We start from the raw sequence: 144,179 nt of genomic DNA on the forward strand, positions 1-144,179 counted from the left end.
ATGAAATGCCCTATGGAGGAAATAGACCTCTAATTTGATTTTGAATGACATACTAGAATTAGGATAAGCAGAAAGGATGAGAAGGGGGAGTTCCAAGTAAAGGAAAGTATGGAAATGAAAGACAGAAATGAGCCTGGTGTGTGTGGAGTAGAAACTAGACCCACCCGCCTTCTCCAGAGACTACGTAATAGAGAAAGGCAGGAACTCAGGGTAGTAGAATCACTATTCCCATCTCACAGACCAAACAACTTAGCTACTCAGACCCAGATGCAGCAATCTTTGGCTGTCCTGCCCTACTCCATCCACTTTAGATGATCATGTTTCTAAATCATCCCTCCAGGCTCTCCCCAAAATAGCTCGATGGCCACATGCTACACCATCAGTTTCCAAGGTCACAATTTCCCCTTCTCAGTTACTCTATCACTTTTGTGTCTCTCTCATACACCCACCAAGGTGTGGCAAGTGAACAAGCCTTGTCAGGTCTGAGCTAAACTTGGTCCATTCCCTATTTTAGGTTCTCAGAGCAATTAAAATCCACTCCAGAACCTTACTATAGCCCCATGCCTGTCCTCATCTAAATCTCCTGCTTCACTGCTGACTCTGGGGTTTCACCCCAGGCGAGGAGAGCCCTTTAAGAATACTTATATTTGCTATAAAAGCTGGTGAACCTCTCAGCCATATCTGACCATTGGTGGAATGTTGTGGCAGCACATGAAATCAGGAGAGAGGAGTAAGGAGACTTGAGTTTCTAAGGAAAGAGATATAGCCAGAACAATTAGCCCAGGCTAGGAAGGGTCAGTGGCAGCACAGTGTTTTCATATTGTGAGCAAAATATCAATGAAAAGAAAAGCCTCTCTCCTTCCTTCCTTCCTTCCTTCCTTCCTTCCTTCCTTCCTTCCTTCCTTCCTTCCTTCCTTCCTTCCTTCCTTCCTTCCTTCCTTCCTTCCTTCCTTCCTTCCTTCCTTCCTTCCTTCCATCTTCCTATCTTCCCACCTTCAAAAATGAGAACATTGCAAACAGAAAGAAGGGAGGCTGTCCATTTCTCCATCACCCACGTGACTGCACCCCCCCCCCCAAATGGACATTTGGAGGCCCATTCTCTCGGAGTGATGAATCACATTTTGACAGAAATGAGAGGCCAGGCATGATATGGAAATTCTGTCTTCTCCCTGGAGCCTGAAATGCATGCCCAGATGTTGCCATGGTAACTCACTAGTACCCAGGCTCCCACCTACACAAGCCAGCATGATGACCACCCAGTTCCATATGCTTTTATGTTTCTTTTCACCTCTCTTGGATGTCAATAACACACTGGACTCTTACCAGATCACAGGCTAATATGAGAAATGAATACCACCAGCAAACACGGGGGAAGAAGAATAGGTTAAAACTGGCCTGTAAGGTGGAAGACTGTGTTTTATTCAGAACTTCACCTCTCATGACCTTATATTTCCTTTCTAGCATATGAGGTGGGTAGACTAATTTTCAAAGGCTTTTCTTTCCCCAAAATGAATTTGTGCATATCTCTAACGTGCACAGAAATGTCCATGGTAACTGTTTCTAGAGCTGAGGTGCTGAGAATTTTAAAAAGCGGCCGTTTAATGAAAGGCCTGTGAAGGAAGTAGAAGAAGGGGAATAAATGAGATGCGGGTGGGTGGGAGACAAACAGTAACTTCATACTTTCACTTTGGTGACAGCTCTTCATGAGAGAAGACTCAGGGTCAAATCTAAGTGGGAAACGGAGCCACCTTTCATTCTTTGTCCTTTGTACCTTCCAAGGTAGGTGGTATACCTCTCTTTATTCAGTCTCCCAAATTCCCAGATGATAGTAGCTCATTCTCACTTTTTTGCCTTTATGAGAACTGCCTTCCACATCTGAACTCCCTGTCATCTCTACTGACCGAATCCTACACAGGAGTAAAGACCAGCTCAAGTCCCTTCACCCCCATGAAGACTCTCTGGCTCTCTCTCAAGCTACAGGGACCCTCTAGCTTCTGAAGGCCTGTGGCTCTTGGGATGTATACCTCTTAATTCTTATCATAGGCTGCTCATCTTAGTGACTTTTGCTTTTATTGTTTTAAATGCTCTTCCTTTTTAAATTTAAGTGCTTTCATATTGGTCTTAAGTTTGGAGAGATACAAAGAAAACAAAAATGAGCCATAGTCTTCTCCCTTCTAACTCTAATGAATTTTTTTATGTAAAGGTAACAGATAGTGAGGGGATTGGGGAGATGTTGGTCAAAGGATTAAAAATTCCAGTTAGACAAGAGGAATAAGTTCAAGAGATCTATTGTATAACATGGTGACTATAGTTAATAACAATATATTATGTACTTGAAAATTGCCAAGAGTGGATTTTAAGTTTTCTCACCACAAAAAAAATGATAAGTATGTGAGGTAATGCATATGTTGATTAGCTTGATTTCATAGTGTATACATATTTCAAGACATCATATTATACACAATAAATATATACAATTTTTATTTGATAATTAAAAATTTTAAATACATAAGTAAAGGTAATACGTGTGTAAGATTAGAAAATTCAAACTATGGAATGGTGCAAAATGAAAAGCAAAAACCTCTCCCAACCATCTCTAGTCCTTTTCCCAGAGATCACTATAAAATATTTCGTGTGGTATCATCCAGATTAAAAAATATATATATACCCACATATAAATATTTATCTATACTAGGCATAATTCCTTATCCCATACCCGCGAGGCCAGAAGTACGTTGTAATTCCATATCCTTAGGACTTTAACATGTGGATATAGTGCCTGTGACATTTAGTATGTCACTCCCCCAGTGGGGTTTGGGACAGCAAAGATATAAATTAGACATGTTCAATATTAATCAAATACATTGAAATTTATGGAGCAAAGTATTTGAATATTCACACTGTGTGGGATAAATGAAGACTATAAATAGCCTCATGTCAGTTAACATTGGGTTTTTCCCCAAATGAGTTTGTGCCAGATTTCGAAAAAAGAATTTTGTTTTCAGAACTTTTAGGATTAAGGAAATGCAGATAAGGGATTGTCTTTATATTCACGTTCTCTGTCTCTGTCTCTTTCTCTCTCTAACACACACACACACACACACACACACACACACACACACACACACACACACACACCCTACAACCACACACAGGGTACTATACATGCTGTTCTGTCCTTGCTTCTCTTTCCCCTGAACAGCATGTACTAGAGATGTGTTCATATCAGACCATGCAAATGTAAGTTATTCTTTTTAGTGTTCCCTCATCATTCCAATGTATGACTGTACCTCTATTGATTTAATGAGTCCCCTACTGGTGGACATTTTCTTAATTTTTGTTTTTGTTTTTTGTAATTTTTTGTGGGTTTTTTTTTTTTTTCTATTACAAAGTTGCGGTGAATATTCTTCTTTATATTTCTTGGTGAAATTTTGCAAGTATATCTGTAGAAATTCTTATGAGTAGAATTTGGTAAACTTTTATATGTTTGAGCCTGTCTTTTTGGATAGATTGCAAGCTCCAAAGAACAGAATTTGTATCTTTAAATTCTTTGTATCCACCTCAGAGCTTTGACATATAGTAGGTGCTAGTAAATGTTCACTAAGTGAGTAAAAATAATGGAGATTATAAAATTAATTAATGATAATAAAAAATAATGAAGATAATCAAAACCCTCATGAAGACCCTCATAGAGATCTTAAAAATCAGACAATAATATTTAGCAAGAGCATAAAAATATTGTACCATTTGACCTTGTAGTTCCACTTGTAGCTATAGTTTTCTTAAGGAAGTCGTTTAAAATATAGATAGATATTTATAAATCAAAACACCAGTTGGAACATTATTTGTAACAGCAAAACTTTTGAGAATGCCTAAATAGTCAACACTGCTGGTGCTAGGGGTGGGGGCCTGAGGGATCTTTATATATATACGCGCATCCACACACATACACATATATCTTTATATGTGTTGTTATATATATATATCTTTATATATAACTTTACATATATATATATATATAACTTGCAAAAAGCATGTTTGCAAAAATTTTTAATAATATGGAGAAAATTTTAAGATCAAAAAAAAAAAAGAAAGCTAAAAGCCATATATACAATTCTCAATTATGTAGAGGTGTTTTAAGGGCACTGAAATAAAACTGAACCAGAGCATGAACAGTGGCTGCATCTAGGTGGAGAAATAATAAGGAATGTTTTTCATCTGTGTTTTAACACTTTTCTATACTATGCATATTGCATCTCTATAGTGAGTGTGTATTGTTTTGATAATGGGGACCAAGATTATTTTAAAGCCCGAAGGAAAGGATTCTCATTTCCATCTCCATCTAGAGGTAAGGGGACATCTTTTGGGATCTGCTCAGACCTTACCCCTCATGCTTGGCACCCTTATGGATTCTTTGACAAGGTCCCAGGATGCATTGCTAGCCATAAGGGGTGCTCTGTCATGTACTCATTTTATAACCTTCAGCCCGGGTCAAATCATTACTTTGTTCCTCTGAAAGCCTTTCTCCCCCTCCTCTGCTCCCTACACACCTACCCTTCATATTCATTTTAATTCAGATCAGTCAGATTGGCTACTTGAACATTTTCTTTCTTGGTGTTGTCCCCATGAGGGTTGGCTGGTCTCTCACTCAGGTGCTTGCCCACTTGAAGTCCCCTAAGATTTGAGGAACAGTCATGTCATTTATCAGAAGGAGGTTAACTAGCCAAAGAGGTTAACTAGAGAGTTTGCTTCGATATGAGTCACTGTTTGGCACCAGCTTTCTTTTGCCTGATTGGTTTCAGATGGATGTCTTTTCTGGGTTCTCTTTTCCTGCCTTGCCTTTGGGATTTGCATAGAGAGTGGAGGCTGTTTATAAAGGTGGGTTCTGTTAGTATTCCACCCCTATTCATTAATGGTGTCCTCAAGCCAGTTTTGCCTTTCTCACAGCCATTACCATATTTCCCCAGCTCTTATGTATGATCACATGACCTAACCAGAGGAAGCAGTCCTCTGAGCTACATGGTACCTACCATGTTAATCATACCGATTCTCTAGGCCAGGGTTGGCAAACTAAAGCCTGTGGGCCAAATCTGCTTAGCAGCCTGTTTTTATGTGGCCTACAAGCTAAGGATTTTTTTTTTTTTTTTTTTACCTTTTTTAATGTTTAAAAAAACATCAAAAGAAGAAAGATATTTGATCACTGATATTATATACAATTCAAATTTTGCAGTCCATAAATAAAGGTTTATTGGAATACAACCATACCCATTAGATTACAAATTTGTCTGTGGCTGCTTTCACACAACAATGGCAGAGTTAAGTTGTCGTGACAAGACTGTGTGGTCTGCAGAGTCTAAAATATTTACAACCTGTCCCTTTACAGAATAAGTTTGCCAACACCTCCTCTAGTGAATGCCCTTGTATTAATTGCTAGTTTTCTCCTGAAGTTCTGTACTTGGCAAATGCCAGACTACTGACATAAAAGAGAGAAGCAGCCTGGGAAGTGATAGGGAAGGAGGGCGTGACAAACTGCAGAGTACGTCCATCTAAAGGTGGCAGCCACAATCATTCACAATGCAGGCCCAGCTTTGCCAAATCTTCTAAATTTCTGAGAAGACAAAAACTCAGATTTTAATGTGAACTCTACTGATTTTTATATGTTGGCAAATACTGCTCAAATCAAATAAATCATGTCTGCCAACTACCACTTTACAACTTCTGTTCTAAGTCTCTGAACGTGTAGGGAGCCAGGGGCTGGCCAGTTAGCTCACTTGGGAGACTGTGCTGCTGGTAACACGAAGGTCATGGGTTTGGATCCCCTTACTGGCTGGCTGCCAATAAATAGTAAATAAATAAAAAGTTGGCTCAGATTGAAAGTCAGAGCCACATGTTTCACCACCCTTGCAAACCAAGTGTGCAAGCAAAGAATTCCACTGCAGATGTCGCAGTGCTTGGAAGTGAGGATCAGACGTGAAAATGAAAAGAAAAATCCAGCACTTCCTTCTGCTGCCTTATCTTACGTGACTTCTCTTTCAGCCTTGGATACTGATCACCACTTTTCTTCTTGAAACTCTCCACACTCTCTGGGTTCTCACCTCCCTCTCTGGCTGTCATATTACCCTGTTTTACTATTGTTTTCCTCTGGCTCCTTTTCTGCTCTCTTCTGTTTTCTCTGTTCCGTTAAACTGGGGTTTCTCTCTCTCCTATTGCCACTCTTTCAGGACTGATAGATAAAGGGGTCACAGAATATGCCCTTAGTTCTCTTGCTCCTGCAAATTCCTCTAGTTTCTACCAGAGTGATAGGTTTTGGGAAGAGGTGAAAGCCCTGCGTAGGCCTCTGGCCTAAGCCGTGTACTCCAACTTTCCTAGAGAGCCATGCATTGGGTTTTCAGCTTTTCTATTGAAGTGATACTTTGTCCTCCATTTGGCAACTGTTTCTTACAAATCTTTCTATAGGGAATCTCATGAGGGTTAGGACTGACTGGCAGGGGAGGATTTCAGCAGTCCCAGGTCCTATAAACAAATGTCATTTAAATACTAGCAAAATTTTACCCCAATTCCTAACATCTTTCTCATCTTTCCTCTCCAGCTGTTCTATCCCAAGCTCCATTACTAACCCCTTTTCTTGTGCTCACCCCTTAAATGCTGCTGTGACCCAGGGTTCTTTCCTTGCCCCTCTTCTCTTTGTACTCTGTACACTCTCCCTATGCAATCTCACCCAATCCTGTGGCCTTAAGTACAATATGCAGGTTAATGAATCCAAAATCTTTATCTCTAGTCTAGATCTCTCTCCTGAGCTTCAGACCCCTATATTCATCTTCCTACTTATCATCTCAGCTTGGAAGTCCCAAGGGGACCTAAAATGTAACATGTCCCAAACTAAATTGATTATCTCTACTCCCTCCCCTCCAACCTTCTCCTCCTGTGTACTCTTAGTGCATCGCACCACTACTCCTCGAGTCACCAGTGCCAGAAACCAGGGAGTCATCTTAGATTCTTCCCTCTACCCTCCCCCACCACATTCAATCACTGTGTTCTGTGAATGCTACCTCCTAATTATCTCTGAAATCCATCTCTTCGTCTCCATTCCCATTGCTAATACTTGTCCTAGTTCAGGCAATCATTATTACTCATTGACAAAGAAAAAAAAAAACAACTATTGTAACAAACTGCTTCAAGTCTGACCCCTTTCGATTTGTCCTCTAGGCTGCTGCCAGAATGATATTTCTAAAATGCAAAGTTGGTCATGTCCCTCTCCTGCTTAAAACCTTCTATAACTCTCCAGAGGGTCAAGTCCAAATTGCTGTGTGTGGCAGGTAAGAGTCTTCATGACATGGCTTCTGCCTCCCAGCCCTGCTTCAGCTTTGGACACTCTTCCTCAAATACATCCTGTCTCAGTTGTCCTGAGCATCTTGCATTCCCCAACTCCAAAGAAGCCATGCTATTTCTGACCTTCATGCCTTTGTCTGGAATGCGCTTCTTTATAACCATCTCCCCCTTCCCCCCCAATGCTATAGCACATCTTGTCAGAGCTTTGCTAGGTGACTAACTAGCTAACATCTGAAAGGTATTCATATTGAGATGTGTGATGAGGGCTTCTTCTTGACATATGAAAGAATAATACTAGAAATAGCCAATATTTACATAGTGCTTACCACGTGACAGGCATTCTTCTAATTATTTTCTTATATTAATCCATTTAATCTTCATGGCAGCTCTGTGAGATGGTTGCTGTTATCCTCCCCATTTTATAGATGAGAACACTGAATCACATAGTCACACAGCTCATACATGGTAGAGCAGATTCCACCCCAGACATTCTGGCTCCAGAGTATGTGCTCTTAATCACTGTTCTTTCTCTTGGTGTCACATTGCTTATTGCATCACCAATTTGTGGAAGGCAGTATGGTATAGCAGTTAAGAATGCAGGCTCTATGCCAAAAACATCACCTCCATGTGGGTGGCCCACCACAGCCACCATAATAATAACCACGGCTGCCACAAAAGTGGCTAGACACGCAGATGGTCCGCAGACCACTGGAGTGCATTGACACAAAGAGAGTCACCAGCAGAGATAAAGTAAAGAAGAGGATGTCTCTCTCCACAAAGCCCATTTCAGAGTGACAGAAGAAGATATGCTCCATGATAATATTGGGGGACCTGATCACACCTCTCAGCATTAGACAGACCATCTAGGTAACAAATCAACAGAGTAAACATTATTCGTTCAGAAGGAGAGAAGAAATCTAGGGTAATTAGAGGGGGAAGAGGGGAGGGAGAAGAGGATGGGGAGAGATTGGACAAGGGGCACAAAGAATATATATGCTAGTAATATTGATTTGATCAACATATGTCAGTGTTGAACCCCCAAAATATATATAATCAATTTTTATTTTTTTATTTATTTTATTTTATTTATTTATTTTTTCTTTTGCCTAACTTTTTTTTTTTTTTTTTTAATTTTATTTTGTCGATATACATTTTGGCTGATTATTGCTCCCCATCACCAAAACCTCCCTCCCTTCTCCCCCCCAACAATGTCCTTTCTGTTTGCTTGTCGTATCAACTTCAAGTAATTGTGGTTGTTATATCTTCTTCCCCCCCCCCCCGGTTTTGTGTGTGTGTGTGTGAATTTATATATTAATTTTTAGCTCCCACCAATAAGTGAGAACATGTGGTATTTCTCTTTCTGTGCCTGACTTGTTTCACTTAATATAATTCTCTCAAGGTCCATCCATGTTGTTGCAAATGGCAGTATTTCATTCGTTTTTATAGCTGAGTAGTATTCCATTGTGTAGATGTACCACATTTTCCGTATCCACTCATCTGATGATGGGCATTTGGGCTGGTTCCAACTCTTGGCTATTGTAAAGAGTGCTGCGATGAACATTGGGGAACAGGTATACCTTCGACTTGATGATTTCCATTCCTCTGGGTATATTCCCAGCAGTGGGATAGCTGGGTCGTATGGTAGATCTATCTGCAATTGTTTGAGGAACCTCCATACCATTTTCCATAGAGGCTGCACCATTTTGCAGTCCCACCAACAATGTATGAGAGTTCCTTTTTCTCCACTACCTCGCCAGCATTTATCGTTCAGAGTTCCATATATAATCAATTTTGATTCAATTTTTAAAAATTTTTAAAAAAGAATGCAGGCTCTTCAGACAAAACTCGTTTCAAATCAAAGCTTTGCTATTTAGTAGCTGTTGTGACCTTGAGCAAGTGAATTAACTTCTCGGAGTCTCAGCTTCCTCCTTTTAAATGGGGATAGTTGTAAGGATTAAATGACATGAGCAATACATGTTAAGTGCTTAGTACAGTACCTGGAACACTAAGTTTTTCATAAATACTACCATTGTTGGTTCTTATAGTGGATAAAAACAATGACTCTAATGGTGGGGATTTCAGATATCAAACGGAAGGGAATGCAGTAAAGTGATTAAGAAAAAGACTTTGAATCTTAGTTCTGCCTCTTAATAAATGAGTTACTTAATCTCTCCGTGTCTCGGTTTCTTCATCTGTAAAATGAGGATAATAATACTACCTTAGGATTATTTTGAGGATGAAATAAGTTAATAGATGTAAGACACTTAGAACAGTACCTGATACTTAGTAAGTACTACATAACTGTTGGCTTATGATAACAAATATATTTCCTTGAAGCCTTTGCCTCTTCTGCCCATGTATATGGTCTACCCTAAATGCTACTTTGTTTTGGTAACGTCTGTGCCAGACTACTGCTGTTGCTTTTTTTTTTTTTTTTAATCATTAGCATCCTTAAAAGCAGAGACCTGACTTCTTCAGGATAACCCCACAGCCAGCACAGTCTCTGGGACCTGGTCTGATGAATAAATGAATGAATGAATGAATGTGTGGATGGATGGATGGGTGAATGAATGAATGAATGAATGTGTGGATGGATGGATGGGTGAATGAATGAATTAATGAGTTTGAATCAAAATATAAATAAATAAACAAAAGAATGAAAAATTGTGTTGAAGTTCTGCAGCTGGTATATAACACCTGCAGGAGGGACCAATTTTTCTGAATGGAAAACTTCTTTCTGCCCACTGTGGGGACTTATTAAATATTTAATAAATGATACTTAAATAGCAATATGCAAATGGCATATTCCATCTCATTTACCTCAATTGTTCTTTGTCTGAAAGCAAGTGTGACAGACCATTTGTTTTTGTCTTACATATCAAGCATCAGCCTGAAAAAGCTGCCTTTTTTTCAAAACATGGCAGCCTAAGGGTCTGGAACTGATCTAGCTAAGGAAAGCTGGGATGGGCTTTTGTGTGGTTATGTCCACCTCTTCATTATGGAGGTTCTCAAAAACAAGCAAGGGTTTTCAATCCTAGTTGCACTTCAGCATAATGTGGGGAGTTTATTAAATATGCAAACATCCAGATCCCTTTCTAGATTCACTCAATCATATCCTGTGGGAACAGAGGTCCAGGGAGGTGTATTTTTAGATACTAAAGCAATGCCTTCAAGATAGTCAAGGTTGGCCAGTAGATGTCACTGAATCCTTCCTAGCCTACACCACCCACCTGTCCTGTTTTCCTAGCCTTTACACATTTGCTTGAAAACAATGTCTATAGAAAGTAGCTCTGACTGTATCCTAGAGGCATCCATAGCTCAGGTGACTCTGACCAAGGGAAAGAACCTGACATACACAGAATCTGGAAACCAAATGTTTCTCTAGGCAGCCTGGTATAGAAAGGGTGTCAGGCAGTTTGGCCTGTGCAGGAAGCGGCCTTCAAATCGGAGTTTTTTGTTCTATCCTTATGCATTGGCTTGTAAGGCCGTATAGTCTGAAGGAGCTCCTGTTCCTCTGGATGCTTGAAAATAAATCTGTTCAATGGAGCACAGAATCAGAAGCAGCAATAGCAATACTTTAAAAACAAAGAAAAGTAAAGATATTTTAATCTTTAAATTGACTTCAACTTTTAATTTTACTTCTATTTCTAGAGAAGCAGGAAACACACACACACAGACACCAGAAGAAGGAGGCCATCTGCTAAAGAAGGCCTCCACGGAACTTGACCACTAGAAAAAGAAAAAAACTGTCCCTTGTTTCAGCATCTCAGCTTCTTATGGTTCAATCTAGCCAGCCTTACCACAAAAGGGTTCAGCAATTTGCTCAGAAATGTGGCTCTAGTTTAAGACACAAATGACCCCCTGCTAGAAAACAATTGTTGATTCCACCAACCCAACACTGAATTTCAGCAATCCTTGTCTGGGGATACAGGCACCACTCGATCACACACCACGCATCACTCCTCACCGTGTTTAGGGGCCTCAAATCAGGGTGGAACTTCTGTTCCTCTTATTTTGTAGCCATTTCCTCCACAGCTCCTGTGTGCAAGTCTGCATGTGCCTGAAGTGTGGTGGGCTGGAGTGTCTTAGTTAGCTGGGGCTGCCGTAACAAATACCATAGACTGGGAAGCTTAAACAGACATTTATTTTCTCACAGTTCTGGAGGCTAGAAAGTTCAAGATCAAAGTCTGGCAGGCAAAGTTGGCCTTCTTGTTGTGTCCTCACATGGTCTTTCCTTGGTGCATACTAGTAGAGAGAGAGAAAAAAAAAGAATTCTTTCTTCCTTTCCTATAAGGCCACCAATCCTATGGGAGGACCCTACCCTCAGGACCTCGTTAACCATAACTGCCTCCTAAATGCCCTATCTCCAAATACAGTCACATTGAGAATCAGGGCTTGAACATATGGATTTGGGGGGGGACACGATTCACTTCACAGTAGGAAGTGAGAAGAAGTTTCACTGGGTACTGGTTACTGACTTCTCTGAGTCTGGTGAGACACAATACCCACACACGCAGCAAGTTACATGAAGTGGATTTATTACCTACAGATAGACGGCAGGAGAAAACAGACACCTATGAGAGTTATCGTGAGCCAGTCCTCCAAGGCTCAGAAAACTGCCTGGGGCAGATGGAGTCTCAACTGCTCATGTCCCACTTATACTGCACATGAGGGACCACAGAAAGCAGCCCACACTGGGTTTTATACCCCGAGGTCACATGAATCACTGAACAAAAGCATTGAAAAACATTCTGTTTCTAGGGGAAGCTGAAACAGAGCCTGGACTATTTCAGCCAGCTCCCCCTCATCTGAGGATGTTGTATTTCCAGCACATTCTACAGTTATTCTTGAGAACTACAGGTAAGAAAGGGGAGAGAGCTGGGTAGATCCAAGGCCACCTGGAGAATGTTCCTGCAGGAAGGCAGTGTAGAAAGACTGAAAAGAGACACCTAGCCAGCCTGTAAGCAACTCTTGGAAAGGCCCAACCAAGAAAGAGAAGCACATGTCAGACAAGGAAGAGAGTCAGCTGTCAACGTGCCAGTGAGTCTGCACTCCCCAACCCCAACCCTACACCCCCACCCCTGCCCAGTTGCCATCCCCAATGGCTAGATGTGTACTCTCTGTCAAGGACTGTCTGCTTTAGCCCACATTTCAGGTACCTCAGCCAGTAGATTATGCTTTCTAGGCCTCCATCATCTTCCCTCCAAGGAGAAGGAGAGGGAGAAGTTAGATAAATTAGGTACCAATTATCAGCATAAGTGAGAAAAATGAATATTAGCTATGTTATCACAAGAGCAGAGACACGAAGTGCTTGTATGGTGATGATCATAATTGCATTTGCAGAGTATGGTTTCCTTTGACTAAGTATATGCTACTGCATGACCTTATTTGATCCTCAAAGTAAATCAGAAGTTATTCTTCCCATTTGACAGATGAGGTAAAAAATAAACATGAACTATGACAGTGCCCAAGGTCACAAACCATATTGCTGTTGGAGTTAATACTGAAGTTTTAAAAAATGCAAGCAGTCATTGATAAAGTTACAGGGCCACACTTGTCCCCTGGGCATCAGAAGTGCTTTTATGTACAAAGCACCACACAATTTAGCACTGTTACCCTCCAATGACCTTGTATACATTTATTTGGTCTCCTTGAATTGTGAGTTTCTCAATATCAGGGATTTAGTCTTGTATATTGTTATATTGCCCATAAGGTTTACCACAGGGCTGGGCTAAGAAGATGAACTCCCTGAAAATACCTAATGTCGGTAACAGAACCCTACCATTTGCAAAGTGTTTTCACAGATTTTCTTTCATGTTTATGGCAACCACAAGAATAGCGTATTAGAAAAGGTCACTTTGTCTTCCCGTTCTCTTGGTGCTTATTTTAATCCTGTTTTAATGTATTCATTTTATGAAACATTTATTGAGAACTTACCATTATTTTTATTATCAATAACTAATACTGGTTGAGCACCTACTATGTAACAGGCATTGAATGGAGCACTGTGACAAATGCTGAGGGTACAAAAACAAATCACATGCATACCCGCATTGAAGGGGTCTTGTGAATGAGTAAGTAATGCAGGGTTATGTACCTGGGAAGTGATCATCGTCCTCTGGACTGTATTTCTCTAGTGATGGGGATCTAGGCATCCTCTGAGCAACTCATTCCATTTTTTGGATAGTTCTGATAGAAAGTTCTTTCTCACATTGCAGAAATCTCCATACCCTGTGCTTCCACCCTGCGTTCCTAGACCTAGCCCTGGCGCTGCATAGTGTAAAATCTTCCTTTTCACTAGACAGATATTTTAAGATAACTGTCATCATCAGCCACCCCCTCCTCAGTATCCCTGTCTCTGACTCTGCCTGTCCCAGCTCCCGCAGGGCTGGGCCCGCTGGCCCACTGCAAGGCCTGCCCCGCCCCCGTTCCCAGAGCAACCAAGGCTGGAGGTGCGAAGCGCTCCAGTGACCTCAGCCTCCTGCACTCTCCATTCCAACTGCTGGGGCTTTGCATGGGGCACCCCTTCTGTTCTGTTAGACTGGGAATCGCAGCTCCTTCCCCGCCTGTGCCCTGGTTTGTAGAACAAGACTTCTCCCCGGGGCCCTGGTCTGAGTTCTTGCCTAACACTCCGGGCCTCTGTTGAGACGCGGCTGTGAGGCAGGAGGTGAAGCCGCAGCTGGAGCACGTTGATGAGACGAGATCGGGAGGAGGAAGAGGGCAGGATCGGAGAGGCTGCAGGTGACGGACAGAGCAGCTCAGGGACGCAGGTGCCTGAGCAGATGGGGAGGGAGTGGGGTCCAGAGCAAAGGCAGGGCGGGTGGAGGTTGATCTTGGTCCGAAAGAAGGATGACGTGTCCTCAGAGACCAGGGAAAAGGGGAGTGGGTGGCGCTGGAGGGAAGTTTGTTGGTGGAGAGGGTGCAGGTTGAGGTTGTCCCTGAGGCTTACTTTGAGCTGGTTGACACTAGCATGGCCATAGCAACTGTTTCCGGCTGAAGTGTTCTCTGATTGGCCAGTGACTGTGCTCTACCTATTGTTATATATTTTTAATACGAACCCTGGGTTCCCAACTGAAAACTCTGCTTTCACACTGAAATGGGAATCCACCTCTCTGAGTGACGGAGGTGGATATTTGCAGATTGTGTGAAAAGAATACTATGTGTGGAATCCTTGCTGAGGGGAACAGGAAACTGGCCAACGGCAAGTGCAGAAGGCCCCAGCTGAAATTGGAGCCTATGAATGTGCAGGGGCACCAAGCTACACATCCTTCTCCGGCGACCACAATAGCTCAGATACAGGAGTGGGAAATGCAGTTTGCTGGATTAACCATTCATTAATTTATCCAAGAAATATTTACTGAGTACTTTTTATCAGGCACTATTCTACCCTCTGCTAATACAATAATGAGCAAAAATAGACAGGGTCATTTACTATACCAAAATGGCTGCACAAAGCAGCATTTTCCCTTTCTTTTCCTGTAAATCATGCAAAAGGAGCAAGGGAGAAAAAAACAAACCCTACAAGCTCCATATATCTACTAAGACAGATACAATCTACAGACTCAAAAATGTATGTAGAAACTGCCAAGGAAAGAGAGGAAGGGTGGGAGGAAGTGAAGAAGCAAGAAAGGTACAGAACGGACACTGCAGATCTCAGAACGCTTCAACAAAAATAGGCTTCCTGAAGGTGAGTGGTATACCTGAAGCGTTGAAACTACACCCTAGTTTGCAACAACAGGTCCAAGAACTAGGATGAGTAGAGCAGGCGCAGATGCCCTCCTGGACTAGGTTTAGCTTAAAGAGGCTGAAGTAGTGGTGCTAGAAAAAGAACCACACAGAGAAGCCATATTTGCAGTAAGTAGTCTGTCCCTCTGCCTACAGAGGTGATAGAGTTTTTTGATCGTGTTGAATAAAATTTATAGGAGGCCACTGATTGGGGCTGAGCTCCTGCATGGGGCTCCAACAGAAAAAAATCAAAATGAAATCACTTGTGCTAAAATTCCATGCCAACCAGTAGAAACTGAGTTGTTTATCTGACCTTCTGAGAAATCAGGAGAGAGAGATAATAGTCAAATCCCCAATTGGGCCTTCTTTAGGTGGCATGATAAGGAAGTCCCCTCTATCTTAACCTTTACAAGGAAAGTAACTTTGAAACCAATCCACTTTTTGTTCCTTGTTTCTGCTTTCTTCAGCCTTTTTCTGTCTATAAATACTCACTGCCCACGTTGCAGAGTGAGTTCTCTGAACTTCTTCTGGTTCTGAGGGCTGCTTGATTTGTGAATCATTCCTTGCTCAAATAAAGTCTGTTAAATTTATTTTGTCTATAAGTTTTTCTTTTATCAGATCATGAAGCATGGAGGGCTGCCCTGGTCCTTTTTCCTTCACTGGAACCTCCTGAAAAGAGCTGAGCCAGAATAATCTAAATCATTTAAGGATGGAAAATTAAAAAGAAACTGGCACAGTACTGATAAAAGTACACTACTTTTAAAAAGGTGGAAAGGTGCAACAAAAACAAAACACCACAAAATATTTTCCAGTGAGTAGATAAAAATCGTATCCAAACATTTCTCCATAAAATTTAAATATAATGAAGTAATCAACTCTATAAATGAAGATCACAAAGCAGAGATGAATGAACTTTGGTAGAGGTGGTGGTATAACAGAAGAAGGTAGAGCTTGAGCTGGCAGAATTTAGTAGAAATGGCCAGATTCTGGCTATATTTTGAAAGTGAAAGTGATGGGATTTGCTGATAAGTTAGATGTGGGGTATGAATTGCATAAGCCCATTCCCATGTCCTGGGAGGGTCCCTGGCAATGAGTTCACATGGTAGTGTGTTTCTATAAAATTTGTAAAGATAGGAGAGCTTAACCTCCTACTGGTTAAAATGGCTATGATCATTAATTTTATGTGCCAACTTCACTGGCCCAGTTGTTTGGTCAAATGTCAGTCTAGATGTTGCTGTGAAGATATTTCTTAGATAGATAGGCAGATTCAGATCTTTCTCTCTCTCCAGAGATATATAGATACATCCTATTGGTTCTGTTTTTCTGGAGAACCCTGACTAATACAACTATCACCTCTTTTGGCTCTGTTTTCCCTCCATTACACTTTTTCTCATGTTTGAGATTCAGCAAAGGAGAAGTTGAGTTGGAGATATATTTAGCTTGTGTTTAGTGAGATGTATTTATGTGGTTTTTAGTCAGTCCTATGTATAAATAAATCATTGCTAAACCATTCTGGTAACAGACTGGCTTCCAGAAATACCCCTACTGCTAACTGCACTGACTTATCCAGCACGGCAATACAGAGGTGCAAAGCCAGAGGTCTTAGCACTATATGAATGTGTCTTATGGTACTTGGCACTGAAAATATGTGGAACTGCAGGAGAAACAAGAGTTGAGATGTATGGATTCAGCAGCTAGTCTGGGGAAAATTCCTTCAATCACCTGATGTACAAAATGGTATGTAGAGTATTCCAGCCTCATTAATGCCTAACCACAAAGGAAGTACTCTTCTGTTAGGACTATACTCAGGAATACAATGTGCACAATTATGCTTAGTACTTCTATTTATTCTGTGATGGGAATTGCATAAAATATAATCTATCAGAATTCTTATGTTTATAGAGCACAAAGCTGAATTAGTTCTACACGCTTTGAGAATATCTGTGTGTGAAGTTCCATGCTTTAGTGTCCCAACTACCAATAATAATAATAATAAATTTTGATCAACCATGCTAGCGAAAAGACTAAATTATCTTTCTGTTCTCTCAATGGAAAACGATATTGCAAAACCACTACCATATAAAGAAGCAAATAAAAATATGAAGCCAAAAGTATACGAGAAAAGGTACTATGGTGTGTTTGACAGTTAATTAATAAAAAAAAACCATTGTGTCATTTTGGTTTTTTTAAATTATTATTGTGATGTCCGTGGTATTTGTCAACTTTTAAAAATTTGTACTTAGTTGTGATTTCTCATTCTAAATAAAGATGTTGCTTCTCTGGGCCGAGCCCGTGGCGCACTTGGTAGAGTGCTGCACTGGGAGCGCGGCGACGCTCCCGCCGCGGGTTGGGATCCTATATAGAATGACCAGTGCACTCACTGGCTGAGTGCCGGTCACGAAAAAATGACAAAAAAAAAAAAAAAAAAGATGTTGCTTCTGGTTGCATATTAATAATTTTTAAAATTCTTTTTCCTAAACAGGGCCTTCCAAATTATCTGAGCTTCAGGACTCTCAAAATGTGTATCTGCTGCTCCTGGGTGTGAGAGAAAGAAAAGAGCATTGAAATATGTGCCCCCTCTTTTTTTCCTTTGGATCTTATAACTAGTTGTTGGGAAGAATACAGAAGTTATGTCTCTGTCACACAGTTAGTTTCTAACACCTGGTGGGTCACAAAAATGTTAGCTTCCTTTCCCCTTTTCCTATCTCTATGGCTCGGCAGCTGCCATGCTTCACTTGGCCATCTACTGCAACATGGCACGTGTCTTCAGCACTCCCTTCCACCCTCCTTTGTTTGTGCCACTTAGTCTCCTGTGACTGGATAAATGCAAATTACCAAAGGCTCATGGCTTAAAAGAAATGTAAACTATCCTGCCTTCCCTCTGTTTTGATCTCTTCAGATTTTTCTAGGATACTTATTCCTGTGGACCTGTCTTCTTTGGAAAGTGGCATGCATAGCAGGAGAATGGAGTTGGTATAGCCAAGATGGGAGAATAAAGTGTCAAGTGTGGACAGAATGAGTGGGAAAAAAATTGAGGAAAAAAAAATCAGTATATTCAGATTTTAAAATGTCTTTTATCTGTGCCACATAGCCAATTTTGGATCCGTGTGAAAGAATTTATGACCTCAGAGGCAGTATTTAGTACCATGGAATCATGGAATATAAGAGCCAGAAAAGACATTAGAGATCGTAATCCGGTGACCTCATATTACAGAACAGTCACTGGAGGTAAATGAGCTGGCCAAGATCACAAATGTGGTTGTGCTTGCCTCAAGGACTATAAGCCATGTAAACCAACAACAAAAGTAACCAACAACATGCCCTGTTGGATCAGAGCAGTAAATCCAACCACTTAGAGAAGAATCAGCAGCCATTTCACAGTCAAAGTAAGAGCGGGTGCAATAGCTAATACCCAGACTGGACTTACCTGTTTGACCACATGCATTGGGAGACTGTTATGTAGCAGGGGAACTAAAGAGGGGAAGGAAAGTAAGATAAAAGCCAGTAAATGCTTGGCCAGTGTTTCTCGAAGTATGTGGTCTCAGGAGGAGCTACATCAAAATCTCCTGGGCAGCTTGTAAAAATTCTAATTCCTGGGTCTTACTCTAGAACTACAGGATAAGCACCTCTGGAGGCAAGGCCAGGGAGTGTACATTGAATAAATACCTGAGGTGATTCTGAGACAGATAGTTTGGAGAGGACTTCAAGAAATGCTGCTCTAGGTTATCAGAGAAAATAATGATGCCATGTCGGTAGTGTCCTTTGAACATAAGGAAAAGATATTCAGAACAAAACATGATAATGATTCTGATGGAATAAGAGTCCATTGATATCTGCATTCTAGTTCCAAAGCCGTCAACTATAAAACTTTGGGTTAATTGTTTTATGGCACCATTTTATTCACATTGCAGTTGGAAGCTTTTGAAAGATTTTAAGCAAGTAAATGACATGATATGAATTATATTTGTTGCTGAATAGAGACTGGAATAAATGAGGAAAGCAAGAGTGCACATGACAGATCAGTTAGTAGGCTATGAGATAGCCCAGGTAAAAGACAATGGTGGCTTAGAATAGGTTGCTGGCAAGAGTTGAAAAGAAGTGAATGTGTTTTGAGATTTATTTTGATAGGATCAATAATGGATTGGATATCAGCTATAAGAGAGATGGAGGTGTCAAGGATGACTCATGAGTTTCTGACTTGGGAGGAATGGTGGAGGTTTTAGCAGGTATGAGGAAATTGCAGGCTCAGATGATTGAGTATGAGGCCCAGATCGATAGGTAAGAACTAAAAACCAGGGGGTGGGGGTGCGGAAATGGGGGCATCAAGGGACTTGAGGTCTCTCTGGAGTCCAAGGGCAGAGTCAGAGCAGATGAACTGGAAGGATGGGAGACCATGGCCAGAGTGGGACACGGGTGGCTGTGATGCCCACGGTGGAGCAGTGCTGAGTGATGACTGGCTCAGGGCTGGCCCTGAACAGAGCGGCCTGAGGTGGAGCGAGCAGAGGTCAGTAGAGGAGAAAGGACAAGGAGCTGACAGGCCAGGCTGCTGGTTGGGTCGTTTGGGGCTGGAGAGACGACTGTGATCCAGGGGTCAAAACCATCAGTGCACTCGGGAAAGTGACCAAATCAGAAGATGAGGGTAAACAAGGAACAGCTGGATGACAGGGACGTTAGAGGAGCCAGAGCATTTTGTATGAGTAGAAGAGGAATAATGACTGGGAACTTACACTGGGGAGACTTTAAGAAAAATCCTACCCTTTGATATGTGGGTCGTGCAAGAATGAACCCCTGTGTTTCTGAGGCTGTAGGTTTCGATTTAAGGCAGGAGTTGTGGGATCAAACGAAGACGCTTTGTAAGTGGCAAAGCACAAAACATGCTATCATTTTGGGGTTTTTCGTGGGTTATATATTTTGGTTCCAGCTGTAGCACTTTACATTTAAAAATGTCATCTTTACACATACTGAAATATTTATGGATGAAAATGCTGTGATATCTGGGATATGCTTCAAAAGAATATAGGGTGCGTGGGTGGGGGCCATAAATGAAGCAAGATTGGCCATGCACTAATAATTGTTGAAGCCGAGTAATGAATACTGGCATCTTCTTATATTCTTACTTTGTGAGGCTCTCTCTCCTACCCCCTCTCTCCATGAGATCCACAGGGACAGGTATTCATCCCCACTTTACTAATAAAACTCTTCGTTCTTGTTAAGGAACTTGTCCTTGCAGGTAAACATGTTTATGTTTAGTGGCAGACGTAGGACTAGAAGTCCGTGCTCTTTGCCTCTGGACTAGTACATTCTACCACCTGACTGAGTTTGTAAGTTTCCATGAAGAGATTATTAAAATTCCAAGCAGTTCTCTAGGGCCTTTGATCTTGGAAGCAGAATCTTCCTTTGATTGCAGGTCCGACAGTGAGATTACCTTTGCACATGGTATTTCTTCTACATGCAGTGTTCATCCCTATCCTCTGGCTCACCAGATTAACACCGACAGTTCCTTCAAAGCTCAACTTGGTTCCACTCCATTCCCCCTGGGGCTGTCCCAACAGTCATTCCTCCCTTTGCACTAGTTCTGTATCTTGTTCAAACTTTCGCCATTTCATATATTATAATGAATTGTAAGGGTCTGTGTGTGTGTGTGTGTGTGTGTGTGTGTGTGTAGTTTTCTCTAATAAACTGGAATCGTGAACTGTATTTTGTTTAAATTTTGTATTCTGGGGCCTTTTACCTAATGGCAACATCTAATGAGTAGTTATTCAACAACTCACACATGCCTGAATCCACTGGTAGAGATGACTGGCAAATCGAAAGACATGGAGGCCAAACTAAATACCCTGGGCTTGGTCAGTTTGTGCATCTGAATGAGTACTTGTGATGTGGTATGAAATTCTGGTGTTGTGGAGAATGTTTTTCTTCTTGGAAACTGAGTCCTGTCACCCAGCACTCTTCACTCAAATACGAGGGCAACTGCTAGTCAAGGTAGAAAGTGCTCTAAGACCGAACCATTTACATTTTCTTTTCTCCAATAAAAACCTTCCTGTGGGGTAAGATGGAGATGGAGATAGGTGGGAAGCAGGAGGTGTTTTTTTCTGCAACTGTGTAACTCATATAGGTTGTGCAGATCACTTATCTCAGTAGAGAAGGCTCACAGGAAGGGAGATGAAGTACCACACAGACATGAGACCAGCTATATTACTGGATAATTTCTAGAAATGCTCCTACAATACTATCTCACACTCTTTGGAAGGAACCCTGGTTTTTTCTTCTTATGAGTGACTGCTTATTAAGAACTGGGCACAACATATTTCTGAAAGGTATGCTTTGTAAGAAGGTGTGGTTAACACCACTTTCTTTGTCTTGAAGAAGAGGGATGAGCTTTCATTGAGTTTCCAAAGCTCTTATCATAGATATAGAGGGAATAAAGCCCAACTTTAAAAAAATCAAATTTTCAGTTAAATTAATTCTACACCCCCACTCCATCCTTTTTGCAACATCCATTATGCCAATTTCACTATGAAAACATGCCATTTCAATGTTTTGGGGGATCCTTTCTTTACCAGGCAGGTTTGAAACTCAATGGTAAACAGGAGGCAGGAGGCACCGAAAGGGCAGTGTAAAGGCAGCCTTAACATTTCCAGTGAAGAGCCAACTCATTTGTGGTTTCAATTTGCTTTTAATAACAAGCTCCCTCAACCAAAACTGATGAATTGGCATAAGAACAAGGGTACGAAAAGAATATCAAGGGGCCTTCCAAAATGCTAACCAAAGGATGAATTCTCCGCTTTGGGTGGCCACTATTTTATCCCTTGGAACCAGGAGATAAAAAGATGCAAAGCTTTTAATATATGCTGCCTGCGTATATAAAGAGACCGATTAGAGCATGTGGCCTGTGGCGTTGTCTTAATACTTTATAATCTATAATCACATTCCATACTTCAAGCAAATGTAAATTCTGCTGCATGCTGCCTTTGAAAGGCAATTTCACTGCATACAGAATTGAAAATAATCAGTGATACAGCACAAATAAAGCCTCCGTCGGGTAAACACCAAAGCATTTTCCACACGGTACTGCATTTTAAAATAGCTAACTTTATTGTCAGTGAAAAGATAGGCACGAAGTGGACTTAAACCTGCTTAACTTTATTGGAACTAGCTCAGTTGATTACAGACTGGGGTCACAATCATTATGGGACCACATACATTTTAAACCAAAGGCGATCCTTCTCTAGCCATCTGCCAACCCCAACTCTCCATTTTATAAACACATGCCATTAATGACAAGGGAGGCCAGAAGGAGGTTTGGTGCCTCCATGTAACCCATCATTGCTACCAGAAAAAAATTAAGAAAATCCCAACACTTGTCCTACTGATGATGGATGGCACTTGGATGATATATTTCCAAGGATGGTGGTGGGCTGAAATCGGTGGTCACTAGCCCACAGCTGATGCCTTCCTTTGAAAACATTTTCAGTAAGAATGCACCCATTTTAAGTAACATATTCTGTATGGGAATGAGCAATTGAGATAACAAGGCATTGTACAGCTAACAGACATGAGAATATAATTTATCAAAGTTAGTACAAATGTAATACACTTTAGGCTGCCATATTCTGAGTGTTTAGGCTCTTCATAAAAAGGAGTTTGTACAAGCATTTTGTTCATTTGCCAATTGCTATACCACCCAACAGTGTAACAACAAAAAGAAAACATGACAGGTCTCTTGGTATGTTTCCTATGGCAGATGATGGCAGATATTTTAGTTACTGCTGTCCTGTCACCCTGAAGCTCAAAAACAGCATTGAAAGTAAATCCTTCATTAAAACAATCAAGATACATGATTTTAAAAGAAAGTTCAAACTACTTTTATTTTTTAAAAATTGTTAATAGGAATTTTAAATCAATTAAAGTTTGCTCTAATGAAGTTTTCCTGTACATGGGACATTGGAGTACAACTGAATTAGAAAGCCCCCAGAGACCACCAGGCAGTACAAGTTAAGACAAGATAACCCTCCTGTCCTGAGGTGCCAGTAAAATGCATAGATAGTGGGAGTCCAGAAAGATCCCCCAAATGCTACACCCACATAATTGTGAAAAGGTGGCTAACTTGAGATTTTTCCCATAAACCTGAATTTTTAAAAGGATACGTAGTAGAGATTTTCTGAAAAGGCTGAATCTATCTTCTCCATAAACATAACACACCTACTACATGGCCTTCTTCCCTCTCTTAGATGTACAATGCTACTTAACAAATTACCTATGATTGAAGACTGAGCATGAATTACTACTATGATTGAGAGAGACTGCCTCTGGTATGAGAGGACAGAGATGTTCCAGAAAGTTCAAAATGGTACTTAGCCAAGAACTTCCTCATTTCTTTAAAACACGAGTCTAAAGAGATGGCTGCCACACAATGTGGAATGTATGACATCTGTCACCTTAAAGAATGTGATTAAAATCTCATGGCTCCCAGAGCCAGCAAAAATTCTGGCAATGTGTTATAACCATGAAAGGTAGCTCTCCTAAAGTTAGCTACTTGCTGCTTCTGCTATTTGATTTTGTTTTCTCCTATGACTAAAGGATAGTATGAATTTGTATTAACACAACTGCATTTTTAATTTCTATTTGGGATTCACTTTATAACCAAGGACTAATGTGTAACTAGGATGATCACTTCATTATTGAAAATGTGAAAAGACTGCCTGAAAATCACATCACCCTTCCTCTTTTCTCCCCCCCTCCACTCCCACACAAAATAATTCCTTTGGAAGATAATTAGAAACTACACGAGAATACTGTTAAATATGCCATTTCTATACTCACAGAGGAACCCCATAAGATGATCCAAGACACCCAATCTCATAGTGAGAAAAGAAGTGGGGTTGATTCTTTAGGGGGATGTTTCATGTGACTTGATGCTGAAATGGGGATCAGTAAAGGGAAAACCTTGCACAAGGCACTGCAGGAGAGGCAAGATAGGAATTCACACCCTGTACAAATTACTTGAGCCAGGGACATTTTACAAACTACATATGCCCTGGACTGTAAAGATGTCTTTTCTCAAAATAAGTTTTTTTTTTTTTTTTTTTTTTTTTTTAGGTATATAAGAGTTTCCCCCAAATAAGTATGATAATTGGCAGAGTACACAGCTGTGCTGTGAGATTTTGAAAAAGTCACCAAACCTCTCCAGGTCTCGTATTCCTCATCATTACAATGAGGAGTAGGGCTATATTGCTAAAGTTCCTTCCCGCCATTACGGCTCATGATGTAATATATCAGGCCTACTCTTCTATTAATCTGGTTTCTAACTAACATATCCCCCAAAACTGTACCCCCCCACCCTTACCTAACACCCCCCACACCCCTCACCCTCCCTATACCCCTGAAAACTGATCTTGACGCCATCTGTGGATTTGTCACCTTAATGAAGGGCAGAGAGGTGACACAGGGCAGGGAACTGTGGCAACTGGTATCACTCTGTGTCTTTGGAGGCAGCCCTATGGCAAGGCTTGGAGCCATTGCGTCCTTTGGTCCCTGCCCACATTTCCCACTGATTCCTAAAGATATTCTAAGATAGAGTCACTGGCAGTGAGAAGAGGTAGTTGAGGACACTGCTGCAATCAACCTCTCCCTCGACTGCAGCACAGTACTTTGGGCTTCTGATGCTATTCCCTCGGAGGTGATAGTCAAATATGCCTTTCAAGACATGCCAAAAATTTGGGAAAACAAAATGAGTTATTTCAAAGTAGTCACCAGAAATTCAAAGCATTCAAACTGTCAACAAAAACACTTCCTCATTTTGTAAATGATTGAAACTGGTGACCCAGCCAGTGAATCAGCTGTAGAAGAAATAAACACTAAGCTGATTGGTCTTACAAATGGCAAGCGAGCTGTGTTCATGGCTACCCATGGACTACAAAAGTCTGCCTACAGCACTTCATGCAACTCTCCACCCAGGTCTCTGATGGTCGAACTCCCTAAGAGAGAGGAAGCTGTGCATCACTCAGTTAATTTACTCTCCTAGCATCTGAAAGCAATATATTAATTATTCAAATGCATAAATTACTCCAGAGCATATATACGAATGTATGGACCTCCAGAGGGAACCAAAAGAATCCACTTCCAAAGCACCACTGAAATGAAGATAAATGCCATCCCCTGGGGCAGGGTAGCTGGGAAATTGAGAAGTGAAATGAGCTCCAGCACCCTTCCCCAATACTCCCTACCTTTCCTCCAGCTTACATAGTTCTTAAAACTATTCCCTTTCGTGAGCCCGAGGTGAGAGCTTTCTCTGGCTGCTGTCTAGATAGTAACTATACAAAACAGGACACACTCAAATTCTGTCCAGCTTCCCACTTCCGAACTACGTGTTACACACTGTCTTCCACACATACTGTGCTCTTCAAGAAAAAATGATCTTGAATATGGAAATTTTAAACAAATTTAAGCACATTGAAAACATTGATGTATATCTACCTGTTACAAATACAGTCCCAGTATTTGTATAAATCCAAACAATAAACTTTAGAGCACATTCTGATTAATCTGTCTTTAGAGGTACTCCCTAAGTATAAGCATACCAGAACAGACTGCAGTTCACATGGTATTTCTTAAAGTACTATATTGTCCCAATAAAAAGTCCCTTTAAAAAACATCCCCTCCCCCCAACCCTTGTCCTTGCCCTCAAAATAAGAACAAACAAAAGGGAAAAATGATTAAAAGCATTCTTGCTGATAAACTGTAGCTTTTGATTTGGCTGTTTAGATGAGATATTCCACCATCTCTGCATCAGGCTCTTGTCCCAGGATCTGAATGGGAGTTTTTCTTTCCAGAGTATTGGAGTGGAAAACAGGGCCATCTAAATGGAAATAATGGATTAGAAAACACTTAAGGACAAGGTAAAATCTCAAATTTGTAGAACTACACAGCACTAGAGCCCAATGGCAAAGTGAGACTTGCCTGCCACCCTCCTTGTTAGCTTCTACTGGGGGGATGGCCTCTACTTGTGCCTGGTCCCATCTTAGTGGACAAAAAGTCATTTACAGACTCTTCTCTTCTCTCCCCTGATGAAACCCCTTTAGAACATGAAAAATTCAGTCCCAATGACCAACGCTGCCTAAACAGCAGGCACCCACAAACTAATCTGTATTTGAAGGCAGAACCAAAAGCTACCTGCTACAGAGAATTATTACCTGTCTTATCTGGATTGCAGGTCACACTTGGTATAGACAAACGACGTGGTCCAGAGCCGGCAGCTGGACTTGCAGGAGCCTCAGCCTGAGCCACAGCTGGAGCTGGAGCTGGAGCTGGAGTAGGAGCCGCAGCCGCAGCCGGAGTTGGTGCCTGAGCCTGAGCCGGAGCAGAAGCCTGAGCCACTGCTGGAGCCGGAACCGGAACGGGAGCTGGAACCGGAGCCGGAGCAGCTGGAGCAACCTGAACAGCAGCAGCAGCAGCAGCAGGAGCAACAGCAGCAGCAGCAGAGGCAGCAGCTGGAATCTGAGCAGCAGCAGCTGGAGAAACAGCAGCAGCAATAGCAGCAGCAGTTGCTGGAGGTTGGGCAGCAGCAACAGCAGCAGTAGCAGCTGGAGCAGCAGCAACTGGAGCAGCAGCTACCATGGTGGTGGTGTTGGTGGCAGCGGTGGCAGTGTTGGTGGCAGCAGTGACAGAGATGGCAACAGCAGTGGCGGCAGCGGCAACTGGAGCAGGAACAGAGATGGGAGCAACAGCGGCAGTTTTGTTCGGTTCCGTCCCACGTTCAGTTTGGGTGCTGCAGTCTCGGCTGCCTGTCTTGGAGTGAGCCGAGAGCAAGGGAGTCGAGGGTGGCACAGGCGACGGTGTGGAAGGGACGTACTCGGCGCGGTAGTCTCCACCCAGGAGAATACCTACAAATGAAAGAGGGAAAGAGGTTGAAAACAACAGGTCAATCAAATCCAGACATCTGATTACCTGTTCTCCCTTGTAAGAGTTCAGGAGAAATATGAACTGGTCTAAATTCTTTATTTTTGCCTCCAGCAACACAGGAATCAGTTTGTCAGGCACCTCTCACGAGGGCTAAAAGTTTCCTTCAGACTTGGAAGATCCCTTCTGGTCCTCCTTATCCAACTCTCAGAACAATAGATTAAATCTTTTAAGTGTTTTCGGTATCTGTTTTGCTTGATTTTTCCAATGCTTAATATGTTCCACCGAGTTGTTAGAATTCTACCCGGTTCCACTTATAAACACTACACTACACTATACCAGAAAGCTGGGAAGGACTGAGGGAAGAAGTCTGTGGACACAGATGAGTGTGATTATATTAAGTGATCTAAGGTTCTGAGCCATGACCACGTCCCCACAATGCTTACTCTAACCAGGACATTGTCAGAAGACCGAGAAAGGTAATAAAAAGCAACAAGAAGCACTAAAATAAAAATACACATAGCTTGCTTCCTTGGGCTCTAAAAATGTACTTTTTGGTATCCTCAATACTCCTGGGGTTTTGATTAGAGGGGAAGAAATAGACAGGAATGGAATGAAAAAGTACATTCTGTCCTCATATCAGAACATTCTGGTAACAAAAACCTGCCACCCAGCTCTATTTAGCTAACTAGAACTCGGGGTCCTCCTATTATAGGGGTGGAAGGAACATAAAAATGCTGGAATTTTGAAATTTTGAATGACACGAAGGTGACATGGGCTTTGGACAAAGACAAAAGGTCCCACATGGCAAAGGCCAAATCTGAGAATTCTGTAGAGGAAAGTGAAGTTATCTTCTTTCCCACCCAAACAGGACTCAGGATTCTTATCTCTTCAGGAACTGGCCCCAATCAGTGTTCTCACCATGAGACTTCACAGTGGGAAGGAGCTCCCGAACATGCAGCTAACCTCTAGGGAGGGGAAAACCCCAACCTGTACATGTTCCTCTTCAGACCTAGGCCATCGCCTCTTTTCCTTGCTGCAGGGACACTTATCTCAGTCAGGGCTTCTCTTTGAATGTGTGATTATAATCTTCCTATTTACTGTCATTACCTAGGCTCCCCTTCCAGCTCTTGTCGTCCCGCCTCTCTTCCATGATGGGGGTGCCAGTCAGGGTGGATGAGTGGGAAAGCAAGCCTGACCCAGCATTGGAAATGGACATCAGAGATTTTGCCGGCCGCATTGATGACAGCTGCTCTGTCTTACTCGGCTCTTTCCTGGAACGCTGCTGGAGTACTTTGATCATGGCATCCTTCTCAATAATCTGGGCATGGAGGGTCTTAATCCTAGGAGCCAAAGACAAAGACCATATAAACTACTTTGTTGCTACCTCCGTGTTCTGGACCCACTGCTTACATGGACTTGAGTTCCCATTATCTTTTTGACTAAGGGGTGGTCTAGTTGGTTCTGGTTGGAAGACAAGGGTTGATATACTACAAGACTTTTTTTTAATGTCTTTCTGTACAACCAAATGGATATAGCAGAGCATCCAGGAGCTATTTCTTAAACCTTAGGAAGTCAAGGTAAAGTACTGGTGAAAAGGAAGGCGTATGTACATGACAGAATGAACCCACGTCATGGGCGCTCTAGTGAAGGATTGGGGGTCAATGAAAACAATGTGTTCAGTGAGAAGATGAGATCTCCTATGAATAAGCCACAACCTTCAGGTAATAAGTAAATGATCATGAGTTTATAAGAGGCATCAGGTGATCTATCTCCCAGTTAGAGTAGATGTTTTTTTATACTGAGTAGTCAGCTATATCACAGGGTTGAGGTGTAGTGCTAGAAAGAATATCCCAGGGTGCAAATGCCAACAATTCAGCTCTGGCAGAGGGCAGACGGAAAGCAATTAGGAAGGCCAAGGGAACAGCAGCCCTACTTGGAATTCCACGGTCAGTGGGAATGATCAAGGTAAAGGTCATTACATCTCAAACCCTAAGTAACAGGCTGGCAGGGGTGAAGGTAGTGGGGGGGAGGGGTGAAGGCTGCATGATCATGTTCCCCAGTTGTGAATAAAGATGCCTGCCCTTCCCTACTGACCTATCTGGTCTCTGTACTAACTTCTCAGGTCCATCTGGGTCCAGATCAACACTTTACCTGCCCTCCATGTCAAGGCAACGCTTGTTGGCCATCAGGATTTCTTCCTCCTCCTTCTGGATGCGAGCTTCTAGAGCTGTGTCGTAGCTGGTATTAGGAGAGTGGTTGATGACCGTTGTGTCCCTGGGGAAGAAGATGGCAGGGATGACAATGGAAGGGCTGCAAAATCAATGCAGGCTATCTCCCTCCTACATCAAAAGAGGCTTCAGTAGAAAGCCCTAAGCTGAAATCAATCTCAGTAGGAACAGTTGGTTTCTGGGTGACTTAATGGTAAGAACCTCCAAGATAGGAAGGTTCAGCTTTCAGGACAGAAGAGGTTATTGGCATGGATGTGGCTGCAAAAATCAGGGAAAGATCCTATGAGATGTGCACAGGTTTGCCTTGAGAACTGGGCAGACATCCTCCCAAAACCTTCTGGCAGATAGTCCCTTCACGATTCTAGATCATGGCCAAGCAATGAGAATGTGTATGTATTTCCACTTTATTCTTATGACAGTCAGGAAGGGGGAAAGGCCAGACTTTGAAGGAAGTCATAGGGTGTACTAAGTAGCTTATTGCTGCAGATGAATATTGTAACTACACTTGAGTGCTAGAAACAAACAATAGACACATCAACAGCTAAGATCAGGTAGGGCATCGAGCCACCCAGCAGGGCCTTTGAGTCAGTGCCACTCCGTTCCTATCTAATCTACATCTGGAACACTCTAGCACCAAATCGTCGAGTCTATCCCGACTAAGTGACTGTTCTCTTTCCAGAATCCCTGACTGCATAAAGGACCATCATGTTCCATCTGAAATTGTCTCAAGCCATTAACTCAAAGACCAATTAATAAGGAAAACGTGTGTGTGTGTGTGTGTGTGTGTGTGTGTGTGTGTGTGTGTGTGTGAGAGAGAGAGAGAGAGAGAGAGAGAGAGAGAGAAATGGAGAAGAGAGAGAGAGAAACAGAGAGAGACACAAACACAGAGGTATTAGGGTATTAGGATTAGGGAGAATACTGATGTAATTATATTGGTCTTAAAGGAAATTAGACAATAGGCTGAGAAAACAATGAACTGGCAATGCTTCGTTACACTTCCTAAGAGAGTGAGGATCTGTGGGAGGACTCCAGGCTTATTTTCTGCTGGCAGCTGGCTCTGTTCTCTTAGCTTCGAGATTGTGACCAGTGCAGATTGGAGTGTAGTGACAAAGGAAAGAAGAGGCAGAAAGCTGATGTTAAGGCTGGGGAATTTTGGTGAGTCTCTGCAAAACTCCTGTTCCCCCAAATGCTTGTACCTTATATGCAAGGTTGAAACCATTTATTGGAACGGTGAAATAATTAGAGAGCAAGAAGGGTAAGGAATACAGTGGCTCTCATCACTTGCTAAATTCAAAATATTTTAACATCTCAGAATTCTACACTTCCTCTAGTGCAATTCACATGCTTGTAGTCCTTCTGGGTACCCAAGAGGAAGCAGCACTGGCTACTGCTTCAGAGCACAGCTTTGATTATTGACAACCCCAGGGTCAAGATCCAGCTTCCCCAAGTGCTGTGCCACTAACAAACTCCATGACCTCAGAAAGTCAGTTACCTGCTCTAAGTTTCAGTCTCCTCATATGCAAAATGGGAACAATAATTGTTCATCTCACAGGGGATAAAACAAAATTATGCATGTAAAAAACACAGTGTCAGGCCCAGGAAAAGCACTAGACACAGCTACCTGTTACTAAGAAAGAAGTACGTAGGTAGAAGGATAATAACATGAGAGAGTAGGACTTGAAAGAATTCCAGCTCTTGGTATAATCCTGGAGGCAATCCCTGCACTGCAGAGTTCCTATTTGATGGCTGAAGCTTTAGAGCCAGGCCTCTCAAAAAGTGCATGGTGTCTATGGACACTGGGGACTTGAGCGTATGGTTTGTCACTGGGGGAACCAGTGCTGGCCTACTGCCACTTTCATTGCATAAAAGACCATTTTGGAGACTCAGAGCTCTGCCAGCTAATTGATATGGACACTGTGAACTCCTCAGGAATGGAGCCTGAAAATGTGGGGCACTTAGTGAATTCCTACAGGGCTGCCAGGGCAGCCCTCAGCATCAATCTTCCTTTTAGAAGACTAGGACTACTAGGCCAATGGCTTAGGCAAAAGCATGAAAGCACGGTGTTTGAAAGAGCAGCTTGACCTGCTACCTTCTAATACTCTGAGGCTATCCTTAAGAACATCAGGAGATGCCAGGCTACGATCTGAAAACACAACCTGCAAGCCCAAACCGCATATTCCTGAATTTGACATCCTCCATCTCAAATTCTAAAGTAAACAGTTTTTATCAATACCTTCTCTCTCCTTCCTTTCTCCAACAAAGTTATCTCCATCACATTACCCAAACTGCTCTCTAAAATGTTACCAGCAACCTCCAAATTAAAACATCTAGTAGCCTTTTAAACTTCAAGTACATCTTTTCCTATCAATAGCATCCTGTTGTTTATTTAATACATGAACTCTACCATAAGTGGAGCACTGTGTCTGCAGATGCTGGGAGGCTGGAGAGGGAAGAGACATGGGTAAGACTAGTCCTTGACTACAGGGAACTTGCAAGGGAAGAGAAAAAAGTAAATAATTAACCACTACAGGAATGAGTTTGAACTTTATTCCAATAGGCACTGGAAATTATTAGAGCTTTTTGAGGGGAATGAAATGATTTGAGCTGTGCTTTAGGAAGACAGCATTACCTCTTGCTGAAATGTGATGGAGGGATTAGAGGAGAGAGACACTGGAATCAGGCAGACCTGTTGGCAAGGTGATTGTAATAATCCCAGCAAGAGATAATGAACTGGTAAAGTGGCAAGGGAAGTGGAAACAGGCTGTAGGAGGCAGAATTGATAGAACTTGGAGACTCTTTCAATGTGGGTGTTAGGGAGAGGGATGAATGAATGAGAACTTTGTGATTTCTAATTCAAATGACTAGGAAAGACGGCATATTGTTTGTTGTGATAGGAAACTTGGGAGAGGTGCTTTGGAAAGCACTGTAATGGGTTTTGATTTTAGGTACGCTGGAGTGAAAGTGTCTTAAGAATAGCCATATGATAATATCCAACAAGTTGTTGAAAATTGTAACTTTAATCTTAGAGATGTCAAAGTTACTATTACAGAGTTATTATTATTATTACAGAGAAGCTATAACCAAGAATAAGATAACTAAGACAGAACGCAGAATGAGAAGCAAGCAAAGGATGGAAGCTGAGAAATGCCTACAAGGAAGGAACAGGTAGACACGTGCGATATGTAGGACCAGCTCCTACCTTCTGCTCTCCCTTTCTTTACTTCCTCCTTTCTTGGATTTACTTTGCCAAAATAAACATGAAACACTGCATGTTCAGAGAAAGGTAACAACCTGATTCAGTAAGTGCAAACTAATAAATTACATGGTCGATCGGGTGTGTTATCTTGTTATTCTTTTGCTGCTCTTCAGAAATAAATTCACTGCTTGTGAGCTCAAACTAAAAATCTGCATTGCCAAATTGGGTCTTCTGGGGAACGAACAAGGATTCCTACTTAGTAGTAATTTCCCCTCATTCTATATTAAGCATCTACAGAGGGCTCTCCAGGGACACAATAATATGGAGCCTTAATGTAGACCATATTATTGTGATTATTTGTAATATTTCCAAGTGACTAAGTAATAAGCCTTAAACAGTACCTTACTGAACAGGTAATAATCACTATTTCAGCATCTTTGAGCTACATTATATCTAGCAGGCAGCAGAGTATAGCAGCTAAGGCAACAAAAATGTAGACCTAAATCCTAGTTCTTCTGCCCTTCAGTAGCTGTGTATGATCTTGGGCAAAATATTTAACTCCTCTGTGCCTCATTTTCCTCCTCTGTAGAATGGATAACAGTACCTACACCTCAAAGTATTGTTGAGAAGGTAAATAACAAGTGTAAAGTGCTTAGAACAGCAACTTGTGGAGTGAGCGCTGCAGGTGTCTGATAAGTAAATAAATTTCCTGTTATCACTTTGAACAAAACAAATATTTTAAGTATCAACTACCCATTTTAAATAATATAAAAAATCATCAACTTTCTCTCTGGGTCCTCTTAACTTTTCATCCAGTACAATTCACTTCAGCATGCAACTGACCAATATCACAGAATTGCTGTATCCGATGCCTAGTTGCATTAGGCATGAAAGGCCTCTCCATATGGACTACGATGCCTGCTTCCGCACTCTTTAAGGCCAAACTTAACTTCTCATACCCTGATCTTGTCTGAACTCATTGCATCAACATCTTTCCTTTTGACAAGAGGTGCTTCATAGAATCAAAGTGTTAGAAGGGGTATAAATAGACCACCTAATATGTCTTCTCAACTGAGAAAAGACACTTGTCTGTTCTTATATTAAAAATCTGTATTTTATTATTCACAATGGCCCAAAACGGGAAACAATGCAAATATTCATTATCAGGCCAGCGGTTAAATAAACTGTGTACATCCGCACCATGCAAAACTACCCAGCAATAAAAAAAAAACTAATTAATACAGGCATCAATCTGGATGGATCTTAAAATAATTATGCTGAGCACAAGAAGTCAACCAAAAAAACACAATATGACTCCTCTTATATGACATTCTAGAAAAGAAAATTATAATTTTATGACAAAAAGCAGATCAGTCATTGCCTGGGGTCAGGCAGGGGAGGAAGAGATCAAGTTCAAGGGGCACAGGGACATTTTAGAACATGTCCTCTTATCTTGATTGTGGTGGTGGCTACACTATTGTATATAATTACCAAACATTCATCAAATTATATACTTAAAACATAGGATTTTTAAAAATATGTAACTGATACCTTAATTGAAAATACTCTGTCTTCTACAACTACCACTGACACCACCCAAGCAAGAAGTTCTAATTGTGAAACCTGTCATTTACTTATGAGCTATTAGGTTTGGAATATATGAAGTTTGCAATACTAGCAGAATACACAGAAACGAAGCAGGCCATTAAAATGTGGCATTAGATTTAAGGGTTTAAGTTACACGTTTAAAAATCATCTTCTCTCACTTCCTCTTTTCTCCTTCCTTCCTTTTTTCTTCCTTCTTTTCTTCCTTCTGTCTTCAAATATATTTTGAGCACTTTCCATCTGCAGCCAATATCCTAGGCACTTAAAAATTATTTTGAAAGTAAAAAGAATATAAAGCTTTTACCACAGAATGGGGCAAAGGGCAGAACCTTGGTCAATACCTCCATTTCGGGTTTGAAGGAGGAAGAGGGAAGCACGTGGACAGAACAGAAATGGGGAGAGATGTTGGAAAGAAAGGCAGAAGAGCTCACAGGTTCTGAAATAAAATTTTCTGAATGTTACCTCCCAAATCTGAAACTGCATGAAGAAAAGAAAACCAATCTCTGTGTCAGAGCATAAGAGCCACTATTTTTGGAAATATAGTATAATCCCAGAAATAGAAGAGTCTGGAGGAATCACCTAGTCCAATTCTCTCATTTTACAAAAATTTCTTTTTTTTTCTTTTCTTTTTGAATGCAGTCTCTCTATCTCTCAATCTCTCCTGTGGGTTGGATTCCTAGCATGCAAAAAATGCACACAGTCCAGATCTGGAATGTTTGTCTGTGAACTATCAGAAAGTGTTCCTATTAAGTGGGAACTGGCTGTGTTTTATTATATTTAATGATAAGCATGCACATTTTGCAAAAATAGTGATTACATGGAAACTATCTACCTGGTCATTTAAAGAAATGTGATTTAAATTAAACCTACCTTATGGGAAGCAACGGATTCTAGGAATCCATCTGAAAGGGGGTTCCCCCAATATTCAAAACTTTCAAGGGAGGGAGGAAGGAAGGTGGTTAGTTTCTTTATACAAGGTCCCAGGTGACAACCCACTAGCCTTCTGAATTTTTACCTGGAGTCTACTCTGAAGTCAGCACCAAGAACCCTAGCTTCCCAACATTTTCTCACACTGTACATGCTCATGAGCTGTATCTTTCTAAGCTTCTGCCTAAAGATGAAAAAATTACCCTGCATCTCCCCATCACCCGACAGTGACAATGTTTTCAGTGTTAGGGTTTCAAGAACAACCTCTGAAGAAGTGCCTGGTACAGATGTTTCCTTGGGAGCTAGCAGGTAAAATTCTGCTGAATTCTGCTTCTGATCTGCCTACAAACCTCACGCCCATCTTCTGGACGAGCTGGGGTTTCTGTACACCCTATTATTACCACACCAGCATGTATTGAGCAGGCCTTTCTCAGGAAACAAAGCCAGAGAAGCTTAAGCCCATGAGGACCTCAAAATCAAGCCACAGGCAGCTTCAATCTATTTAAGGTATAGGGGATATCTGAAGACAGGTATATCACATTAGAGAGACATAACATGTCTTCCTGGAGAACTGAGAGTGGGTTTACAAAGCACAGGTCCAGCTCTTAAGCACTGACCTCCCTCCCCCTCTGATTCAGCATAAGAACGACTCAAACATAAATGTATCCACCACCCCCTCCACACACATATCCCAAAGTCTGGCAAGTACTTCCAGACACTGCCGGCTTACCACATTAGGGAATGTTAAAAACAACACTGTGGTTGTTAATAAGTTTCTGAAGAGACCTATCTGGGTGCATTATGCTGTAGCCCACCTTCAATCCCCAACTCCAGACCAAGGAGTTATCTGTTATCTCCACAACCCAAGTCACCACCTGATCTAAATTTCATTTTTGCTGTTTCTTTCTTTCTTTCTTTCCCAACTGATGATTATGAACAGCAGTGAGACAGCAAACGGGATAAAAGCAATTGTTTCCTTCAAAGGCCAAAAATTAAGTTTTATAGTATGAAAAGAGGAACAATCAAGAAGCAAAAACTACACATCCTCCCGCCACTCTCTCTCCCCTCCCAGGTGGAATGTGACTGCTCCCATGTGATGAGCTCATGCACACAGAGAATGTGGCCTTCAAATATAGACCTTCTCAAAGGGCAGGGGTGGATTCATGTTCAGCACAGCCTTTGACATACTTTGGACAAGCCAGAACTATCAAATGGCAGCAGCCACTCCTGAGTGACATTTAGCTTCTGAGTGGCATTTCTCAGGAGGGGCTTTCATTCCAGTCCTGGGTCTAAACAACCTGCACATGTGGCTGAAAGAATCTGTGGCTCTGGGGAAGAAGGTGTGACATTCAGCTGATCCCACCTGCAACTGCTCTGCCCCTCAGGAAAGCTTAAGCTATGACACCAATAAGTTCATAAAGCAGCTTTTTTTTCCCTCCTTCAAATCCCTGACCTTCTGTCCCCACAGCCGTTCAGTTTCTGCATAACTAGATGAAAGAAAACACACTTAAGCAGAAAGCTGGGGTGGGGGAAAGGACGAATATTAAAGAAAAGAAAGCACTGGAAAATCTGCGAATCGGTTACCTTTCTGTTGTTCCCACTTACGCCCTTCAAGTAGTGGCCCTACCAGCTAATGGCTTACCTCTGAGCAGCGACGGTTGCAGCAGCATCCAGAGCAAAATGTCTCATCACATTCTCTTCCAAATACTTCTGCTCCCACTTTGTCATATCAGCTTCCAGGGCTAGGATCCTCTCCTCCTTCTCCCGAAGGAGCTCCATCAGCGCAGCAGCATTGTATTCTGACACGTTCGTGGGCTGCGAGCTGCCCTGGCGCTGTTGGGGGAGATGTCAGATCCCTCAGGTTAATGAGGAAAAAACCAGGATGTCCAAAGAATCCTTATTCTTAGAAAGGATTACTGCCCAAGCTACTTCACTTTGGATTCTGATTCAGAAAGAAGCAAGGGGAATTCATATCTCCTCCTAAGGCCACAGGACTTCCTAACTTGGGTTTGAATGTGAGACTCCTTTGGGTCAGGAAAGGAGTCTATCATATCAAACTGTCATGCTGCTCAGACAGTGGATCAGCGGGGTAAAAACAGCCATCTCTGCCTGCTAGCAAGGTACACAATAGAAATGGAAATTTAAAAATCTAGGATTTAGTTCCTACCTTGACCCTAACTTGGTGTGTGATCTTTAGTGAGTCATGCAATATTTTCCAGGTCTCGATTTTCTCTCATTTAAAACCAAGGGGCAGTATGGACAGAAGATTCCTAAAGACTATTTCCAATTCTAAAATGTCTAGGAGTCTCTTTGTATAGCTTCACTTCTTACAGGATCTACTGTTTCTGGGGTTCATGTGAAAAAAAAAAAGTGCAAGATCATAGGCATTATGGATTTCACTGGGACAGGAAGCTAAGGACTTAGAATTTATAATTGGGAGGCACTCTGGAGTCAGATCAGGTGGGGTAAAAAATTTACAGACGAGCAAATATGTACTTTTTATATTCATGTCAAACACCAACTGAAAAATAACCAACCAGGAATAATCTCGTTTTCTTCCTGTTTTTTTCTTTCTTCTTTTAAGTTCTCCATACCTGCTGGATCCTGAGAGATTCCAGTTCCCTCTCCAGCCGTGTGCGGAGACGGTGATCCAGCTGCTCACGTTTTTCACATGCTGCCTGGAGCTGTACAAGGGCCTGCTGCATCTTCTCCACCTTATCTACATACACCTGCTTCTTTTTCAGCTGGAAATCCGGGGTGGGAGATTTGCAAGATGGAAGAAAAGAAAGAGAGCAACAGGGTCAGTTATGCAGCCCCCAAATCCAGCCTTGTATTTAGATCTCTTCTTGTCCTAGAGTCCAGCTCCAGAATGAATAACTGTGGGAAGGTCCTTTACAATGAGTAGCAGGCTGCCTTGTATTTCTCATAAAGAGAATGTGAAGAGGGATAGAAATTAGGAGTTCCTTTTTAATCTCTTTTTCTTTCCCTATCTCTACCTCTTCCCCAAATCTATTCCCATCAGTACGGTCTGTATTAAATGGCAAGTTTTTCAGGTTCCCACTTATGGATGCCCTCACCTCTGCTCTTCACTCTACGCTGAAATATTCTGGGGGAACATATATCTTAATTTGGTTATTACAGTAGAGAAACACTAAAAAATGGGGGGGAGGGGACCTCTCCAGGGAGAAAGGTTTTATTTGGTAAGAAAAGGAAGCCCATCCTCTTTTATACAGCTGACTCCTCTCTAAGTAGAGAGGAGGAAAAAGGTAGTCAAATGCTGAAGGTATAAGGAGGCCAGAATTGTCTTTGTAAAGCCTGTGGTCCTGGTTAATTACCCCAAATAATCCATCACTGCTGTCCTGGAAAGTTTCTGCTTCCCAAAAGTAAAGCTGCCGTTCAATGGTTCAAAAGTCTTTAGTCTCCTCATTGACCAGCACTGCCCTACTAATTCTTTATTAAAACCCCACAGGTTATTTGTGATTTCTACCTCTTGAGCCTTAGTCAATGAACCTTCAAAGATCCCTAAAGACTCAAACTAATGAATCAAATCTAATACAAGTGAGTTAAACACAATTCTTCATCTTTGCAAGCCTATAAGCCATATCTAAAAGCAAAGGTAGAAGCAGGGTGGGAATAAGAAGGTGAGTTTTTTTTTTTTTTTTTTAAAAGATGACCGGTAAGGGGATCTTAACCCTTAATTTGGTGTTGTCAGCACCACGCTCAGCCAGTGAGCGAACCGGCCATCCGTATATGGGATCCGAACCCGGGGCCTTGGTGTTATCAGCACCGCACTCTCCCGAGTGAGCCACGGGCCGGCCCAGAAGGTGAGTTCTTTGTACCCTGTGACTTACAAGTCAAATCCTGGCTCTACAGGAATGAATGAGGAGGATCTCAGAGCTCTTTAAAGATGACATACACACTCTTGCAAAAAGATAAGGCAAAGTGCAGCCTTCCCACCTTGCTAGCAAATGAGCAGATTATGCTCCCCATAATACACGTGGGACACCTCTCAATACTAATAAATCAACCTATGGACTCTTTCTAAAGCAGAAATTCTTCCAAGTGAGGCACATTTGTCACTATCATTCTCGTGGAAGCTGAAGTTAGGGATACCTTCGCTGTTAAGATTGAAATCTGAGGGCCGAGCCCGTGGCGCACTCGGGAGAGTGCGGCACTGGGAGCGCAGCGACGCTCCCGCCGTGGGTTCGGATCCTATATAGGAATAGCCGGTGCACTTACTGGCTGAGTGCCGGTCACGAAAAAGACAAAAAAAAAAAAAAAAAAAGATTGAAATCTGAAAATATTATTGATAACTTGGTCAAAAAGAAACACAGGAATTCAACTCTGACTTTTCAACAAGTTCCCAAGCTCTTGAGCCAGCAATGTGAGAAGTTACCCACCCTACCAGCACTGCCCACACTCACTTATCTGGGGCCAAGAGGAAAGACAAACCTGATGCCCCCACTGCAGAAACCAGGTATCTCCTTCACGGTAATGAGTCCATATCACTGCTCTCTAGAATTTCCAGTCAGACAACACTGGCATGTACCAGTGGGGAAACTCCCTTTGTCTTATAACCGTCCCCTCCCCAAATTAAAATTGCTGAACTTTCTCCAGGTGGAAGGAAACCTATCTTATATTTTCATACCAGACCTGTAGTAAGTTTTACCTAGGTGACTGGAAAACAAAAACTTTTAAATTTTTTTCTATACTGTCTTGACATTTCCTTTCCTTCCAGGCCTAGTTCAATCTAGCTTTGTGAACCAGCTGAGGCAAGTTCTAAGCCTAGATGTTTTTAACCATTAGACCTTTTACTAGGAAATAAAACAAACAAAAAAACCATCATACTCTTTCTCTCAATAAGCTCAAACCTTTCTTTCCTGGGACACATGACTAATTTGTAACAACACTGACAAGGGCAACCAAAACTTTAAGGTCCTGGATGACTCTGCCTTCCTATGTGCTAAGCTTTGAATAATTGTAGAGCAGGAAACATCCTCTATCCTTCACCTTTTGGGTCCTATAATCCTCCTGAGCTATTTAAAGTTGAATGCATTTATTTGTGAATCACTGTGAAAACCCTAAGGGAACAGTGCATTGTTAATGCAGAGAATGTTAACTATAATTACTAAGGCTTACAGCAGTTATACTTAGAGGCAATTAAACAGCATGCAGTTCTTGCCTTGATGGTAAAGTACTGCAATGTAAGCTCAGAAAACTGAAAAATAAGCAGTCCAGGGCCATGTGGATTTCTCCATGCCTTGCCTTTCTTGAGAAAGGAAACCTAAATATCCTAGCAAGAGCACCCCCAGCTACAGAAGTAACTGAGCCAACCCTCTCGAAGGTAAAAGCAATAAAGCCCAGGGAGTTTTCTGAGCTGGCTGAGGACTGGCGCACAGGTCAGACAAATTCCACAAGGCAGGCCAAGAAGAATCCCATTATGGTTTGCCACTGGAATGATTTTCCACAAGGCACCAGAACCACTGTTGCCGGCATAATTCTCCCACTTTCTTTAAAAGAAAAGTGCAGCTCACCCACAAATATCATGATCACTTAGTCAATGTTTAATTCCTAGATAAGTTAGGGTAGAAAAGGTCAACTCCTCGATGCTACCAATGCAAGACCCTAAGGATGCAATCAACAAAGTCAGTCATCTTCTAAGTTCCACACTCTATGTTTTCTACATCCCATCTACATATAGAAAGGAACAAAGATCTATGTAGTTTATTAATTCCTCTACTATACTGAACTTTATATGCTTCACTTTTACCTTTATCTTAATGAATCCCTTTTTCTTTTCTGCTTCTCTGCAAACTTATCTCCAGTGCTAACTTCCTCAAATATCAGATCAATAATTAGGACATCCAGGTCCCAAACTTCACTTTTCAATGCCATCAGGTGAAGAGAGAGGCCATATAGTAAAATGGGTAAGGTCATGACCTCTGACCTCAGAATGCCCGAGTCCAAATCCTGGCTTTCCCACTCACTTAGGAATGCAACTTTAGGCAAGGTACATAACGTCCCTGAGCCTCCTTTCTTACATGGAGATAATAACAGCACATACCTCTATAATGATTGAATGAGATAACACATGAAGTGCTTAGTAGAGTGTCTGGTACAAAAAGTACTCAGGGTTGTTGTTTTTTCTTTTTTGGACAAAAAGTCAATACCAAGTCACACATGTTCCAGTCCTTTCAACTTTGCACTCACTTCGGATAGCCTTGACATAGTTCACATTCTCTCGGTAACTCTAATGATCACATCAGTGTCTAATTAAAATGCTAAAAATATAGCCATTTCCCGCAAGAAGACTAGGCCTCAAACTCTTCATGCCACAGAGCTGTAGGTATCTTTACAGGGCAAGACTATTCATTGGAGATACAATAAGAAGCAACCACTGAGTAGTTACAAGGACACCATATTCTCTCAAAGTGGCATGATTTGAGGGGCACCTCTGCTTTATGAGATAGAAATACTTTACCTATGGTCAAAGGTACTGTTTACGTAAAGACTCTTGGGCAAAGCTCATTCTCATTCTCTGTCTCTCTCACACACACCCACAGATATACATATCAGAAATTTCTATTTGACAGCACAACAAAATGTAAAGGAACAAGGTAGCAATTAATGACAACTTGCTTCCCTGTTCTCAGCCTCGGACTCCCCATTTGTTTAAAAAAACGTGAGGGGCATTTTAGGAGTCAGCAAGCAAAATGGCCAGCAGCGGGCCAAATCCAGCCCTGCCCATTGGTTTACATACCATTTATGGCTGCCTTTCAGGAACAATGGCAGAGCTATGCACTTGCAGTTGCAACAGAAAATGCATAGCCCATAAAACCAAAAATATTTACTATCTGGTCTATTACAAAAAGAGTTTGTTGACCCCTGGAGAGGTTTTCAAAGTCCTCAGTGTTTCAGAGTCCTAGTGTTTTGTGGGGATGCTTACAGGGCCACTATGGTGAGTGGGTTATACCAAATAGCTCCTCTTTATGTGTTTTTTATATTTTTGGTTTTAGATAAAACCTCATTTGAAAAAATGACTGCCACAGCTTGGTATGTGTGAGTGTGCGTGTGTGCATGTGTGTATGTGTGTGTGTGTTCACATTCATTCTTGTCGTGTGCTGCCTGTCTTCCCTAGAGAATGGGCCTCCTACCTTACCTCCTTCCATCATGTTTTCACACTTCATGCTTCAGCATTGTTAAATAACTGAAAGTTCTTGAATAACTCATAATATTTCACCCCTCATTGCCTTTGAACATAACACTCCCTCTCAAGAATGCCCTGCCCCATCAGGTTTTAAGAAGTTTAAAAAAACACACACAAAAAAAAAACACTGGGATAAACAGATAACCTCAGATGATCTGTAAGTGTCCTTCAATTCCCAAATATTTTGTGAATCCAAGAGTCCCCTTTTCATCTTCAACACTGACCAATATCCAAGACAGCTAGGCAAAATGGGGTCCTAGAATTCTATATAGGCGCATTCTTGGAGGTAAAAACAAAATTTTTGGTTCAGTTTATGTGTATGTATGTGCAAGAGACAGCCCATGTAATATGTGTACTCTCCATAGGATTTATTTTTCTACATCTTCAAAATTCAAAAAGTGAAGGTTCACTTGAAAAGTTTCCAAAGCCAAGGTAGTGGTTCAGGTCTTCGTATGAAAAATAAGTTTTCAGAACCACAGCTTAGTCACTCCGGGTTTCTAACCTAGAGACCAGTACCCATGAGCCCCCAGAAGAAGCCAAGTAAATCCATCATTTAAACCAGATTCTCCCTAGATATTCAACGAATGGAGGAAATCATTCCATTCATTTAAGTTTTCTTACCAAATGCCAATTTTCAAAAACTGGTCAAAGACCCCCTTCTTTTGCTTTCCCCAATTCTATGTTCTCTTAATGTGGTTCCTTAAATCATTCTTACTTTCTGTCTTGATCTTTAAATCTACCTTCTCCCCCACCCCATCCCCACCTCCTGCTGTACCCCAAGATTTTAATCTATGGTATCTTACTTTTTGGCCTCTATATCAATGGCTTTCAATTGGGGAAGATTTCCCCCCAGGGGACATTTTAGCAATGTGTGGAGACATTTTTGGTTGTCACAGCTAGGGATGGGTTGCTACTGGCATCCAGTGGGTAGAAGGCAGAAGCCAGGGATGCTGCTGAACATCCCACAATACACAGCACAGTCCCCGCACCCCCCACCCCTCACCACCAAAGAATTATCCAGCCCCAAATTTCAGTAATGCTGAGGTTGAGAAACCTCACTCAACACTTCAGCACTACTGGACATCTCCTTCATGTCGCACTTTCAACAACTGCTTATATTTATATTTTCATGTTGTAATGTTTTCTTCAGTCACAGGTCTCTAGATAACTGTAAGATTTCTCACTCTGAAACTTAATGTGTCCCAGATTGCTTTCGTCTTTCCCCAAAATGTCATTCTTTTGATAGTTCAGTCATCACCACCATTTACCTCATTTTTCCAGTCTCCAAATCTTGGAATTATTCTTCTTCCCTCTTTCCTTCGTCCACCATCTCCAATCTATCACTATGTCTTAATTCTAACATCGCTTTTACTCTTTTATATGTTTGTAGCCAACACAGTTTAAGCTACAATAATAACCTAACAGATCTCTCTTTCAATTGCCCTCCCGATCTGCACACAGACATGTACACAGGCAGGCACATACACACATAATCAGTCCACCCTACATACAGTTGCTATGTACAGCAGACTTTCTGAAGTAGTACATCATGGCACTTATCTACGAACAAAAGCAGCCTACTGCTAGCACATTCATTCAACTAGCATTTATTACGTACCAACTATATCCAAAGCACCTTTACATCTCCTCTCTCATTTCTTTAGACCAGAGCTGCTCTCTCTCATCCATATCTCAAACCACTTGATGCTTTTTAATTCACCACCCAGTCTACTGTCACATTGTGCCCTATCCAGCCTAGATATGGCTCTTAAAAACGCCTTTATCAATCTAGGCTCCTAATGCCTAGAAATTCTACCAGGGCTACTATGCAAATGATCAAACTTTGTATTAGTCTGACCATTTCTTCATCCCTTCTCACTAAATCACTAAACACTCCAATAGTCCTTCCTTGAGTAATCTTACCTGACCCTGCTTGCCGCTTTTCTCTATAGTTTCTCATCATGTAAAATCTACTAGCAGTCATTTTGTAAGATTTTGTTCATGTATGAATTCATTCATTCACTCATACAGATATTTACTGACTGCTTATTATGTGCCAGGCCCTATTCTCTATCTGAGAGCAGGAGTGATATAGAGGGAAGCAAGACAAAGTCCCTGCCCCAATGAAGGACAGAATCCCATAAGCCACTTTTAAGGGAAGAATCCTTTTATTTTCCTTGCCTCTCTTAGGTTCTAGTTCTAGTTCATTGTCACTACATTCTTGGTGGCCAGTTAATATTAAATAACTGTCACATACAATAACAAAAATGAGCATAGCAAGCTTTAATGTCTCCACACATTGCCAAAATGTCAAGATAAGGGTTTCAAGCCATTTCTTCAAATCATTTTCTTATTTAGAGATAAGTTTTTAAAGAGGAATCATAAAATTGGAAGAAATAAGAGCAGAAAGGGAACCCATTGAAGAATAAGGCAAATACTCTTAAGCTCAATCAATCATACTTTCCCATCGTACTTCTGCAATAATTTGAACCTGTTCCCAAGCATTTGGCAGGTTCCTTAACCCCCTTCTGACTCAGGAAAATATGATCCCTGCAAATGAATACCACGTGACAGCATCTCTTCCCTCCTTCAACAACTGTGGATGTCTTTCAAACTTATTTTTTAAAGGATGGCTATATTCAAAATTACTTCTAGGGCCCCTAAAGCTACCCATTTGTCTCAGCCATCTGCAAGAAAGTGACTTAATCATTAACCTTCCCATTTACTCACTGGTGGACAATGAATAGGATTAGATATTTTGAAATTAAGAGATCTGGATTTTTTTTCCTAGATTTATCACTAACCATATCGCCTAATCTGTCTGCACTTTGATTTCCTAATCTGTTCAAAGGGTATAACACTTGCATGTTTCTTAGGGGGATATAATAACATATTTGTAAATATTTTTAAAGGTTAAAAAATATGAATCACTGGGAACACCAAGGTTTGGGGTTCGATCCCTGTGTCAGCCAGCAAAAGAAATAAAATAAATAAAAATAAAAAATACAGATCAGTAGGCAGGGGGTGGGGCAGACTGATAATACTAATTGGACGAACACCAACATATCCAAATATTCCATTGGCTCAAGGACATCAAGGCTAATAATACAGAACTAAGTCCAGTGCCTTCATTATGTCTGATTTTCCTTTCCCCGTCTGTCATCCACAAATCCAAACACTCACTATTTCACAACTGTTAAAAATGAAGTAGACTTTCTTTGCTCTTCTACTTCATACAGCTAGTTACATGTTGCTCCATGAGCCTTCGGTGATTTTAGTTTGATCTGATTTAGTCTTGCCTGGGAGCCCCTGGCTCCAAATAAGGGTTCACGCTGAAGTAATTTGGTAACACTACCCTGGTATTAGCAAGCTGCCTCTGCCCATTGCCAAGAGGCTGTGGTCCGTTGGTAGATATTAAAAGAATTGAAGAGTAAAAAACCACCTCTTAAAACTCGCTACCTCGGGAATGGAACTAATGTTGTAAAGGAGACTAAAGAGAAATCCATAAGGCTTCCAACTGGGAATTTCAAAAGCCAAAGTCAAAGGAAAGATTGAAAGAATTGAGCTCAAAGAGGTCACTCCATCTCTATTTGGGGCGGGCACATGATTTCTTTCTTTATTTTTTTTTAACATATTGGGGGGAACAACACCCACTTCAAAGAAAATACACTGCCATAAATATGGGATCTGCCATCCTTAGATAAAATGCCCTTCAAATAAATCAACAATTCATCAGCAGAACACCCTGGAAGACTCCTGGGTGGATATGTACTTTACCTGAATCCTATCAACACGTTAAATGCACACATCATTCATACTCTCAGGTCTCCCATCCAAATCTATAATCCATCACAACCACTGTGTGAGTTTTAACTTCACCAACAAAATTCTGTTGTTGTTTGAAAATTATTTTGGAGTATTTGACACACAAATGTCTATGTCTAAGACATCTTCCAAGATCGGTAATGGTATTTTGTGGATAGGTATGATAGCAGAAAATTATACATCTTTAAAACCAAAAAGATAAATCAAATAAGTAGCAAGGGGTCTAGCAAGAAGACAAAATATCAGCTTTTAAGAAGAAGGATGGAAATGGGATAAAACAATACGAATGGAGTTTTGGAGAACTGAGTGGAATAGCAACAGGATTCTGGAAAATACACTTGGGCTCCTTCTCCCTGAAACTCTATGGCTTTCATTCTAGCCTAAAGCCAAAGAATAAGGCTCACCAGCTCCTTCTGCCAGCCCTCCCACATCCCACTTTCTCCCTTCCTCTGCACTCCGATCAGGAAGCAGCCCACCCGCAGCATCTTCCCCCTTTGATCGTGCCAAGGCCTTTTTCCCACCATCCCTGAAACAATTACCCAAGCAGCAGCTTCAACTCGGGATCATAAGACAGCAGCCAGCCAGAAGCCTGGGCTGCCTTGAGCCTTATAAGAGAATATGCCAGGCATGCGTTGAAACTCTCCAGTGAGGTCAAACTGGTAGGGGGTGGAGAGGCTCTTTTTCAATGGGAGAATACCATGGTTGCTGTAGGACACAGAGCTCTTTTGACTTAGAGTTTAATGAGCCTCCACTTCAATAGGACCTACGTGTCCCGAAAGATAAAGGCAAGGACAAAAAGGCACCATTTACCTCGTCTGGCTGCCTGCTGCACGGGCTGCACACTGGTGTCAAGGCCTGGATCACAGTGACTCACCAAGAAAACAGGTCTGCTTTTTAGTTAGAGTACTATCCCCTCACCAGCAAGACACCTCCCTGGATTCAGCAGAGCAGGGTCCGTGAAAGAATCTGTGCTGAACTTGGAAGAAGATGAAAGTTGTGACTGCAGGAGAAAGTTCTCTGTAAGCCTGAGGCAACATTTGTGTAGAGCTTAGAGCACAGTGATTGTAGAGAATCACAGGCATGAGGCTTAATGGGATTAGAAAGACAGAATGAATTTCAGGAAAAGCATCTAAATGAGCTCTTTGTAGAAAGGAAGACATAAATAAATGCAAGCGTCCTCAGACCACTAAAGTAGTCATAATCTTTCCCTGACCATCTTGATGCAATGAAAACTAGCTACCTGACTGACGCTGCACTTAGAAAGGTGAGAAAATACTACCCAGGCAAAAGGCCTAATTTAAGAAAGTTCCCCTAATTCTGATTTACTAAACAGACAAGGTTTTCCTGAAAAAACTTCTAAGGCTTAAGGAAAAAGGACAGTTTGTGGTGCCATTTGCAAGCCATAACTAAATTACCTATTTACATGGGACATAGGCAGGTCATCTAACATGTCCCCCCCTTCGAACATGGCCTTACTTGAGCCATCACCGACAGAGGGATGACTCTTCTCTTGTGGATACCCTTCTTGGTTTAGAAATAGTCACTGAGTGTGTAAAGGAATCACAGTGAAGACTCCTTATTAGAAGATCTGTTCTGCTACCTCTTTACCTTAAATACCTCCTTAATGTTCCATACTTAGAAATTTTACCCCAGAAAGAGTGAGGACTAATGGGGAAAAGCAAAACTCCAATGAGTAATTCAGAATTTCCCAACAATTAGAGTACAAGTTAGATGAGGGCTAAAAAAAACTTAACAATAACTGATCAGCTCATTTGAGATATCTGGCCACTAGGTGCCATTACTCAACCCCACCCCAATATTTAGAACTTCTTCAAATTGTAACGCTATATATTTGGAGGCATGTCTTTGGAAAACTACTAAAAATCTCTGGAACAAATGCCCAGAAAAGCCTCAGAAGTCTGAAGCCAGAAATATATTTAAGGCAACTGTTTCAGCAAAGGCTGCCCAGTGGGAACTAAGATGAACATCTTCTCCTTACACTTATGTTTTCATAATTAACAACCAGTTACCACTGTGCCCTTAGACATTGCAAACCAAGATGGTTGCAGAGTCCTTGTGCCATTTCTCTCCAACTAAGTGAGCACCCTTCCTGGAGGGGCAGCAGGGCTGTATATACACCCCAGTCTCAAAGTAGTCTGGACATTCTTCTCATAGTCTTTTGAAAAGAGGAACTCAATGGGTAAAGCAATTTTTCTTTAAAAAAATTAAAAGATGCAGAGGTTACTAAATCTGAACAAGTACCCACATTTTCTTTTTGGGAGTTGAACCAAAGGATGATTCAGACAGGGTGACAGGCAGCAAGCAGGGTCTAGAGAGAATGAAGAGTCATGAGACACCAGTTTTATTCCTGGCTCTACCCAAGACTTGCCATGTGACCACCAGCAAGCTACCTCTTCTCAGCAGGGCTCTCCGTTTTCCTTCCTCTAAAAGAATACAGTCTTACCTTGTCCTGTAATTTTCTCTGTAATTTCCTTTCAAAAAGAGGAGAGAAGGAAATACATACGGCGTAGCAAAAGGCTAAAGGGTGTGCTAAGCTCCTTAGAGCTGGATGCCGGGCAAATACAAGGCTTCCCCATTTTCCATTAAGCAACTTAGCATATTTCTGATGTAGACAACTGATGCAGCAGGACATGAGCCTGATTTTATACAACACTTACGCAAGTCAGGCTAAAGGATACCATGGATTAGATGGCATTACCTCCTGGTGAAGTATAAACCCACAATCCAACTCCGACAAGCATTTTAATACCCAAAAAAGAAAGCAGAGGAAATCTGTAAGTCAGCAGATCTCCAGGAACTAGAACCATTCTTACCGAAGGAGAGGAAGCAGGCAATGAATGAAGGCAGGAAAGATACCTCACATACAATAACTGGAATGCTGTTTGGGCACTAACACTATTATTATGTCTCAAGTTCATAAAGCTTTCAAGTTGTTATAATGAAGGCTTATTTCTCCCCTTACAATAATTTAAATTTTAGAAGTTAGTGAGATGTGAAATTTTCTTTACCAAGTTACACTTTAGCATCAGTTTTTGCTGGAACATACTCATTCCCTAAAGTCCAAAGATCTGTAAGTTAGTAGTACTCCAGTACAATGACAAGTGATGTCCAAGATGAATTAATGACAAGCCAGCAGCAAAGGTCCCTCTATTTCACATGAACACAGTTTAGTGTTACAATTAAGTAACATCTACATCAAGACTCATCAGATAAATATTGATTATATACTTAATAGTTTTGGGGTCCCTGCATTTATCAAAGGATGGCTCCATCCTCACACACAAAAAACTGACAAGTTCCTCTACCACATAACTACATACTAGAAACTAGCCACTAAGAGCCATAGCACAGTTATTGGCCAGTACATTCTTTTGACATAAACTGTAAACTGTCCCTGGGTCCCATCCTGTCCCAGACCTCCCAAGACTGCTTCTATGCCAAAACCAATCTGCCAAATAAGTCCAACAGCTAAAGGTATGGCCATCAAGATTCATTTTTGACCTGAGAAAGGACTGACTTCCCACTGAGCATGACGTGACAAAGACTATTCTGATTCAAGATTCTTAGAGTAAAGTACCTGGAATCATCTTCTAGTTCTTCAAAATAAAGCTTTGAAGGTCAGAAATTACATATATATATATATGTGTATGTATGTGTGGGTGTGTGCATGCATGTGTGTATGTACATGTGTATGTATATATTTATATGTCACAGGCTTAAGGCAGGGCTAGGTATACAGTAAGAACTTGGAGTGGGGAGGTGGTTAGCTTATTATATGAAGAAACAAATGGAAACTGCTCCTTGACCCTGGTGATTTCCTATTCTGGAGCAAAAGAAAGGAACCTGCAGAAATGAGAAAAGAAATCAAAGTCCACTCACATGAGCACAGCTGTAACTAAAAGCAGCAGACAGCCTCTCCCTGTTGGGGGATTGTACGGCCGCCAGTTCACCAAAACGGGGAGCCCAGTGCCCTTGATTTCACAGCTTTCCCACCATCAGGCTCATATACTCCCTGAGGAAACCCTACCTCTTCTTCCAGCTTCACCACCTTGGCCTGGGCGTTGCTTAGGGCCTGGTCTCGGATTTCGATGTGTCTCCTTTGGTCCTCGTTGGTAGAACGGGCAGTGGCCAGCTCCGCTTCCAGCTTCTCCTTCTCCCGCTGGCTTTCTTTATCTGTGAGGATATGAAATATCAATACTGCCAGGCTGGAGCTGGCTCAAAGCCTCACCTGAGCAAAAGTGACAAATCATACCCACTACTAGACAGCCTACTATTTTAGCACACAGCTAAAAGAACGAGGACACCCACGACCTGGACTCTACCACTGGCTCCAGCACCAACTTGGTTGTGTACATTCGGAAAAGTCACCTAACAATGCTTAATGGTTGTTGTGCACAAGCAATGAAAAGTAGATGTCAAGTGTCATGAAAAGTATTAAGCATCACCCACAGAACACACAGACACACACATCAGAAGAGAAGATACGATTTTATTTCTTCAAAATGGTCTTGCATGGGCAAAAGAGCAACTGAGTGCCCCTCCCCCCCAATTTTCCCATTGTTTCTTCCTGACAGTATATTAAATAGATCTAAAAAATAATACTACATAAAAAAGTTGTTAACACCAAGGTCAAGGGTCCAGATCCCCTTACTGGCCAGTCGCCAAAAAAAGATATTTCATCAAATGGATAAAACCTCAAATTCTACCCTTTACACACTAATGTTATTTTCTAACTGAGATCTATTGGCCACATGTCCTCTCCAGGGAAAGCCTAACCCAACACCGCCCCCTACCCCAACCTGCTTTATCTCAGCATCTGCTTCTCTTAAGAACTCAATGTCTTTAACGAGAGAGTGAGGTAAAACTGGAAGCCATGCTACGTTTTTTCCTACTCCTTCTCCTGCAGGACAGTCTGGGTGTGGAGAAAACAGAGCAGAGTTAGAGAGAAAACATCAGGATCAGAGGAATACAGACAGCCATTTCATCTGAAGAAAATATCCTGTACTTGAGAATCTCCTTTTCTACTGAGGTAGCAGAGTTAAGCCTAACAGAGTTTAAGAGTTTACATTATTTTTTTTTTTAAAAAGTAATCTAATACGCTTGTGTGCTTACACGCAGACACAAGTATGTGTGTGTATATACATACACATCATCTATGACTTTAGTGAAAGAACTTGGTGGGCAGATAATGGTCTTTCTGTCTTAGGTTTTATAGAGAACTCAGTTAAGCAGCACCTATATAATAGGGATTCAATAAATATCTGTAGATGGGCATAAGAAAGGTAGAGGAAGAAAGCACCAGTATGAGACAGCAGTCAATTCTATAATTTTCAGGAGAATGAAGGAACACTATCACAAGTTAGCATGTGAATAAGTTAATACAGATTTCTAAGTAGTCACTAAACAGATTTTACACTTTGCTCTATTATCTCAATCTGCCCTCTTATACTGGCTGTACCTTGTTCCAGTACCCATGGCTGATCAGAACATTCAAATATTCAACCTGAAATGATTATTGCTGAATCTCAATGAGGTAATTCGCATTCCTCCCAAATGATCACTTAAAGAATCCATTACTTGGTCCTAGTTTTAGGTATCTGTTAGTTAGATGGGTGCCTGAAGTCCACCCTACTAATTTAATTGTTAGTCACATTCATAAGCAGAGTACATACATAAAATATGAAATAGATAAATCACTAGGAAGACTCAAGAAGCAAAAAAGCTGGAGGACAAATAAAAGATACTATAATTGAATATGGGAAAAGAGCTGTAGAAGTAGAGGAAATTAAAGTAACCCTAAGAGTTATTTGCAAAACTCAATTCAGATAAAATTAAACACCTGGTGGCTGAAGTGGTTATTTTTTTTTCTGGGAGTATATAATCTGTCAAAATTTGTACCAGAAGAGATGATATACCAAAATGAAATAGTGTTTACCTGGGCTATGCAAGGATGATTCAGTATCACAGTCCTGGATCTATTCTGAGAACTATAAACAGGACCATGATTCTAGCCCCTGCCCTGCCTTGACTTGCTGTTGACTTAACTGAACATTCAGTTAATCCAACTACCGACTGTGTCTTGATTTCCCTTCCTTTAAAATAGAATAACAGGACCTCCAATTTCTGTTCTGGCATATAAGGAACTTAGAAATCGCCACTCCATCCTAACAACAATTGAAAAGCTGGCCAAACTCAAAACCAACAACTCTTCTTAGGTCTGTCAGAGAACTGGGGTCACAGGGGAAATTGCTGACCCCAAAATTAGAGAGACAGACAGGTGAATACAGAGAATCACAACTCACCAGAATAGAAACTCATGAGCAAAAAATCTGTGGGGAACCAGTACCAGGTTAGAAAAACCTGAACCATGACCATTGAATTGCTGGAAGCTTGGTGCAGGCAAGCCTGAGAGATACAGCCCAGTCATAAGGGAATTCCCACACTTTCATGTGTTTTATCTCCAGGAGCTTGACCAGGTTCTCATGGTGAAGATCAGAGAAAAATCCCCTGATGGGAGGGGAAAGTAACCATTCTGAAATACTCCAGAGCATTCTGTTCTTTATAACAAGGCTTCCCCTCAAGAGAAACGATTTAACCACAGCCTAACTTGGGGATTTTTTCCAGAACCTAACTAACCTGGCAGAAGAGAAATACCCTACTCCAGCCTGTCTGCTGTAGCCTTCCATGTGAGGGAGAAGGGAATACCCAACCCCGGCCCTCTCCAGCAATCCTGCACCACACCTAAGGGGGTAGGAAAAAAAAAAAAAACTAAGAAGTACTTATTAAGTTCACAGTCCAGAGGCACAGGCTCACTAAAAGACTAAGACCTGATGATAGGACTAGAGAGCACTTCCCATCCCCCCCATTACTTACCACCACGTCACTAAAGCCCTATTAACTGCAGTTCCTTTTACCTCGTACATCATGTCTGCCATTCAACAACAACAACAAAATGACAAGACATACTAAAAGGCAAAATACAGATGTGAAGAGACAGAGCAAGCATCAGAACAAGACCCAGATGTGGCAGGAATGTCAGAATTATTAGACCATGAATTTAAATCAACTCTGATTAATATGCTAAGGGCTCTAATGGAAAAAGTAGATGGCATGCAAAAACAGACGGGCAATATAAGCAGAGAGATAGAAATTTTAAGAAAGAATCAAAAATGCTAGAGATAAACAATTAACAACACCATCTTATTTAATCTCATAATATTTTTTAACGATCAAATGAGATAAAGGATTTATTTAAATGAAAGAAGCGCTAGAAAGCACGAACACCAAAGGAACGTACTACATAAAAAGGATGATTATCACCACCATGATTAATAATGAGACTCTGCAAGCTTAAAAATGCCTTGCATTGTGATGCTACAAATTATGTGTACTAGATTTTAGAACGAGAAGGTTGAGACTCACCTGACCTATAAAATTAGCAGTTCTATGTCTCTGAATCCAGGACTGCATTATAGCTGCAGGGGACTATGACACATGTGGTTATGCCCCATGCCTTTCTAGGCCCCTCTCCTCTTAACTAGGCCAGACCTCAGACCAGAAACTCAAATGAGTGGTTCTGATTCGGATTTGGAAGTCGAGTACCCTTTGTTTCAAGACCTTGAATCTTAAGTCTGTAGGAGAAACTTCAATAGGGCAACCTTGTCTTCCTTCCCGCTATGACTTTACATATCTATTCAGATGCACTTTGGAAAGAAACAAACATTTGTTGAATACTTATTGCATACCAGGCATTATACTAACTCAGAACAATCATACAAGGAAGGTATTATTCTCTTCTCCATTTTACATATGAGAAAACAGAGACTTGGAGAGACTGATGAATTTGCACAATGTTCCACAATTGGTAAATAACTAGTGGAGCCCATATATTTAAGCCCAGGTTGTTCTAAACTCTTTTTACTATTCCAGACTGCTAGGGTTGAGTTGATTTGGCCTCCCTAAGGTTGCTGGAGCACATTCCCCAGGGAGACTTTTCAAGAGGGCTTTCTTTTCTCCTGCTGAAAGTTCCCACCATGCAGGGCCCTGTCAATACCCAAAGGCAAAAAAGACAAGGGAGCGTCCTCTCCCCCCCCTAGTTGGTGGAGTTCACTTTTCCCTCTCGAGTTTGACAGTCTTCTGCCCACTGTTAATATAGTTTGAGCTAATAAATCACCACATATTTTTTGGTGGCTGGCCAGTACGGGGATCCAAACCTGTGACCTTGGTGTTATAAGTCTGTGCTCTAACCAACTGAGCTAACCAGCCAGCCCTAAATCACATTTTATAAGCCCATAGCAGAGCAACTAGGACACCTAAAATACCATCTCCACACTGAGAGAAGTACAATCTAGCAGATCCAGAGCAAGAATCCATAGTTTTGTTTTGTTTTGTCCTGGGAGGCTGCCACCCTCCTTCCACCAGTGAACCATCTTCCAGAGTAACCATGACACCACAAAAGCATCTTCACAACAACTCACACTAGGCACTGATGACACCAGAAAAAACAACAATCCTTGCTGTAAGACATACTGACAAAGGAACAGGAGGCATAGGGAAAAGAGAAAGAAAAAGCCTGGTTCTGAAGCCAGAGCACCACAGAACAATCCAGGAAGGGAGGGGAACATTATAAGTGAAGATCAAACAAGCTTGTAAAAGCTGACTGGAAGCTGCATGGAATGACTTGAAAGGGTCATTCAGAGGCCCAACAAAGATGGGAGAGATGCACAAGCCCCCAGCAAGCATGACTCCAGCAGAAGCTGCACTGAGGGAGGCTGGGGGGAGGGGAAGCCAGTAAGGGGCATCTCCAGAAATGAGAGCAATTCATCTCTTTCCCCCCAACTAATTCTCCCCAAGGACTTATCCTCTATGAAGTTTTTATTGCTGGTTTTATTATGGCAGTTGGAAAGAATTAGGCATTGTGTATCTGGGTGGAGTCCATTAGGGACCAATAAAGAAGAGGATTAATTCATTGTCACGGTCCTAGGAGTATTTCCAGACAAAGGAAATACTCTCATGAGGAAGACACAGCTCTGCTCTCCCTGACACCACCCAACTCTGCAACCAGAGTCACTAGTTCAGGCCACAGCTGAGGCATCCCTGTGGCTCTCCTTGCTATCTGCCAATGTGCAATAATATGATATAATCCTAGGTGTTTAACCAAGGGAGCCCCAGTGCAGGATTGGTATTCCAAACACTAATCATCAATCCTGCATGTTAATCCCATCTCTACCACAGCCAGCACATGGAAAATTCTAAGAAAATCCCTTCAACATTAAGGGACCCCATGTTCACTAAGGTCCTTTCTTCAGCTGGCCATGACAATAGCAGGATTTCAAGGGGCTTCTCTGATTTAATACAGAAGGAGCTATTCAATGTGACTGGATGTTGTGGAAAGCCGCCTACTTGGCCTAGGAGGAAAAGAATAGAATCTTCCAACTTCATGCCAGAACAGGAAAAAGAATCCCTAAAAGACATTAACTCTGCCCTGGCTGTTCTAGAAAGCTAAAGAGAACTGTGCAACCTTTTCACATGAACAACCCACTCCCATCCACATATTGATAACCTGCTCCTGAAGCTTTTAGACTTACTTTTTGCAAAGAGCTGAGAGATGGTTTTTCTGGTATCCTCTGATCCCTCATACTCCTTCTCTGCAAGCTGCTTGTTGGCAGTCTCTAGACGCTCTGTGGAATTTGAAGACATTCAACAGGGCCCCAAACACAAACTTCTGAGCACATGCTGTTTGCCCTCTAAATACTGACCTTTGGCAAAACAAGCCTGCTTCTTCTTCTTAATCAGAAATGGGTGACACAGACATAGATTTGCAGACATGAACCCCAAAACAATACTAGATCATGGCAGAGAAGGAGCAGGGAAGTACTTAAAACTTTCTCTCTTGACCACCAAAATCTAAGTGCAGAATTCTAAATTTCAATGAAATAATCCATCCTTCAATACATAATGATATCTTTCATTAACCAGGAAGAAAAAAGCATCACAGTTATTATAAAGTCCTTAAATCATGTAATGTCAAAGCTAGAAAGGGACCACAGGCAGCATCTAATTGAGCCCTCTGACTTTACAGATAATGGAAATCCAAATATAGAAAATAATATCCCCAAGGTCAGCAGGTTTGAAGGTGTTGGTGATTTAAAGTAGAAACATTTCCCACCACTTTCAATATTATCAGATGAAGGTAAAAATGAAAGAAGGCAGTGAATCCTAGAAATAACAGAGGACATTATTTCAAGCTTGCACAGCCAAAAGACATGCCTCTGCAAAACCTATAAAGGAAGAGAGGCAGCTCCAGTCGTGGGGGTGGGCAGGCAGGTCCAGGAGTCCCAGGTGCACCGCCCCCCACCACCCCCCACAGACACACTTTGATCAAGTAAGCTTGAGACCAAGTATCACTGCAGTCACAAAAAGCTAGCCTGGCACGTGCCCTGAATCTACGGACCACATGAGTGGGTTGGACACCCCCAAAGAGCCTAGTGGGATCCTCCTCGGCCCTCCCCCTCACCAGCCTGCAGCTGCTTCAGAAGTGCAACTCCCTCACCTCTCAGATCCCTGTTGAAATCATGCATCCTCCGAATCTCGCCTTCCAGCTTGTTCCTCATGGCTTTCTCCAGGGTCTCTCTTTTGGAAGAGGACTTCACAAGGTTCTCATAAGCTTCTGAGACACGCTGGATTTCTGTCTCCACCTTAACAGAAAAAGGAAAGATGGTGGTGATGGTAGAAGGTTGATGGGGAACATAGTCTGGAAACAGATATGCAAAGCTTCAGTGACAGCTTCTCCCAGGGCACACAGATGTCCCGGAGGCAAGCATAACACAGTCAGACAAAAAAGAGTTTCAAGGAAAGACTTCCAAATTCAACTGTAAGCTCAGCAATTAACTCACCGTGTCATGGAATTTCCTCAGGTGAAAAAATATATATAGTTTCTGCCTTCAGAAAAGATGGTAAAATAGAATAAAGTTCAAATATACTGCTATATATTATTTTAATTTCTGAATAAAGTTTTTCTTAATTTTGAAAATATTAATAATAATGTATATAGTATGTAGATAATGTTATTCCAGAGCATTCAAAGGGCTTTCATGTGTTTATTTCAATTTGTCCTAATATCTGCCCAGGCAAGGTTACCTCTCCCCATTTTAGCAGACAGAAAAGTTAAATTGCCTTTTCCAAGAGCAAGTGAGTGGCAGAAAAAAACCTAAAAACCCTAAACTTCAGCCTCATGCCCTAGTTCAGTTCAATTTAATAAACATTTACCAAGAGCCCAACATTTACAAGAACTCTTTAAAACACTGTGGGGTGTGCAAATACGAATGAGAACTTCATCGCTTCCCTCAAGGAGCTTTCAATCTAATCAAGGAAAAGAATACAAGGCAAGACACACCTTTAAGAAAAGCAGGAGTAGTGCTGTAAAGTACAGAGAAGGAAGAAATTATTCATGGTTGCTGGGAGGGAGAAGAGAACCATTTCAGGGAGGAGGCGGCATTTAGAGTCAGATCCTGAAAGCTGGGTCAGATTTCAATGAGCAGAGGTGAGGGGAAGGGTATTCTATTCTGAGTGAGCAAAAGCATTCCCAGAATGACCAGTAGTCTAATTTGGCTGGACACTGTAGGGTATGTAGAGGGAAGCTGGCGAGATATGACTGCAAAGATAGATTGGAGTCAATAAAAGGGTTTTAATGCCAGGCATTTGGACTTTATCCTGCAGTCAGTAGGAAACCAGTACAGATTTTTGAAATTCACGATCAAAGTTGTGTTTTATGACACCCCTGCAAATCTTGTAAAATGAGAGGGGAGGGAAAAAAAAAAAAAAAAAAAAAAAAAAACCTCAAAGAGACAGGGTTTTGCCCTTAATCGGCCAGAAATCAGGAAGAAAACAAGAAATTAGACTCCAGAGTCTTTCTGCTCCATTTCACATATAATAACCACAGAGGTATTTGCATCTAATTTGTATAAGACAAATAAAGCTCAGGGCCTATTAAGCAATTTTCAAATTAAATTTGACTCCCGCAACCATTCTGCATTCCTTCTCAGTTTTCCACTATCCTCCTTAACAAAGCTCAGGGTCCTTTATGGGGAGAAATATCAGGCCCGCAGTGGGTAACTGGGGGAATGGTAGGGTTACCAAACAACTCAGATGCAACCTGCTCCCATCTCCAAAATTCTGCCGGAGACAGGACTGCCTACAAACAAACGAGGCTTTACACCACAGAAAAGAGCAGACTTGAAAGTGTTTTTCTCCTCACAGATGGCACCAAGATAGCAGCACAGAAGGTGAAAACTGGTGAATGGCATTTGGAGACAAGATCTGCAAGGCCTGTGCCTGCTGAAACTTTTGCATGAAATTCAAGTGCTGGGTAGAGAAAATAAACATTTCCATGTGAAAGAACAGGCTTGGTGTCGGTCTGCTCTGGGCTCTGGACAGTGTGTGGAGTGCAAGGCTTTCCAGTTCTCCACAGAATACCTCACCTGTGAGGCAGTCCCTTGACTCAAAGCGCTCAGACTGCTATTTCAAGGTCTTGTACCCATCGCTACTCCCCACACAGATACTGTATCCTTCAAAAGGGCAAGCTGTACATCTGTCAGTAGGGCCTTCCAGGAAAAGAAATCACAGCAGGGCATAGCCACTGGTCTGGTCTGGCTGATGGTGGGGACAGGAGAGAAGAGGGTGGCAGCGGATTTCCTGACTTAGTCTGTCTACTTATTCCCCTCACCAGCCTCAGGCCTTTTTATTTTTTCCAGCATTACCTAGGATTTACCTCATTCTCCTACTTTCCTTTTCCTCTTCCATCCCACCTCTCCTTCCACGTCACCTCAGCACTGGGTAGGCCTGCACTTCTCTCAACACTCAAACTGTGCCAGGTACACTTATTTGAGGTATCTTCCCCCATCCTGGGCAACAAACAACAACAAAAATCCTATTCTTCTCCTCTTTCTTGTCACCCCCCACCCCACTCTCCCAAATCACCATTGATCCTTTGGCAAAAAGGGCTTATAGAAGATCTGGGGTCATCCTTCAGGGACTGCATTGAAGATGATGCCAGGACCACGCTGAAGAGAGAGTCTGAGGAAGGGTATCAACTGTTAACCTAATCAGCCAAACCGGGTTTCTAGCCTGTGAAAATAATTAATTTATTGCGCCAATGTGATGGGGGGGTAATTAAAATGAGAGGGAGACAATACAAAATTGGGGCTAAGGCAGGAAGAAACAGATCGCACCCCACTCCCACGACCTCCATCAGATTTGAGAAAATTGGGGGAAGGGAGAGCATTTTTGCTCCATAAGAATATGTAGGGAGATAATAAGCCCTCCTCTCCTTTAGGACCCAGATCTGGTGTTTACAAATTCTCAGCTTCATTCAGGCCTCTGAAATTTCCACTCCTGGTGTCTCCTAAGGGCAGAGTTGCTGAACAATACAAGGCAATCTCCTCTCCCTCCCCCACCTTCACCCTCACCTCCCTGAAGAGAGATCAAACCACATGAGCTCCACAATGACAAAAGCTTCAAAGAGGCTGCCAAGGCATCACTCTATTCACCAGCAGCCACTGGAAGCCAAGAGCTAAGGTTCCTAGCTTGCGGCACTCAAGAGCTAAAGATCTAGCTGAAGGAGACAGGAGAGGCCCAGGGAAGAACGTGAACTGGGGACACACACTCCTTTTTCTGCTTCCTCAGCCTAGAGCTGTCACCTGTCACCCATCTGTGGTGCTAAACCCCTCCTGTCGTTCTCCCCCACACACGCCAGAGAAAGAGAGCAGATGTTGAATTGGAGCTGCAGGGAAGGACCAAAGCAAAAAGGGAGGAAAGGGAGGGAGGGAGGGAGGGGGTTGAAAAAGAGTTACCATGAGAATTCCCACTAGGAAAAGTACTCTCAGCCTTTTCCAGAACAAGGCAGCGGAGGCCCTAACTTTGGCCTCTGAGATTTTTCTAGGAACTAGGGTTTCATATTTAAAATTTAAATTCATAGTTGGGAAAATATGATCAAGACGGAAAGCCTTAAAATGCTGGGAGGTCCTTCACCTACACAGGCATCACCAGTATTCCTGACCTAATGAAGTATCTCTGCCTTTTGGAATTCTAAAACAATCAAATAAGTTTTCTCTAGGGCTATGGTGTCTGGGAAAACTGCATACATCTTTTTCTCCTGGCATAAATGTAAAATGTGACTTCTCCTAGATAGACAGGCAAATGGCTTTTTGCAAAGTTTGACCTGTATCTAATCTTCAGATATAAGAATCCTGAAGACCTGCCCCTAAGTAATGCAGGCATCCACAAGGGGAGACTTTTACATGAATATTACAGAAGTCCCAGAAATGAGATTTAAAGGAAACCCTAATGTCCCCAAAGGGAAGGCTCACCTTCTGCAGTCTGGCCACCTTCTCGTAGCATCCTTCCAACTCTTGCCGCAAGTTCCGGTTCTCATCTGAGAGGATCTCGACCATCTGCTGGGCTCTGGAAACAATGGCAAAAGGATCTGCTGGCATTGGCTGATATGAAGCAGATTGCTGGGCCCGAGGCATGGCTGAATAGGCTTCTCCTGGCTGCTGCTGCAGCTGCGGCTGCGGCTGCGGCTGCGGCTGCTGCTGCGGCTGCGGCTGCGGCTGCGGCTGCTGCTGCTGGTGATGGTGCTGCTGTGGCTGACTCAGGCCGGGCTGGGAGAGACGGTAATGATCCCCGTGGTGGGCCTGATTAGGAAGGAAATGCTGCTGCGGCCTAGGCAGGTGAGCTGAGTGGTCTCCTTGATTGGAGACCAAGGGGTGTTGCACAGGAGACAATTTTGTGGATGGTGGAGACTGCAGTAAAGGCAAGGAACCCCCAGACGTCAGAGAAGAAGTAGGGCTGTGAGGCTGAGAGTTCCTGGCCGACAATGGCAATGAGACGTCCTGTGTTGTCCTGTAAAATATGAAGGACAGGCTCAGGTGGAGTTCTCTCCTAAGGCACTGGGGGAGAAAGCACAATGAATTGAGATGAAGAGAGACTTCTGGTGACACCTGGACACCTGCAAAATGAGGAGCCGAGAGGGTCAGACTATAGGACCTCTGCAAAGATCTGTACAGTCCTTTCCTGGCCTGATCTTCTCTGACTCTGCCTGACAAACAGGTGTGATCCCCCAGATGACCTCCAAGGTCACTTTGTGAGAATGTAAGTGATGTGTGGCTATATAATAGTTGCTCAAGTCTAAGCATTTTAGTTCCTTTTTTGGGGGGGCCACTGGCTGGTACGGGGATTGAACCCTTGGCCTTGGTGTTAGCAGCACCATGCTCTAACTAACTGAGCTAACCAACCAGCCATAAACAATTTTTCTATAAGGTAATTTTCATCTCATTATTTTTAACTAAACCTTTTCTGACATTATGTATGTGGTCCAGCACATATAAAGATTCAAATTTAGAAAATACGTTCTACTTGCCCAGAAGGAAACAACAAACAGACATCAAAACCACCCCTCATCTTGTTATCTCATAATTCACATATTCACCAAAAATACTTAAGGCTATGTAGATATTTATTACATTAGAGACATCAACCAAGTAATTATTCTTGATTCTAGTTATTAATGATTTAATGATGCCTATTAGCAGTAAAACACCAAGACTTGGAGGGGTTACAGGCAACACTATCACACTATTATTGATATACTGAATCACAAAATGTAAGGACTGGCAAGGCCTTAAAGAAATTATTTGACCCAACTCCATCACTGGACAGAAGGGGAAATTGAGGCCCAGAGAAGGGAAGTGATCTGCCAAACATTAGAGTGAGTTAGTGGTAGTGCCAGGGTAAAAACACTTCTTTCCCAATTCCCATTTTCCAGCTCTTTCCACTGCCATAACACCTTAATTTCTCTGCACAGATGTTCACATGATGTTCAGATGCCCAGCCTATTACTTACAGGAAGTTCTAGAAAAAGAACTTTGGTATTGTTTAATGTGGCTCTCCCATTTTTGTATGTAACTACTAGGTACAAAATACTAATACCTAGGGACAAATAATTCATACCTAATGACTTTTAGCCATTAAAGGAAACAATCAGAGTATGTGGCTGGATCACTTCCACCATCTTCACCAGGAAGAGTATCAGTCATTGTACACTGAAGACAAAAATCTTGTCCCCACCCTAACCCAGGCCATGCCCAACTAACCTCACATCCTCCCATGTCCTGTGGACACTTGTCCCACAGTTGATATTTCTCAATCCAGGAAAGACAGGTGGCTAAAGGACACGTGATGCAGATCCCAACAGAGAGAGCGTGGAGACCTTTTCTACTGCTTACTAGCTGTATAACCTTGCTTAAGTTATTTCATCTGAATGAGCCTATTTCATTCCTGAGGTCACAAACGAACTGCAAAAACTGGGGTCTTCTCATTTTTTAGCTTAATAAGAATTACAGTCTCTTACCTACCTCCCCGTGAGATAGGTTGACCTTGTTAGCGATTTTACTTATGGGATACCTATTTAATCTTTGCACTAAATTGCATAAAATTCATGGTGGAACTGGGACAAATCACCATCCTCCCACACACACTCCAGTTCCCATTATTGTTCATTTATCCATACCTACAAGAGATCCTCACCACAAGGGCTTTTTACATCATTTCAAACACTTGTTCATGGATACCCAGTCACCTAGATGTTCACAAGAGCCCTCAAACCTGCTCAAGCACTGGATTCTGTCCCTCTGCCCCATCTATGCTTCTGGTGTACCCACGTTCTTCCAATTTCATACATACGTCACTATGAATAATTGCTGAACACTGAATAGGGCACATGAACTACTTGGACACAGAAGAATTTATGAGATACTCATGATGACAACTGGAAAGTTGCTATCGTACATAATCTTTCTTTCCAAGAGCTCAAAGCACTCATTCAATCAAAAGTCTGGGAGCTGTTTATAAACTTATTTCCCCATAGGTAAAACAGACCATGTACTCTCTTTTCTCTTCGAGTAACAGCTGTTACAATTTACATGTATTCTTAGAGTTAAAATACAATGTCCTGGGATTTGTTGGGGCTTCTACATCTCCTGGACAGAATAGAGAGGCTTAAATTCCATGTTCTCCAATCCAGTTCTCAAAATTTAAGGGAAAAATCACTATATTTAACCTCCATTCTTGTTCCCAGGATTTGGAAGCCCAAGGCCTGAGAGGTGTTCTTTTTTAAAGACTGAACGCCCAGTTCTGAACTGGGATTCCTCCCCACAGCTCCTCCGGGCCCCATCAAGCAACCCGGACCTCTCTCTCAAATAGACTTGGCCACTGGCCTCCCTCTTGCCTGGACAGCACACAGCCTCCCAGGGGCCTTGGGAAGGAGGAGACCACAAGGTCTCCGCAAGGAGGTCTCTGGGTTGGATAAGCCCAGGAAGAAGATAATCGGAGACAAAGCAGCTGCCCCTCAGTTCCCAAGGCTGGAAAAGGAAGCAGATCTCAGTGCACCGTGATGTTGGGAAAACCAACTGGCAGGTTTGCAAACAAGCAAAGGCTTGGGCAGTTGCAAAAGGAGAAAAAGACCTCCAGCGAAGGAACTCTGTCTGGGCTCCAGCATCACCCACCACAGAAAAGCAGGACAGTATTAACACTGGGGTGAAGTCCCCCTTGTGAAGAGGGGATTAAGGAACGATGAGGTGGGGGAGAGTTATGGGGGATGTCAGAGGAGGCAAAAGTACACTCAAGATGAAATAATAATACCAGTAAGAGTAATAATAATAAGAAAGGTGACAGCCATGTGAGCAGCACACGCTCCAGGTCCTCCCACCACACAGCAGCTTGAATCGCTCCCCACTGACACATTAACCAGGAACAACAAGCTTCCAGCAAACAATACAGTCTCATGATCCCGTGGAAGCCCTGACCTGCCTCCCTGCCCCTTCCCTTCCTTCATTCTGCTCCCTCCTAAGACTACCTGGGCCACTGGCACTCTGTAGAAAAGGGGACATGGCATAGAGGCAGGACAGAGGCCAGTGGCAAAATCAGAGTCCTCCCCAAAGCCGGGGGCTCCCTCCCAGAACCAGCTGTGAGGACACAAAGAGAAAGTAAAAGCCACTCTACCCGCTGACACAGCACCTTCCATCCTGCCACCTCCATGACTGGGAGCCCCCAGCCTCCCCAGCCACATGCACATGCACACATACGCGCTCCACACTTCTGGCCTACACGTGTGCAAGCCTGCACACGCACGCTCTCACCAGAGCAGGTGCCACCTACAGCCTGGACCTGGAACCCAATTTGTCCTCAGCACAGACACTGTGCCTTTCCCAGGCTCTGCAATGGTGAATCTGTGAGTCCTGGAGCAGACTGCAAATTCCTGATGGTTTCTCTTGCACAACAGCTCTGCTCTGAACTACAGAGTTAGGTCACCCTTAGATTCCTCTAAACAAGGATTTCAAGAAACATCAGATCTGGGCATGACTTCAACAATTGAAAGGAGGTGGCTGCTTTAGAAACAAATGATTTAATTTTTAAAAGCAGTTGATAAATGTATAAACCCAGGATGCAGAAGTCTCAGCACTTAGAAAGATAAAGATCCAGAAATTTTAAAATTCTTTAGATGGCTTGGCCTTGTTTCACATGTGGAGTTCTGGGCATTCAAGATATTTATTTTTTTAAGTGGGGAGGAGGGCATAGGGAAGATGAAGTAATAAAAGGATTGTTTATAACATTTTGTTCATTTTAAAAGCAAATCTCCAGCATTTCACTGCACCTTTAAAGGCAAACAAAGGTTTTTTTTTTAACAGCAGTTTGTCCAAAGAGCTTGCTTTGCATCTTGATCTGTCATTTGTGGATTAAGAACCAAGAATTCAGTCTTCTAATTGTTTGGTGCTAGCAGCAGTTACTTGAAAAGGTACTCACAAACCATATAGCCAGTTGGTTAAAGGAAATAAAAGAGGAAAAATGTGTCACCACCTAAAAGCAGTACATTTCTGGAAAGCAGTTCAACTACCTCCTCTTGCCAGTAATTTGTCAATAGATGCCACTCCCCAATGCAGGGCCCTGCAAAAATTGTACAGTCGGGATTTGCCTGATGCCACCGCAAACTTCCCATGGAGCATCCCCCGACTAGTCATCAAGCATATCAAGCACTCAGCTCCTCTCCCGTACAGCAAACCCGTGTGGTAAAATATCGCAAAGAAAGGGTAGGTCAGCGTGGGCTTTGTTGCTCTGGGGAACAGAAAGAGACAGAGATCCGCAGATAACTTAGGAGGAAGGAGAAAAAACACGTATCTTCCTGTAAATACATATGAAGCTAAATTTCTCGTGGTTTAATCAGTATGGGAAGGGGAAAAAAAAAAAACCCTCTTTGGGCTCCTTATTATTTACTTAGGCAGATCAAAGGGCTTTTCCATCCAGCTTCAAACACTGTGGGAGTCATTTCAGATCACAAACAATACTGGTGAATGAGTTCTGAAAATAGCTTTCCTGGGAAGGAGGGCCATGTGCTGAGTGGGGCTCTGGCTTCTGCTCCACACCCCAGCCGACACATCCCCTCCCACAAGGCAACAGACGTCAGCCCATCCACAGACTCTTCCATCCTGATGGGAAAAGCAAAACAAAAACCCCAGCTTCGTTGACATTTTGCTGGCTTGAACAGGTTTCCACTAAGCGAAGGAGTCGAACACACCAAGCCCTCCCTGGGTCTTCTGTTTCATTGGGCAGAAGGGAATCAGGCTCTTGCTCTCGTTTAAACCTGCATGGCCCTGTCTGTTACCCCATTTTCTGTTCCAAGTCACTTATCAGAACTTAGGCTCCTGCCCTGTGAAAGTTGCACTGAGGAGGTTGAAAGGGGTTAGGAAATCAACCTGGGTTAAGGGGGAAAAACATTCTAAACGGGGCAGATCTTAAAGTGAATTACCTCTGGCTAAAAAACAGAACCTGGAGAGGGAAAAAATGAAATACCCGAAAACATCAGGTGCCTTCTCTTACCTTTACCCTATTCCACCCCCAACCGCCTTCTCCCCTGAGCCACCCAGTGAACTTCCAGCCAAGTGGTTCTTTCCCAAATGAGCAAGGAGGAGACCGAAGGCAAAGAGTTAGACATCAAAGAGATCACAGTCCTGGTCTGTGGTAGGTCCAGGGACTTCAAACCTTGTATCATGATATCAGGGCAAGAATGCCACACTTAACTGCCATCATTGTTGCCCATGGTTTAAACCTTTCCTCTGCCCCATATGCTGAAATACCACTGAACAGAGCCATGGCCCAAATACTAACAATAGTAACAATGAGCAGAATCATGGAATCATCAGGTCTGGTGCATACAACAATGGGACAGTGGGCCTCTGAATGATTAAGAGATATGTTTAAGAAGAACTAAATATATGAAACAGAAGTCATGGGAATATTTTTCCTTCTATATTTTAGCATGGGACCAAAACTTCTATATGATATGATGTGAATTTAACTTAGATGTTTAAGAATCTAACAGGCAACTAACAAACTCTCTACAGAAGAAAGACAAAGCAGTTCAGATTTCATGAATTGCAAGGAAGTTCAACGCGAGTAACATTCTGAACCTGCACACATATACAGTTTCCCCCACCATAACATCTGGGTGTCTGTTTAGCATCCAGAAGAAATCACAGTAATTCTATGGAAAAATTACAAGTAACAGGAAACAGACAGATTTGTTCACAAAAATAAGTGATGAGAGTTTTATGGAAGGGAACACGTGGAAGTGATAGGATCTTCCAAACTAACAATTCCAAGACAATTTGCTTCTGCTTCTCAAAGAAAGGCTTCGTAAGTCACAAGAAGAGAAACACTGATCCTTCCTTCGATATCCCAGGAGACAGGACAGTAAATTGCTGCTGAAATCAAAATTTGGTCTCCTGTTCCTCCACTAGGCAAATGAGGCCATGCTCAACCTATAAAGTCAAGGGAATGTTAATGCAGTGCTGATTATGGCTGAACAGGCTACGGATTACGGCAATTTACTAAGCCAAGGGCCAGCCATGCATTGCAGTTTGTTATACCAAATACCTGCCCATTCCTTCCCCTAAGATTCCCAACACACAGCAAAAGAAGCCGGTTGGGGATGAGGTCAGGAAATGACAGAAAGGGAACTCTCTTACCTGGCTGCTCCATACTCAGGGGGATGCTGATACCTCATCAGTTGCCCCTCTGTTCTCCCTGGCTGGTTCAGGCGATGCTCACTATAGAAGTGCCCTGGCTCTTGGGGCTTGCACACTACAGACTGGGATGGCATGCCCTTGAAGGGATACTCTGGTGGGGGGCCTCGGTGTTCCATGCCCTTCAGGCTATGCTGGTTGGGAGGTGGCCCTTGGGCCTTGTAGAATTCACTGGAACTTGTGGGATTCTTGTAGTGGTCATTGGGTTGTGGTGGGGAGAGGGGAGCGCTGGTAACAGGTGGATGGGCCTTAACTCCACTGGTGGCCAGTGACATCTGCATTAGTCGTTCACTCAAGGAGCGGACATGCCCTTGCTTAAGGTCTCTGAGTCCTTCATCCTGATGCATCTTCCCAGGATTGAGCCGCTGAACTGATGGGCGTCCCTCGGTCCTCATCTTCTGGTTGGTGACTCCGGTGACATAGAAGGCAGCTCCAACACTGGCATGCTGCTGGCCCCGAAAGTACTGGGACTGGACCTTGGCTTCTTCATAGGTTGGGAGTTCTTCATTATTCTGCATTCGAGGGGATAGCTGCTTCTCCATGATGATGTTTTCTGACTGGATTTCCTGGCCCTGGGGTTCCTGCCGAGCAGCATGAGCCACAAGCTGCTGGTGGTGGTCTTGGGGACTCAACACATCATTCTGAGGGCCTAGGTTCCCACTCCCACTAGGAAATGGAGGGCCATTCCCTGTGGCTTGCTGGTGTATGGCAAGCAGGCTGCGATTCTCACTAGGGTTGCCATAGCGAAGCTGCTCTTGTAGCAGACGCTGCAATACTGTGGTTCCTCCACTTGGCTGCTCTTCAGAATTTCTCATCTCTATTGCTGGTGGTGCCTTGTGAAGAGAGAGAGAAATTGGGCACCTGGGCTGCCCTTGACCTGGGAAGGGGAAACAGGAAGCTTTACACCCAGTTGATGGATAAATCAGTCCTCTAAAGAAAATGGGTATTTGGGGATGAGGATTTCACTGCAGAAACAAAGTAGAGATTGAATCTAGAATTAAAAGATTAATGGGTGATTAATCTATTGGTGATTCCTGGCTCTAGCATTGATATGATGAAGAACTGGGAGGCATAAGAGACCTCTTTCCTTTCTCACTTTTAGCATGAGTTAAATATTCAATCTTGTCTTAACTTCTAAGAGGACTGGGGAAACCTGAAACAGTCAAGCAGGGTGACCAGAGTGGGCAATTTTCCAAGGTTCTTACTCACAGAGTTCATCTTCCTGTATTCTATTTCAATTAAAATATAACTCTTATGGCTGTGGAGATGGGGGCAGGACACTGGGGAAAGTTACCCTATAGACAGGAATTGTAAAACAGTTCAGCATGAGAAGAGAGCTATTAAATGCCAAGTAAAAAATGTCAAATGAAAGGTGAGGAGAGCGTAACTTGCATCAGATAGCAATAATTATTCCTGCCTTGATGAAAATCTTTTCCTCTGATCTCATAAGACTCTGAAACATATCTTTTTAAAAAAAATCCTTTTTTGTATTGTCCATTTTGGCTGTTCCTTGGCTTAATAAGAGAAGGATTTGGGATATTATTACTGACAAGGTTTCTCTTTCAGCCTTCCAGGAATAGTCATTGAGATTTGTTGTTGTTGTTGGGTAGGAGGAGCTTAAAAGGGAAGCCTCTTTCATTTGAAGTGTGCCTCTGACAACATTTAGAAATTGAAAAATAAAAAAGGTCATCCTCTGTAATTGTCATATCCCCACCAACACCAATTCTTCTAAGGAAGGAATATGGGTTCAGTGAAGCAGATATCAGTAGTATGACAACTCAAGGTTCATATTTTAATCATGCTACTGATTCACAGGGTAACCTAAACAATTGACTCCTCTTTTCTTGACTCCTATTTTCCCATCTGAAAAACGAGTGAGAGGTGACACCCCCCCGTCTCTCTCAGCACTGTATTGTACACACAAACTCATTTGAGACTCAAAATTTATTTAGACAGAATCTGTCATGTTGAGTGCTGCAATTAAATACTAATATTCAATAATGAAACTTTCACTCTAAAGATCTTAAGTAACTGGTGGAGAATGGACATGATGTCAAACACAAAAGTCACAAGAAAGGTCAACTTAACCAGCCTCAGGTTTCTAGATGAGAACTCTGGAACTCTGGCACCCAGACTCATTACTACAATATTAAGCAGCCTCCGATCTCTCTAGAAATATGAACTGCTTTCCTTCAGTCATGCACGGAGTAAGCTGCAATACGGGTATGGTGGATGGAGAAGGGCCATCTTCTCTCCTTTCTCACTTCTTGATAGTTACTGCTACCTGGTTTACAATTGTGCTACTAAGCAGTTGGACCCCACAGTTAACCCTCCAAAGATCCTTTGTAAATACCATTCATCATATTTTTGGGGGAAATGCACACCAATGGGCTGAGCAACTTTGCCCTCTAGTCTCCTTCCCCTCCTTCCCTGTGACCCTCCAGGACTCCTGTATTTGAACTGCCAAATTGGGATTGTCAGATAGGCTGACAAACCATAACATACAAATCTCTTTTGGTGCCTGAAACTAGAGAGATAACTACCAAACTACCTGTCCTCTCTCAAAAAGTGGAAAGAGGAACATGCACGGTTAAAACCAAATCACTTCCAATCCCTCCTGCAAGACAGGGGAGTGTAGACACTGAGCTGCCCCAGACCCCGAATAGCACACCACCCCCTCCCAGGCCATGCTCAGCCCACCCGGCAAGCAAACAGGCACACGCGCACACACACGCACACGCCGATGGTGCATACCTATTTCTGCTTTCTTTTAGGCTTAAAGCCTTGATCAGGATAGGGAACTCTTGCTTATGAGCAGCTCCAGAAACCGCAACGGCAGATTCCCTCTCCCCTAACACTCAGGTTCAGGGTAAGCGCCGCCAAGAGTCCAACCACTGGTCACTCTGAAATGTTTAGGAGGGGTAGGGAGGGAGAAATAAAAACGTCGTTTCTATTTTGCCACCAATGGCCAGCAGTTAACCAAACCAGTCCTTCCACAGGAATGACTTGTCCTCCCCTGGTGCTTGGCTTTTAAATGAGTGTCAGAGTCCATCTCCACTAGGGCAGAAAAGAGACCTCACTGTCCAGCAGCTGTGTTCAGGAGGTCAGGCCAGTTTCCAGGTGATGGAAATGTGCAAGTCTGAGGCTGGAAAGGAGTGTTCTGTTCTAGCCTCACAGCCCTGCAAAGCCACTCTGCTTCCATTCCCAGTTGGAATGGTCGATGATGACAAATGCCGTAACTACTGTTACCTTTAGGATGCAGCCTTTACATTGCATGTTAGTGAGGCTCACTGCCCCACGTCCCAGAAGGGAAGGTCGTCATGATAAGGTAGGTTTCTGGTCAAATACAGAACACTCAATGAGGCTCCCAATTTGACTGCCTGAGCCTCAGATGGGCAGAAGAAAAAAACAAAATTTCTTTTCAACGAAGTCATGAAATATTTATTGCACAGAGATTATTCCAGACATTTGCCAGCCTCATACTAGACACAATGAGGGATACAAAAACACACAAAATAGAGTTCCTGCCCTCATGGAGCTTACAATCTGATCATCTGATTGATGGTCCATCCATTCTTGCAGGAGCAAGAAAGTTGACTGCCCTTCTCAACAAAGAGCAGCAACACTTCTCCAGCAGCAGATGCTTCCACATGCTTTTCAGAACTTCCAGTGCCTCAAAGAAACCACTAGATTCACGTTTATACAGGCTAGATGCAAACGTCCAACAGAGATGGAATTGAGATGGTCCTCATTTGTAATCTCTGCTTTGACCCTCTGAAAAGCTCTGCAGGTCACACCACAATGATTATAAAACTCAGGAGAGTTTGTGTTTAGGTGAGATGTACATAAACCACATTCCTATCTTCTGTCCCAGCCTAGCCATGACTCACTCATCACACTTAAAGGAAAGGCTTTAATCTGCACCAAGGACTCCATTTGAGTTGCAAGGGAATGCAAAGGAAGCACACAAATGTCTCTGTATTTTGGGAGCATGTCCAAATCATTGATGTTTAAAAAAAAAAAAAAATCCACAAAACCGCATAGTGATTAATTTAACATTATTTCCTTGCAATGTTGCCAAAAATAAAGTGAACAGATATAAACTGAACAAACACGGAAATTTGTCTTTCCATCTTGTTTTGGCCCAACACATAATCATGATCAAAGTAAAATCATCTCCAATCTGCAGGGTTATTATTTTAGGGTGTCTCTCCCAATTTCAAAGCAGAGGAACAACTTCTAATTGGAATCAAAGTTGGACTGTTAACAGAACTATGGTAAATAACCACCATGCTTCTATTGTGCAATTCTGAACAAAACATTTGTCTTTATTTTCAACTGAAACACCAGAAAACAGCCCAAGGCTTTATGCTTGAGTCCCTGGAGAGAAACCACCATACAATTCTTTTCCAGTACTATTTAGATTCTTCGTGTCAATTTTGACTGGCTTTCTCTGGACACCCAGCTCCTCATTGAGAAAACTTTACTTGTCCAAAGACTTACTCTGTTCCGTTGATTTTGTCCTCTCTCCTTCATATCCTTTTCAAAACCCAAATCACTTTATGTCAACTGGACATAGACTGTTCCCTCACCCCCACCTCTGGCCGTTTTTGTTTCTGTTTAAAAGAGGAAAAGAAATCAGCCTAAGAAAAAAGTTCTGCGGAGTCTTCTCCAGTTTACTGTTTTGTTTTGTTTTGTTTTCTTAAAGAACTTATGTTCATCTACATGTCAAGAGTGACCTAAGGAGGAAAACACTACTCCATTTATTTATTAAAGAAAGGAAAGAAAAAGATTCCTTGCCTCATGCACAAGAATTAAAATACTGCCCACAGCTTTAATCATGACACTCACTACCAGGGGTCTGACATCAACTTCAATCAATAAATAACCTTGTTTCTCCTGGACACACAGAATGTCCTGGAGGATATTTGACAGGGGAAGAAAGGATGTCTGTGGTTCTGTCTTACAAAATGCAAATTGAATCTATATATTCAACTCCTCTGTCACAACAGGGCAGCAAGGCCAAGCTCAGTCTTTCTCCATTTGCAGTCATTGGCCTCTCCCAGTATACCTGAGAGGCTGAGCCAAAACACATTAGTGGGAGCCGGAATATTTCTCAAGGCAAGTCCCAGAACATCAACATTACAAGGTGGCCAGGACAGACCAAATTCTCACCCTTCAAATACATTTTGCAATATGCCTATACGATCTTCTTTCGATCCCTTCTTCTCCCCTCCTTCTCCCATTCTGCCCCCACCCCTCACTCCACCAACCAGGATGAGGAATCTAAGTCTAGCAAACCTGTTTCTCTGCTAAATAAATCTTGGTCAACTTGTTTCATACAATTTTACTTGCAGCTAAATGGAAAGGAGCCAGTTCAAAGTTTTCCCTGTAACTATGTGCATGTATTTGTGTATAAAACACACACACACACACGCATGCACGCACGCACGCACGCACACAGCACAACCTCTCACAGGAAGTGAGAGTCCCCAGTGAAATCTCATGTCCTCTCAGGGTAGTCTATAGGAAGTGTCCTAAAGAACATCTTTCCCAACGGTCTTGCAACCCAGGATACTAACTCACTTCCTTTGGGAGGTAAGAAACAATGGTCCTTTTGCAGGTTATCCCTAAACTTATAATGAGTAATGGGTAGGCAGTAAATGCATCATGGTTGAGAGTTGGGCCTACAGTCACACTACCCAAGCTCAAATCCTGGATCTATGGCTTCCTAACTGACCTTGCACATGTCTCTTGACCTCTCAAGTCTCAATTTCATCACCGACAAAATAGGAATAACAGTGCTTATACCTCACAGGGTTGTTAGAAATATTAAGGAGGGAGGTAATTCATGCAAAGTGCTAAGCACGGAGACTGGCACATAGTAAGGGCTCAATCAAAGTTAGCTATTACTGCTATTATTATTTCAAAGTAGCCTTTTTCTAGAAGACTACAGCAATTTTATGAAAAAAGATTGTTTTTCTAAAAAACCTTTATTTGCAACTCAGTCTTTTGGGCAAGGGTTCTTAGATCACCAAAGACCAGAACTAGAAAGACTCTTGGGAGACCACTGAGTGGCCCAACTCCCTTTCTAAGATGCCAGAGCCTCAAAGAGGCCAGAGGCAGGACCAGATGCAGGTTTTATAACTCCTTGGGCAAGAGCTCTTCCCACTACAACACATTATCTAGCATTATTAGCTTATACACAGAAGACGCTTCATAAATATTTAATAATTGAATTGACCCTGGTTTTAAAAGACTGTAAACCTGGCTTAATGCTACCATCAATTTTCTAGTTCCATTGTAAGTAAAATGTTAATGGTAGGAGGGAAAATTCAAAGTGGTAAAAAGGAAGTGTTTATAGCTAGAAGTATGGCAGAAGGACCTTCCAAATCTCTCCTCTTCAGGCCAAGATGTGCAGGTAGATCAGAGAAAAACATGAACATCCACTGATCAGTGTTTCCAGCCCCCTGTTCTAGGTCTTGTCAACATCATACCAGAGTGGCCCCAACTCTTTGCTACAATCTCTACCTCTACCTATACTAGGCTGGAAAATTATTTTAAGAATCACAGCAAGTCTGTGGCATTTCTAAGTCTTACTAAGGATCAGCATAAGAGATCTATTTCTGAGACAGTGACCAAAGGCTTGGTCATTTTGGGTCCCAGTTTTACTTTGCTGTGCTCTGAAGCAATTAACTTGAACATTAATAGGCAGTAAAGGTGATAAGCCCTAAAACGGACATGAAGCAGTGAAATACTGTGTAGCAAGGAGAAATCTGTGGCTACCCCCTCTCTCCCACCCAGCACACACATTCACTCCTAGGGAGGACTAGAACATACCATCACATCCCATTTCGTATTACCTCAGAAAATGTATAACTAAGGGGTCCATGAAATCAGATTGAGCATAAAATAAGAAAAGTTTAAGAGTATACCTAGAAGCTGCCTATTTTACCAATCTCCTGCCTCCAATGGCATACCACTCATTTTTATTTTTGTTTATATTTCATTTTACGAGTAATGTAAGCAAAGTTTGCAAATATTTATAAAAAAGAAATAATCACTTTTAATCCCAACATCTCAACCCAAACATTGTTAACATTATAGAGTATTTCCTTTAGTTTTTCCTATATGTATTTGCGTTTTTACAAAGCAATGAAACATTAATGTACGTATAATTTTGGATCCTGCATTTCACTTTATCATAAGCACTGTCTCCATATTGTGGCATAACTTCAAAACAAACCTTATAATAATGAGTGTATCAAGAGTCACTTACCCATTCTCCAATTATTAAGACATTTAAATTGCTTCCAATTTTGTGCTAGTCTAAATAATGTTACAAAAACATCTTTGTGATTTACCCTTTTTCAACACTGCAGATTGTTTCCTAATGACAGAATCCCAGAAGTGAAATTGATGGGTCAAGGATCATGAATGTTTTTAGACAATCCACTAAAAAATAAAACTAGCAAAAACACCAAAGCCCCATGAAATCTCTCTCTCATTTAATGAAAATTTCTCCTGCTCCCATTTTTCCACCAGGGCAGAGCAGAACTCCAGGGAGGGAAAGAAGCCAAGAGAAGCAGTGTAGTATCCTGGTGGCTTGCGAAATGGCAGAGTGGAATGCAGGCTCCCCTGTGAATCCAGCTTGCATGCACTTGTCCCAAATTGCCATACGGCCAAGAAGCTAATTAGTAAAAGCATCAGGTGGGTGAGAACAGGTTCATGGCCTGTAATGGCTTATATCATCTTTCATTTTTGCCCTTGGACAGATCTGACAGTCAGCTTGAAGACATTCAGTTCTAGTGACCCAACCAGCTACATTCTGAGAACTCATTTGTTCGTTTTCAGATCCCAGTCTTCAATATCTTAAATGGGGATTTTGCTGTATAGAACTCAGCATACATGACCGAATGAGTTTGTGTGTCTACCTGTATTTTCAGCCCCAGTTAAGGTAGCACATTTAAGGTCAACCCTGTTTAATATTATATGACTAAAGGAACCTGTCTTCAATGGTCAATGTGTTATAGACAGAGGTTTATTTGCAAACCCAGCCATAAAAGTCATCCAGTCCTAAGGCAGGAGAGGCAATGGGCCAGAGCAGAAACACCAGGAGTTGCTTCCCTTGGCTGTTTAGCCAGAACTCTCAGAAAAGGGCACTTCTGCTTTCCACTTTCTCCTTGAAGGTTATTCCCTAAACCTTCTCCATCCTTTCCCCCGACGCTGCTCAATATAGAAAATTAATTCTCTCTTCTGTGTTCCTATTGGACTTTGTACACATCTCTATCACAGCACTTATCATAGCATATGTCCCACAAACATTTATTGAGCACTTACTATAGCTAGGCACTGTGCTAGGTAGGCCCTGGGGTGAAAAATAAATAAATAAATAAAACAAAGCCCAGTCTTCAAGGAGCTCCCAGTCAAGCAGAGAAGGCACAATCCAATGGGCAGACAGAGGCATGAGCAGATACTCTGGTAATACAGAAGACTCTGCAAAAGATTCTGGGCTATCTGAAATAGCTTCCTAGAGGGAAAAAAAACCTACAAGCTGAGTAGAAGACAGAGAATTTGGTTACCAACTTGACATCAAAGATAGGCTGAGATACATCTTTGGAAGTCATTAGCATAATTAAGGTCATAAGAGGGGGCTGGGCCATATAGAGCAGAAATGGAACAGAACCAAAAATGAAACTAAGGATAAACCTCTGGGAAAGTGATCACTCAAAGGCCAGGCACTCTGCACACGTCAGAGTGACAGAATTTTGTTTTATTTACCCCATGGCTTCACACCCTGCCCTCTGCCCCCCAATATACCTTCAGTCTAGACCTTGGAATACACTGCTCCAGGGACAAAAGTCCCAGCTGCAATGTAGAGAGAAAAAAAGTTAATTCTCGCCTTTTAAGCTTCCAAGTGCCCAGACAGAAATCACTGTTACGGATTGAGCCAGAAATGGAAATAGAAGTTGCTAGACTATGAGATTTTAGAGGGCATGGGCTGGGGTCCTGATTTCTCACTGTATCTGCCCCAATACCTAAAACATTAAGTGGTATACACAATGTGCTTAATAACAGTATATCAACTGAGTACCAATTTCCCAGACTTTGCTTAGCGGCAACGGCAGAAGAAAAGGAATGAAAGACATGGAATAACAATAATAATAATACCATTACCTTTAGTTTCTCAGCCTTCCTTCTAAGGAGACAAAAGCTCTTTCACTTCTGTTATCTTATTTGTCCTTCTCAGCAGCTCTGTACGGAAATAAAGACAGATGTGATTAATTCCATTTTACAAATGGAGAAGCTCAAATCCAGAACAGAGAGCTAATGATAACTAACTTGACCAGGGTTTCACTGCTGCTCACTGATAGGGCCAGGATCAGAACCCAAGTCTCGTGACTTCCTGCCCTGTGCTCAGTTGTAAGACACAACCCTCTAATGAACTGCCTCTCCAGTTTTTAAAAGGACAGTTCACAAGAGAAATTCATTAGGAAAGCAAACTCCCTCGGCACTCCAACAGTATCTTAAGCTAGCAAGTGTGCTGCATCTAGAAGAAAATATCTAAGACGTTTGTTTCCCCATGCCAACACTGGTGCAACTAAATGTATTCCCAGCAGGGCTCTGCTAACATCACTGGGAGCTCCCTGTTTTGCTGTACCCCTTCTGAAGGAAGCCTCATCTGCCTTTGGTCTGGTTTTGTGTCTGAGTGGGGCTCAGGTGCTGCCTGCAGGTGTGGCATGGAACAGGTGCATGGACAGGAGCCAGCGGTTCATATCTTCATACCGAAGGCCCTGAGTCACTCTCCAAAGGCAGAAGGCAGCCCCTCCTCCTGCTGTGGACTTGCATGCACCGGGAACCTGTCCTGAGGTGCCATTGCAAAACTGAATCTAGACCCTGCCTTCCCAAGAAGGACTAGGGTGAGATCAGTTAAACCACAAACCATTTAACCCGGCCAACTTTCTCACTCACAGAAATTAGTGTCGGCACAAGGGCAGGGCAGCAGGGAGCAAGTTTACAGAATGACCATTCCCTACAAGTCGTGGGGGAAAAGGAGGATCGCACAGACCCATATTATATATTTAGCTACAGAGCATTTACTCTATTGCAAATAGCCCTGAAACCTGAGGAACAAGTACTCATGCCCCTTAAAAAGATGGGAGTACAGTAGAAAGAACCTGCTAGGAATCCAGCACTCCTGTTCCCACCATAACCCCTTCTCTTCAGGCTGCCAAGGGAGAACCACTTAACCTGGTCACAAAAAGCACCAGGTCAGAAAATTCATCACATTCCCCTAAAGGAAACCTAACTGGCAACCTGAGGCAGACAGAATGTTGTTCTTGGGGGTAAAGGAGATCATCAAAATTTTCTTAGCTCCAAAAATTGTTTGCTAAAAAAAAAAAAACAATTTGCTTCCCCCTCCAAACACACCCCCCCACACACACACAGAAAACAGAAACTAATTGTAGAAGGAAAAAACAAAACCAAATATTACTTTAATAAAATGGTTTATTGTATTTCTCCAACTCATATGGGAAACTCAAATTACTAAGCTTTGGTTTACAGCCCATGATCCAGAAAGTAAAACTGGCTACACTAAACTAAAATGTTATCACTGCAGATAGAGTAAAACAAAAATCTGAACTGAAAACCTAAATGTAATAAAGAGAAAATTAGATTTCTTCAAAATAGGCAATCTAAATAATTTTCCCCATCTGTGATTTTTATCTTAGTTTGCTATCACATGGAAAAAATGTCACTAATTCAACGCAAATCCATGCCCCTTGAAAACAACCAAAATGAGTAAGGGATGTACTAATTAGCTTCCTAATAGGGAAGGTTTTAATTGAACTATTCTATAACAACCTTCATTAAAGTTTCCAGGGCAACTTCATAAAAGGATGTCAAACCTGGCCCATATTTGTATCCCCTTAAAAATAATTCTCAATACACAGAAATACAGAAAGCTGATTTCTCTTCAGTGCTATTAACGCTCAGGCCACTACATTTTCTGATGTCAGCAATCCCCTTCCCACAAATATTCCAAGTATGCACCACCGTCATTCTCCTTTCAATTATGTGGTTTCTCTGCTCCTTTACTGATTGAGTCCAGGCCTCTGGGATAATGAGAAGCATGTGCAGGGAAAATATGGTCTTAAAAAACACATACATCAGTTTCATCTGCATTATAAAGAGAGGGAGCAGATCATTTGTCCATATCAAAAGGATCAAAATGTGAAGTCTGCTAAGGGATATATAAGGGAAAAAGGATCAGCACCAATGTCTAAAACTGGGGGGAGGGGGGGAGTTATTGTGATCTGAAGCAACACCAACAAGAATAAGGGAGCCTCCCCCCTCCCCAAATCCACCCTTTCTAGCTTGGCCACATTTATATTTTATGTTTTCTTAATGTTGCTTTGGGGGGTATTTAAGTTCTGACGTACACATGGAAATGAGCCACGAATTGTACAGCAAGCATAAATATACCATCATTAATAGAAACCAGCTGTGTATAAAACACTACAATAGCTGGGTTTCAGTTGCTGGCTATCATCAGTATGTGTCACAAGCAAACATTACTCAAAACTTTCTCCCTTAAAACACACACACACACAAACACACACGCACACACACACACACACACACACATACAGAAATTTGCATTACTCTTTTTAATCATCTGGAGGAACTTCGAAGAACTCACTCATCTTTACGGCACATTCCAATTAATGTCTCTTTTTGAAGCTATTTTTCATCACCCTGGCAGACGCTAGAGTCCTCTTATCTGTACCTCAACTTACTACATAGTATGAAAGTGTTTATTTTTTTTTTTCAAAAAGCAGAGAGGGTCAATAATACAAATGTTGGGTCAATCCTATCATCGGTAAGGCAATGGGGCTCTAAAGGACACTGTACATTATAAGAGAGCAAAGCTCATTGAAAGTGAACACCTGCTCAGGACCCTATAATAAGCCTGCTTTGCCATCATGCAAACACCTTTCATCCAATGACCTCAAAGCATGTGTCCAATATGAAGCATGCCTAAACACCTCTGTGAAGTATTAATATCCTTGCTTCCCAGAAGGGTAACTGAAGCTTAGAGCAGCTAATTCATTTATCCTTGGTCACATGGCAAGTCAGAGAGAGATTGGACAGAGAAAACCAGATCCTGGCTTCAAGTCCCACAGGCAAATGATATTGCATGGACTTGGGGCAAGAGTGAAAGTGACTTTACAATGTCAAGGCAAATCAACAGAGTTTTTTTTAAAAGTTGATTTTCAATAATTGCCTTAGAAAATTTTACCAAATTTATCCAACTGCATTTTCCCCATGAACATACATTACCAAAAAATGTCCCTGTACTTCACTTGGTACTTACTAAGTACTAAAAACCCATACTTCAATTTTCTATTCCAGTTAGAGAAATTTAATCTAATTTATTATGAGCCACTGGTTCTCAGAAATGAATCCACCAAAAATTGGAGATCACAAGTATGCTATACCTTCGTTATCAAAAGAAAATTGAAGGAACATGGGACTTAACTTTCACTACGTGGTGAAGACCTCAAATGAAGAATCCATTATGTGTGGGCCATTCTGCTACACCTGCATGTCTTTCATTTGTCCAAAATCCTCAGCTTCTTTGCTATTTTTTAATTTAATTTAAGCATATTACTTTTGAAGCTGTGAAACAAGCAGATCTGTGCATTCCCACTTCTCCTTTCTCATTCTGGGGATTTCATAGTCTACCCAAATTTCTCTTGACGATGTATCATGATACAGTTATTTAAGATTCATTGCCAGTGATTTCGGATTTAGACAGAGTAAACGGTGGACCCTAATTTTTTTTTTTTTTTTTTTGCTTAAAAAGAATGGAGGAGGGGTAACAGGAGGTCAAAAGGGTAAAATTAACAGCCTGGCTAGATACATGAACTACCCCTAAATCACCGAAAGTGTTTAGGGATTACTTATTAAATCTGTTAGTCTCTCCTGGCATTCAAGTAACAAAAGGTATGGGATTCCCCACGTGTACTCAGTCGGGTTCCCTGACGTAGGTTTAAAAGCTAAGCCTTAGGTGGGTTCTTATCTAAAAACAACATTGTATATTCTTATGACCCTAAATATGTAAAATTCATGTTAGTACAAAAACAACGACTTGAAAAGAACTAGAAAAAAATGAAAGCAGGTGATCTGTTAGGATGATGGGATTCTTGATAAAATTTTGGACAGGGTCTTAGCTTTTTAATTTGATGTTAAAATATAAAACACAACACATTTATACTGATACATTCTTACAAGATTTTTTTTTTTTACATGATGACTACATAACTGTATTTCTACCAACTACTGCACCTCATTCTAGTAGCAATCACTCACATTCACACCAGATATTGAGGCCTAGGAAGAGAACCATAAACTATTGAGAACTGGCTCTCAAATCACCCTGTCTGACCCCCACAATTTACAGTGGAGGAAACTTGCCAAGGGTGGTAAACAGAGTTAGAGTTGGGCCTAAAGCCCGGGTCCCTCTCACTAATAGGCTCACTAGGAAAGCTTATCATAGATCTTTAAACTTAAAACAGCATCAGTTGCCATGATTTACTAGCAACAATTTTCTGGATCCTCGGGTTAGTCAAACACAATAGCTGGAAATAAAATATTTTATCTATATGGGGTGGATAGTCCCATCCTTAGACTTAGTCAATATCTATGAAGTCTGATTTATTTCCAGAAAGTAATACTAGCTCCCTTCTACAAGCAGTTGTAAGCCAGGCCTAACATGGCCAGCATTATTACAAGCCAGAATGATTTAGACAATTAACTCCATCCCATATAACAAAGAGATTTCAAAGGCCAAATAATGGGCTTTGCTTAATTCAAGCAATAATTGTAACAATAAATTTTAACGTATTCCTTGATGCAATAAATATGCTTCTGTGAAGGCACAGTTATAGTGAATTTTTACATATCGAGTCATAGTTTAAAGGCACTAAGAAAGCTAGCTCTTTCAAAGAAACCTGTTGTGGATTCTTTTATAAAGCAAATGACCTCCTATTTCTTTCTTTTTCCTTTTTTTTTTTTTTTAATGTTCAAATTGTATGTGTTGTGTGTAGAAGGAGTGACTTCCCTCCTTTCTCTGGGTTAAAAGGGGTCAGAACCCCACCATGGAGGAGAGTAATGCAGGATGGCCAGCCTGTTTAATGCCCCCTTAGTTCCTGGGTCCAAATACTAACCTTTGATTTGGGGGTGGGACCCTAGATTTTGGACCAAAGTCCACAAAGAGCAGCAAGGAATGAAAAGTAAGTAAGACTAAAGACAACACATTATAGTAAAACACCAACAAAAATTCCTGGGGACAGGAAATCAATGGATCACAATTCTAAACAAATTGGTTTAGTCCCCTGCTAATTAACTTGTCAAGCAGATCTCTAAACCTACTGAATCCATGGGACAAAGAGGTGATGTAACACAAGATTTAGAAACATTTACCCGTTTACCCTCCTAAAAATCTGGGCCACGACCACACATACCTCTCTCCATCCCTTTCAGTGGGGTTTAAGTTGAGCTTAATGGGTACAAAGGACAATTTCTACCAGACAGCCCCTAAGAAAACTGTTATCATGCATTCCAAATGCTCAGTCTCCATGGAAGGGGCTACCTGGTTGAAAGCATTTCCCAAGAGGGAATATATCCTCTACTCCTTCTCACTGCTAACCACAACCACCCTGCTCCATCCCAAACTACACAAAACAACTTCTAACCATCCTGAGAACTTCAGGGGACTTTTTTCTGTGGTAAAGGAAAAGAAATGTTAAGAGAGGAGCAGGAGAGTGTGAGAAACTCCTTGTCTCTAAATGGAAAAAAAGGCCTTAAAAAGCTGGATCAAAGGAGGAAAGGGGGATGGGGGAGAAGGGCTGCTTAATTACAAAGACACTCTTTTAAAGAAGGCCCAGGCCCTGGGAGAGGGCTCTCAGGATGGGCACAGAAGCAGATGTACCCACTTAGAATTCTGGCACTCAATGGGAGCTCAAGGTCATAGCACCCATCCCTCTGCCTTCTGTTTAGACTGTTCTTAAAGCATTCTAGAGTCTGATTCGTTCTTTACAAAATTTCAGAAAAAGGAACTCCACAGAATGCCTTAGTTGTTCATTAGCCTACTGAATCCTACTGCATAAATCAGAAATGAGATTTTAATTTCCAAATCCAAAACAGTATTGAATACAAGTTTTTAAAATTCCCTTTCTCAAATCTTTTAAATAGGTAAACAGATCCACAACCTTCATGTAAAAGTTACTCTACATACAAGTGTGGTCAGAGGTTTACATCACATCTAGACCATGAAGTTAGAAAAAGCACTTTCAATTTTACAGAGCCACAAACTTTTCCAAAGAAAGAAGTAACTTAAAATGAAGCATGATGTAGTGCCAAAAAAGTGTCTGTAAACGATACCAGATAAACCCATAGAGAATAGCTGGAACCTGAGTTATCATCTGTAAATAGATGCAACTACTCTACAACCACCTGGCTATTAAAATGTCCCAGGGCAGTTATAAAATGTAGTTTGGTCAGGCCAGCTTTTTTCTCCCAGCTCATCTGAAACATAAGAGCCTTTAAAATTGTTGCCCTGTAACGTTCCTTTTCTACCTTCCTGCTTTCCTTTCCCCCATTAAAATCAATCAAAGAAATTATTTTAAAATATAAGTAAATAATTTGTTCCCAAATAAGCAATGGGTTAGGGATGTCTCTGTAATGGTTCTTTGAACACCACCATTCTTATAAGCTCGACACACTTTTCCAGTTGAAGGTAGGTAGGAGATGCATGAAAATGTATCCCATGTCCAAAATGGCATTTCAAACTATTCTTCACTACTAAATGAGGGTGCTGAAAAGTCTAACTGAGGAGGCTTCACAAAGGCTGGCCTGAGAAAGAACTTTTCACGAAGCCTAGCTCAAGGAGACAAATACTCTTAGCCCTTCATCACTGAAGATTATGGTGACTAATTATCTTCCTCTTTGAATGGGAGAAGAGGGTTATATCCATACAGGTTTTAAACTGCCTCCTAACTTCCACCCTTCATGGCCGGGAGGGAGGAGAATAGAACTAAACATCCCAAGTTATCAGAAATTTGGGAAATTACTTTCTAAAACATATACTATAGAGATTTTAAATGCTGTTTCTCACAGACTTTTCCCTTCCTTTCTCATTTAATTGTGCTTAGTCCCTTGCTGTAAATTATTATATTATTAGTGACAATTTACCAGGGACTGCTCACAGTCTATAACCACCGTAATTTTTTCCCTCCCACTTTTCCTTCTCTTCCGTTCCATATAACCATGAAGTCCACCTTACTGTCGAAGCACCAAGGGACAGTGGCCCAGGCTTGGACCCTCAAGACACCTGCCTGATCCTGCCAAACTACTTACTAACGTGTTTGGATCTCCCCCTCCTCACCACCACCACCAACACACAGAGCCAAGAGTCGCCGTTGTGTTGTGTTGTAGATTACTTTCAGACTTCAAAACTTTAAGAATTCATGGCCCTCGGGCTCAGGGAGTGTGAGCCCCCACCCCCAGCCTAAGCACTTTGGAGAAATCCATCTGGCTATATAAGATAAGCGCAGACATTCATGCTGGGCTAAATGTAGACCTCAGCTTACCTCGGGTCTTCAGTTCTTTATGTGATTAATTACCTAAAGACCTACAAGGACCCCAGGAGGCAAAGAAGTAGAAGTATCATTAAGCAGTGGTACCCACTAGCATCTCCTCGACGAAGTAGGATAGGAAAGGAGCGCACACTCTTTAACCGATTTAACTTGCTGCACATCCCAGAAAACTCATGGCCAGCTGCAAAGAAAGCAGAACACACGGGCATCCCCACAGACATATATAGATCGACTCACTCACGCCGAGGGCACGATCAAGTTCATGCCACCATGCATTCCTGCCCCAGTTCCCCTCGAAAAGTAACCACGCGTCTCCTACCCCTGAAGGCTACGAAGACAAGGTGACGACTCTCTGCTCGCTCAAGTGGCTTCGGTCCCGGGCCGGCTGCCAGGGATGGGCAGGGGGGAAGCCCCAACTCCCGGCTGCTCCCCTCCTCGTTGCTCCGTCCGGACTCTCCTTGGTGGCAGTGGACAGTCAGGATACCGGGCCGGAGGGTGGAGCAGCGGATGGTCGGAGGCGAGACAGACTGAAGGTGGTGGTAGTGGGGGGAGGCGGTGAGAACTAAAAGAAGAGGAGGCGAAAGAGAGCGGAGATGGAGGAGCAATTCAGGGGGTCTACCAGTTTAGGCAACCAGAAAGCTCCTCGGAAGGAAGGGGCGTGACTGCGATGAAGGCAGCTCCAGGGCGAGGGATGGGAGGTAGGGGAGGGGTACGAATGGGTGGCTTTTCTTCTTGCGGTGAGCGGCTAGGACCGCCCAGGAGCGGGGGGCGGACTAGGGAGGGAGGCGGAGTAGAGGGCGGGGAATGAAGGGCGGGAGCCTCCCCAGACCCTGGAAAGGGGTGGGGGGAGGCGCAGACGGGAGGCGGAGCCGGGAGGCGGGGAAGTTTCAAACAATTGAACGGCGGGGTCCGGGAGCTCGGGCGAAAGCGGGGGACCCTCGGTCTCGCCCCCCACCATGATCTGAAGACGACTGGGTTACGGTAGCCCCGATAGTCCACGAAGGGACTGGCTGGGAGGAAGGAAAGGGTTTTACAGCGACTACAATAATCATCTATGGCAACAGCCGAGTCGTGTGGGAGAGCCCGTGCAGCTCCCCGCCCCACAGAAGGAGGATGAAAAACAAATAATAGAAATGCTGAAAAGCAGCTTCTACCAAAACCTGCTTAAAATAATGCCGGAAGGAGCAACGCTCCTTCGTTTTCCTTCCCCTCTTGCTTCCTATTGCCAGCAGGCCCCCACCCAGGTCACAGCTCTGCGAAACACCCTCCTTTCTTCCTCCGCTCCCCCTAGCCGCCCCTTCTCCCCTCCATCCCCTGCCCGCCCCCGGCCGTCGCCCCCGCCTCCTTCCCCCCTCCCTTTGGCGGGCCGCTAGGGTGGCGGGGAGGCATGGGCGGAGTTCCGCGGAGGCTCCGCCTCTTGCCGGGCCGAGAGTGCCGGCCGGGGCGGAGCCGGCCCTGAGCTGTAAGTCCCACCCACCATTCCTTTGCAGCTCCCGTTGGCCAGTCCTGGCCTAGCATTCGCTTGCGATTGGTATCTTGAGCCGCCAATCCGATCCTTTTGTCCCACCCTCCCTGAAAATTAATAAAACTAGACAAGAGGCTATTGTCTAGCTCCGTCTTTTCCCCCAGCTACTGCTGGGAAGAGAAAGATGAGACGCTTGATTTCTCAGCCTCATAAAAGAGTGTGACAGTGTGTCGGCCGACTCCGATACACCTTTATGTTTATGGCACTGTCCAGCCTTCTGGCAATAGGTAAATTTTCTTCCCCCTTAATTCGTTAAACCAGGAGAAGGGGAAAGTACGTGAAGTGTCAATGTGGTGTTCACATTTCCTGGCTGCGAAAAATTGATATTGCTTGAGAACACGGAGGGTTGAGAACAGCATCCTGGGACACGGAAAATCTACCATTTTACATGTGGGAAAAAGAAAGCATAAAGAAACAGTGCAGGGGTAGCAGAATAACATGGAGTTTGGAACCAAAGGAAGAATTCATTTTGGGTCCTGGCACTTATTAGCCAGTTGTGCTACTTAAGTGTGACTTAGGTGGCTTAACTTCTCAGCCTTAATTTTCCTATCTGTAAATAAAGACTATAAGACATGCCCTATTAACTTAATGGAACTGGTGTGAAAATAAAATGAAATGTGTGGGAAAACTGTAAACCACAAAGCATGGCACGCATGTATGTGTTCCTACCTGTGTACGCCACATGGTGGAGAGACTCCATATGTTTTAGAATCAAAAATTCTGCTTATCTGTTTTAAGCATTCACATCCAAGCTTGTGTAGGTTTTGTGCCTTTATTTTAAAAACGTAACTCTTTTCTTACACTTTTGGGGGTGGATATGGAGTTGGCTCCCTGCAGTTAGAAAAATAAATTACCCCTTTTCTAACCAGGGTGGGTGAGATTTCTTTTTTAAACAGTTCTGCAGTTGCACCCCGACCTAAATCTATTGTGGTGCTGATACTGAAAGAGGAAATCATGCTGTGTATCTCTGAAGTCAACTTAAGAAAACAAATATGAGGGAACATTTACCATGGAAACCACCATTCTCTACAGATCCATATTGCCTAGAAAACATTTCAAGTAGGAAGCAAGTCTAAATGTAAAGGTCTTGACAACACAGAACTATTATAATGACCTCAAGCCAATGAAAGAGTGTCATCCAATTCAAGTCCGCCTCATATTAGGGAGCCTTCTGAGGGGCTGTGGATCAAGGCATGCAAGAAGAAGTGTGCTCAAAGGAAACACTGTCTCACCGTGAACGGGAACTGAGAATATAGCACTGAGTGCAGGAAAAGCAGTGGGCAGATGGTATATGGTGGAGTATACTGCGGTCTCTGCTAGGAGCTGCAGAAGATTCAGAAGCAGGGATTATGGGCAATGTGGATTCTTGGTATGATTCAGTTCATGTGTGCAGTGAGGTTATTTGGGTGTTTTTTCATGAGGAAGGTGAGTTTTTGAGTATTAAAGACATGGAAACATCTGGTTTGTAAGGCAAGGGAAGATTATTCCAGCCTTGTTATTTGGAGGAGTGGCCAGGAGAGCTCAATAGGGCGGGTGTATGTAGACGACTACTATTGATCACGATGGCAGCAGGATACTTGTTAAAATCAGCAATACTGTTAAAGTGGAAGAAGTCAAACATGTACATGGTAAAATTAAAATAAAACAATACCAAAAGGAGTACAGTGAAAAGTTCCTCTCCACCACTCCACTCCCATAGTCCCTTTCTCTTTATGACATGTATAATCTTATAAATATATTATTTGCATATTCAAGCACCAGTGTGTGTGTGTATAGATATATTCCCTTTCTGCCCCTTACAAGTGGGATCATCAATCACAATACACTTTGCTTTTTTTTTTTTTTTTTTTTTTTTTGGCAGCTGGCCTGTCGGGATCTGAACCTGTGACCTTGGTGTTATACCACGCTCTAAACAACTGAGCTAACCAGCTGGCCCAACCTTGCATTTCTTGACTCAACAATGTATCTTAAATGTCTTTCCATCTCAGGATAACTATCTTTACCTCGTTCTTTTTCATGATAACTCAGGACTCCATTCCATAGATGTGCCAAAATTCTTTTGCTGATTCCTCAATTAAGAGGGGATTTGGGCCATTTCCCATCTTTTGCCACTACAGAAGATGCTAGAAAAAATTTTAAAATCCTGGTAGCAAAGGCCTAGTGGCTACATTTGTAGTATGCCTGCCCCCAGCCTTGAAGTTGTCCTCAGAAGACTTTTCCGACATGCCTTCCCCTCAGCTACTGGAGTCTTCGTACTATGGAAACCCCTAAAACACTTAACTCCTTAACAATTCCTCCTCAAACCCTGCTATGGGCTTTCTCCAAATCCAAATTTTGACAGAGTGGAGTTAGCAGAGCTCTGAACTCAAAGGTGAATCAGGCCATGTATGAGTCACTTCTTAGCCTGTGGCAAACAACAGAATTTGTGATACCTGTGCTTTTCCTGGGTCCTCTGAGCGTCTTAAGTGTTCCTTCTCTCCTGCCATGCAAGACTTCCTCTTTGTTTTTACCCTGAAAACCTTTCAGTTTGTTTAAACTGAGTTTGAATTTAAAGCTATGCCTTGCCTTCTCCACTTAAAAGGAAGGGGGAGGGGGAGTCCAACATCAACAAACATTGATTAAGCTGCTATTATGGACAAGACTGAAAAAACAAAGAGGAATGAGACTTGGCTCCTGCTTTCGAGGATATACACATAAAAAGACAACTAACAAGTGTATGCTAAGTGCTAAATGAATGGTATTGACAGTAAAAGCTGTGGAAGTTAAGAGTAGGGAGTGAAAACTAGCTCCAGAGAATAGTTTATACAGCAAACTATGCCACACACATTTAACTAATCCCCACAGCATCCCTGTGTCTTTATATCCTAACTATAAAATATGGAAAGCCCTCTGGGGGATACCAGGGGCATTAACCACTAGCTGTAAAACACCTGTGTAAAGACACTGGGTTGCCTAAGTACTGCACGTTCAAAACCTCCACATAGCGACGTGGAAAAAAAGAGGGTCATTTTCAGCTCTGAACTCAAGATTCTCCATTCCAAACTACCTGTTCTGTTTGTTCACAAAATGCAACTTTATTTTTTGGGGGGTTCTTCATAAAATGCAACTCCTCCTTTAACGTGCGATAAAATCAGTGTCTGTACTTTAAAAACTAAGGTCTGTTTTTAAAAATCTCAAATGTCTGCCTCGGAAACATTATGTGAAATGAAATAAGCCAGACACAAAAGGGCAGATTTCGTATGATTCCGCTTATATGGGGGACTTAGTGGGCAAATTTGTTCACAGAGACAGAAAGTAGAGGAGTGGTAATCAGGGGCTGTGGGGAAAGGAGTAATGGGAAGTTAGTGTTTAATGGGTGCCGTTTCTGTTTGGCATGATGGAAAAGGTTGGAAATAGTTATAATCGTTGCACAATACTTTGAATATCCTTAAAGCCACTGAATTGTACACTTTGAAATGGTTAAAATGGTAAATTTTAATATGTATTTCACCACACCAAAAAAGGTAACTACCCTAGGCTTAGAGTCAGGAGACAACACCAATGATAGGGGCTGCAGAGAAGGCAGGACCCATGTGAAGGGAACAGCCTGATCGCCACCACAAGGGAATGCAGGCCAGTTTGGCCAGGACTTGTGATTTTTTTCAAAAGAAACCAGAAGTCAAATGTTTTTAGTTTTGGCAACTAATAAATGTCTTAATTTAAAAATTCTACCGTTTGCAGGCAATATTTTTTTTTTCAATTTTATTTTATTTTGTCGATATACAATGTGGTTGATTATTGTGGCCCATTACCAAACCTCCCTCCTGCCTCCCTCTCCCCCCTACTCAACAACCTCATATCTGTTCACTTGTTGTATCAACTTCAAGGAATTGTAATTGTTCTTCTTCCCCCCCACCCCCAGTTTATTTGTGTATTTATTTAGTTTTAGCTTCCACAAATAAGTGAGAACATGTGATATTTCTCTTTCTGTGCTGCAGGCAATATTTTAGCCCAAGGTACAGGAAAAGTAGGAAGGAGAATAGAGCTTATGGTCTATTCCCCAATCTCTGGCTAGATTTTTCTTGAAGGAAAAGGCCACAAAACCATAGTGCTTTGCATTGAATGACATTCTCCCCCACCCACCGAGTCGACTGGGAGTGTGAAAAGAACACATCTTCCTCTAATTGCCTGGTGAACAACTAAATCATTTAAATGCACTTATGAACAAAAGCAGAGGCAAGCACATAAGCTAGGGAAAATAAATTCCAAGGATTTATGTCTCTACACATGTCTCTCCTCCTCTTCCCCAAAAAGCACCCTACAGATATGTCAGACAAACACTGAAAAGCAGCCTTCTCCAGGACGCATCCTAAAGTCAGGCTCCTTTTTATTCATAAGGACACCAGCCCTGTATACACAGAAACCAGCTGATCAGAAAATAGCAGCTTTGTCTGGACAGGAAAGGAACAAAGGGACATATGTGCCATACAAGCATTGAATTAAATGTTCTTCCTTTGCATCCCCTTCCTCGCCCCTTCCACCCTCCCAAAAATATAAACACACACACACACCCACACACACACAAATCCACGCACGCGCACACACAATCCAGACACAGGAAGTGTGAAGCCTGATCCATGTATGGAAAACAGCAATGTGGGATTGATTTCAGGAAACACCACTAGAACTGTGCTCCAAGGCCAAGACCTGCTCCAGCATTTAAGAGCCAGATTACTACTGGGGTACTTGTGGGCCCCAGCGTTTTGGAAGTAAATGGGCTGTAGAAAAATAAAGCTGCCTGCAAGTCTATTCCCCAAGCACTTCCTAGGGTTCTGTTTGACTAACCTGGGCTCGCCTCCTTATGATTTATGCAGGGCTTCACTTCAGTTTAACTAAGTACCATATCTCCTTCAGCAGTTTGAGTTTCTGGAAAGGCCCAGACTGTCCATACTTCTCAGTAGGATATGTTTGCAAAGTCCTAGGTTAGCTGGAGCAAGAGGGAGGGAAGGAGGCTGAGGAACACACATCAAAGGCTGTACTCTGAAAGGTGGTGGGCTGAGAGGGAGAATGTAATTTAGTCGATGATAAAAAACGAATCTCTGAAAGCAAGTCAGAGGAAAATCAAATTCCTGAGCCGGTAAGCACGTTAAATGTAGAGTTTGCAGGATTTAAAGGAAGTTCATCCTCTGACATTACCCTGTGCAAATAAACTCTTGATTGATTCGGCACTCTGTCTGTTTCTGTAGTTACCAGAGCGCCTGAGAGTTGTTATCCCAGTTGCAGGAGAAGGCTGTGACTGGAGTAGAGATTTAGCATCTCTGGCTCATTGCCCTACTTTAGGAACATAGGGAGAAGGCAGTTCAATGACATTCTGGTGTGATTTAAGGCAGACCCACCTTGCAGGCCCCACTCAGACTTCTCTTTAAGTCTGCCACTGTCCTGTGAAATTCACACAGGAAAGACCCTTATTAAAGTGCAAATATGTAACCTGGGAAGGGTTTAGTAGTAAGCCATCATTGTTGTGCTCTGGTGGAAAGAGTATAGACTTTCAGTCACTCAAGCCTGGGTTCCAGTCACAGCTCCACCACTTACCAATGAGGTAACTTACTTAACCACCCTGGACCGCGGTTCCCTCATCTGTAAAATGGGGATAATTTCTCCACCATATGAAGTTGTTTTGAGGGTTAAATGAAGTAACACATTTAGAGATCCTATCACGATGCTTGGCATATACTAGTCACTTAACACAGTTGATTTCTTTATACCCTTCCATTCAATCTTCTTAGGGCATTCCAGGAGACAGGACAAAGGGTTTGCTTAGTGGCTTACAGGGATTAAAGCACCTAGCAGTAAGGCCCTCACAATCACTCTTCTCTACTAACCCTGTGCTGCAGGGCAATGTGGTGTAAAGCACGCGGGCTTCAGCACCAAAAGGACCTAGTTTCATAGTCTTCCTTCTGTTTCTCACTAGTCATGTGACTTCGGGCAAATTTGGAGACTCAGTTTACTCATTTGTAAAATAAGGCTAGGGCCGACCCCGTGGCGCACTCAGGAGAGTGTGGCGCTGGGAGCGCAGCAGCGCTCCCGCCACGGGTTCGGATCCTATATAGGGATGGCCGGTGTGCTCACTGGCTGAGCGCGGTGCGGCCGGTCTCAAAAAAGCCAAAAAAATAAAATAAAATAAAATAAGGCTAATAATAGCACCTATTTCAGAGGATGATGATGAAGATAAAATGACATCCATATCTAACTATTAGCTGATATTATTATTTGTAATATTTTGTACAACAGGCTGATTAGAGTTTACTTTTTCTACCGAGCAGTTTCTAATCTGAACCAGTGAATGGTTTTAGTAAGAGGGGTGAAAGTCTTTAAGCGATGGACAGCTGTGCCTTGCTGGCGTCCTGATCTTGGCTAGAAAATGTGGGGTGGTGCTGGAACAGCTGGAAACATTTCAGTTCCAGGTACTGGGCCTCCTCCCCGCAAGATTCTCACAGTGTTTTGGCAGGAGGTGAGCCACAAGAGGGACTCCTCGGAAGGGCTGCAGGAGAATCTGGTATCGTAGAACAGCTGTTCTGCGAGCATGGGCCTGCGACACTCAGGCCTCTGACTCCTTGAATTCCACACTTCTCTCTTGCCTTAGAACCCTTGTACACACTATTCCTTCTGCCTGAGACACTGTACATTCTCACTTTCAGTCTGCTCTCTTCCCACACTTCCCCTCAAAACTCAATCTCATTTCCCAGGTCTCAACTTAAATGTCACTTCTTTGGAGAAATAGGCCTTAAGCAGTAACCTCCACTCATGTTTCCTGTTTATCTTTAAACATTCATTGTATATTCTACTGCATAAACTATATTGGAAAATGTTTTAATATAAAATACTATTTAAAATATTTAATAGGCAAGGCTGGCTGGTTAGAGGGTGGTGCTGATAACACCAAGGTCCAGGGTTTGATTCCTGTACTGGCCAACTGCCAAAAAAAAAGTGAAAAAAAAATTTAACAGGTAAATTATTTAACTTTATCTCCCAATCTAGAAAATTATGGGTCTACGAAGAAGTTTGTGCTTATCCTGCAGCTTTGTGTACACCCCAGCACCCTTTTGCCTACCCCTTAAGAATACCCATGGTTGGCCCAAGTTAGTTATTTTTTAGAGTTATTCCTGCACTAAGTAAAGGCATTGAATTAGACGATCTTTAAGGTTCCTTGTAACAGCTGTCAGAATGATGACAACTTTTCTGAATGCTGGAGTGGTGAACTATAGCAGAAGTGCCCTCCACATCCTCCTGTCCCCCCCCCCCCCACCAGTTCCTTGATCTTGGTGTGTAATGGGGAGTTTTGAAGTACACCTAGGTGTGGGTGTGAGCTGTTTAAGCAGACAGTGGAATGTTTATTTGGTACTTAGCAAATGAGAAAGACAGTGAAGGCATGAGTGCTAGAGAGTAGATTAAAGGTGTGACTGACAGGTCACAATGCCTTTGGTGGAAAGAAGACGGTTCCAGATGACTTCATGGATGTATCATTTCCTGTATCCCCATAAGAATGGAAAACCAGGAGTAGATTTACCAAAAGCAGCGTGGAAGAAACAAAGAGATTTTGAATCAGATGGGATTGGATTCAGATCCCCACATTCAACTGGTTGCGTGATCTTGGATAAATCACTTAACCTCTTATGTCACAATTTTCTAATGTATGGGTTGAACAATGTATATTGAGCATCCACTGTGTGTTAAACACTGTTCTGAGCACTTGGGATGCGTTGGTGAACAAAACAGGCAAAATCCTTGTCCTTATAGAGCTTACATTTTGGAGGGATGTGGGAATGGTGGAGATTGAGTGGGAAAAACACACACTGTCTTTCCTCTGCTCTCACAACACAGTCATCGACACAGAAACCAACTTCTGTGACCAAATGTGTGGGGATTCTCCCCACTGGCAAGCAAGCCAGCAATTATTCAGTAGACATCAGAGGGGGTCCTCCAATTCAATTCTGACTCTGTCTACCTGTAGATAGCATCAGACTGCACAGGGCTCAGGCTCAGGCTCCATGACTGCCCCCTACCTCAGATGCCAGTCACAAACCCAGGCCTCTGGAACTTCTGACCAACCAGCTATAAATCAGGATTCCCACAACCCCTTCCTTGAGTTTGATTGCTTGAGCAGCTCACAGAATTCAAAGAAACTTGTACTTATATTTACTGGTTTATTATAAAGGATATTACAAAGGATACAGATGAAGAGTTGCACAGAGAAAGGTAAGGGGGAAGGGGCACGGAGCTTCCATGTCCTCCCCAGGCACGCCACATTCCAGGACTCTCCCCGTGTCCAGCTATCGGGAAGCTCCCAGAACCCTGTGCTCTTGGGTTTATGGAAGCTCCATGATTGAAGCATGGGGAACCATGTAGAGATACAATTGGACAAAGAGGGTCTGATCTAACACCAACAGACTGGGTGACAAAACCCAGCAAAGCCTGTTTAGGTTCTTCTTGACCTCTCTATGCAGCATTCCTTCCTCCCAGGCATGGGGCAAGGGCCTTCCTGAAACGGGGGTCTTATGACCTATAATCTGACAAGGTGGGTCAGAGAATTTCCTGCCTCAGGGAGAAAAAGGAGAAGGTGAAAGGAAGGCAGGAGAAGGTCAGAGAGTAGTATACTCCAGAACTGTGGACAAAAGCCAGTATAAAAATATCATGTCACAGGTGGGTAGATATTTAAGGGTTTGTGAGGATTCAGACATTGTCCTTAAAGTTCTATAAAACAGTGAGTACTCAATAAATAGCAGCTATTATTATTATATTTTAATAAAGCCATCACCATCTGCTAAAACTCAGGTGAACCAGGTAATTTCTATACAAAGGACAATAAGTGTCTTGAACAAAGTACTTGAGATTCTTGCAGTTTAGTAATAGCAGGTGGCTTGTGTGGGTTTTTCCATTCTAAGTGCCAGTATTGTTTTCTACTATGGTTTCCGCAGGAGCAATTCCTTCTGTGTATTTAGCCCAGGGTGGCCCTGAGCAGTAGGTTTAACCTCTATTTGGATAAACTTTCCTCCTTCATTATCTCCAGGAGATCAAAGAGCATGAATCTGGAATCATGACATTCCCCTAAAACCACTCCTGTCATGCTCTTACCCAGGTGACATTAACCACCCCAACATTTAACGTGAGCTCGGCATCCCACCCTTCTAGTTCCATAGCCCCCTTTCTAGTAGCATAGTGTTCTCAGTCAGAAGGGGGGGTGGGCAGATGCTGCTCATAGTTTTTCATGATTCGCAGTTTATAGTTTGATTTTAAAAAAGTGCAATTTTTACCTATTGCAGAACAACAGAACCACAACATGTTTTACATTTTATGTGGTTAATTTCACTAAGATTCATGCTTCATGTACTATCACGTTTCCAGCATTTCAATTACAGCTCCCCCCTCCCACAGGAGTGGGCAGGCATTAGATCAGAGTGCTCAAGGAGATGCAGTACGCTAGTATGCGGTAGGCTAGCTGCACCTGTCCTCCCTAGCTTCCTCCCTTTCCCTAGGCTTCAGTTTTCGTCCTAGTTTCTATCTCTATCAGATTACTTATCACATTGTTTTATAATAATTTATTCTCAGTATTGCCAACTAGACTGTAGGTTCCTCCCAGGTCATGGACAGTGTCTCATTTGCTGCTGTATTCCCCACACCTAGCACATGCTGTATCTGGCACACAGTAGGTACTCAGCAGATGTTTGTTGGATGAAGGAAACATGTATTTCATGACACAGGTTTTTATGTAAACACAAGTCCCTTATAATCCTTTTTGATGCCCCATACTACTTTGTATTTAAATCCAAAATCGAAGCTATTTCAGCATCTGTAGTCAAGTGAGCAGGAAAAGCCACGGCTCTGGAGTATTCCTCTGCCTTGGACAAAAACCCCTTGAAGCCATCTCAACTCCTTCTCAGTGGCTTTCCCAGGTTACCTTCAACATTTTTATAAACTCAACTCATTTCCTTGGAACATGGTCTCTGGATTCAGAACTGTTTCAATTTCAAAGCCATTTTGACTCACAGCTCTCTGAAAGCCTCAAGTTTTTCTTGATTTCCCATCCTTATCTTCCAATTGTTAATTTGCATCCCACCCCCTTCAGTTCCCAGCTGGATCACCTCTCCCAAGAATGTTCTTCTTTGCCAGTCATTTCCCACTTTGGTATTTTCTCACTGAGAACACTGGGAGTAGTGTCAAAGTAACATTGGATTTGGAGTCAAGAGATTTGACTGTGGCTTGCTACTTACAGGCTGTGCTAGCTTGGCCAAGTAGCTTAACTCTTCTGAGCCTAAATTTCCTCATCTGTAAAAATTGAGAGAATGATCGCTGTCATGTCTTGGTACCGCTCTGCCTTGTTGTGAGCTTCAGTTCAAATGATGGCTGTGAAAACCCCATGGAAGCTGATATATATGGTTATTTTAAGGATACCTATGGTTAGTGTGGTAACCACCCACACTAACCCTCCCTCCCCCCATTAGGCACCAAGCATTGACTCAGTCTTAAACACTCTAGCCCTGGGCTATCCCTGGGTGGGGAAGCATTGTTCTTTCTCTTCTTGACAAGTTGATCTTGGTTTAAGACTTGTTGCCCTCAGGTCTTTTCACTCAGCATCTGGGAGAAACCCCTCCCTTGGTTTCTCAAAAGCTTATTGTCAGGTGTTTTTTAGATACTACATAGCTTCTACCTTCAGGCCTGCTTTGTCCTTCCTAGTGAAAAGTGGTTCTTGTGGGGAAAGGGGAAAGGGAACATTTCCAACCTCTTCCTTTCTTGTACCAGATCTCCCAGGGTCCCCAGACTCCAATTTTTCAGGCATAATTTCTTTATATCCACCAGGGTCTATTCTGTAAGGTATTTTAGACTGATCCCAGGCAGGTAAGTTAAATTTTGCAGAGACTTCATTTATTCCCAAAGTGCAGTCTCAGCTGGTTGGTGATTGCAAAACCCAGGACTTCCCTTGCCTTTGTGGTCGCAAAACACCCTCAGTGTTTGCCTCTCCTTGACCCCTGCTTCCAGACTGCATTTGGGTCTGTTCTGAAAGCTCTTGAGGGAGTTCCCCAGCTTTAATTTGGCTAGATGCTCATTGTCCTGCTCAAATCACACTCACCATTTTTTCACTTGGAATAGCTTTTGCACAGACCTCTAGATTCACTCAAATCTGCCCCTTTCCAGCTGGTTCTTTCTGCTGAGAGTAAGTTGCCTTATTGCAGGCTGAGGAGCCCTGGTTAGTTAGTGTCAGGATTACTCTTTTCCTCATTCAGAATCCTCTTTACATTTACCCTAGAGGGCTTCCACTGGGAATTCTGCATCGTTGCCCAACGTGCATTCTTCAGGCTGAAATTGAATTGAAATTTTCACAATCACCATCTTCTAGAGCAAGAGAGGGCAAGCCACTATTCACCTGTGGCTGTTTTTTGTGCAACCCCAACTAAGATTTTTTACATTTTTAAAGGGTTGTTAAAAGAAAAAAACATGCAACAGAGACTATAGGTATGTAACCCACAAAGCCTAAAATATTTACTATCTGGCCCTTGGTAGAAAAGGTTTGCTGACTCCTAGAGTTTTCCTCAATGTCCAAAAACAGAGTTTGAAGTAGTTTTGACCCTATCACCTTCTCTTCCAAGGTTACAGGAAATTTCTGACTTATTTACCGCCCCATTTTTCCATCTCATCTATCCCTTCCACTCAACTCATGGTCTAGCCATAAAGAGTTTAAAAGGTTTCTGTTCCACCTTTTGAACTCTCATTTCTTTTCTTTCCCAGGAAATAAACCAACTTCCCTCAGTAACACCAGCTCCCTGCTCCCTCCCCTCCTGCCTTTAGTTAATATCCCTTTGGATTTGGTGGACACTTTGGAAAGTGAGAGCTCCGTGCTCATTTTCACAGTGTCAGAAAAATGCTCAGGGTAATTTGAAGAAAGAGCAGATGTTAAGTATGTGGAAATTTTTGCAGACGACTAAACTGTGGAGACACTTAAAATCCCCCTGCAAATGGAGACTAACTCTGTTTCACCCACAAGGTGATTTATTTCCATAGTTCTTTGGAAGAAGGCAGGATCAGTTTACTAGGGCTCAGCTTATTCAGCAGAAGGACTAATCTCCTCTGTAAAATGTATTTTCTGCTGAATTTAATCTTACTCTCATTGGTTTTCCTTGTGCACTACTTTCATAGTTACAGAGGGCAGGCCACACCTAAAGAATGTTGCTGAACGGAAATAGAGAACATCACCAGTTAGCCCAAAACAAATACTTACTGAATGACTATTAGATACCTAGCACGTGATTGGTGCCATGTGGGGTACAAAGAAGTCTAAATTTGGACCCAGCCTCCAGAAACTCCAGTATAGCTGGAGAGACAAAACAAAATGCTTAAATATTTATCCAAGGGGTTATATGATACAATTCAGATGAGTGAATAGCCTCAATTTTAAAGTCTCTCCTGATTGTCCCATAGCACATATATATATATTTCCAAACTGTCATTTTATTCTGATTATATGCTCACTGCAACCACGCTTCCTATAATAGGGCAGAGAAGGGAAAGATTGTTATGAACTGTGATTAGCAAAGAACGTACATAGTAGGTGTTTAATGAAGATTCTTCGAGTGACTGTAGGTTAGTGGAAGGCATTCCAAGCTCATGGAATAATAGCAAAGATTTATAATCTGAAAAAATCTGGTTTGTTTGCAGTCTAAGTGAGTCAGACTGGTCTTGTTGGAGCAGACAATTTGTGTAGAGGTTAGCAAAAGTTAAATTCGATCATGCAAGGTAGGACCAAATTTTTGAGGAATTTGAATATCAAGTAGAACAATTGGAACTTATTCTTTTGGAGGTTTTGATGACTTATGAAAGTGGTATTTTATGAAGAGTAACCTGGTATTGGAAAAACAGAATAATTTAATCAGGTCTCAGGTCTGGTTGGGTGTGGTGCAGCACATTCTTTGTAAACAAATTGCATGTGTGGGTGAAGTTAGTGTGCATGCACACCAATGTATCTTTTTAGTTTTGTTGCTATTTTGGTGTTCTTTAGAGTTGTGTGGAGCAGCAGCCCTGAACTGCTGGCTGGCAGAGAGCTTGCATCTAAAAAGAGAGCATGTTTACTTTGCTGGCAGCTGCTCAATTTTTCTTTGGACTTGGCCGGTAGCAGTTGAGTTTCTGAGTCTCTCTTTGGACTGCCTACCTCCTAGATGTGTGTGCTGCATAAAGGCTACTCTTTCTTCAACCAAGGCTCCAAGGACCTTTTTTCCGGTTACCTAGCTCGTAGACCTGCGTGTGAAGGGTTTGTGACTGAGGCTGGACAATGGGCTTGAGAGGTCTGTGACCTCCAGACCCAGCCCTAGCTCTATACCTGGTGATGATACAGATTGGTTTAGAAGCTGTATAAACTGTAGGCCATGAAGACTACAAAGCTGTAAGAACAAAGAAGGCCAAATCCAGGAGTATACAATCTCTTGTTCAGTCTGTTCAGTTTTCCTTGGTGCATACATACTATTTGGCTAGGGAGCAAGACTAACAAGTACCAAGTTTGACTTTCTTGGGTCTTTTACCACCCCCTGAAGAATACTTTTAACCACTGCATACATCACATTTCACGACCAAACCTACACACCTGTGCTGGGTCAAGAGCAGCTAGACTGGGCTAAGAGAGCATCATCAGCCTGTGGCTAAGACCATGAAAGTGTTTCAAGGATACCTGAAAGTTTCTCTCCCTAAAAAAAAAAGTCTCTTCAAATTGTTCTTAAGGATTTAGAAGCCAAAGACATTTTATGGCCTCAAAGAATGACATGGAAACATGTTGACTGATGATTCTAAAATCAATATCACTTGCCAGATCTCTTATAAGATACATGTATCAAAGTGCCTGCTGGAACCCCCTGAATGTTTTATGGGAATCTCACAATTATTACTATTATTACTTTTGGCAGCTAGCCGGTCATGTCAAAATTAGAATGTATAAAACCAAACATAACATCTGTCTCCATCTCTACTCCTCATTCTCATCTGCCTCTGCCTATAGCCCCCATCTCCCTGAATGACACCAGCATCTACCTAATTGCCTAATACCCAAGCCAGAATCTCAGGAGATCTATAAAAATCTTCCCTCTCCCCCACCACATGTATACAATCAGTCACTACAATATCGCAAATCTTTGTTCCATTCCCACTACCACTGTCTTACTTTTAGGCCCCATCATTTCTGGCTTTCCCTGCCCTGCGTCTTTCTCTCATCCCATCCTCACGTCCCTCATCCACACTACAGAAAGAAGTATCTTCTTAAAGACAAATCTGATCTTGCCCCTCTTCTATTTATAAGTCTCCAGTAGTGCTCCATTTTCCTTTCAAGATAAAACCCAAACTCCTTAGCTTGGCTCTCATGCCTTCTTCCCAACTCATGCCTTGTGTTCTGTTCAGAAAGGTCACTCTTTCCTTAAATGCCTATAAATACCCCAGTACTTTTGTACATATTGCTCTCTTGTGCGCTCTCTCTCTCTCTGGAAATTCTTACCTCTTCTTTGCTTCTTTATTTAGTACTTGTCATTTGAGACATCTTAGCCATTACCTCCTTGAGAAACTCTTCCTCAATTCTCCTAGTGTGGGTTAGATGTTCCTCCATGGCCCCTATGGTACTCTAGTCATACCTTGAATGTAAAACTAATCACATTCTACTATATTATAATGGTCTGTCTGTCTATCTCTCTCGCTAGAAAATGAGTTCCTTGAGGGAAAGGGCCCGTGTCTTTTTTCTCTCCCCGCCCCCCATGTCTTATTCTGTCAACAATTTCTACATATTGTAACTGGAATGGATGGATGAATGAATTTGAACATGTTCATAGTGATATATAAAGGACCAATAACTGATCATTTCTGGAGAGTAGGTTGGATGGGTACAGAACAAGAAAAGCATGAAGGTGGCAGAAGATCTAAAATATGGGGGGAGATGTTACTATGTGGAACATTAGGGAATGCCATGAGCAGAGAAAAAGTCACACTGAAAATTCCACAGAAACTGCCCATCATTGGAGAAGGAAAGCTTTGGCAAGTTAGGAATCTCTTCTAACAGAGGAAGAGTCCAGCCGAATGAGGAGAAACAGCTGACTTCCTGGGAGGCTAGAGATTAACAGGATGCTGGAGGTTAACAAGAGGCTACTGCTTACCCAGGGGGAAACAGACATTGCTTATAGAAGGAAAAACCCTCAGACCTTCGGTCACAAGAAAGCATCTGAATGAAAGCATCCTCAACCTCCTCCCCCTCCCCCTCAACCCTGAGAGATGCTCTGAATGAAAGTTCCTGAGACCTCGATAAGACAGTCTATGAGATAGTCTGGCAATGCAGGGCTGGCCTTGAAGCACTGACTACATGATATTATTTGATGGAACATAGATTTGAAGTTTCTAGAGGGCATGGATATGCTGTACCCATCCCACAAGGCTCGAAGAAGACTCTTGCACATAGAAGGCATTATTTCTGTCTATAACCTGCCAAATGAGGCAGTGTGGGATAGGAGAAAGAGTACTGGACTGGGAATCAGAGAGACTTGGGGAGCTCATTCTAACTTTGACACATTCCCGTCATCTGCCCATGGGCAAGTCACTTACTTCACTTCTCTTGCCTTAGGTTTCCTTTTCCTTAGAATTCAGATGTCAATATCTGCTTCAGAAGGTTGTTGTGAAGCATACAATAAGGCGTGTGAAAGAATGCGTGGCACATCTGGCAGAGAGGGCATGCTCGACACATGTCAGCTGAATTCGAATGAGTGTGTCTGGGTACAGACCCCCCCGCCCCAAAGGATTCACCCACTGCAAGCCTGTCCATCAGGACAGCTAGATTCCTTTTCGGTTTCGAGGGCTGTTTGATCTCTAAGATATCCCCCTTTAAAAATAAACTACTACTCTGAAGGATCATGCCTCAAGCGGACAGTTTGTCATTAGTTAGTACCCTGGCAGGCTGACTTACCACAGCCAGTCAAAGCAGAAATGTGACAAAGACCCAAAGTAAGAAGCACCTTACTGGGAGTGGGCAGAGGGGAGAAAATAGAACACAATAGAAAATGGAGTCTTTAATCTCAAGTTTGGGAATGAAATAAAGACAAATACTGCCTACTTCATCAATTTGCCAAGGGCCTACCAGGTGGCAGCAAGAGTCCAACAAATAAGGCCTGGGCTCTCTTAGTAAGGGTGACATTAGATTGGCCTTGGGTGTGTACCTCCCACCATAACATGAAGTGTGCGTGGTATTAAATTTTGGGAACGAAACAGTGCCACAATGTAGTCCCTGCACAGAGTTTTGTAAGGCGCGTGAGGAGCTCCTCATTTTTTTTTGCTTTAGAGGATTTTATTTATTTATTTATTTGTTTGTGTGTTTGTTTGTTTATTTATTTTTAAAATGTCATTTTATTAATATTATTTTTTACATTCTAGGATGCTGTTGTGGAGCAGTTGGGAGGGAAGGGGAGAGGGGAGGGGGAAAGGGGAAGGAAAATAATGGAAGAAGGAGGAAGGAGGAGGGGTGGGGTTGAGGCCTGTGGCACCCCCCTCATTTCCACGGGGGAGACCATGGGGCTTCCAGAGGTGGCTTGGCCATTGCTGGGCTGGGTACAGATGTCAGGGGGGCATGGCAAAAGCCCTTTCCTCCCACTACCCCAGCTCAGGAGCCTAGGCCCCTTCTTGCTGCAGCTTGGTGGTTGTCGCTGGGCTGCTTGCACTTGTTGGGGGAGCATGGCCAAGGCCTGAGGCCCTTCATGGCCCATGCTCAAGGAGAGCCCAGGCTGACACCTGTAGCCAGCCCAGCAGTGACCACTGAGCCGCTGCAGGAGCTCCTTATTTTAGAGCAGGGGAGATGTCACTGGGAATATGGATTCACCAGAAAAGATATGGGCAGGAAACAAAATGGAAGCTGTACTAGAACCTTCTCTGTTTCCTCTTCTCCACTCTCCATCCTTTGGCCATCTCAGAAGGAGAGGGAGTTGTGTGAATGACTGTGTGCCTGGATTAATGGAATAGTCAGAAATGCCAGGAGAAATCTGGTCTTTAGAGCACCTATATACTCTACACACATGAGCAAATAAGACAAAAAATAGATGTGGTTGCCAGGGTACAGGGTAGGGAAAGAATCTGTGCAGCCCTGGAAAAGGCCTAATTTATCATAGAAAACTGAGATCTGCTTTAAAGCAAGGAAAGGGCTTGTCCTATCTTTGTATTTCCCCAGGACCCTACCCTTTAATTTTCTAGGCCTAGCTAGTATGGCTGTGTTCCCCAAGACTCTGCCCTATCTCAAACCACATCAGGGCCTTTGGTTGCCACCAGCAGCCCTCTCTCCCCCTAATTTGATATTTAGCTATGGGTTTACATGAGTCTCTGGTTCCTGAATAGTAAATGATGAAGTAGGATAAGAGCAGGGTGTCTGAATCAGGGATCCACATACTAACTGAAATCTACAAAATTGTGAGTGAATATGTGTATTTGTGTTAGTCTACTATGGCTGCTATAACAAATTACCACAAATTTGGTGGCTTAAAACAACAAAAACTTATTCTCTCACTGTTCTGGAGGCCAGAAGTCAGAAATCAAGGTGTCAGCAGTGTCAAGCTCTCTCCAGAGACTGTTCCCTGCCTCTTCCTGATTCTGGTAGCTGCCAGTACTCCTTGACTTGTGGCCACATCACTCCAATCTCTGCCTCCATTTTCACATTGCCTCCTCCTCTTCTGTCTCCCATCTCCCCTGCACATTTCTTATAAGGACATGTGCCATTTGATATAGGGCCCACCTGGATAATTAAAGATGATCTCCTCATCGCAAAATCCTTAACTTAATTACATCTACAAAGTCTCTTTTTAAAAATAAGATCGCATTCACAGGTTCTGGAGATTAGGACATGAACATATCTTTTTAGGAGTCACCATTCAACTAACTGCAGTGTTGTTTTTTCGACTGGGCAGAGCTGGTGTCATCAATTTTATCAAATTCTCAAGGGTCTGTGATACAAAGAAAAATTTAGGAAATGATGATCTTTAAGCCCATTTTATGTTCAACATTCTATGACTCTCTAATTGGTGAGATAAATCTGACTTGGCCTTAGTAAAATACGTTGCATGTAAAAGACACTCAGTAAATTTTGGTACATTTGATTTGGTATTGGAATTATAATAATATTAATATCTAACATTGCTGAACATTTATGTGCCAAGCACTGTTCCAAATGTTTTATGTGTATCAACTCATTTAATCCTCACAACGACCTTATGAAGTGGCATTGTCAACCCTATTTTTCATGAGAAAGCTGAGAAACAGAGACATTAAATAACTTGCCTAAGATCACACAGCTAATTGGTGGCAGAGCTAGGATTCTAATTCAGCCAGTCTGGCTTCAGAGCCTATGTTCTTAACCACTATACTTTGTGAAAGAACCCTGTTTCAATTTTAAAATGTATGGAACATCCATTGTCACAAAAAAGAAAGAACTGCTGTGGAAATGTTCCAGACTGAATGAGGCTAAAGAGATGTGACAATTAAATGAAATACCTCATCCTAGACTTGATCCTGTATGGGAGGAGGAAAATATGTGGTAGAGAACATTATTGGGCCAATGGACAAAACTAGAAAATAGATTATAGATTAGCTAAAATATTGTACCAATGTTAATATTACTGAAGTCGTTAACTGTACTGTGGTATGTAAGAGAATATCCTTACAGATAGGAAATATACACCAAGGCCTTTAGGGACAATGGGCCATGATGCAACTTACTCTCAAATGGTTCAGGAATCTTGATAGATTAAATACATAGATAGATAGATAAGACAGATAGATAAAAATGGTAAGGGAAATGAGGTAAAATGCTACCAATAAGAGAATCTGGTTAAAGAGTATATGGGTATGCTTCAAAATTTTTTTTTTTAAATTTTTTATTTTTAATTGACACATAATAATTGCACATATTTATGGGGTACATTGTGATGTCTCAATACATTGTTACATATGTGGGTATTCTTTGTGCCATTTTATTCTTGCATTTTTTCTAAATTTGAAATTGTTTCCAATTAAAAAGCTATTTTTTTTTCAATGTCTGGAATATTCTTTGGGGAGCTGAATGGCTGCCCTTTCTTAAAATATTTGCATTTTATGCTAAATATGCAAATAACATATTTTAACATAATTACTCAAACCTGCTAATGTTTATTCAGTGCCTACTATGTGCTGGGGACAGTTGCACATAGTTTTATTTAATAATCCCCCAAGCACTATGCTACTTATTGCTGATTTCATTTTACTGATAGAGAAAATGAGATCCAGAGAGGGTCAGCAACTTGCTTAAAGTCACAAAACCATTAAGTGACAGAATGGGATTTGAACCCAGTCCCTCTGACTCCAGGTCTCTTGCTCCTTACACAACACCACAGCTGCCTCCAGTTATAAATGGACCATTTCAACATTTCTGAACATAGAAATCTTTACTGTCAGCCTGACTTTCTGACCCAGTGACCATAAGGTCAGTGGGAGGGTTTTCTTTCTTCTCTGACTCCACTAGTGATAATAGCCTTGGGCTCTGAGGGGTCAAAAAGGGAGGATCAGACTAAAGGAACAATGTTTCTGTCTTTGTTTGATAAATGGAATTAGCATTCCCACATGAACAGGAAATGCTGAACTGTTAATAGCCTCCCTTGGGTTTATTACAGTGTATCTACATGCCTTGGCTATACCCAGGAGGTGTTCAAGACAAGCAGCCCCATCAGAAAGTGGTATTGTCTTGCTTTCTGTCAGTCTGTCTACTGAGGGGTAAAGAAGACTAAGCATACTGCTTAATTTTATTATATTACAACACAGAACAAACATATAAGGTTAGTTACATAATAGGATGAACATAAACCAATCGATGTACTTATTGAATATCTATACTGTTTATAGCCCTGTAATAGGAGCAGTGGGGGCATATGGTAGATATAGACTATGTCCCCAAGGACATACAAACTAATTTGGAAAAGGAAACATAAAAGCAGAAAATATTACTACAATACAAGGCAATATTTAGGAAATGACTATATAGGCAAAAAGAGTTATTGGTGCCCAGAGGGCAGATAATCACTGTGGTCTGGAATGCTCAGGGACAACTTCTTCTTGGATGAAATAGACATTGAAGGGTGAGTACAATTTGGATAGGCAGAGGAAAGGCATTCCAACAGATGGTCATGGAAGTGGAAAAGCATACGATTCATGAGGTAATATTAAATCAAATTGTAAAGAGCCTTGAAGTTGATGAGTGAAAGGTTATTAAAGGTTTCTACGCCAGTAAATTACATAATGAATGCAGTGTTTGTAGATGTCCTGGCAATAGTGAGTAAAATGGAATAAGCACGGTTCTCAACCTTGGCTGCACATTAAAATCAACTTTACAGAATGCTGATGCCTGGCTCCTAACCCCGGAGATTCTGATTTGATGGTATGGGATATAGCCTGGGCCTTAGGATTTAAAAAAGATCCCCAGGTATTCCTAATATTCAGCAAAGTTTGAAAACCACTGCAATGGAGGAAGGAGAGATACTGGCATGGAGACCAGCTAGAAGCTATACTAACACAGGCATAAGATCACAAGTCATGGGACTGCTGGGCTGGGCAGCAAGGGGAATACAGGGGAAGGTTTGGATATGGGTGACATTTCAAGGGAAGAACTTCCTGAGCTTCAGGATAGACTAAACACAGAATGAGAGGGAAGATTTAAGGATGCCAACAAAATCTCTGGGCTCAATGTCTTGTTCATGGTAAGCACCCAATTAATATTTGTTGAAATAAACTGAACTTCATATGATAATTTGGAGACTCATGCTCTATTAGCGGAAATCTGGATGTCAGAGAGGAAAAGTCAGTTTGGGAGTTAGAGGGCAATTTTGTTCCTAGGCCAAGTATGAGATGAGAGAGCAAATTATGCAAGTCATCAGTCAGTTTTGAGAGGTAGGATTGGGATTCTGAGGCAAAATCAGGGTTGGAGACTGCCACTCAGAAACCATCTTCATAGTTGATGGTTGAAATCCTGAGAGTAGATGATATTACCTAGGGGAAGAAATATAGTAAGAGGAGAAGAAGATTGATGATAAAACCTCAGGGAAGACAGAGTCATGTTTTTATTGTTTTTACCCATCAGAAGGTCCTGTGCATCTTTGTGAGCTAAGAACAGAGACTTAAAACATCCAGCAGCAGGAGGAAGAAAAGAGATGCTCCACATTTTACATTTACCCTAAGAAGTACAGGGCAAGGTCCCTCTCTTCGAGTAGATTATAATCCAGTTGTGTAGACAAGCCCTGGTACTAGCTGTATGAGTCAATAGAGCTGTCCATGCTAAATGGAACAATCAGTGCTAGAAATATGTATAGGAAAGGCAGGAGGTTGAACTTGGACAATGAGTGGATGTACATCTTGTTTTGAGGTTGGAGAGAAGGATGAAAGGAAGAATCAGAGACAGAGAGAAGTAAAGGCAGAGAGGATATATCTTATCTGTGTTGAAAGGCAGGGCTCACAGCCCACATCTTCTCTGTCACCTTCCCATTGCCCATTCCTTCTACTCTACACACACAAGGCCCAACCTTAATATATTGCTTCCTTTGAATCCAGCCCTGCCCTGAGTCACCAGACAGAGCAATCTCTCTAATTTGCAGTAGCTTAAGACATCTCTTGGAGACATTTAAGACAATTTCGCGGATGTCTAAGTAGTTGATTCCTTTAAGTGAGTGTGAATCAGATGGTTAAAACAGAAAAATGTTGGATGAGTTTAGTCCATCTCAGAAAGACCTGTGAGTGTTTCCTTAGGGCTCATTCAATTCAGTATTTAGTGAATGAATAGGTTCAGCATGTTCAGTACTGCGTACTGAGACAAGATGTGGGAGAATGGCCCAGATGATCCCTCAACATCACAGTGTTACCAGGGTGCAGGCCTCACTGTGCCTCTAGGAATAATTTCAAGTTGCCAAGTGTCAAGCTCTTTTACTTGCCCATAATCCTGCCAGCTGGGCCAATTGTCGGGCTCTTTTACCTGCCTGTAATCCTGCTGACTGGGACAATTGTCAAGCTAGGGCTGGGTCTGGTGCTCACAGACCCCTCAAGCCCATTCACAGACTGGGTCACAGACCTGTCACATGCCAGGCTGGGTCACCAGACCCCTTACACACAGGTCTATGAGCTAGGTAACTGGCAAACAGGACCTTGGAAACTGTAGGTTGGAAAGCATGGCCGCTGGCATGGCAGCCACCAAAATTGTGGCACCACCCATGCACACTAACTCCACCCACACACATCTACCTGAGGCAGTAGTCAGCCAAGCTGTGGCACCGCACATGCTTTCCAACCTATGGCTTCCAAGGACCTGTTTGCCAGTTACCTAGCTCATAGACCTGTGTGTAAGGGGTCTGGTAACCCAGCCTGGTGTGTGAGGGGTCTGTAACCCAGTCTGTGAAGGGGCTTGAGGTGTCTGTGAGCACCAGACCCAGCCCTAGTTTGACAATTGGCCCAGTCAGCAAGATTATGGGCCAATCAGCAAGATTATGGGCAGGTAAAAGAGCTTGACAGTTGGTGTAGTTGGCAGGATTCTGACATTAGCCTAGCTTTACAATTGGTGTAGTCTGCAACAGTATTCTGAGCAGTTACAGGAGCCAAAAGCCCTTGGAAGAGGGAGGAAATGTGGCTACTTTTGAATATGCTCCACCCTATGGCCACTTTCCTGTTGACTGGGATCTGGTTGCTGCACACTGTACTGCAAGGCAGCATAGACCAGGTACTACAATGCAAAACCCTTTGGGAGGGGGAGGAAATGTGGCTATACTTGAGCATGTGGTGCCTGGTGGCCACTTTTCTGCTGACCAGAGCCTGGCTGCTGTTAACTATGCTGCAAACTGATCGAGATTTGCAGCAGAAAGCAGAGTTGTTGGAAGCATGGATAAATGTCCTGGAGGATGACATGCAGCAACTGGCCACTCCTGCCTCTCACACCAGGGAAGACGACTAACCCAGTGGTGAGTTGGGGAAAACTGTGCATCTCCAGGCACTACCTGTTGTGCATGAGAAATTGAGACAGTAAAGCAGCAGAAACAGGGAGAGCCCCTGGCTGCTGCAGCTATGAGACCTAGGGGTGTTACACCTCTTTTCCCTGTGTAACAGACATGAAGAAAAGAATTATGTGAATACACAAGCGCTATGTATGCATTGAGGCCTGGACAGACTGCACTTCAGTAATTTCCTTATTATGAGGGGCAAAACTGAAGGTGTCAGCCCCTTCCAAATTTAGCCCCTCCCTTTTATTGTAAAGACAAAGAAGTTTTACAAGAAAATTCAGTTGATTTGTCCATTACAAATACACAAGGATATCAGCAGAATTATGGCTAACAAATGGAAAACTAGTAACATCATTGAAATAAGCAAAGTGACATTCCATAATGCAATTTACAAAAGGTTAATTTGATCCACCAACAAAAGCTTGTTCTTAGCAAATACTGTGTTTCCCTACAGCAATTTCCCCAGTATTTTACATGTCAATCAAGTGACTTGTCTGTCCTTGAGCCAGCAACTTTGCTGTGTTACAAAGACTTTAGCCTGAGGAAAGTTTCCTGTCTTTTGCAAGGTTAACATTTCTATATGTAATTATAAAAGGTTAGGCTAAACCTGAGACTACAGGGCTTTGGAAAATAGGCCCTGTGAAATACATTTGCTTTATAAATGTTGGTATACTCCCCATAGGGGTGGATGGTGTAACGTGCTTTAGAGATGATGTAGTAAATGCGTGTTGTGTTTGTCTGAAGGCAAAAGGCTTGGAGGGTGCCACTTAAACCTGATGGCCAGCGGGTGCTGTACAAACCCGAGAAGAGTGCCACATGCAGATGGGCAGATGACCTGAGGACGGGTGCCCCTGCAGAATTTCAAGTATGTTTTCACCTGGTGAAAAGGTGGAAAAGTTAGTCTCCATTACTACAGGCCTGTCTTGGTGGCAGCGGTTATAGGAGAGCCACAGATATGCACAGGGGCAGGGCAGCCACTCCTTGATGGACTGGGAAAATGCAGCTGTTTGAACTGTGTGGGTGAATGCTGTTGAACTAACAAAGTCCTAGTAAGGACGACATATCCCATAATAGGTTGGCTGTGCACATGGGCAACCAACCCTAAAACGGGTGTAGCTCAGACTCCCACTCTGTCTAAATGGGAAGCATATATACAACAAAGGAGCACTGTGTCAACGAGTCCTCTGTCCAAAGAGTTGCAAACTGTGCTAGACACAGTAGAGGTTGTGGAGGAAACTTTGACACAACCGTTACCTGTGGAAAAGCTACACCTTTCCATGAGGGACAGGGACCTATCACAGAGCTAGCTTGGTATACAGATGGCTTTAGCATGGGACCTTCAGCATTGTGGACTGCTGTTGTTGTCCAGCCCTTAACAGATACCACGTGGTATGAAAATGGTCAGGGCCCCTCAGACGTTCAGAATCTTGCCAAGTGTTTGCTGTGAATAGGTTGTGTGTGGGTGGAGTTAGTGTGCATGGGTGGTGCCACGACTTTGGCGGCTGCCATGTGAGCAGCGAGGCTTTCCAACCTACGGCTTCCAAGGACCTATTTGCCAGTTTCCTAGCTCATAGACCAGAGTGTGAGGGGTCTAGTGACCCAGCCTGGCATGTAAGGGGTCTGGTGATCCAGCCTGGCATGTGAAGGGTTTGTGACCCAGTCTGTGAATGGGCTTGAGGGGTCTGTGAGCTCCAAACCCAGCCCTAGCTCTCCAATTGGAGTCGTTGGCAGGATTCCGACATTAGCCTAGCTTTACACCAAGCTATGGTGTAGGCACAACCCGAGACACTCCACAGGTTACTGAGCCAGCTCATTATTTGTTTAGTGCTCTGCCATTTGTTTGACATTATGTAGACACGAGGCTCTATTGAATGAGGGGAGTGCGTTAGCTGGTAGGTCATAACTGGGACCTTGGAATTACAATCCAAACAACCTGTCACACATTTCAGTCACACATAGCAGCAATATAATTCTGTTGCTTTGGAAATAGTTAAAAGCTAGTTTTACAATAAGAAGACAAGCTCTTGAAAACAGGGAGAGTCGGGGCTGGGGTGTGATAGACAGACTGTCATTAGTATTTGACAGATATCCATGATTGTTTTTTCTAACAGGAAAATGGGTGATTCTTAAAAGCACCCCAATTCTGTGTGTGTGTGTGTGTGTGTGTGTGTGTGTGTTTAAAGAAAGCCTCTTTCTTCAACTTTTCTGTATAGTGTCAGTAAATGAACTGTTTCCTCTCAAATCATGCATATTGCTTTGCAGCCTTCGACTGTGTAGTAATATATCACAAACATTTGGATGTGGGAAGGGGAACAGCCAGAAATAACCATTTAGGTCATATGGGTTTTCAAATGCATCTGTTTACACACAGAGGGTCTTTACAGAAGACTGTTTTATTTCAGCGAATATTTTACTCTGATGACAAAAAAGTCAGTGAGTCATTTTCATGGTCTGACATTTTGCTGTATAAGTGCTTGAGAGAGGGTGCGTCATTTTACAGGCTGCTGTGTTTAGAGGCAAGTCACAGGCATCCTGTATGACACAACATAGGTTATATTGGATGGTAGACTTTTATGAGACTGGGTTAAAATGGAAACTTGCATTTTTTGACTTTATTTCAATTACCTTGTTATAAAATTTAATGATAGTTGCAATAATGGGTAATTTGAGAACTACAGAATAGAATTGGTATAATCTAGTCATAATGCTTATAAAATGTTATAGCTCAATATTGCCATGATCGCTTTCTCCCTAACTAAAACTCTTCATTTTCATATATTTCTAGATTCCCATTGATACACTTAATGTATTTCCAAAAAGAATTCAGTATATCCTCAAGTTAAGTTCCAAGGGTTTGTTTTTTTGAACTCAGAAACATTTTTCCCACATAAACAATGTTATATGTTATGGGCATATTCCCAAATCATTCCACTCAAGGCTACTTAACCCATGATATGCTTGACGTAAAGTATCATACACCAAATATAATAACGTTTTTATGAAAAACAAAGTTCAGTTCCAATATTGGAAGACCAGAATAAATTCTTTTCTGCAGTGTCTCCCCTCTAGTGCTGTCCCCGACCCCAACTCTAAGTCCTTTATCAGTCAGGCAGTGTGAAAGAGAACATTCTTTGCTCCAAGACAGATATGGTCCCCTCAGGGGCAGGAAAGGGGAAGGAAGGCAGAGACTTTTAGGCATTTGGGGCTGGCCACCCCTTTTCTTTCCTATCATCAGATATTGGTCTGTCTGCTGCCCTGACAACACAGAGTCTCTTTAAAAATTTGTGATTTTTAGGATTTTTATTGATAGTAGTAGTGGAAACGGGAATAAAAATTCTCAGGTCTGTGTGTCCACTTCTATACAATCACTCACTCAAAAACCATGCATTAATCAACTCCTATGTAGCAGGCATTGTGCTCTAAACCCTGGGGATACAAACATGAATGAGCCCCTGAGGTCTTCCCAGTCTACTGAGGGATGCAGACATATAAAAAAAACCATTGCAATGCAGCATACTACCTGCAGTGCTAGAGAGCTCTACCAGGTGGAGCAGTAGGACAAAAGGGGCAGTGTTCTGCCTGGTCAAAGACAACTCCACAGAGTAGACACTAAGCCTAGTCTTGAAGGATGGGGTGTTCAGCAGGCAGACAAGGGACTCTGGGAAAGCATTTCAGGCAGAGACAAGAAGTCATGAAATACCATGCTTTGAAAAATAAGAGCAATTTGGTATGGCTAGATCAGAGGTACAAAATGGGGCAGTGTTAGGAGATGGGGCTAGGTTATGTTATGGCTTTAGGTGAAGAGCCTTGCATGTCAGGCCGAAGACTGCATTTTATCCTCTAATGCTTACTGGAGAGTGTGCTGTGGTCAAATTCACCATTGTAGTGGCAATATAGAAAATAGGTTGAGTGAGAGACAAAAGGGAGGCAGAGATTTTAAGAAAAACAAGAGAAAGGGAGAGAAATATTTTCATTGTTATTTTTTAATTTTAATTTTTAAAAATTTTAATTCACCATCTTAACCATTTTTCAGTGTACAGTTCAGTAGTAAGTACGTTCACATTGTTTTGCAGCCAATCTCCAGAACTCTTTTTATCTCACAAAGCTAAAACTCTGTGCCCATTAAATACTACCTCCTCAGTCCTTTCCCCCCACATCCCCTGGTCACCACTGTTCTACTTTCTGTCTCTATGAATTCCCAAGGTACCTTATATGAGTGAAATCATATATAGTAGTTGTCTCTTTGTGATTGGCTTATTTAGATATTTTAATTTTTAAAACAAGGGTAATTCATGTTTGTGGGTTTTAAAAATTCTAAATAAAACCAAAATGTGTAAAATGAAAAGTAAAAGCATGGAATGGATTAGCAGATTTTGTTAAAAAGATCTTCAGTGTCTATTCAGGAACTAACATTTGCTGAATATGTGCCATATGACACAGTGTTGAGTGCTTTACATACACAATTAAGTTTACCTCTTAAAACATATGTAATTTTATTTACTCATCATACTTTATCATATAATCATTGACAGTCCCCAGGGAGTGGGGTCTGACAAGAATTAGGCAAGAGGACAGGGTTAATGCTATAAAAACTGGAATGGAGAGAAGAGCTAGTGAGAGGACAGGAAAATACGCGGGGAACAAAGGAAGCCCAGCCTCAGATGCTGGACAGAGCAGAGCAAGGCAGGGAGAGGGGACATAGCCCAGGTGGGTCAGAGTTCACAGAACCCTCTAGACATATACTGGTTCCTGAGCTTGAAAGACTCTTGCTAGACATGCTCCCTGGTGGGGAAAGCGTTCTTACTTAACAAGCTTTCTCTGGATTAATTTAAGAATTTTGGAGTTGGATGCCAGAAACTTCTGACAGTGCCCTGGTCATCCAGTACTGATAGAAATTGAGTTGTGTCATACCTATTCCTATGCTAGTCCAGACCAGCATTTTCTAAACTGTATATTTCATGGAAACTCTAGTTTTCTATAAGATGTTAGCATGTACTCATAAAGAAAAAGAAAAAAAATCTCTGGTCAAGTACATTTAAATTGTTCATACTGGATGCTTCTAAAGATTCACAGCACATATGAGCTTTTTAAGACCTCTAAGTCCTGTAATAAATAATAAATCTGTGGAACATTTAAGCCACTATTTCCCAGATATTTTGACCACCGCATTTTTCTTTCTTTTCTCTCTAGCAACATCTATGTACTCATATACGTGGTGGGACCCTAGTGCTCTACAGAGCAGAGAAGCACAGTGAGTAGGTGGCATCTTGGCTAGGCTCTATCAACCATCCAGGAATCTATGGAGGCTGCCCTGAGGCAGCATCCCAGGTATGCAAGATTCAGAACTGGGCTCCATGAGCAAGAAATCCAGGACATGTCCTCATCTTCATGTGTGATTAGATGATCCCCAAGATGCCTGTGGTGATGGTTTCTGCCACAGGGTTTAACTAAATTTTGAATCCATAAGTTCAAGTTCTTTAAGACTACCTGTACAGAGTCAGCCTACCACTTCCTACTTACCACTCGAGTCCCATAACTATTAATGAGGCTTCAATGCCATCATTGTCCAGGACTGAAAACTGATAATTCTTATCTATCACTTCCTAGACTACATTTTCTCTTGCCCAGGTCTCTGAAAGATACACAAATTGATATAAATTTAAAAGGATGATGAGGCGAAAATTACCTTCCAAACTGAATACAGACGATGTGAACACCTATTCAGACAATTTACTATGTGTAGCAGCCCTGAAGCCTTGCAGAGATTCATGAACATTGTATTTCATTATGAACTAGAACAGCGTGGGATTATCAGTTTACCTTAGCAATAATGTGATGCACTCTAATGTTCTTGCCTGAACGAATAGAACACCTCATTCTGGAAAGATCAGGGGGCAACATCAATTCTCTGAAAAACTCCAGAAATGTCAAATGAATCTTCTAAACATCAGGTTTTTCATCCTGTAAGTTACCTAGATGTTAACTACAAAGGGCCACACCATGCTCTAAGCACCAAAGATGTACCACATATTGCCAAGCCTTAGTAGGTTTCATGGGATATTACCAACATTCCATGGGAGGTCTGTGGCATAATGGCAAGAACACCAATCTTGGAGTCAGATAGACCTAGGTTTAAATTTCAACTCCGCAAATGAACATTTCTTTTATCTTAGCAAATTATTTAAAATAGAATAGCAATATCTATCTAAATAGGGTTATTGTCACATAATGCATATAAAATGCCTGTCATGGTGCCATACACACAGTAATAATAATGATAGAACCATTGGCTGAACATCTAATATGTGCTCATTGTGTTTCGCACTTTGTGTGCATTATGTAATTTAATATATCCAACACTGTTTTGTGCATGGACAAAAAAAATTCTGGATTTGATAATGGATGTGTCACAACTTTGCAGTTATGATGCCTCCATTTTGTCAGAAACTGAATTTTTTCAAAAATAGGCTGCACCATGCTCATCCTTAGGCAGGTATCCTGCTCTCTCTCTTTCCTTGACTACTAAATCTCTAATTGTGACCCAAACTCATCACCTGGATCTGGAAAGTCTATCTTCGACACCTTACTCATTATGACACTTTTCTTCTGCATGTCATTCCCAGACTTTTGAGCAATGACTCCATATCTATACCTGCTATATCAAAATATGCAGGCAGCCTTACTACCCTCACTGGACATCTTTTCCATTGACACACATTACATATCTAGCAAGAATACTCCATTCTACACTGAATGCGGTTTTTACTCTTGTATCTTCCAATTCCAACCATGCCCACTGCTGTCTTCATTACAGATGACTATCTGACAAAAATTCTAATAGCACAAATATCCTTCAGCAAGCAATATCCTAGAATAAATTTAGTTCGAATCTGTGCCAAACTCCTGAGGAACATCTGAATAGAAGTCTGAATCTGGACCCTTCTGCTTATAAACTTAAATTACAAGTGCTTGGATCCTATAGTGGACATATCTTGGTTTTTCTGTTCAGCACCCCCACTTCCCTTGGGGAACTGCTCCTTCTCCTGCCCAATCACGGGATTCTGGTGAGGCAGCTGCTAATCCTAGTGCTCTATCTCACTGGCCACAGGCGTGGGCTTCTCCAAACAGAAAACTCTATTCCTCTAACTACACTGATGGTTCTGGGTTGATCATGTTACCAAGCTTACCCAATCAGAGTCCTTCCTTAAAATTTTCAATTATGAGCTAGGGAAAAACCGCCTTGCTTTTTAGGTCATATCTAGAAGAAAGGGAGCCACAAATAGTCAGCATCCTGTCATATGGAAAAATGTCTCTTAGTAGAAGAGAATAAGGCCAACAAACAAAGGAAAGCAAAGTCAAAGGATGGACAGAGAGATTCTTGATGGCATCACTTAAGCGTCTGGTCCAGATATTCCAGATCTACCTTGGACTTGCCAGTTACATAAGCTAATCATTTCCTTTATTTCTTCAAGTGACTTTGATTTGGGTTTCTGTCATTTGCAAATGTACTTTCCTGTAACTGCCACTGTAAAACTGGTTACCTTCTATCAGGTTGCCTGGCTCCCTCCATCACCTCAGCTATATTCTGTGTTCCAGAAGCCCCTCCTTCTTCTGTGTAAACAGGACAACACTACACACCTGATTCTTTGTGGCCCACTACCACTGAGCACCCCTCTAGCAGTATTAGACTCCAAGTGGTAACGGAGCAGACATTTTGGAAATAGCCGTCCAGTCAAGAATTGGTCTTTAACACCAGGGCAGTGTTAAGCAGGAGCAGATGGGGTTTACAGCGAAACAGTGGGGCATCCTAATACAGGACGTACAAGGGTACTTCAGAAAATTCATAGAAGGCTGGCTGGTTAGCTCAGTTGTTTAGAGCACGTGGCCTTATAACACCAAGGCCAAGGGTTTGGTTCCCAGTGCCAGCTAGCCACCAAAAAAAAAAAAAAAAAAAAAAAATCATGGAAAGATTCGTATTATCTTCTAATTCTATTTTTTCCACGAACTTTTTGAAGTACCCTTGTATTATAATAATGAGGAAATGCAGAGGTGGACAATGCTCAGAAAGTGAGAATAAGAAGTTAAAGTTGAGAAAAATATGTTTTACAGTTTTTTGGGCTTCCTCTAGTTATTCTAGTTATCTCTAGTTAACTATTTACCTATTTACCACTAGTTTTTATCTAGTTACTCATAGTTATTCATGTAAGAAACAGGACATTAGAATTGAGTAGAATGTGTGTTTCTGATCCTCTAGGCTTACTTCAGTTATTCTAGCTGTCTCTAGTATCTAGCTATTAGTTAACTTGTACTAGTTAACTAATTATATAATCTATCTGTCGGTAGTTTTCTGTAGTTCTCACTCACTATTCTAACAAGAAATAAGAAGTTAGATTTGAGAGGAATGAGTTCTTTAGCTTCTTAGTTTTTACTCTGGTTATTCTAGTTATCTCTAGTTAGCTAGTTATCTAATCAACATTAGTTACATCTAATTATCAATAGTTATTCAAGCAAGAAATGAGAATTTAGAGTTGAGACGAAAATTTCATTCTGAGCCTCTTGGCTTACTCCAGTTATTCTAATTATCTAGTTAGTTAGTAACTAGTTAACTTGATCCTCTATATTTCTAATTTTCTATAGTTGCCACTCATGATTCTAACATCCAGTTTGAGAGGCTTTTTTTTTTTTTTTTACTTCTTTGCTTCCTCTAGTTATCTCTAGTTACCTGTAGTTAACAATTGCCTAGTTACATCCACTTATCAATATTTGTTCACCAAGTCCGTTTCCTTTTCTTAGGGAAACAGCTGGACTATATTTCCCAGTCTCCTTTTGTTTAAGTTGGGCCTTGTGACTGGTTCTCCCCTATGGAATGTGAGCAAAAGTGATATGTCTCTTCTGGGCCGAGGCAGGTAAGAGTAGATATGTTTTCTCCATGCTCTCTCTCTTTCCCCTCCATGATGATCTTAGAGACCATGAATTGAAGATGGTGGCATTCATTATAAGATTGGAGTCTAGGTTCCTGAATGACTGGTTGGAGTAAGAGGCCCATCTGCTGCCTACTAAGCACATTGGACTTTGAAATGAATTAATAAAAAAAACCTTTATTGACTTCAGCCACTGAAATGTTGAGGTTTGTTGAATCATTTAGCCTATCCTGACAAATACGCCTTATCATAGTACTTACCATAATGGTATCTTACATTGCATTATTTCTTTTCCCCTCCATTAGACTGTGAATTCTTTGAGGGCAGGTCCAGTGTATTCGTATTCCTCACTGCAGTCCTAGTGTTTAGTGCAGTGTTCAGCACACAGTAATCACAATAATGAGTATTACTGAATGAATACTATAAATGAATGTATGTCCACTGACAGGATCCCCCTCATTGTCTCACCAGTAAGGTCCACTCTTCATTGAAGAGGAGTCCATAAGTCTTCACTAATGGAGATTTACTCTTTGCCTCTCCCTCATTGTAATTGTAAGTAGAGAGAAGAGCTTCATAATGATTTTGATCTGAGCAATAAGGTTTGAAGATCAGCTAGTGGCTCACAAACTATAGGTTGGGGGACCCTTACTCTACATAGCTGAGGCATATTTTAATTTGCTTTTAAGCAGCCAACAGAATTTTTCTAAAAAGCTGAATTTCTCTTAAGGAGTCCATAGATGTCAGTATAACATAGAACAAATACACTGAAAACGGGTTGCATGGGATATGAAGTGTGCATAGCAGAGATATTTTGAAATTCATATATATGGAGTCTATGAAATGGAAGTTTGATTAGTCATTCTGGATAAAAATCCAACCAGCCAAATACTTAGCCAAACTAGTATTTGGCAATGTGCAGCCAAAAAGAAATCTGGTTGAGAGAATTTTTCATTTTAAAGGAATGAGCGATCATATGTACAAATGCATCCAGCGTTTCAAAAGTGAGTGTTTATAATCATCACGCAAATTTAGCTAAAATCTCATTGGTCTCTAGCACATGTTTTGAAATTCGACAGGCATTTTGTAAGCTGGTAGGAAGGAGAAACTTGCAGTATTAGGTGGAAACATTTTTCGTTGAGTCTTAGAAAAGGTGACTGAAGAAATTTTTGAGAAGCTTCTAGAACATTCAGGCTATGCCACTTCCTGAATAGGCTTGTCTAATTCAAAGGAAACTGAATAAAAAATAAAAAAAAAAGAAAAACCCCCAAAACAAAAACAAAAACCCCAGGGGTTATCTCGGGGTCTATTTGATGCCAAATAACCATTTTGCTTTTGTTTTTCATTTTACAACTATCCTTTTGGCTTTGTTCGATGCAACCTGAGTATATGCAGTATTACAGAGTGCTACAGGGCACTGATAGACTTTGCTCTAATTCAATACACTGGTTTTACTACTATACACATATTCCTATATTTTCTTTTAAGGAAAGTGCAGAGTGACAGGCAGCTATTGTACCACTAAAAAACAATTAGTTTGCAATTTTCAAAATGAAAGCTTTTAGTTATAATGGCATATGTGGCATATTCCTTAACCCACTTACATAGAAGACATTTTCAATTACCTCTTAGAGTCAAATAGGGACAATTAGGTCCATATTCATACATTAATAAGTGTTGCATTATTTAAACCTGTTTTTCTTCTTAAACTATGAAAATGAGAATTGAGCAGTGGCAAAGGAAACATATAAAAGTAGTAATTACCTTCTTTAAAGTGCAGCTTTTTACATAAACACATTTCAGCTCACAGGTTCAGTAGCTATTTTTCAACAATAAAATTTGGTGAGTAAACCTTACTTTTCCCCATAGAAATTGCCTTTAAAATACAGAATATCAAGTTACTTTAAAAATATCTCTAAGGAAAGCAAAGTTTTGCTACAAATGCTGCAGATTTCCCATTTCTTATGTTTGAAAGACTGCCTTCATGGAATATGCTATCATCTCCATTTCATTCTTTTTTTTCCTTTAAAAATAATTCAGCAGGAAGGAGATCAGCAAGTATCCCTGTGTTCTTGCTAACTGGTATTTGCTGTTAGACTCCAGAGAGATTGGGGAACATGACTATTTTAGATCTTGAAAATTAATTCCAATAGAAATCACAGAATATCTTAGTTCTGAGATATGTCTCTCTCAGTAGATATTCAACAACAGGTTATTATTCAACATTTGTTAGATGGGCTGGCAGATGGTTAATAAAAATCAAACTGTAAGAAAATTACTTCTTGACTTGCTTGAGGGGCAGATTTTAATTTACCAAATTTATCAGGAAATGACCAATCATGAAATCCAAGTGAATTCACACTTTAATCCAGGTGCTTAGGTCACACTGCACGTTGATTATGTGGCAGTTAATGCTGAGCATTAGTTCATTATTGAACATTACCTATCACATCTGTATCATGCCAGTTTCACTGAGCAACCTGCATGTCTGCTGCTTCTGCACGTTTTACATACTGAGAACACTAGTTGAAATAAAGATGAGCATGCTACACACTGCTGTGATATTTTCCTCTCAATTAGGATTCATACAAGATGGATTTGCAAATTCTTCAGATACCTCCATTCCTCATTTATCTAACACAAAGGGCAACTAATTTTTATGCGTACCAACTCGCGGTGCAACCTTGGGTAAGTTATTTAATGTTTCTGTGTCTGAATTTCTTCATTTGTCAAATGCCTATATTAATGAACACCTGTCTCACAGGGTTGGTGTGAATATCAAATGACATAATGGTTGTAAAAGGGCTTTGTAAACTGTAAAGTGCTATACAAATACAACATATTAATAATAACAATAATAATCTGTTAAAAAATGCATGTGGCTTTTGTTTCTGCTGCTGCCTTTTTTCCTTAGAAGCTAGATGTTTGCCCTCTTGCCCTTTAAAACAATCAGAAATTCTGAATCAATCTATCTTCCTAGTCTGTGTTTATGAGGTTGTTCCAAAGCGAATTGCTGTTTAGCAGATCGCACAAGCTGCAACCTCCGGCTCAAACCAGAAATAAGCTGGAAGGTATGCTCTGCTCTGCGGCATTTGAAGTCTGGTAAAAGTTCTCTGTATGCAAGGCAGGATAACATGGTCAGAGGAGAAATACACATAGAGATTCTGCTTAATAGTGCCATCTAAACAGTAAAACTAAACAAAGAAACAATCACATTTTGACGCTAATAAGTAGTGCAAGTGAATGAAAAAGGGCTACTTTTCATCTATGCTTCTGCCCATGAAATAATGCTGGATATTTATGAATCCCGTGGTGAAACCCAGCGGTAGTATAGAAATCCTTTTAATTGATGGGAGAGTGAACAACAAGCATATAAGGCTCTGTAAGCCTAAAATCTTAACGTGCAATATGTTGTTAGGTCTGCTGTGATTTCACAAGTGCCCAGTGACCCTGCTGTCGTCAGAAATGTGTCTCTCCATCAGTTGACTGCAATGTGAATGTTCACTTTTAGTTGGAGTTTCATTCCCGGAACTTAAGAATTTTACTCTTCTCATTATTTTTCTTACAGCATATCACAAGTACTTGTGCATTATTTAAAATTATAGCAAGACAGACCTGTTATTATTTACAACAGAAAGTTTAAAAAAAAAAAAAGAGAATTCAGATGATTTCTTTGGTGGCTTGCCAGTGCCAGGAGCTGAACCTTTGACCTCAGAGTTACCAGGCTATTCTCTGACCAACTGACCTAACCAGCCCCCTGAGGTGATTTCTTAGCCTGAGAGAAGTGACTCTCTAGGTTGTCAATGGGGTTTCAATTCCTTTTGTGAGAGCAAGTTTTGAAAATGAAAAAGCACATGCGGAAAGAGTGCCTGAGGTTGGTAAGTGCCCTAGAGAAGGGGTAAAAGTTGGAGTAGAGAGGCCTCACCTGCTACACCATTTTTCCCATGTAGACACACTCAAAAGAGACATTTTATGATTGCAGTGACCTTGGAAAGACAGGATTGCAGCACAGACACACACCTGTTACAGTGGCAGTCTTTAGAAGTTTGCTTCTATCAGGCATCTGGCCAGCTTAAAAGAATTTTAATCAGAGGGCCGTCCCGTGGCTCACTCGGGAGAGTGTGGTGCTGATAACACCAAGGACATGGGTTCGGATTCTATAGATGGATGGCCGGTTGGCTCACTGGGTGAGCGTGGTGCTGACAACACCAAGCCAAGGGTTGAGATCCCCTTACCAGTCATCTTTAAAAAAGAAAGAATTTTAATCAGGAAGAGGTTTATGAGGTAGCATTGCTTGGACTCTCTCCTTTCTGAAGCCCTTTTGATACCAAGCAAAAGGTTGTTCAGTCAATCAGTTGCTTATCAGGTCTATCTTAATTATACCTTGGAAATCATTATGCAAGTTAAATTAGTGTTAAGCTGTTACTATACTGTCTTAGAAAGTGTGCACTCTGACTGTCTGTTCATTTCTGAAAGGAGATTTTCTCCATCTTGAGAGTCACAGCTGGAGGAGAACTAAAACCTAGCACCAGCCAGGAAACCTCCTGCTGGGTGCAGTTTCCTAGCTTTCAGCATAATTATGCAAATCCATCTTTGACATTAGAGAAAGGCCAATGACAATGTCAAGCAAATGTTATCCAATTTTCACTTAGCCCCATTTTAGGTATTCACAGAGCGGATGTTCAAGCACTAAAATATGTGAGTCATTTAAATGTCTCAGGGAGTTGCAGTTTGGTTCCTGCTACTGGAGTGGTTCAGTTAAAAGGAGAAAATCATCTGTACAGAGGCCTCTCCACTTCTTTTTTCTTCTTTTCTTTTTTCTTTCTTTCTTTCTTTTCTTTTCTTTTTTTTAGGCCTCTCCACTTCTATCTCCTCAACGAGAGATGGTGCTTCAGTTGATGTGCGGTTTCTGTAACATTCACACATGGTTTCCATGACGCTGACTACTGTGAACTTCGCTCTTCTGGAATTAGGCTGTGTCAGAATGTAAAACAGAAGCACCTGCAGACAGCCTTTTATTCTGTTTTCTTTGTTTTTATATAGCTGTACTCAACATAGCCACAATGATCGAGGAAGCCATAAACATTATATGGCTTTTCAAATAGAATAAAATGGGTACAGAAATCTATCTTGTTGGTTACAAAGAAATAGAGTCATGGACATTATGAGCTAAAATCCACCATAGTATGACCTAGAATGGCCTCTATAATTATGCCTATGGGTTACCTGAAGCCTGTTGCAAATGACTCATCCAAAGTCTCTAAGTAAATCAGTGGCACAGCAAGGAGGAGAACCCAGATTTTCTGACGACTGATCCACTGTTTACTCTGCTACATTACATTATTCCCAGGAGATGTTTGAGCCTGGGGGCAGTCTTCCACAGAGGCAATATGGGCATCTCTTTACGCCATGAAATTTGAGGGGTTTTCAAAACCTCTTGGTGAGGACCAGAAAAGCCTTTCCCCTACCAAAGCAGGAAGCTTGGATGTTTGTCCAACAACAATGGTGACCGTGAAGAGCAAATGATCCAGGTAATGATATTTTTCATAAAGCTGACTATTGAAGAAGACTCCCACATTCCAGAAAAGATCAGTTGGCTTTGAGAGATTGTGATGATTTCATTTGACATAGGTTTCTCCGGTTGGGCAAGCTGGACTCCATGATAGCTGTGGCAGCCTTGGGATTCAGGAAGTCTGGAAAATATGAACAGTCCATTAAGAAATGTATTATGGGTTTTCATGCCTTATCATAGAGTAACTAGGGAGATTACCATTATAGATTACTGGGGCTTTAACGGGTACAGACTAGAGGACGTACCAAGAGGATGGAAGAAAAAATGAGACCAACATGGAAGAGAGGATAACCGAACACAAGAGAGATGTAAGGGCCAGCCTGTGGCTCACTTGGGAGAGAGAGCGTGGTGCTGACAACACCAAATCAAGGGTTAAGATCCCCTTACTGGTCATCTTTGAAAAAAAAAAAACAAGAGAGAGAGAGAGATGTAAGGGCAGGAATTTAAAGAAAGGAGGAAGGGATTCTATCTTAGTTTCTTTACATAACGGGCTGCAGATCAGTTGAGCTCTTATTGCTGAGGTAGAGATAGCAAAGCCAGATCAGCAGATCCTGTGAATATTATAGACAGGATACAGGGTGCCAAAGACTGGATGCAGTGTAAAAGTAGAGTTGCTGATGGACCAAGCTCTGATAATCAATTCAAGAAACTGTATCTCCAAGTCTAAGCAAGAGCAAACAAAAGTTAGAGTTGGAAGGAAAAATCTGACATAAGAACCAATAAAGTGGAGCCAGGACATTTGTCTCCTAATTGATTTGTAGTGTTCTGTGTTGGTGTTTGTTATGTACTGAATTTTGTGTCTTCCCAAAATTCACATGTTGAGATCCTAACCCTCAAGGTGACGGTATTAGGAGGTGGGGTTTTTAGGAGGTAATTAGGTCATGAGACCAGAGCCCTCATGATGGGATTAGTGCTCGTATAAGAAGAGACATGAGAGCTTGCTCCCTTTTTCTTTCTTTCTCTACCTTGTGAGGATACAAGAAGATAGCCATCCATAAACCAGAAAGAGGGCTTTTACCAGAACCTGACCATGCTGGCACCTTGATCTTGGACTTCTAGCCTCCAGAACTGTGAAAAATAAATCGTTGTTGAACCCACCCAGTCTATGACGTTCCATTATAGCAGCCCAAACCGACTAAGATAATGGTGGAACAAGCCCTGGGCACTATATGTATTTGCAAACAATTGTATTCCCAGGACCTACCACAGTGCCTGGCACATAGTAGGGGGTTTGATAAATGTTTGTTGAATGAATGAATGACTGAAGTATTATATTAGTCTGTTTTCTGTTGCTGGTAACAGAATACCTGAAACTGGGTAGTGTATAAAGAAGAGAGGTTTATTTCTTATAGTTTTGGATGCTGGGAATTCCAAAGTCCAGAGGGCACATCTGGTGAGGGCCTTCTTGGTGGAGAGTCCTGGCAGAGTTCTGTGGTGACCAGGGTATCACATGGTGAGAATGACAAGAGTGTTTTCAAGTGTTCTCCTTATAAAGTCACCAGTCCTCATCCATGATAACCCATTACTCCATGAACGGATTAATCCACTCATGAGGGCATAGTCTGCACAATCCAATCACTTCTTAAGGGCCCCACCTTTCAACATTGCCTGTATTAGTCCGTTTTGTGTTGCTATAACAGAATTACCTGAGACTGGGTAATTTATAAAGAAGAGAGGTTTATTAGGCTTATGATTCTGGGACAGCTGCATCTGGCATGGGCCTCAGACTACTTCTACTCATGGCGGAAAGTGGCAGGCAGCCAGCGGGAGATCACATGGTGAGAGAAAGCAAGAGAGAGAGAGAAGGTGCCAGGGTCTTTTTAAGCAACAAGCTCTTGTGGGAACTAATAGAGCGAGAACTCACTCATTAATCCCCCCTCCCCCAAGGAGAGCATTAATCCATTCATGAGGGATCCGCCCCCAGGAGTCAATCAGTTTCCAGCACTGCTACATTGAAGATCAAATTTCCACATGAGTTTTGGAGGGGACAACACATCCAAACTCCATCATTGCTATAGTGTGATTTCCCACTCTCTTAACCCTGTTACAATGGGGACCAAGCTTCAGTGAGTTTTGGGGGTACATTCAATCCAGAGAAAGTATGTTCCCTCTTAAAGACCTATTATTTTTTGTTGGATGATTGGCCATAGGGACAAACAAACAAACAAAAATTCCAGATATGTAGAATGGGAAGAAAATGGCAGAAGGGTGTAGGAGTGGGGCTTGAGGTCATAACCTGGGGGACCTTGATGGATGTCTAAATAATAGCCTTAGTATAGTTTATTATTTTTTTGAAGGCAGGCTTTGTGTTTCATTTTGTATAAAATGAGATGACTTCTTTTTGTGGGCATTCTTTGAAGTTTGGAGTGTCAATGTAAATATGATTTATCATCGTTGTGCACCTTAGTTGAGTCAAGATATGTTTGTTCTCCCCAATCTGTTCCCTTGTGGCTTTTGTTGGTACAGAATAGGTGTGGGACATACACAGACTGGGTACATCTCAATGTTATTTCTTCTCTTCCCCATATGAAAAGGACTAATGTCTTTACATTTCTTGTTAGGCTCATATGTCACTACCTGTATTGACATAATAGGGAGTCTTTAATGCCCTTGTGATCAAAGAGTACAAGCAGAGTCACTGAATTACTACGTCAAAGTATTTATTGGCCATGAAAATTCAAAAGCACACATGGAGTGTTCATAAAAAAGTCCCCCACCCGCTCAATTATTTGTTTCTCTCTGTTTTCATGGCAAATTGCAGATTGACCTCAAATTTAGGCTCATATGAACTACTTAACAAATGTGTAGCAAACAAATGAATGAATGGATGAACTCAGAGGTAATTATCTTGTACGATAAAGGAGATACTTAGATGTCTCACCAGTACCCATTAAGGAAAGAAAACAAGTATCATAACTCTCCTTCCCCCAGTCAACTTCTTATAACCCCAGCTGGTGGGTCATGATGTCCTTGGCATTCAGCAGAATGGACGGTTTGAAAATGAATTATTACAGGCCATTAATTTTTGAAAAATCCAAATTCCTGCTGCTTGGATTGCTGGTCCTTAACAGTTTATCCTAGTGTGCTTGGTTTGAAGCCTTCCTCTCTCACTTGCTATTAACTTTGTGCAATTTACTTAATTTTTAGTGTCTCGGTGTCCTGTTCTATAAAATGGTGATAATAATAGTGTCCATTCTGTAAGGTTATTATGAGGTATATATGATACTAAATGTAAATTGTTTTATGATAGTGCTTGGCACATAGAAAGTGCTCAATAAATGTTTTCCATTATTATTTTTTCATTATTATTATATTTAAGCATTTTTATTAGCAGATAGAAGTCTGGAGAAAGAGCTGCTGATTTGTTAGGAAAGGTGGAGGGTCTGCTTTTGGCAGATTGAGTTTAATGTGCAGGTAAATGTGATGCTACCCAGCCATTTGTTTTAAATGTGTAAGTCTCCTAGAATAGTAATTTAGTTGTAGAGAAAGAGATTGAGAAGGAAGTTGCAGAGGTGAGAGCTGATACTGAAAGAGGAACAAGAGCACCTTGGGAGAGAGTGTAGAAAGAAAAAAGGACCTCAGGCCTGAACCTTGGAAAAACCCCATATTTACAGAGTCAGAGAAGAAGCTAGCAAAGCCAGTAGAGGATGGGTGACGAGAAGTAGAGCTAGAATACTTCCACAAAATGAAGGGGAAAAGATATCCTTCAGAAGGGGAAGTGAATCAACGGTGTCAAATTCTTCTGCAGAGGAATCGAAGATGATTGGGTTGAGAAGTCTATTCATTTTTGTCAGATTGCTTTTTAATGGCAAAGATTGAGTTTTATCAATATTTACATTCATATTCCCAGTACAATGCCTGGCTCATGATATATCTGTTAAATGAATGAATAGAAAGGACATTGGAAAGAAGAATTTCCCTGGGCTTCTTATGACAGAAATCAGATTGCAAAAGGTAAAGAGTAAATGGATGATGAGAAGATGGGAGATGCTGGCTGGGAAAATGGCAATAACAGAGGTGGGAGAATTAAAGTGGTAGGTGAAGGAAGTCACAGGGTAAATCACAGGGCTTTTAAAAAAATGTGAGGGTGAGGGGGGGACTGGGCATGTTTTTATGTAGAGAGAAAAGAGACCGAAGGTGCCCCAAGAGAAGGGATGAGTGATGGAACAAGGATGGCTAGAGAAATAGGCTGTGAAGAAAAGAGTACACGTGGAGCACCTCTCCCTCTGGATGAATGGCAATGCAAAGATATGATGACTTAGGACAGGAAGGGGTGGCAAAGGTGAAGAGCAGAGATAGCAAGGAAGGGACATGAGAGAGCTAACTTCAGGTGGTCTGAATCTTGGTGTCTGCAGACAATGAGGGGATTGCCATGGGTGAGGCCATTTGAAAAAAGAAGAAGGAAAGACTGGGAACTACTCCACAGAGTGCTCTTTCTCAGCTATGGGGTGGAGGTGGCAGCCAAGTGACACTCCTTGGGTTCTGAAATTATTTCCTAAGAATATTTTCTATAACATTCATAAGTTTATTTAAGTCGTAGGAAGTGCAGATAAGTCTCGTAAGAACCAAGCAGCACTTGTTAAAAAATGGTGTAAAATCACATCGAGTTCTAAGAATGTACATTATCAGTAGTCACTTTGGTAGAGTTTAATTAATTTTATTTCATTATACGTCCTCAACTCCAAGGCAATACAATTTTAAATCCAGGAGAAGAGATGGGTTAGTGTTTTCATGACAGTAATTCAAATGTGAAAATTACTGTTTTATAGACACACACCTTGTAAATGTCAGTACCACATTCATAGCCCTGTGGATTCCAGGTTTTGAATTTAATTAGCCTTTGTTAAACAGTTCACATTTGTAAGGTTTTTGGGGGGGTCTTGTTTTTGTGTTTTAATTTGTTTTCCTTCATCATTATTTTTTTCAGAAGAGAAGGACTCACTATGTATTTACATGGGAGCAACTGGACTGAGTCTGAGCCAAAAATTTCAAATTGATTTAGTCAATTTTCCTTAGAGTTTTGGGACTCTTGTAATAGGAAGAGGCTAAGGTGATTACAGCAATAGAACCCTATTATAGTTAAGAACTGCACAATGATGTAGTAAACATTTCCTCTAGCACACAAGTAAATTATACTAAGCTTTGAAAATATACACACTCATCCCACCCCAACTAACACAATCTTGTAACCAGCAAGGGTGTGTATGCGTGTGAGGTGGGGAGTACCCCAGTATGAGGATATTTCTGTTATAAGAGTTTCCAGGTTGTTCTACTTCAGCAGCTGTAGTAGCCACATAAGAAATATAGTATTACTTTTTTTCTTTTTGGCATTGAAGGCTCCTCAGGAAGTATAATAGAAAGTTCAATGACTTGAACATCTAGATTTCATCCTCAGGATCCCTTTCCTTTTGCTTCAGTGGAGCAATTCTTGTGAGTCTTGCCATTTTAGTTCAGATCAAAATGAATGCTTGGTCCTTCCTTTAATTCTGGGATAGCCTATAGCTTTTGTCTTGGTCCACTTATACAAAAGCTGATTTTTTCATGCAGTTCCTCTTGATTTTTTTCCTTATGTTCTTCTCTTGGGCAATAAAAGAATTCTTTAAGAACCTCAATGTATAGTTTAAAATCTGAACTTTGATTGCAGAGAGTTTCAAGCTTATTTTTTCACAGATTTGAAATTACTTTCTAACATCTTTGTCCTTTGTGTTCGGTACTTTTAGGATGGACACTATTATTATAACTCTTTGAGTATGAATACTTGAGGGTCACATGCTACTACATTCTATGCCTTAATGTAAAGATACAGTTTTAACTTTCAGGCCTTTCAGGCACATAGGTGTAAAGACTGTATTCTGATAATTATCTCCTGCCCTCAGTGAATGTTAGAACTGATCAAGTTTCCTTTTTCACTTTGGTCATTGGATAGCTTCAAATGAAGCTACTTTCAGTAACTTCATACAACCATAGGTATACATTTCTAGTCACTAATCTTCCATCTGGTTTAATTATTTCTCATTTGCCCTATTTCTTTAAACTATTTGTTTTTTCTTCTTTTATACGCACTTATAGCCTCAAGTCCTTTACTTCCTGTAACCTCTCAGTTTTCTGGAGGACACTTTAGAACATTTATCACCTCCTATGACCAGCATTTCTTAGAATATGACTGTTTTCCTGGTCACTTCCTGATAGGTTTCTGCAGCACCATCTTACCGCTACACATGCAAACAACTCTGTGGAAGAGCCACACCGCATATACCTAGGGAACCTTTCCAGCCACATCAACTTGGTTATTATTTTACTCCTTGCTGACACTGGGTAATTTATAAGGAAAAGAGGTTTATTTGGCTTATGATTCTGGGACAGCTGCATCTGGTACGAGCCTCAGGCTGCTTCTACTCATGGCGGAAAGTGGCAGGCAGCTGGTGGGTACAAGCAGATCACATGGCAAGAGGAAGCAAGAGAAAGAGAAAGAGAAGATGCCAGGGTCCTATAACCAACCAGCTCTTGTGGGAACTAATAGAGCAAGAATTCACTCATTAGTCCCCCTCCCCCAGGGAGAGCATTAATCCATTCATGAGGGATCTGCCCCCGTGACTCAAACAGTTTCCAACACTGCCACACTGGGGATCAAATTTCCACATGAGTTTTGGAGGGGACAACACATCCAAACTCCATCACTCCTGAAGGGTCAATAATTCTGGAGAGTGGTCCTTCGAAACAGAGTTGTGGGAAGTGTCTCAACAAGTTAGGGCCACACCATCTTATACTAATGGCCACTGCTTCCTACTGCTGCTAGTGCTGCAGTATTCAAGGCATCTTCAACTCTCTGAACATGCTATACAACTTCTGTCTTTTATTACCTCGAAGCATAAATGCTTACTTAAACTAAGGTAATGTGAGCTTATGTGACACTGTTGGGACATTTTAAAAATTCAAATGGACTTTGAATGGCAAACTCTCTAAGAAGGGTCCTTCTTCTTCAAGAAGCTGCACTCTATGATCTTTGAGTCAGCAAGCACAGTGTTAATAGAATCCTCCAGAGCCAGAACGGGAGTTGGTATGTCTGAAGTGACCTATAGACTTTGGGAGACAGGCACCACTTGTGTTTTATAGACTCAGTTCATCAGAACATTTTGGCTACATATTTTGAGCGGATTAATATAGGTAACTACCGTTTTGATTTGAAAGACATTTAGCAATAGTGTTTCACCATCTGGAACCTTTTTTTGGGTTATTAAAAATGTCAAATAGAAACAGTCAAGAGTTTCATCATGTCCTCCATATACAAGCTTATTCTGCAGCATATCGCCTGAGAAATCATTAAGCAATATTGAGTTCAGTGGTGCAAGTCAGTGTAAGCTCTGAGAGCTCTTGATTAGTATTTTGATACTTACATCTCTGAGCTAAGGGTGCAAATGTGCTTCATTAGTACTTTGATAATTTTACCCAATATATTGATCTCAGAGGAAGTTAGTAGTGACAGATATTAAAATGGCAGATGTTTGAGACCTATAAATGGTCAGGAGCACTGCACGGTCTTGTCTAGGATTAAAAGAAATCAATTTCAAGGACAAATGAAATCTCTTAGCACACTTGACTTCATTTAGCATGCAGGGAAACAATACTAACCTAGCACCAGAGTACCATCACTACACACTCCCACCCCCAATTATACAAACCATTGCCTTGCTTTCTGGAAAAATCGAAATTTAGTAGCCCTGGAAGGGCACAAGCTGGAATTTTCTATTTAGTCAGCAGTGTTTTAAAAAAAATTAAATTAAATTTATTTATTTACTTACTTTTCTTTTTTGTGACCGGTAAGGGGATCACAACCCTTGGCTTGGTGTCGCCCACACCATGCGCTGCACTCTCCCGAGTGAGCCACGGGGTTGGCCCTAGTCAGCAGTTTAGATCTGAGATGTTATTAAGGCCCAAGTGGGGGAGTAGGCTGATGGGGCAACAAGTGGGTAACCTGGCCTAGGCTGATAAAGAGTGGCTGCTGGGTGTCAACAAAGTCTGAACTTTCTGCTGGGGACAGTTACAACCTTATAAACTTCCAGGGCTTGCAAAGCCACCTTTGACTGTTGGTGCTCATTGCATTCTGGTTGTTAGATATTTTAAATATTTCTTTTAGCAAAAGAATGCCATAGCACATGAGAATTAGACACACACACACACACACACACACACACACACACACACACACACACACACACACACATATATTTTACTTTAGACATGATTTTATAGACTGTTTAGGACCCAGACCCTTCCTTCTGAGTAACGGTGACTGGGTTTATCTGAGTTTGGAGGTGGTCAAAGATCAAGCACAGAAGTAAAACTTGAAGGAAAGAAAGGAGTTGGGGGGGGCAGGCAGGGGTGTGTGGGTGTGTGTGTAAGGTTGTAAATGTGCATATTAGCTGAATATCAGCCCTGGCTTTAACATTTCTGTCAGATGAATTCCAAAGCATTTTACAAACATAAAGTCAGTCTTTCTCTCATTCATTCATTCAACAAATATTTATTGCAAATCTACTATGTGCCACACACTGCGTAAGGTACTGGTTATATAAGATCTGCTACCTTAAGGAATTTACAATCTAGTACTAGAATTATATGAGATTTGTAAACTATCTTCAAGTTCCTCTTAAATCTAGAAAGATAAAGACTCTGGGCTGCTGGAAAACTCTAATGCTAATGATTTGGATAATCTAACAATGATAAGCACTGCATTTTACTTTGTACAAGATCAGTAGGAGAAGGATTTGGAATGTTTTTTTCCTCCATTTTTCAGCCCCAAAGATCTGAACAGGAAGAACTGAGTTAACTAAACCCTTGAGAGTAATGCGTAGGAAGGAGGGAGAATATTATTTGCATCACCACGAAGAAAAGAAACTTTCATATCACCTCTGGAATTTTGTGTTTTTCTTAAATTAAAGAGCACTTATTTCAAAGGGCATTATCCTGAATTTCTTCAGATGCTTTGATAGTTGATGAGCAGCTGAATCTACAGACAGTAGACAAGAAAGAAAGGAGAAAAGATATTCAAGGTTAGCACCGAGGAGAGTTTGCATGCCTAATGATTAAGAATTATCCAGAAACCTTGTGTGTGTGTGGGGGGGCGGGGGATGGCTCCCACCGTGCAAGGCCTAATTATCCAGATGTTGTGGCTGGACTGAAAGATGTAGGAGGGTTTGCTCTGCAGGAAATGAGCTTGATGAATGTTCCTTTTCTTCAACATGTGGCATACTGAGCACATATTCCTCTTAGGATTTTATTTTTACAGCAAGCCAAAAAGAAGTATGAGTCTAATGCTTTTTTCCCCTTTCAAATTAGCAGTTACTTTGGATGTTTTCTGAGTAAGTGAAACAGATTCTAAAATATCAGGCACTTGGATACTCCTGTGAAAGAAATACCTATAAGAACTTTCTGGTTGTCATAAGGGCTTTGAATATCTTAGAGAACCTGAAATTTTCTGGACACTGATTTGTCTTTAAACCATTTCAAATTCCCAGTTTAAAACAGCTGGTAAATAGTAAGCTGCTAAGTAAGTGATGCTGGCTTCATGAGTGGATGGGTTGAGAGGATGCAGAAGTACATGGGAGTGGGCAGGAATGGTGCAACTTTGGGTTTTTTAAATTTTCTTGAAGACTGAGAGAATTTGAGAACTGCTATTTTTAATAGAATGTTCTGCATAGACGTTGACATTTGTGAAGCTTCCATACATTTACTGAAAAGAGTCATCAATTGTTTATTGAAGGCAGCATCCATTTTGATTATTATTTCCTTTTATCATAAAATTCTCTCCCCCCATAATTTCTCTTCCCCAGTGATGGGGGAAAATATATGAATTTTTTGTTCTAATTTCCCTCTTGGGTAGGCACCACGTTTACTAGTGGTAACCCTACTGATGGCTTAGAGCAGCTGGGAAGGTATAAACAGTTCTGCTGAATGCAAAAGGAGATAGCTTAATAATTGTTCAGGCCTCTTTAGTTGCCTTGATCATGCTTTTAAAAGCTTACCCATGGAAGAAATTATACTTTTGGATCTAGCAGTGGTCTCAGAATTCAGCTGCTGAAGTACTTTGCCTTCATTGTCTCTTTTATTACAGGTAAAATGCCTCCTCAAAGGAGGATAGTTTTAAGCAAATATGGTAATGGTGAATCTCTGTACTAAGTTTGGTGGCTAAAAATAAAAGTTCTTCCAGACATTTCATCAAGAATAATAAAAGAAATTCAAACATATTTTGTTTAAAAAACACTTGAATACATTTGTTGTACTTTGTAAATGATGCTAAATAATTTAGTTTAATAATAGTACAACTAAATACCATGTATTTGGAAAAACATGACTATTCTGAAACAGATAGAAAGCAAGTTATAACCTTTAGGATATTTCCAATTCAGATCATGTCGCTAAAATGTTAATCTTAATTAACAAATTACATTGTTTGGTCCTAGGTGAAGCTATCCAAGGAAACTAAAGGGTATCCCCATACACCTACTTGAACTGTCACATTGTCCAGGAATCATTGATTCCATCCTTTTAAGTTGTGGCATCCCCAAAGTCCTCACAATGACTGCATCTGAGGAGAAAGCCTAGCTGCCAAGCTCTCCTTTCTTTGATGAACAAGTATCCAGTTCTAACTGCCTTAGAACTTATTTTTCACACTCAGGAAATCAAAGTGACTAAACTTTCTTGACTGTGAATCTTCAAGGAAGAGGTTCAAATTAATTTAATCACTGTTTTTTTCAGCATCAACTAAATGCTCAGTACTATGCCAGATTCTGCATCTGGAAGGGTAGATAAATGAAGTAGAGTGCCATCCTGTTTATTTAGAGCTCAGATATTTGGCACCTGCAGACATCTAGAATATTTGCAAACTGAAGTAAATAAGCCTCCAAGTGCAACCATTCTTCCCCAAAATAGCTGAGAAGATGAAATGTGTTTGGCTAATTTTCCAAGCAGAATAAAAGAATGTTCTGTTTTTTTATTTTATTTTTTTATTTTTTTATTTTTTTTAAAGAATGTTCTGTTTGACTGGTGATGATATCTATGCAACTCAAACCCTCATAGTGATAATATATTCCAATTTTCATAGAATAGAATCTAAAAATTATGAATATAGTTTATTTTTCACCAGAAAGTACCAAAAACTCTGGCAAAACTTATAGTTTTGCACTATTTTTAGAACAAAATGTCTAAAAGGCTGAAAAAGTCAAGGACTTTATTTTTGCAAGAAATTCTCCTAATTCTTTGGTAGTCAAATCATTTTTCCTTTGATGTGTCTATCTCAATATCATTCTTATTAATTTTCCTTTCTTCATTTGTTAACTGGTATTAGTTTACCAGATCCTCAGCCATCAGTGGTGCTGCATGTGATCAGAGTAGTTCTTCGACATTACTTTTATCAACTTCATGCAGTCCTGACTGTTTCGCAAGATTTGCAATTTCACTTTGAAATTGGTTTGCTTTGTGTTGTCTGACAATAGCAGAAAATCAGTCAGAGACTGATCAACATAGGCAGGAAGACATGCTTGAGTAGACACTAATTTTAAGGTGGTCAGTTCATTAGTGAATAATTTGCGTTATGATGACTTTTGTTTCCCTTCACATCTTTTTCATTTCCAGAATCTGGATAATGTATACTTGGATTATAAAGACCACCTGTCCTTGCGTTTTCTACAAGCCAAAGCAAATCCAGAGCCTTTAAATGAGATCAGTATTTTTAAAGTGTTCTGAATGCAAACCTTTCCTGTATTATTTCACTATTTAAAAGAATGTACTTATCTTTTAAATTTAAGTCTTGAGTAAATACTTTACTGTTCTAATTGTTAAATGTGAATAAGTTTCACCCCCCATAAATGATTGTGAGCTTCCTGAGGGCAGGATGTCTGGTAGCAAAACACAGAAAATATCTGGCATGATGGAAGAATACATTCTGAGGTAGCACTCAGCCTAGAAGTTGTTCTCTTCCTTGTCAAAATCTGAGGTGCCTGATAACAGTGTCTCCCAAACTATGTTCTTTGCTATTCTGATTTTCCACGAAATGTTAATAAATGTTCCAAGAGAAAAAGTTTCTGTGTTCAAAATCAATTTGGAAAAGGAATGTAAAATGGTGCTGCCACTATGGAAAACAGCATGGCGGTTACTCAAAAAACTGAAAATAGAATTATCATATGAACCAGTAATCCCACTTCTGGGTATATATCCAAAAGAATTGAAATCAAGATCTCAAAGAGATATTAGCACACTCATGTTCATTTAAGCCTTATTCCCAACAGCAAGAGGTGGAAGCAACCTAAATGTTCAACTAAAAATGAATGGGTGAAGAAAATGCGGTAATATCCATACAATGGAATACTATTCAGCCTTAAAAAAGAAGCAAATCCTGTTGCATGCTACAACATAGATGAACCTGGAGGACATTATGCTAAATGAAATAAGCCAGTCACAAAAAGACAGATACTGCATGATTCCACTTCTATGAGGTGTCTAAAGTAGTCAAACTCTTAAAAACAGAAAGTAGAATGGTGGTTGCCAAAGGCCGGTGGGGAGGGGAATAGAGAGCTGTTAAATGGGCATAGATTTACAGTCATGCATGATGAAAAAGTTGTAGAGATCTGTTTCATAACAATGTGCATGGAGTTAACACTATTGTACTTCACACTTAAAATTGATTAAGATTTGTTGTTGCTGTTATTGTTGTGCCTGGCCCGAGGGATCAAACCCTGGACTTTGGTGCTATCAGCACATGCTTTAACCAACTAAGCTAACCAGCTGGCCTTAAAATGATAATTTTTATGTTATGTGTTTTTTACCACAATAAAAAGGTTGGGAAATATACATTGAATCTTCTTTAGGCCATTTTCCCTGAATATTAGTGTATTATTAGTGGCAAGAATCCTTCCAGGAAGGAAATTTGTTTACCTTTTTGAAGCCCACCATTTTCCAAACTCATTTGACAACAGAACTTTTTTTTTGGTTGTTAATGAGAAACATTTACTAACATTCTGGAGGACATCAGTGGCTACAGTTACTTGGGCTACAGTTTGGAAAATACTGTCCACAGATATCTTCCTCTACCACAGCACAGAGAGAAGAAAATTATTTCCAAACAGCTGTTATAGATTCCATTTTGGAGATAACATATTGAACAGAGCACATGCTGGGAGAGCATCACCACTTTTAGTTCTTTGAACATTTACAAAAATCATTATAGGAGTAAATGGAAAGCTAGAGCTATAGAAATACATTTGGTGAAAACTGTACTTAGATCAGTGTTTCCTTAACCTGGCTGAATCTCCTGGGTCACTTTAAAAAACACAGTTTAGGTCTCAATACCCAGAGATTCTGATTTAATACATTTGAAGATCAGCCAAGTTGGGGAACCACTGCTTTAGAAGTTTGAATTTTGAAAAATTACATACACAAATATTGAGAAATGTTTGAAATTTGTATATTAGCCCTAATATAAGAAAATGATGGCCCAGATCATGGATGAAGATAGGATAACAAAAGATAAGGATGACTTTGACTGGAACCAGGACAGAGCCTTATGGCTAAGGCTTTCATGAAGGGACTAGAAGTAAGTCAAAATCGAAATCCCTGTTTCTGATGCCTGAAATTATTTGTATATTGGTGTGTACATATTCATGTTAAAGTTAACTGCTAAATAAATTACATGCACAGTTTATTACATAGGATAGGCTTTATTACTCTCAACCTGTAGGTCTTGATTTAAGAATCTCTTTTGTTGTTACTGATGTATTTGAACTGGGTGTTTTACTTTGAGAATTGTAATCACAATCCTTGTCCACAGAGTGGGAGACAAGCTAAAGAGTATTTGTTGCACAGTGGTAGCAAGACCTATTTCCACCTAGGTTATACTGTGTACATGTGAGGCAAACACTAGGAAAAGACTCAAGGAATCAAGTTAGAAAAAGAAACTCAAGAAGAATACAAATAAACATGATATGAGAATATAACACAAAAACTTTAGGCTAAAAACTCTCTTGTTAAATCAGTATAAACTCATACCTCACCAACACATAAGCCATTTGGTAGGCTGAACAAAAAGATAGATCGCAAAAACACCAATCAAATCAATGCGGTTTATTTCAAAAGCCAAATGATCTTCTTTAAAACAAAAAATATCAGGCTGGCTGGTTAGTTCAGTTGGTTAGAGTGTGGTGTTATAACACCAAGGTCAAGCGTTCAGATCCCCATAGTGGCCAGCAGCCAAAAAAAAAAAAAAAAAATGGTGGTCTTCATTTAGAGACTTTGAGTTAATGCACAGTCAATGTGAATGGAAAGGTGCTAGAACAGCAAGACAACTATACCCCACCTGATGTTTGAAATTCAACCTAAAAGATGTTATTTCTTTATTCTAAGGTTTTATCTTTGACATTAGCAGAAAGCAAACAAATGTATGAGGGGGTAGCATAGGATGTGGGGTAAACTAATAGATGCTCCAGCTGGAATGCCTGGTCCAATTGTAAGTCCTGCCTCTTACTGAGTGATATTGGATAAGTTGCTTTGTTCCTTCCACCTTTGTTTCCTCAACTATGAAATGTAGGATGATAATTACACCTATCTCATGGGGTTGTGAGTATTAACTACAATAATGTTTGTAAAGCACTCAGAGCAATGCCTGGCATATGAAAAGCAGTCAATAAATGATAAATGTTATTACTATCAGACTTTGCTCTCTCATTGTGAACATGTTTTAGACTTTTTCCTGAGCTAGGATTGCTAGGAAGAGAGTAGGACAATGAGAAGTGGGGTTTGGAGCTTGGGGTTAGAGAATGGTGAAGGACAAAATTTACTTGCTGAAGATTAGGTTAGTCTCATGGCATTCCAATTCAATCTTAACTTTTCCTTTTCTACAATTTGGATATGTCTCATTCCAGATGATGTTTATTTTACTACACTATATGTTATTTCTACATTTTTAGAGATTAGCTATCTTGACTGCATTGGGGGAGAAAATGACCTTGATATGCTAATTCTAATTTTTATGCAAGCAATGGCACCTGATAAATTATTTTTATCTCTTAGACCAGAACACTTAATATGGTAACTGCAAAAGAATACTGTTAATGATGTCAGAGCTCATTTTCAAAGAAATCACTATCAGAAGAGAAGCAATCACTTAACATAGAGAAAGCCTTTCTCAAGGCAGAGATTTTTCTTGCCTTGAGGAAAAGTCGTTGGGATGGAGGCTTGGGGCTTAGTACCTAGGAAGGTGGAATTAGTTACTTTCCAGGTGCTGATTTTTTTTTAATGGTATAATTTAAAATAGACAAGGTATATTGTCCAGTCCAATGAATTCTTTATTTTAAAGTTCTGTGATATTTGGGTTTCTAATGCCACCCAGCAATGCTTCTGACCCACGACTTTCTTAATTTGTATGTTTTGTCTCCCAAGTGTAATTCTGTAGGTCACCATATCAAATCTCCTGTCTGATTTTATTATGATTGTAGGATTGGAGAGGTAAGAAAAGGTCAAGGTAAAAGACAAATATCCCAAAGGACAGCCTCGACCCTCCAACACCTACATTAGCTCCCACCACTCTCTATCCCACATACTCTTTTCCTTGTCCATATCTGTCTAAAATCCTCCATGCTCTCTTGCCTCTGTGTCTCTGCTCACTTATTAAGTCATTTCACAAACGTGTATTGAGTGCCTGCTATGTGCTGTGAACTGTGCAAGGAACTGAAGTTATAGCAGTGAATAAGACAAACATGGCCCTAGCCTGAAATACTCTTCCTCTTCCTCTCTCTCTTTAGAAATGCCCATCATCTTTCAAGATCTAGCTCCAAATGATCCTATTTTATTTCTCTCTCCCTGACAAACTCAGCCTATAGGACCTCTTCTTGCTCTCAACTAGCACTTAATTTGTACTCCAATCATTTGGATTTTATTTTATATTATATTTTGTAGCAGCTGTTAAGAATGCTTCTGGCTATAAATAATAGAATACCTAACTAATAGCAGCTGAACCACAGGACAGTCAAGAAGGAGGTGACCCCAGTGTTGATCTGGCATCTCAACAATGTCATTAAGGAGCCAAGCTGCTTTGATCTTTCCACTCTGCGGTCTTCAGTGAGTCTGTGATGTCTTCCCTCATGGTTGAAAATGGCTGCTGTAGCTCCACATGTCACATTATTACACTACAGTGTCCAAAACAGGATATAAGAAGGCAGTGGTGGCACCCAAAGAGCCTTCTCCTCCTATGCCTTTCTCAGAAGCCCCGGCAGATTTTGTCACTGGCAAAGGAGTACAGGATTGCTGTTGATGGCTTAAATAATTTATGATTCACCCTCTAGGTCTGGAAATATTGTTGCCAGAACAATAATGGGATCTGTTAGGAGAGAGTGAGAAATAACTATTGGCTGGGACACCAATCTCATATGCCAGAGTGTTTATGAACTTGATGTGTATATTTATTAGCTACACTACCTTGGACAAAGTATCTAAGCTTTCTAGTTCTCAGTTAATGCATCTGCAAAATTGGGTAGAATAATATGTATCTCACAGGGTGGCTATGAGCATCAAGTGAAATGCTGCTTGTAAAAATACCTCACACTATAGTAGATGCTCAAGAAATATTTCTTATATGAACAAAGTAGGTGTGGCTTTGGAAATAACAGGCCTCTAATCATGCTCCCAGATTTTGATCTGTAGTATCATTGCTCTGTTAATGATAGAATCAGGACTAGAATCTAAGCTTCCAGCATACAGCCAGAGGTTCTTCTGCCTGGAGTAAAGAGTCTCCTAATGACTTCCATGATCTTCCTGACCCATGATGATTCCTACTCGCACAGTGAATTTGTGGCAGCTATTTTAATAAAAACAACTAGGTTAAAACACTGCTTTTTATTAACAAGTGATGCCTGCCGCAGACATTCCTGGCACTTATTCCATTTACCACCTCAGCCTCCGACCCAGGCTCAGGAAGGATCAAGCTCACACATAGATTGGGTGTCATAAATGAAGGAAGATGGTCTGTGGCAGGGCACAACCTTCCTGGTTTTGTTCACTGTCAAATGCTCAGTGCTCAGCACAGGGCCTATCACATTCTAGGTGTTTAAAAAGTACTTGCAAAAATGGATGAATTATTTGGTAATTTTTTTTTTTTTTTTTTTCCAAAAGATGACCAGTAAGGGGATCTTAACCCTTGACTTGGTGTTGTCAGCACCACGCTCTCCCAAGTGAGCCACGGGCCAGCCCCTTATTTGGTAATTTTTAAGAGCTGAAAAATTTAATGTTTTTATTTTTGGTTTATGTAAAGATATCATGAACTTATTTGATTATTACAATTGGATCATTTGTGCAACACACATCTTATTCTAAAGACAGAATGGAACCAGTCAGGTTGAGGTTTTTAATTTCCCCAGTGCAGACCTGGACTTTGGACAAGCTTTCTTTTCATACCGGCTTGGACTTTAATGTTAGTCTTTTCTTAGACTGCTCACAAATCACTTCCTGCACTGAGAGCTAATTTTCTAAAGGAGAAGCAAAGCCCAATCCCTGGGGGCAAACTCAGCTAGGTCTTTCTGGCTTCTTTAAAAATGAAACATTTAGACAATAGTTTTACTTTTTTCTTAAATCAAACAACTCATATGTAGTGCTGTGAAAAGTATATGAGTGAAATAACTTTGAACTAGGAAAACATGACAAGCTCTTTAACAGAAAAAATTCTGCAGTCAGGACTATCATTCTCTCTGTACACTTCTGGAGCCCTGAGAGTGTTTTTGTTTTCTCCTCTATGCAGATTCCTAAGAAAGGGTTTTCTCTTAGTCCTTTAGATATGGCAAATATAAACTTGCTCATTCATTAATTCATTCCTTTGCCATTTTGTTTACTGAGAGTTGGTTTCGTGCCAAGCACTGGTAAAAATCCTGAAGAGTCAGAGATGAGCGAGGCATGGTCACTGCCCTCAAGGAATTCCCAGCCTAGTGGGGGTAGATAGACAAACAAACAGATACATTCTAAAGCAACATAGTTAAGTGCTGTTACCCAGATATGAGCCAAATGCCGTGGGAGCCCAGTTCTCTCTCTCAAGAGTATCTGATTTATCATCTTTATCTCTAATTCTGAGAGAGAATGCAAAGTCCTCATTAAATGATTTCAAGCCTCAGAGAACATGCTGGGAGAGATATTTTTGGCAAAGGGCACCTCCCTTTGTCAGTGAAATAACACTAAGAGGCTGCCTACCCTATCTTGTGTAAGGACAGTCTTGCTAATAATACTTTGTCTTCCAACAAATTAACAATGCACCATCTGGCTCAAAAGGAAGAGACATGTGTATGTCTGCTGGGAGTCATCTGATCTGGGGACGAAGGTAGCACGACATGAAGGGTGACCTATTTTCTGGGACTGCCCCTAAAGCAATCATCTCGTCTGGTGTAGCAAGTTTAGATGAAACCAAGCAACAAAAACAATAGAAAGAAAAACAGTTTCTATGAGCATTTGGACCCAGGAAGTTGTTGGGTCTTCTACCAGTCCAAATAGGTCCATTCAAAAGTAGCATTTTTCATTTTGCCAAGGGAGGATAGGTTTGAACAAGACCAAGGCCTGACTGAGGTCAGACCACCCCATTGCTCAACAGAGGGGAAAGGTCCCAGACATTAGGCCTCCTGCCCTTGGGTCTGAAAGGTTTCACATGTGATTTGCATAGCAGTGGAAAAATTTTAGCCATGATGCCTACTAACAAAATAACAAAAAAAGTAACAAAAAGTATCTCTGCTTCAGGGGAAATACGTTGGGAAACCTACACATGATGAATGCTGAGTTTTTCATGGAGTTGTAGAATGTTTTCTTTTACATGCTGTTTCATTTTGTCCTTCTTATGCTGGAATTAGCGATGGCATTGTTTTCTTGTGGATGTTGATATCATGTGTGGACACAACCTTTGCAAAACCACTGATCTCTCAGGAATAGTGTGAGGAAACAGTAAAATGCTCTATGAATGTGAATATCATTTATTTGAAGGTTTATTTTCAAATGTGATGACAAATTCAGGACTTCCAGTTTCTGGTTCAGCATAAAAGGAGTTTGAATGTCTCTACTCCATCTTAACAAAAAGTGAAAAACTGAACAAACCAAAAAAATCAACAACTTTTCTTAGATCCATCAGAGAAGTGAGGTCACAGGGCAAACTGCTGCTCCCCAAATTGGAGAGACAGACAGGTGGATACAGAGAATCACGACTTATTAGAGCACAAACCCACTTTTTAACTCTGAGAGTTAAAAACTCCAGGTGTACAAGTCATGGGAGGGTGGGGGGCGCGGGTACATTTTTGCGAGTTTTTCCTCCGAGGGTTATCAGCTCTCACAGTGAAGATCAAAGAAAAATCTCTTCATTCTTCCACCAGAGGGAGGGAAAAAGTAATCATTGTGAAATAGGCCAGAGCATTCTGTTCTTCTTAACAACGCCTGTCTTCAAAAGAAAGTATTTTACCACAGTCTAAACTATTGGGTTTTTTTCTGAGCTTAACTGACCTGGGAAGAAGGAAATACCCAATTCCAATCCCCTCTAGCCTTCCAGGTAGAGGAAAGGAAATACACAACTCTAGCCCACTTTATCCATCCTATCCCACATAAGGGGTGAAAAAAGTTGAAAAGCATGTACGGAGTTCACAGTCCAGAAGTACATACTCACTAAAAGCCTGAGCCTGAGTCATAGCCACCTTTCAACACAAAATTACAAGGCACACGAAAAGGCAAAAAATGCAGTGTGAGCATTTTTTGCTACAGAGCAAGCATCAAAATCAGACTTAGATATAGCAGGGATGTAGGAATTATCAGGCTGTAAATTTAAAACAAGTATGATTAATACACTAAGAACGCTAATGGATAAAGTATACAACATATAAGAGAAAAGATGGGCAATGTCAGCACAGAGATGGATATTCTAAGAAAACATCAAAAAGAAATGGTAGACTGGACAGAACTGAGGAAAGAATTTTCGAGTTTGAGAATATTGCAATAGAATCTTCCGAAACGAACTAACAAAGAGAAAAAAAAGACTGAAAGAAAAAAAAAAAAAAAAAAAAAGAACTGTAGAGCAACTACAAAAGGTGTAACATACATGTAATGAGAATTCCAGGACGAGGAGGAGAAAGGCGGGAAGGAGGAAGAGAGGAGAACAAAGAGAAGAAAGAGAAAGCGCTAAAATGAAATGAGCTATCGAGCCATTGTAAGACATGGAGGAAACTTAAATGCATATTACTAAGTGAAGGAAGCCAATCTGAAAAGACTACGTACCGTATGATTGCAATTATATGACGTTCTGAAAAAGTTAAAACTATGGAGACAGTAAAAATATCAGTGGCTACCATGGCTTGGGGGGAGAGAGGGATGAACAGGTGGAGCACAGAGGATTTTTAGGGCAGTGAAAGTATTCTGTATGACACTGTAATGGTGGATACCTGTCATTATACATTTGTCCAAACCCATAGAATATACAATACGAAAAGTGAACCCCAATGTCAATTATGGACTTTGGGTGATAATGATGGGTCAATGTAGATTCATCAGTTCTAACATATGTACCACTCTGGTGGGGAGAATATTGATAATGGGGGAGGCTAATCATGTGAGGGGGCAGGGGATATATGGGAAATCTATAGCTGGAATGAAGACATGCACACATGATACAGCTGGAGAACAATGTAAGCCAGCATACTATCAACTGTCAGGTTGCATATGGTGCAATAGTTGATGCCAAGAACTTCCTGCTGCCCCTACTAAGACAGCTACAAGTATCATCTTTTAAAATATAGCTTTTGTGCTGCCAAAATTATTCAGTCAGATCTTGTTTAGACTCAGAATAACTTTAAAAATACATTTTTGAGACAACTGCGGAAATTTGAAGATGCATTAGATGATATTAGTAATCTGTTTTTTATTTTGTTAGGTATGATAACAGTATCGTGCTTTGTTTTTAAAACTCCGCATTAGAGAAAGCTACTGAAATATTTCCAGGTGAAATTACATTATGTTTGGAATTTTCTTTAAAATGTCCTGCCTCTCATAAAATAGAAAAGAAAAAAATTTAGGATAGAAGATAGATGAAGACTGGCAAAATATTTATAATTTTTGAAGCCAGATCATGGGAACATGGAAATTAATTATACTGTATTCTCTATTTCTATGAATGTTTGAAAAATTTCATAATAATTTTGAAAGTCATCCATTTTAGGTGCTAACTGAAGAAACATCTACATCAGTGCACAAACACAAAGGTTGAATCATGTTTATTATCAGCTATTTATTCATTTATTTATTTATCTATCTATCTATCTATCTTTAATTCACACAGTTCACTCACCTCTTTACCTTAAAACCCTTGTCTTTATTGCT

At 41.4% G+C, this 144,179-nt stretch overlaps 1 protein-coding gene and 1 non-coding gene across 4 annotated transcripts; both read right to left on the reverse strand.

The window, feature by feature from the left end:
• Positions 1–24,429: 24,429 nt before the first annotated feature.
• AMOT (angiomotin) lies at positions 24,430–84,503 on the reverse strand. 3 transcript variants are annotated; one of them, XM_063083609.1, is made up of 15 exons: positions 84,082–84,503; positions 76,276–76,353; positions 69,853–70,001; positions 67,042–67,975; positions 60,331–60,865; positions 56,517–56,661; positions 55,552–55,644; positions 49,992–50,137; positions 37,506–37,655; positions 36,554–36,744; positions 29,107–29,229; positions 28,063–28,295; positions 26,668–26,936; positions 26,247–26,456; positions 25,828–25,912 (listed from the first exon to the last, which is right to left on the reverse strand). In XM_063083609.1, exons 4-14 carry the CDS (start codon positions 67,911–67,913, stop codon positions 26,268–26,270), a joined length of 2,946 nt encoding a protein of 981 aa, XP_062939679.1. In that variant the 5' UTR covers positions 67,914–67,975; positions 69,853–70,001; positions 76,276–76,353; positions 84,082–84,503; the 3' UTR covers positions 25,828–25,912; positions 26,247–26,267. The 3 variants fall into 3 exon arrangements, with proteins under 3 accessions (XP_062939677.1, XP_062939678.1, XP_062939679.1); XM_063083607.1 differs by having other exon boundaries at positions 24,430–25,912; positions 26,247–26,936; XM_063083608.1 differs by lacking the exon at positions 55,552–55,644 and having other exon boundaries at positions 24,430–25,912; positions 26,247–26,936.
• TRNAS-GCU (transfer RNA serine (anticodon GCU)) lies at positions 61,185–61,258 on the reverse strand. Its single transcript has one exon. It is a non-coding gene; the product is annotated as a tRNA-Ser (tRNA).
• Positions 84,504–144,179: the final 59,676 nt, after the last annotated feature.

Source organism: Cynocephalus volans, chromosome X (genome assembly GCF_027409185.1).
Source record: "Cynocephalus volans isolate mCynVol1 chromosome X, mCynVol1.pri, whole genome shotgun sequence".
NCBI classification, from domain to species: domain Eukaryota; kingdom Metazoa; phylum Chordata; class Mammalia; order Dermoptera; family Cynocephalidae; genus Cynocephalus; species Cynocephalus volans.

What these genes read in the sequence shown, in the direction of transcription:
- AMOT (XM_063083607.1), bottom strand. Translation starts at nt 67,913, where the DNA reads ATGAGAAATTCTGAAGAGCAGCCAAGTGGAGGAACCACAGTATTGCAG. An exon ending in GAGCTGGAAGGGGAGCCTAG is followed by an intron (nt 26,937 to 28,062) that starts GTAATGACAGTA and finishes TTTCATTTGTAG; the next exon opens with GTATTCTCCTGGGTGGAGAC. An exon ending in CTGCAATCCAGATAAGACAG is followed by an intron (nt 25,913 to 26,246) that starts GTAATAATTCTC and finishes ATTTCCATTTAG; the next exon opens with ATGGCCCTGTTTTCCACTCC.